The following is a 144,179-nucleotide window of genomic DNA, read 5'->3' on the forward strand; positions in this document are numbered from 1 at the left end:
TTGACCTAAAAAGTAATGGTCTAACTGAACAAAACATTCCAAACATTCTTCCAAAGGTGCCAGCTATCCCATTGTTCTGATTAAATTATTATGAAGAGATAAACATCTCTGAATCCACCCAGCGCAGTTATTGGCTTCCCGCATGGTTGGGATATCAAGGTTCTTGAAGGTTTTAGAGAAAGGAAGTTCAACTGGTATCAGGTCAGTGTTGGGGGAAATGGGGATTTTTACTTTGGAAAAGTGTGGACACTGAGGAAATTACTGAAATGAAGTTAAATCCAAGCAGATGCATTTTCTTTTAATTATGGGATGCAGACTTTTTAGATCATGGCTGATCATCTACCTTAACACTATTTCCAAAGCACTCACCATATCCTTTGATGCCTTTAATATTTAAAAATCTATGGACCTGTGCCCTGAACATATCCAATGACTGAACTCCCACAGTTCTTCAAGAATTCCAAACATTCATTTGCTCTGAAGAGAAGAAATTCTTCCTCAGCTCAGTCTTAAATGGTCTGCCTATTAATCTGAGAATGTCTATCTGGTACTACCTGGTTGGCACAGTGGCTAGCACTGCTGCTTCACAGTGCCAGGGACCTGGGTTCAATTCCAGCTTTGAAGCTTTGACTAACTGTCTGTGTGGAGATTGCACATTCTCCTCCTGTCTGCATGGGTTTCCGCCCACAGTCCAAAAATCTGCAGTTTGCGTGGATTGGCTGTGGGAAATTTCCCGATATAGTGTGCAAACTAGGTGGATATGGGGTGAGGGCTGGGACTGGGTGGGATGTTCTTTGGAGGGTCGGTGCAGTCTTGATGGGCTGAATGTCCTCTTCCTGCATTGTAGGGTTCTATACTAAACTTTTTCCCCATTGGAAGCCTCTTTCCTACATTCACCCTGTCTAGCCACATAATTCTTGTAAATTTCAATGAGATCGCATTTCATTAATCTCTTAAAAGGTCAATTGGTTACAAGATGGAAATATCGTGTGAACACACATTTGAGAAATTATAACACATTGATGGACATTGGCGAAGAATGGGAGGCTGCAGGTGTTTTGCAAGATGAAGGGGTGAGCATGGACTTTTTCAAAGGCGTGGGAGTGGCAGATTTGAAGGGAGTGGGAGCCATCAACAATCTCAGTTAACCTGGGGGTCAGAAAGGGAACTTAGATGGTCTTTTATTTGGAGGGAGTAAAGTTTCATGAAATATATGCCAATGTAGTTTGCTCATGTGGTCACTTTTGCAGTATAAGAACTTCAGTCAAATAATGCAAAAAGACCACATGGCAGACTTCTATAAGCAACTGTGACAACGACAAGTTATTTTTTTGTTTCAGTAATGCAGGTAAATATTACCAGGACACCAGGGATAATTCTCCTGCTCTTCTTCAAACCTGGGGCTTCAGTTTAAACTGAAAAACAGGACTTCTGCCAGTGCAACATTCCCTCAGTACCACAGTGCAGTGTTAGTTTGGATTGTGTGCTCAAATCTCAAGAGTGGTCTTTGATCCCATGACCTTCTGACTGGGAAATGAAGGAGTCAGCAACTGGGGCACAGCTGCCACCCATCTCGTGCATGTTTCCATGACCACAATTAACATTCAGTAATGGAAGTTAAATTACAGTGCTTTTCTTTCTTCCCCCAGATTATGTTGTTGAGACTAAAGTTTGTTTGCACAGTTTTAATGAGCAGAATTATAAAGTTTCAGCGCTTTGTGCAGCTGCTTACTGACTGCTCGTTTAGGCAAGACCTCATGTTTGGAACTTATGATAAAATCTAACTTTCAAAAGACCTGCTATTCTCAAACGATTCAATATTTGTCAACGAACAAAGGGAGATTTGTTATGCCAGCCTTTCTGAAAATAAAACCCTCATTATTGTGTCAAACACACACAGCTGACATTGTGTATTGTGGAAATACGGTATCCTTGAGTATATTATGGACTGGCAAATATTCAGTGCATGAAAGTGGTGAACACATTTTTTCAATATTGCTGTTATTAATAGTGCATTGAGCAATGTGTCATTCGTTCACATCTGGTGTTGTCTGCCAACTTATGAACATATGCAACCTGCATCGGGTTAAAAAAAACATTGATTTCAAAGCTGAGTTTGAGAGACCCAAGACACTCTGTAAATTCTGCTGGACTACGTGCTCTGTGCGGCTGTTACTCCATTGCATCAGGAATCCTTAGCATTTCCTTAATGGACTTCAGTCCATGTTAACAACAAATACTCTGACGTTCTGCAGCAGGCTGAAATTATGACTCACCTGGGCTATTGTAACATGGTCTTTATAACAACTTGAAAGAGCAACTAAATGCAGTAAGAACTGGAGAAACTCAATAGGTCTGGCAACATCTGTGGTGGCTGAAATGAAGCTAATATTTGGAGGCCAAAGATTCTTTTTTTACTGTTGGAATCGGAGAGTTTCTCCAATAGATATTGCTGGACAGCCTACCTCCAGAAAAGGGTAACAGAGAAGTCTTAAGAGGCATTTGGATGGGTATATGAATAGGAAGGGTTTGGAGGGATATGGGCCGTGTGCTGGCAGGTGGGACTAGATTGGGTTGGGATATCTGGTCAGCATGGACGGGTTGGACCGAAGGGTCTGTTTCCATGCTGTACATCTCTATGACTCTATGTATCAGTGAAAGGGATGTAAGTTAGGGCCTGACTAGGATTGGAACCAGGAATACTCTACAAACAGACAGGCACAACCCATATGATTACCCACAGCCACACTTTTGTCTTGAGGAAAGTTAAAGGAGAAACTGTTCAAAGTGAGATCGAGCTCAGCCAGGCCGAGGAGGATGGTAGGTGGATAGGAACTGTTCAGGCCTTCTTTCAAAGGAGAAGCAGAGAGCTTCAAGACTGTCCTGTTGGGGGCAGATGTGTAGAGGGATTGCACATTCATGGTAATGCAGTGGTGGCTAGGACCAGAAAACTGGACATTGTGCAACCAATGAAGAGTCACAAACGTAAGACTGAACAAGCGGGGAATAAAATAGAGTCAAGATAGGAAGAATTGGCACCTGGTGAGGACAGTGCAGGAGAGAGAGAGAGAGAGAGAGAGAACCTGCATATTTACTGCCTTTGCTGTTTTTGAATTCATGTGTCGCTGGACATCGGCGTACATCAGGAAAAATGAACAAACAGTGAATTTCACAACTAATCTTGGAGGAACCGGTTTGGACGAAGTTCACAACACAGAATCAGATAAGTTAGATGTTGTTTTAAGTTTGTCCAAGAGAAAGGCTATATTAGTGAGTACAGAGGGTTCTTTCTTGATTATGTGTTTTTGGAGATAAGTCTCTTGACTAAACTGAAAATATAAGCCATCACTATTAATTTAACCTGGGGCAGTGTTTTGTAGAGGAATAAGATGGTGTTATTTTCTGGGTCTGTAGATTGTGAAGGAGCTAGGATGGCCTTTACAGTGATATGTACTTCTTGTCAGATGTGGGAATTTAAAGAGAGTTTAGGGGTTACTGCAGATTATATCTGCCATAAATGTTGTTGGATGTGAATCTTATCAAATTGAGTGGATCGGTTGGAGAGACAGATAGAAGCGGTGAGGAATTTGCAACAGCAACAGTATGTGATATTGGCAGTTATAGAAAGGGGGGAAATCTCAGACACAGTCACATAGATGGGTTAACTCCAGGAATGGTAAGAGAGGTAGGCATCTACGGCTGGAGTCTTTTGTGGATATACCCATTTCAAACAGGTATGCTGTTTTGGAAAATGTAGGGGGTGATGGATTCTCAGGGGAACGTAGCACGAACAGCCAAGTTTCTGGTATTGAGACTGGCTCTAATGCAACGAGAGGTATGTCGGCTTCCAAGAGATCAATTGTGTTAGGGGATTCTGTAGTCAGAGATACAGGCAGACATTTCTGTGGCCAGCAGTGAAAAAGCAGAATGGTGTGTTGTTTCCCTGGTGCCAGGATCAAGGATGTCTCAGAGAGGGTGCAGAATGTTCTCACGGGGAAGAGGGACCAGCAAGAGGTCATTTTCCACATTGGAACCAATGATATAGGAAGAGAAAAGGTTGAGATTCTGAAGGGAGATTACAGAGAGTTAGGCAGAAATTTAAAAAGGAGGTCCTCAAGGGTAGTAATATCTAGATAACTCCCAGTGCTACGAGCTAGTGAGGGCAGGAAGAGGAGGATAGAGCAGATGAATGCATGGCTGAGGAGCTGTGTATGGGAGAAGGATTCACATTTTTGGATCATTGGAATCTCTTTTGGGGTAGAAGTGGCCTGTACAAGAAGGACGGGTTGCACCTAAATTGGAAGGGACTAATATACTGGCAGGGAAAGTTGCGAGAACTGTTTGGGGGAATTTAAACTAGTAAGGTGGGGGAGGTGGGACCCAGGGAGATAGTGAGGAAAGAGTTCAATCTGAGACTGGTACAGTTGAGAACAGAAGTGAGTCAAACAGTCAGGGCAGGCAGGAACAAGAGAGGACTAATAAATTAAACTGCATTTATTTCAATGCAAGGGGCCAAACAGGGAAGACAGATTAACTCAGGGCATGGTTAGGAACATGGGACTTGGATATCATGGCAATTACAGAAAAATGGCTCAGGAATGGGCAGGACTGGCAGCTTAATGTTCCAGGATACAAATGCTACAGGTAGGATAGGAAGAGAGGCAAGAGAGGAGGGGGAGTGGCATTTTTGATAAGGGATAGCATTACAGCTGTGCTGAGGGAGGATATTCCCGGAAATGCATCCAGGAAAGCTTTTGGGTCAAACTGAGAAATAAGAAAGGGATGATCAGCTTATTGGGATTGTATTATAGGCCCCCTAATAGTCAGAGGGAAATTGAGAAACAAACTTGTAAGGAGATCTCTGCTATCTAAGAATAATAGGGTAGTTATGGTAGGGGATTTTAACTTTCCAAACATCGACTGGGACTGCCATAGTGTTAAAGGTTTAGATGGAGAGGAATTTCTTAAGTGCATACAAGACAATTTTCTGATTCATTATGTGGATGTACCTACTAGAGAAGGTGCAAAACTTGAATTACTCTTGGGAAATAAGGCAGGGCAGGTGACTGAGCTGTCAATGGGGGAGCACTTTGGCCAGCAACCATGATTCTATTCGTTTAAATAAGTCCTTATGAGCATAGATGTTAACCAATCTATGTGACTGTACCTGAGACTTCCCCCCTTTCTATAACTGCCATCCATCACATACTGTTGCTGTTGCAAATTCCTCACCGCTTCTATCTGTCTCTCCAACCGATCCACTCAATCTGATAAGATTCACATCCAACAGCATTTATGGCAGATATAATCTGCAGTAACCCTTAAACTCTCTTTAAACTCCCACATCTGACAAGAAGTACATATCACTGTAAAGGCCATCATAGCAGGACTTATACACTTAATGATAAGGTCCTAGGGAGTATTGCTGAACAAAGAGACCTTGGAGTGCAGGTTCATAGCTCCTTGAAAGTGGAGTCGCAGGGAGATATGATAGTGAAAAGGATAGACCAGATCGAAAGGTTGAAATTCTAAATTGGAGAAAGGCCAATCTTGACGGTTTTAGGCAAGAACTTTCGAACGCTGATTGGAGGCAAATGTTTGCAGCTAAAGGGACGGCTGGAAAATGGGAAGCCTTCAGAAATGAGATAACAAGAATCCAGAGAAAGTGTATTCCTGTCAGGGTGAAAGGGAAAGCTGGTAGGTATAGGGGATGCTGGATGACTAAAGAAATTGAGGATTTGGTTAAGAAAAAGAAGGAAGCATATGTAAGGTATAGACAGGATAGATCAAGTGAATCCTTAGAAGAGTATAAAGAAAGTAAGAGTATACTTAAGAGGGAAATCAGGAGGGCAAAACGGGGACATGAGATAGCTTTGGCAAATAGAATTAAGGAGAATCCAAAGGGTTTTTACAAATATATTAAGGACAAAAGGGTAACTAGGGAGAGAATAGGGCTCCTCAAAGATCAACAAGGTGGCCTTTGTGTGGAGCCACAGAAAATGGGGGAGATACTAAATGAATATTTTGCATCAGTATTTACTGTGGAAAAGAATGTGGAAGATATAGACTGTAGGGAAATAGATGGTGACATCTTGCAAAATGTCCAGATTACAGAGGAGGAAGTGCTGGATGTCTTGAAATGGTTAAAGGTGGATAAATCCGCAGGACCTGATCAGGTGTACCTGAGAACTCTGTGGGAAGCTAGGGAAGTGATTGCTGGGCCTCTTGCTGAGATATTTGTGTCATCGATAGTCACAGGTGAGGTGCCGAAAGACTGGAGGTTGGCAAACGTGGTGCCACTGTTTAAGAAGGGTGGTAAAGACAAGCCAGGGAACTATAGACCGGTGAGCCTGACCTCAGTGGTGGGCAAGTTGTTGGAGCGAATCCTGAGGGACAGGATGTACATGTATTTAGAAAGGCAAGGACTGATTCGGGATAGTCAACATGGCTTTGTGCGTGGGAAATCATGTCTCACAAACTTGATTGAGTTTTTTGAAGAAGTAACAAAGAAGATTGATGAGGGCAGAGCGATAGATGTGATTTAGATGGACTTCAGTAAGGTGTTCAACAAGGTTCCCCATGGGAGACTGATTAGCAAGGTTAGATCTCATGGAGTACAGTGAGAACTAGACATTTGGATACAGAACTGGCTCAAAGGTAGAAGACAGAGGGTGGTAGTGGAGAGTTGTTTTTCAGACTGGAGGCCTGTGACCAGTGGAGTGCCACAAGGATCAGTGCTGGGCCCTCTCCTTTTTGTCATTTACAAAAATGATTTGGATGCGAGCATAAGAGGTGCAGTTAGTAAGTTTGCAGATGACACCAAAATTGGAGGCGTAGTGGACAGCGAAGAGGGTTACCTCAGATTACAACAGGATCTGGACCAGATAGGCCAATGGGCTAAGAAGTGGCAGATGGAGTTTAATTCAGATAAATGCGAGGTGCTGCATTTTGGGAAAGCAAATCTTAGCAGGACTTATACACTTAATGGTAAGGTCCTAGGGAATGTTGCTGAACAAAGAGACCTTGGAGTGCAGGTTCATAGCTCCTTGAAAGTGGAGTCGCAGGGAGATACGATGGTCAGAGTATTGAGTACAGGAGTTGGGAGGTCATGTTGCGGCTGTACAGGACATTGGTTAGGCCACTGTTGGAATATTGCATGCAATTCTGGTCTCCTTCCTATCAGAAAGATGTTGTGAAACTTGAAAGGTATCAGAAAAGAATTACAAGGATGTTGCCAGGGTTGGAGGATTTGAGCTATAGGGAGAGGCTGAACAGGCTGGGGCTGTTTTCCCTTGAGCGTCGGAGGCTGAGGGGTGACCTTATAGAGGTTTACAAAATTATGAGGGGCATGGATAGGATAAATAGTCAGTCTTTTCCTGGGGTGGGGGAGTCCAGAACTAGAGGGCATAGGTTTAGGGTGAGAGGGGAAAGATATAAAAGAGACCTAACGGGCAACCTTTTCACACAGAGGGTGGTACATGTATGGAATGAGCTGCCAGAGGATGTGGTGGAGGCTACTACAATTACAAGATTTAAGAGGCATTTGGATGGGTATATGAATAAGAAGGGTTTGGAGGGATATGGGCCATGTCTGGCAGGTGGGACTAGATTGGGTTGGGATATCTGGTCAGCATGGACAGGTTGGACCGAAGGGTCTGTTTCCATGCTGTACATCTGTATGACTCTAAATCAGTTCAATGGGACAGGAGCAGGCTGGAGTGATTGGTCTGCAAAGATAGTCCCATTATGTAGATTTTGGGAAGGAATTAGAAGCAGACTGTGGGACAATGAGGTGGGAAGATCTCGAGTGGAGATGAGGTCAATGAGAGTCTGAGAAAGGATGGCTTGATGTTGAGTGGTGGGCTCAGCGTTCAGTGGGAGGTAGGAGAAGCTGTCTGAGAGTTGACATCAGCCTCTGCAAGGTTGGGTTCACAAACAACCCTTGTCATAGAAACCATCATACAGCATGGAAGCAGGCCCTTCAGCCCGTTAAGTCCACTGAAGAGCATCCCACCCACACCAACCCACCGACCCTATCCCAATAACTCCACATTTCTCGTGGCCGATCCACCTAACCTGCCCATCTTTGGACTGTGGAAGGAAACTGGAGCACCCAGAGGAAACCCACACAGATACAGGGAGAAGGTCCACACCTGAGGATGAAATCGAACCTGGGTCCCTGGTGCTGTGAGGCAGCAGTGCTAACCACTGAGCCACCGTGTTTGATAACAAATTCAGGATTAGATCTGAGAGAAAAGTGTGTAGCAAATTTAGAGGGAGACAGAGTGGGGGAGAGGCACAAATAAATTAAGGCAGTCCATGTCATATTAAAAGCCAGAAGGAGGGTCCAGGTGGGGTGTTTGCTGTGTGAGTGGGGGAAGACTAGTGTGGATGGGTGAAAGGATCTGTGTGGAAGCCGAAGGAGCAAATATGGAGGCCAGGGCGATGGAAGAAAAGCTTGATGTTAAGATCTAAAACTAAGTGCTTTGCTGTGTGTTGGTCATTCAGCGTCAGAAAGATCAGAGGAATACATAAATACATGACAAAAGGTGAGATTAGAAGATGGGATGGAATCAGAAGGAAAGGGAGTGTTGTAAGAATCCAGAGATGTATCAATGCCTGCAAATGGTTGGAGCTTGTGTTCTTTAAGCCATTAAAGGTTGAGAAGATGTTTCTTATTAAAGCATTGAACGAGATGATGAATAAAATAGGGGACCGGGACAGCATAGAGACAGCACTGATGGGGAGAGAGGCTAGGAATGTGCATGTGGTGACTCATAGTATACAGTGTAGATCTCAGGATTGAAAGGGAGCAGCTGTCTCAGACGGGCACTGGCTGTGAAACCAAATTTTGGCAAATACTTTACCAAACACCAGGAGGGAAGTGGAAAGCAATGAATGTGAACAAACTGAAAGATTAAAAAAGAAATCCATTGGAGAGAAGAACAGAGATTCTACAAGATAGGCATACCTGGAAAAGAAGTATAAATGCTTAGATTATTTACAGTGTGGAAACAGGCCCTTCGGCCCAACAAGTCCACACCGAAGCTCAACCCACCCAGACCCATTTCCCTATATTTACCCCTTCACCTAACACTGCGGGCAATTTAGCATGGCCAATTGACCTAACCTGCACATTTTTGGATTGTGGGAGGAAACCGGAGCACCCGGAGGAAACCCACGCAGACACGGGGAAAATGTGCAAACTCCACACAGAGAGTCGCCTGAGGCGGGAATTGAACCCGGGTCTCTGGCGCTGTGAGGCAGCAGTGAATGTGATGAATTAAACAAAGGCACAATAGGCAATTCGGATGGGCAATAAATGCTGGCCATGACCCAATCCATGAACAAATACAAAAAACTTGCAGAGGCTGGAGATCTGAAATAAAAGCAAGGAATATTCATTTAGGAATTTGCTAGTATTAGAAGGATCTATTGACACGCTGGTTCAGCAGTTAGCACTGCTGCCTCACAGGGTGCAGGTTCGATTCCAGCCTCAAGTGACTGCCTATGTGGAGTTTGCATGTTCTTCCTGTGTACGTGTGGGTTCCCTTTGGATGCTCTAGTTTCCTCCCATAGTACAAAGATGTGCGGGTTAGGTGAATTGGCCATTCTAAATTGCCCACAGTGTATAGGGATGTGCAGGCTAGGTGGGTTAGCATGGGAAATGCAGAGTTATATTGTAGGGGGCTGGCTCTGGGTGGGATGCTCTTTAGAGGGTTGGTCTGGACACAATAGGCTGAATAGCCTCTTTCCACGCTGTAGGGATTCTATGATTGCCCTTTTCAAATGGGCACCAACTTAAGGGATTTAAACTATTAAATGTCAGAAGTCACAAATGATTGACTGCTCTAGTTTATATATTATTCAAAAATTATCTGGAGAAGACACTGCTTTCCTAGATTATAGGATTATCACAAGAATGATGATGGATGAACAAGTAATGCAAATTGTTCCTGTTCAGTTGCTTCCATGGGAATGTTGCCTGTGGGATTTGACTTTTCAGTGTTGAATAATGCAGATAATATTACAGCAAGACCCTGAAGTTTTCATTCAATCATTTTGGCAAGTCAGAAATCAGTTACAAACGCTCTATCCTCTGCTTGTGTCTAGAATGCTAAGGGATTCGGACAGTTAGCGTGACTTGCATTGAGGGTTGTATTTTGTATTAACAGAGATTCAAAGATGTATTAATAGATACTGCAACAGCATTGTTAGCATTGTCTGTTGTAGTTGTGGACTGTTAGGCACAGTGAATCAGTTCAATCCTCGAACTATTGTGAGCTCCCGCATTTGTAAGAAAAATTGAGATTACATTTGTATAACTACTTTCACTAGAACAGTACATCCCAAAGAGTTGCTCAAATAAGAAAACACTTTGCAAATGCAAGTCAGTGCTGCAATGTAGGAAATGGGCAGTCAAATTGCATACAGCATGTTTCCATGAACAGTCATGAGATAATGATCAGGTCAGAAATTACTGGAGAAACTTAGCAGATCTGGCTGCATCTGTGGAGAGAAACAAGGTTAATATTTTGAGTCCAATGACCCTTCTTCAGAATTAATAGGAGTTGGGAAAAGGAGGTATTTTTGCTGATGACAGTGACTTATTATCAGTCTGCCTTTCTCTCTCTTTCTAGGCTCCATGTCCAACTACCTATTTACTCCTTTACCACCCCTCCCCCCAGCTCCTTGCCATCTGCATAAATACCACATTTGCCCATCTACTATCAGTTCTGAAGAAGGGACACTGCACTCAAAACGTTAGCCCTGTTTTCTCTCTGCGGATGCTGCCAGACCTGCTGAGTTTCTCCAGCAATTTCAGTTTGTATTTCAGATTTCCAGCGTCTGCAGTTTTTTTTGGTTTTCTGTTTTACCTGGTGGCTGAAGGATCAATATTGTGAAGGACACAGGGAGAACTCTGCAGCCCTTTATCAAAAGATGAGGATGTTTTACATCTAACAGAGAGGAAAATCACGGACCCAACTTAAAAATGGCATCTCTGGTAGTGATGCAGTTCATCAATACTACACCGGCAGTGCCAGCCTTGGTTTTGTGCTCAAGCCTGTGAGGTGGGATTTGAAAGTGTCACTGAGCCCCATCTGACAGCTGTGATTGTAATATTGGTTTAGTACTATCCAACAGGTTGATGCTGGGACGACAGAAACTAACTCCCACCCCACTTCATCAAATCCTATCATCATTTCCTTCTATTCCTTCTTCTGTCATAAACATCACTTGCTTTCCAGGAAATAGATAAACCCCAAAAATTCCATGTTCCACATTCTGAGCACTCCCTATGTTAAAAAAAAACAAGGGTTCTCCTGAATTCTCCACTGGATTTATTTGTGAGTATCTTATATTTTTATGGCTATTGGTTTCCAGAAGATCATTGTTTTTTCTATCGATCCTAGCTAAGCCCTTCATTATTTAGAGAGGTCCATCAGGTTATCTGTCAGCCCTCTCTTTCCTACGGCAAATTCACAAAGTACAAGCTTAATAAGCACGGGGTCAGAACACCCGACCAGAGAGCAACAATGGTCGGAGAGGAGTTCGGGAAATGTTTGTTATGTACGTGCTCGATGATGGTCGTCACAGCAGCCATGGTTTCCTCACAGGTTGGCTGGATCTGATCCTCTGGGAGCAGGAACTGGTAGGTCCCATTGTCTCGGAGCTCAAAGGTATAGGAAAAGTCAATCCCGACCTCCCCTGCCCAGTCCCGTGAGGAGCCAGACGAATAATCTGAAAGGGGAGATGTTTCAATACATGAGCTGACCGGATGTACCATCCTCCATTGATTAAACACCAACTTATACAACCTCCTTTAATGAGTACCATAAATCCAAAGACAGCACCTGCCTAGGCCCCAAACTCTGGAACAAAAGCAAACATTGCTGGAAAAAAAACTCAACAAGTCTGGCAGCTTCTGTGGAGAGAAAGCAGAGTTAAATTTTCCCATCCTCAGAACGCTGAATCTGAAATGTTAACTCTGCCCTCTCTCCACATATGCTGCCAGACTTGCTGAGCTTTTCCAGCAATTTGTTTCTGGTTTTCAGCATCCGCTGTTCATTTTTTTTTTGTTATTTAGTCCAAACTCTGGAAGCTCTCTCTCCCAACACTCGTTTCCCCTCTAGATCACGCTCCCCCTTTAAGTTGACGATTAAAACCTCGGGTTTTTTTGACCAAGTGTTTCACCTCTGTTCTGACATAATCTTTGAGGTCCCATGTTAAATTACCACCTTTCTGAAAACTGCCTTGGAACCAGGGCCATGAAGAGAAGTCTTGGGTCCTGGTTCTTCTCCAGTTTCCAGGTCCCCTTATCCCACCCTTCTTCTTTTACCCCTTGACATACCATCTGGTCTGTGCTCATTCTTTCCAAGAGAAATCCAGTCAGTCCTACCCTCTCCAAGATGTGCAAATTGTGTGGATTGGCCATGCTAAGTTGCCCATAGTGCCTAGGGATGTGCAGTTGGGTAGATTAGCCATACAAGGTTACAAGCATAGGGTAAGGTCTGGGTGGGATGTTCTTCAGAGGGTTGGTGGGGACTCAATGGGCTGAATGGCTTGCTTCCACACTGTAGGGATCCTAAAATTCTCTCCTCACCACAGTCCCACCCATTCTTTCCTTTTTTTTTATCTCAAAGTATTTATCCATAAAGCCATCAAATCTCCTCAGGCTTCTTGGCTTTAAACCCTAGGTACTTGTACCTAAAATGGCGTCATAAGAGGCAGACATTGTAAAAGCTTTTCACTGTTCTTCAACAATGGCGTGCACGTGAAAGTGAAAGGGTATTCCATATTCAAGCCAACCCAGCTTCTCTGCACTTGCTCATCCCTACTCAATTTCTAGTCAATTCCTTCTGTGACCTTAACAAAGCCTTTGGCACCTCCTGGTCAAAGCATTGAATATTTTCTTTTGTCTGAAGGGTCCTCATCAAAATCCTCAATCGTTGTCAATCTTCCATTGAAATTTAAAGCACAATACACATTAATTTTTTATACATGCACTTTTATATACAAAAGCTATCACCACAAACACACCTTCTGAATTGATGAAGTTAGAGTTAAAGTGGTTGTATCGCATAGTCGCAGTGGAATATTTAAATCAGATACTTACTGCCCTTTTCACTGTATTGCATTTTGTGGTCTCAGATTTAAATCGAACAATGTGCTAATGTTCATTACAATAGCATCCACTGGACTTTCCCATATAGTAGCTCCTGAACGTTTGTAGTGTTAAGGAAGCAATCCACATTCATTTGTAACTAGTTATTTACCTGAGTGATCTCTCAATCCCAGTGAGCAGTTTGTTATTTTTTTTGTCAGGTTTGAAATTGTTCTTTCCTTTTTGTACAAAGTTAAAAATCACACAACACCAGGTTATAGTCCAACAGGTTTAATTGGAAGCGCACTAACTTTCGGAGCGACGCTCCTTCATCAGGTGATAGTCGAGGGCTCAATCCTAACACAGAATTTATAGCAAAAATTTGCAGTGTGATGTAATTGAAATTATATATTGAAAAATTAATTGTCTGTTAAGCCTTTCATCTGTTAGAATACAGTGATAGTTTTGTTTCTTTCATGTGTAAATCACAAAACCTTTTTTTAAAAAGTTGCATTTTCAGGTTAGCTGTTAACAATGGGTGATAACTAGACAATATGTTGAAGGTGTTAGCCTCCTGTGTTCTCTGTCTATGCCATGATGTTTAGATTGATTCTAATCTAAAAAGTGAGATAACGGAGTTTTACATGAATTCATGCAGTTTTTGAGCTCAGAGTTCTACATGAATGCATGTAGTTTTTGAGCAAAGTATAATGTAACCCTGCAAGTACAAATTCACCCCACAAAATATATGTGTGCAGGTCAGTCTTTGTCTGTGTGTGTCTGTCTGGGTTGGGGGTTTTGAGTGTGAGAAAGTGTACGTGTGTGCGTAGTGAGTGCAGAGTGTCTTAAGTCTGTGAGAGAGTGCATGTGTGAGTGTGGGAGTGTGTGTGTCTGTAAGGGTGTGTGGGTGTCTGTGTGCGCATCTGTGTATATGTGTGTCCGTGTGTATGTGTGTATAGGAGTGCCTCTGTGTGTGTGTGTGTGTGTAGGAATATCTGTGTGTGTGTATAGTGCAATGGTGATCACCTGTAATGTGACATGAACCCAAGGTCCCGGTTGAGGCCCTCCCTATGGGTACCGAACTTAGCTATCAGCCTCTACGCGCCCTCATCCCACGTACTTCATGTGTAGGTGACTTTTACTGCCTTCCAAAGGTACACAAAGCCAACACACCAGGCTGTCCCATCATGTTGGGCAATGGGACCCTATGTGAGAATCTCTCCAGCTATGTTGAAGGCATCTTGAAACCTATTGTTCAGGGGCTCCCCAGTTTTTGTCGCAATACTACGGATTTCTTACAGAAACTCAGCACCCATGGACCAGTCGAAATGGGAACATTCCTCGTCACAATGGACGTTTCCACACTCTGCACCAGCATCCCCCACAATAATGGCATCGCGGCAACAGCCTCAGTACTCAACACCAACAACTGCCAATCTCCAAACACCATCCTACAACTCATCCGCTTTATCCTCGATCACAACGTCTTCACCTTTGACAATCAGTTCTTCATCCAGACACACGGATCAGCCATGGGGACCAAGTTTGCACCCCAATATGCCAACATTTTTATGTACAGGTTCGAACAAGATTTCTTCTCTATGCAGGATCTCCAACCAACATTATACACCAGGTATATTGATGACATTTTCTTCCTCTGGACCCATGGTGAGGAGTCACTGATAAAACTACACAGTGACATCAACAAGTTTCATTCCACCATCAAACTCACCATGGACTACTCTCAACTATCGGTCTCATTCTTGGACACATGCATCTCCATCAAGGATGGACGCCTCAGCACCTCACTCTACCACAAACCTACAGACAACCTCACAATGCTACACTTCTCCAGCTTCCACCCAAAACATATTAAAGCAGCCATCCCCTATGGACAAGTCCTATGTGTACACTGGATCTGCTCAGATGAGGAGGAACGTGCCGGGCATCTGGAAGTTCTCAGGGATGCCCTCACAAGAACGTGGTACGATGCCCAACTCATTAACCGCTAGTTCCGACGTGCCACAGCCAGGAACTGTAATGATCTCCTCAGGGGACAGACAGGGGCTGCAACCAACAGGGTACCCTTCGTTGTTCAGTATTTCCCAGGGGCTGAAAAACTACACCATGTTCTGCGTGACCTGCAACACATTATCAATGAGGATGAGCACCTCACCAAGACCTTCCCCACACCTCCACTGCTTGCCTTTAAACAACCACCAAACCTCAAACAGATCATTGTTCGTAGCAAACTGCCCGGCTCTCAGGACAACTCCATACAACTCTGCACGGTGGACGCCGCAAGACGTGTCAGATTGTGGACATAGATACCACCATTACGCATGGGAACACCTCCCACCTTGTACATGGCAGGTACTCCTGTGACTCAGCCAACGTTGTCTATCTTATACGTTGCAGGCAAGGATGCCCTCAGGCATGGTACATTGGGGAAACCGAGCAAAGGCTACGGCAACGGATGAACGGGCACCGCACAATAATCAACAGACAGGAGTGTTCCCTCCCAGTTGGGGAACACTTCAGTGGTCCAGGACATTCGACCTCGGACCTTCGGGTGACCATCCTCCAAGATGGACTTCGGGACAGGTAGCAGAGGAAAGTGGCCGAGCAGAGGCTGATAGCTAAGTTCGGTACCCATAGGGAGGGCCTCAACCGGGACCTTGGGTTCATGTCATATTACAGGTGATCACCATTGCACTATACACACACACAGATACTCCTAAACACACACACAGAGGCACTCCTATACACACATACACACGGACACACATATACACAGATGCGCACACAGACACCCACACACACCCTTACAGACACAGACACTCCCACACTCACACATACACCCCCTTACAGACTTAAGACACTCTGCACTCACTACACACACACATACACTTTCTCACACTCACAACTCTCAACCCAGACAGACACACACACACAGACAAAGACTGACATGCACACATATATTTTGTGGGGTGAATTTGTACTTGCAGGGTTACATTGTACTTTGCTCAAAAACTGCATGCATTCATGTAAAACTCCGTTATCTCACTTTTTAGATTAGAATCAATCTAAACATCATGGCATAGACAGAGAACACAGGAGGCTAACACCTTCAACATATTGTCTAGCTATCACCCATTGTTAACAGCTAACCCGAGAATGCAACTTTTTAAAAAAAGGTTTTGTGATTTACACATGAAAGAAGCGAAACTATCACTGTATTCTAACAGATGAAAGGCTTAACAGACAATCAATTTTTCAATATATAATTTCAGTTACATCACACTGTAAATTTTTGCTATAAATTCTGTGTGTTAGGATTGAGCCCTCGACTATCACCTGATGAAGGAGCGACGCTCCGAAAGCTAGTGTGCTTCCAATTAAACCTGTTGGACTATAACCTGGTGTTGTGTGATTTTTAACTTTGTACACCCCAATCTAAGATCGACATCTCCAAATCATTCCTTTTTGTAGTTTCCCTTTTACGCTCTTCCCTCCTCTTGAGGTTCTCTCTGTCTCTCTCTCTCTCTCTCTCTCCCCCCCCCAAATATCTTCTGCATTCTTCCAATCTCCATGTTGCGTGCCTCACTCACCACCCTTGTGCCCCCCCCAGTCTCCACCCCCTCTGCCTCCCCATCTATATGCCACTCCTGCCTCTCCCAGGCCCCTTGTGAACCCCTTCTTCACCCAGGACCCCCGTCTCTCCCCAGCCCTTTTGCAGTTCCTTGTCTCATCTCAGTCCCTGTGTTCTGTGTGTCACCCCACCATCTCCCTTGTGGCCCTAACCCCCCAGCACACTCAATCTTGACTCATGGCCTGTGATCTAATCCTCAAGGCCTCATGTTTGGCCTCATCTTCAGCACCCCAGTTCTCAGTCTCCATTTCCTGGTCTCTCCCTTGGTATAACAATCCCAGCCTTCCCCACCTAACTAACCACCCCACGAGCATTTAGAGATCATAATTCTTTACTGCCTTTCACATCTCATCTTTGCTTTCTCTTTTTACAATTTTCTTTTCTATTAAATGTACACAGTGGACTTTGCTTCACTGCCTGGTTTAGATTTGCCAGGTATTATCACCTCACGTTACAGCTTTCCTTAATGCACAACACTGCATTCTTAAAGTTCTGAACATTTTATAACCTGACTAGATGTCTTTGGTGCCCCATTAGTATTTGCTGAACTATTTGCACTTCCCTCAAGAGTTTTCAAATGAATAATCATTTCAATCTGGGGCTTGCCTTGAAGGGGGAGTTCACCCTTCTAAATGATATTGACCATTGTAATGCAAAACAGCTCTTTCCTTTGTGATAAAATAAGCAGAATTGCTTTGTAGTTCAGCTTCAGAGAAGCTTATATTGGGAGAGTCTCTAGATCTGAACTGATCAAAGTGAGATGCACACGGAGCAAACAGCCAGGTCAATAGGATAAATGGTGAAACCTACAGAGGATCCAGGAGGAAGGCCCCACTTTGAACTTGGTCCCATGTTTCCGTTCCAAAGCATCAGCTGCTTTTTCTCCAACTCTCATCTGCAAAATAACAGGACAGCGTTGCTCAAGCAGGAGGCCCTTGCAGAGAAGAACTCGAGAATTCAGAACAAGCTCAGCTCTGGTCAATATACAGTCTCAGGGGAAGGCATCTCCAGTTCTATTGTGAACTGATCGTGCATGTTTACAACAATGATTTGAACCACTTTCCCTTTTCTCTCCCGTTGAGACCTCTCTTATCCATGCAGGGCTCCTTCTTTTCGACACAGGTACTAATGCAAGAAACTCTCTTCTCACAAAAGAAGGTAGACAGGGTGGTTAACAAGGCATTTAGCACACATGCGCTCATCGCCCAAACATTTGAGTATATGAGTTGCAATGTCATATTGAGGTTATGCAGAACATTGGTGAGTCCTCTTCTGGAATACTGTGTGCAGTTCTAGTTGCCCTTTTATAGGAAAGATGCTATTAAACTGGAAAGATTTACTATACTTACTATACTACAGTTGCTGGGACTGGAGGGTTTGAGATATAAAAATAGACAGGAAATACTGGGACTTTTTTCCCTGGAGTGTAGGAGGTTGAGGGGTGACATTGTAGAGATTTATAAAATCATGAGGGGCACAGACAAGATGGATGGCAAGGGTCTTTTCCCTTGGATGAGGGAGTTCAAAACTAGGGGGCATATTTTTAAGGTGAGAGGAGAATGATTGAAAACGGACACGAGGGGCAACTTTTTTTACACAGAGAGTGGTTTGTGTGTGGAATGAACTGCCAGAGAAATTAATGGATTTGGGTACAGTTACAACATCTAAAAGACATTTGGATAAGTTCATGAATAGGAAAGGTTTGGAGGGATATGGACCAATCGCAGTCAGGTGGGACTAGTTTAGATTGGGAACATGGTTGGCATGGACTGGTTGGACCAAAGAATCGGTTTCTTGTGCTGTATGACTCTATTATTTTATGACTCTATTACCTGCAGTTCAATTGTGAGTGTGAGTCCTGCAGCTAGGTGGAAGAAGCCTTTCTTGATATGACTGGGTCTTTGCAATGTTGGCACAACTTTGTGAATGGCACATGAAAGCAGCAAGGTCTGACCCTGGCAGTGAAAGTGTTCATGCAATTCAGGAATGGTCCCTGCTAGTCATGTAAGAGAAGGGCTGGATTTGGAACATGGGTACCCCGGATTTCCTTCTGGGACCTGGACATACAAGCCCACCTCCCACTATCCCTTCCCTAAAGAAAACCAGCCCACAGGAAAAACTAGTGAAACAGCAATTGAAAACTCTCCTGCCAGGATCTCCTTCAGTCCCATGACTTTGCTGATTGGCTCCCAAAGAGGTGATCAGATCCTGGCTTGCATATTGGAAGGCATTGGAGATAGTGAGAATTGCAGATCCTGCAGAGTCAGAGTGGGTAACGAGTGGAGCTGGAAAAAGCACAGCAGGTCAGACAGCATCAGAGGAGGAGTTGACATTTCAGGTCGGAACCTTTCATCAGCACTCATGAAACATTGACTCCCCTCCTTCTCTGATGCCGTCTGACTTGCTGTGCTTTTTCAGGCTCCATTCTTTACCCACTATTGAAGGGCATTCCCTACCAGCTCTGGTGAGTGGCCTGGCAAACAGCAATTTAACATTGCAGATCAGGGATGAAGCAAAGTGAGTATGTTGCCTCCATTTCAGTTTAACTGTTCCCCCTTTTCCCAAAGCACACATACCCCTGCAATCACCAACTCACTGCTGGTCTACCTCAACCTGAATCAAGTCCTATATCTCCAAATACTTGCTATCTGGAGATAGGGTGAAATAAAATGATTTACTGCTTCTCTCATTCCCTGTGTTTTGGTCATCAGATGTTTCAATGAACAAAGAGTTGCAAATGGTCACAGTCTAACTCTTTTTGAAGCCTTGGTCCCTGATCCCGGATTGTTTTCAAGAAGATTTAAAATGATCCTGGAAATGGGTCACTAGATGGTTTTAAAATGGACAGTTTTTGTAAATGATCCAATATGGATTGTAATCATAATCTGCTTTGGACTAGATACTGAGTGAGCTTGTGTCCCATCTCTCAATACAACACAAATTGTCTAAGTGATTGACTGTCAGTCACTATATCTGAATGGAGCTGAAGATCAAAAAGTGCTAGTCATAGCTCAACATTGTGGGCTCAAAGACCTGGATGGGTAATCTCTGCTGACACCTCAGTGCAGTGTGAGACAGGCAACGTCTTTCAGGTGAGCTGTGGACCTGAGGACCCACCTGTCCCGAAAGTTTTGGTCAGCATTCATCCCTCAACCCACTTCACCAGAACAAATGACCTGCTGGTTAATGTTTTGCCTTTTGTTGGATCCCAATCAGTTACCTTATTTCCTGCAGTTGTGATTACACTTTCAAAAGCACATCACTGGCTGTAAAGCACTTTCAGGTATCTGGAGGTCAGAGTAGATTCTACACATATGCAAGTCATTTTATTTCTTATTATGAATGTACTCATTTATTATATGACATAGGAGCCTACATTAAACTATGTGTTAACTCAGCCCTCAATCTGCATTACAGTTTGGAATATCCATCATTCCCAGGGTTTGATGGTTTCTGGACTATGCTGATTACAAATAAGGTTCCTTTGTCCCAGATAATCTGATGCCTAATCTACAGAGCAACTGGGTAGTTGCAAAATCCAAAGTTTAGACTGCCAATCCGCGCTGCCTAATGAAAAGGTCTCACCATTTCCTCGTGGTTGTTGGCTGTTGTGTTTGTGTACCCATAGGGGGTAAGAATCAGCTGTCCGTAGGAGTGAATGGTCAGGTAGCACAAAATATCATGTAGATGGTCCTGGAGAAAAGTAGCAACTGCAACAGTCTCTGGTTCAGACTCTGGTGCTGAGCCGCAGTGGGTGTTCGAGCAGCAGTTTCTTGAAGCGCCAATACCTGAAGCAAAGAATGAAATACACAGTTTCAAAGGAAAGCATAAATCGATGTATCCATCCCTTGGTTTCTCTTATTCTGGCCAATGCTGTCCCCAGAACTTTCACCGTGAACCATTGCCCCTCAGCGGCTGAGGTCACAAGTTGTGCAATTTTCTCCATGTGAACCTCTCTGCATCATTCTGGTTCGTGAAGAAGCTCCTTAAAAGCTGCCTGTTCAAGCCAGCCATTATACACCTGTCCTGACATCTCTTTGGGTACCAAGTGTCATGTGAACATTGCTCTATAAAGCTCTTTGGGATGCTTTACCACATTAAAATGTCTTGTGAATGGAAGTTCCTGTTGCGTGACTCTTTGATGTGAATAAACAAGGACCACAGCTTCTATTTCACTTTGCTTCCCTGTAGGGATGGAGTGAGGATTCTGGAAGGGGGCTGGCTTGTATTTGTAAAGGAAGGGGTCAGCAGTACTGGGAGAATGCAGTGTTTTGCTTTCATTCCAGATCCCTTCTTATCATTGATAGGGGTGCTCATCTACCTGAAGGAGTTCAGCACATTCAAGAAGGCAGCTCATCGCCCATCTCTTCAGAATGAGCAATAAATGAGCCCAACCAGTGACACCTGCATTCCCTTATACAGATAAACAAACAAGAGCATCTGCAGGACGGGTGGCAGTCTAAATTTTGGATTTTGCAACTACCCAGTCGCTCTGTAGATTATCTGGGACAAAGGAACCTTATTTGCAGACAGCATAGTCCAGAAACCATCAAACCCTGGGAATGATGGATATTCCAAACTATAATGCAGATTGAGGGACGAGTTAACACAAAGTGTAATGTAGGCTCCTATGTCATATAATAAATTGGTACATTCATAATAATTCAGAGTGAACTTTCTTGGAACAACATCCCACGTTCCCTGTCGGAGAACAGGACCAGTGTGAAGTATTTCTAACACCACATGGACTTTCTAATGGAATTGAATGCCAGCTCAGTTTTATCGCATCATGGGGATTTTGTCAAATGGAGACAGCACCAACTCTAGCTCAACTGAGTTGGCCTATATTTTCTCGGCCTATATTTTCTATTTGGGATTAGGACTAAAGGCAATGGGTTGTGGGCCAAGTGCAGACAGGTAGAGGTCTATAAATCATGGAGGGGCATGCACAGGGTATATAGACAAGGTCTTTTCCCTGCAGTGGGGGAGTCCAGAAATAAAGGGCATAGCTTAGGGTTAGAGAGGGAAAATTTAAAAGGGACCCTAGGGGCAACTTTTTTCACATAGAGGGTGGTCCGTGTATGGAATAAGCTTTCAGAGGAAATGGTGGAGGCTGGTACAATTACAACATTTAAAAAGCATCTTAATGGTATAAGAATAGGAAGGGATAGCAAGTGTTGGCAAATGGGATGAGATTGGTTTATGAAATCTGGTCGGCATGGACGAGTTGGACCGAAGTGAATGTTTCCATGCTGTACATCTCTATTACTCTATTTAAGTTTAGGATTATGGTCGGCATGGACTGGTTGGACCAAAGGGTCTGTTTCTGTGCTGACTGATTCTTTGACTCTGTGACTATGACTCCAGACATCTGGATCAAATTTGAACCCAACTGAGAACCTTGTCAAGAGTAATCACCTAACACAAGTTTGCCAAGCTATAATTATTGGGCAGAGGATGTTAAATCAAGGTGAGAGTTCTCCTAGGTCTAGAGGGCCAGAGAGAGGTCCTCCAATGATAACTGATTGGCAGTGCCAACATCTGAACTGGCATCTGCCAGTGCCTACACCGAGAGAGAGAGGGAAGAGGCCACCTCCCAACAGGGGTTCCTCTAAAGATTAGGTTAAAAGAAAACTTATTTGAAACGGCCACAGCTGCCAGGCTGTGATCATGGAGAGGGGTCCATGATTTTAGAGCCTTGGCAAGTGGACAACATCGAGGTAAGTCCCTAAAGAGATGATTCACTGACTGTACCTAACACAATCCCACCAGGAGGTTGCTACCACTGACTGACCATGAATCAGCCTCAGTGTGGGGGTCCATTTGCGATGGGGGTGGGAGAAGGGTCTTAATTGTCCCTAATTGCCTCAATTGAGAGGGTAACCTCTCCTCCCCAGACCGAGTTTTCCTGAAAATTAAACTGAGAAACACTAGCCAATGCTGTGGAATTCCTGGCCCGCTGATCTCCAATCTGGTCTCAATCAGCTTTCGGATTTCCTCCCTCTACAATAAAGCAAAGGTCTAAAATAAAGCAAAGGACTGCAGATGCTGAAGATCTGAAACAAAAGCATAAATTGCTGGAGAAACCCAACAGGTCTGGTAGTATCTGTGCAGAGAAAGCAAAGTTAACTTTTCGAGTTCCAGTGACCCTCCTTCATTACAGTTTCTGTCAGACTTGCTGAGTTTCTCCAGCAATTTATATTTTTTTGTTTCAGATTTTTGGCACCTGCAGTCCTTATGGAGAAGAGGCACTCGAGTTGAAATGTTACATCTGGTTTCTGTGGAGGAGGAAGTGCTAGATGTGATTGCTTGGGCCCCTTGCTGAGATATTTGTATCATCGATAGTCACAGGTGAGGTGCCGGAAGACTGGGGGTTGGCTAACATAGTCCCACTATTTAAGAAGGGTGATAAGGACAAGCCTGGGAATTATAGACCGGTGAGCCTGACATCGATGGTGGGCAAGTTGTTGGAGGGAATCCTGAGGGACAGGATGTACATGTATTTGGAAAGGCGAGGATTGATTAGGGATAGTCAACATGGCTTTGTGGTGGGAAGTCATGTCTCACAAGCTTGAGTTTTTTGAAGAAGTAACAAAGAGGATTGATGAGGGCAGAGCAGTAGATGTGATCTATATGAACTTCAGTAAGGCATCCGACAAGGTTCCCCATGGGAGACTGGTCAGCAAGGTTAGATCTCCTGGGATACAGGAAGAACTAGCCAATTAGATACAGAACTGGCTTGAAGGTAGAAGACAGAGAGTGGTGGTGGAGGGTTGTTTTTCAGATTGGAGACCTGTGAACAGTGGAGTGCCACAAGGATCGGTGCTGAGTCCACTACGTTTCATCATTTATATGACTGATTGAGATGTGAGCATAAGAGGTATAGTTAGTAAGTTTGCAGATGACAACAAAATTAGAGGTGTAGTGGACAGCAAAGAAGGTTACCTCAGATTACAGTGGGATCTTGATCAAATGGGCCAATGGACTGAGGAGTGGCAGATGGAGTTTAATTCAGATAAATGCGAGATGCTGCATTTTGGGAAAGCAAATCTTAACAGGACTTATGCACTTAATGGTGAAGTCCGAGGGAATGTTGCTGAACAAAGAGACCTTGGAGTGCAGGTTCATAGCTCCTTGAAAGTAGAATCGCAGGTAGATAGGACAGTGAAGAAGGCGTTTGGTATGCTTTCCTTTATTGGTCAGAGTATAGAGTACAGGAGTTGGGAGGTCATGTTGCGGCTGTACAGGACATTGGTTAGGCCTCTGTTGGAATATTGCGTGCAATTCTGGTCTCCTTCCTATCGGAAAGATGTTGTGAAACTTGGAAGGGTTCAGAAAAGATTTACAAGGATGTTGCCAGGGTTGGAGGATTTGAGCTATAGGGAGAGGTTGAATAGGCTGGGGCTGTTTTCCCTGGAGTTTTGGAGGGTGATGGTGACCTTATAGAGGTTTATAAAATCATGAGGGGCATGGATAGGATAGATAGACAAAGTCTTTTCTTTGGGGTGGGGGAGTCCAGAACTAGAGGGCATAGGTTTAGGGTGAGAGGGGAAAGATATAAAAGAGACCTAAGGGACAACTTTTTCACACATAGGGTGGTACATGTATGGAACGAGCTGCCAGAGGATGTGGTGGACACTAGTACAATTACAGCATTTAAAAGGGGTCTGGATGGATACATGAATAGGAAGGGTTTGGAGGGATATGGGTCAGGTGCTGGCAGGTGGGACTAGATTGGGTTGGGATATCTGGTCGGCATGGACGGGTTGGACGGAAGGGTTTGTTTCAGTGCTGTACATCTGTATGTCTCTATAACCTGCTGAGTTTTTGTTTCTGCCCTGACAGTCTGTTGGGCTTAAAGCCATTCCCCACATCATAGCCACTAGATGGAGGCAGTGTACCATACATATTTAACACCAAGCACACACAACTGAAACATTCAGCTGAAGAGTACAAAGTACAGCCTGGGGTTTCCCGAAGTGACTGAGACAGTCCAGTTTATGCTATTAAAGCTGACTTGATGTGTCTGCCTGGTGCAGGTCCTCTATTTGGAGGAAGACTTGTACAATCACTGGAAGAGGCCAGCTAATTGATTGTACAATCTGTGAAGCGAGCTCAGCAAGATTATGATTCCATGTGCAAATAGCGCGCTAATTAAAAATTCAACACAACCAATTCACCAGAAAGAACAATGAGCGATGTATGTGCTGAAAGATAAACACCCTGTTGTTTTTGCACTGCCTCACACTGACAAATTCTAACCTCTCACTGCTCCACTGTCCCATTCTGACTTAAAATTCTGAAATACTAAGCAGCCACAATCAGAACTGGATAAACAGGAAGAAAATAGCCAAGTACACTCAGAGCACTGGATCAGCAAATATCTTTACAGATATTTTACTTCAGAGCGTTTCTGTAGATATTAAATAGGTAATGTTACATTGCTCGATTGGAGCGGAGCTGAATAAATACTGGAGGTTGAAGCGTGGAAGTCAACCTAGTGTGTAAGACAATCCTATTTTTCTTGGTGCCAAAAATTATGTTTTGGCCCACATTTGGCTTTTAGGTCAGCCCCCCTCCCTTCTTTCTCTGGTGAGAAATGCTGTTTCTCACATTAACCATCAGCTTCAATTTTCCACTTTCTAAATGGATTCTTTACAAGTATAAATATATATTTTACTCACTTTATAAATCAGCGCACGGAATCAAGCAGGCTTTGTCACCAAGATTCTGCGCAGGGGTTTAAAGACAAGGAAGAACGTGCAAGGAAAAGGATGAACTGAAATGCATCCTTGACTTGTTTCAAAGTAAAAGTCATATCATTTGCTATCCACTTCCCAAAGTCTGATGGAATTCTCCCCACTTGCCTGGGTGGGTGCAGCTCCAAAAACACTCAAGAAACTCAACACCATTCAGGTCAGCGCAGTTGCAAGCATCCACTCTCTCCATCACCAACACTCAGTAGCAACGGTGTGTGCTATCTGCAAGAATTCACCAAAGATCCTTAGGCAATGCTTTCCAAACACATGACCACTTCCATCTAGAAAGACAGGTGCAGCAGATATGTGGGAACACCACCACCTTCAAATTCCCCTCCAAGTCACTCACCATCCTGACTTGGAAGTATATCGTTGTTCCTTCACTGTCACTGGGTCAAAATCCTGGAATTCCCTCCTGAAGGGCATTGCGGGTCTAGCTATAGCAGCGGTTCCAGAAGGCAGCTTACTGCCACCTTCTCAAAGGCAACCTGGAATGGGTAATAAATGCTGGCCAGCCAGTGACACCCACATTCTAATTAAAAACAAATCACCAAACAATGGTGTTGCACTTTAGGAATTCAGTGTTCCTGCAAAATTGGTGAGAGAATAGAAGAAACCTGTCCAAAGGAGGATTCCCAAGACCAATTCCTTCATAAGAATACAGACCAACCACTTCTCTGATCTTGAGAAGAACAGATAGGGATGCATCTTTGAAAATTGTCCCTTTGTCAGCATAAGTGCAATGCCAATATTCACATTTGAGTGGGCCCAATCAACTCCTACGTCCAGTGAAGATTTCAGACCAATGCATAGCTGGTGCAGCCAGAAAGTCTGCTGAAGACCAAAATTGTTTTAAGACTACCAACGAACCTCCAATTGACCAATGTTTAGCAATTCATCATCAGACAGCGGCATAAACAACAAGTGCCCATTACGTCATATCAGCAAACTGGGTGGCTCAGAATCCTGGAATTCCCTCCAGAATAGCATTGTAGGTCAACTTACAACAAATAGACTGCAGAGATTCACGGAAGCAGCTCACCATTGCCTTCTCAAGGGCAACTAGGGATGGACAACAAAATGGTGCCAAGCCAGTGAAGCCCACATCTCACAATTGAATAACAGAAGAATAAAGAAACACCCATGAGTAGGCCCAGAAAACAAACTGTGGAGTGGAAAGGATTGAAAGCAGTTCTACTGAAAACCACAGGCATAAATCTTATGGGAAAGGTATCTTTAATAGCATATATTTTATAGTTTGGATTTCAAATGTAACATTTGGGCATGAGTCTGCATTTGTGAACTAATTGGTTCAGTATTTCTGGAACTATAATTTTTTAAACCAGTTTATGCCTCCTGGCATATTGATGCAAGTTTATTTATAATGTAGGGTTTAATGATAAGCGAGAGAAAGCTTTGAATAAAATTAACTTACTTATGGGATTGGAACAAGCAAGAATCAATCTCAGCCTTGAAAAATGAGGAAATTGGAAAAGTTTGGGGAATTTTGAAGGCAATTTGGGTGAAATCAAATGCCAGCATAGCCTCTTCCAGAAAAAGGAGATTATTCAGATCAGTTAAGAAATAAGTTACTTCAATGCAAGAGTGTATTTTGCGAAAGGTCCAGATCAGGAATGTTCAGAATTTTGCAGGTTGTTCAGGGCTGAGAAAGTTTAAGCTCTTGTTTACGTGAATATTCACTCACAGCTCACAGGGAAGGATCTGAGAAAAAACAGTTAAAGCAAATCATGGACAAGGAAGGATGATTTTCTTTGGTTTTTGAATAACTCTAAAATGATGGGCATTGGGGAATAGATAGGATTTTCTTTTGTCTTATGTTTCAAATTCTTTTAAATTCTGCTGTACTTGGATAGCTTGGATTGTTTTTATTTTAGTTTTCATTTGTGTGACAAATCAAATTATTTTCAAAACTATATCTGCAGCCTGCGTGCTTATGTTTCAGTCAGAGATAGCCACATTAAATTTAAAACTGAATATGATCGATGAAGCCAGATTTCATTCTGGGATCAGTCTAATCAGCATTAACTGGGATGATAACAGAAATCAAGGTTCAGGCCTGCAACAAAATTAAAAACTACAGTCATTTTCAAACATAAAATCAGACTAAAATCCAAATCCAAATGCAGGATGTGTGCACGCCCATAACAACAGTTGGATGGATGAGGATAAAGTGAAGAAATGGATCCATTGTGTGGTACATATGTAAGAATGCAGCTATCAGTGTGTGGTACGATCCGGTTCCTTGGAACCAATGATATCAAGAAATGCCTATGAAGAAATAACATTTATATAACAGTTATATCAGTCAGTTTTAATACTGTAGTTCAATCTTTGATTGTGAACTTAACAGGCTATTCAAGGATTATGTTTGAGCCAGTTCGAATCGCTGGATGGTTGATGGAGATAAAGGTTTCACAAAGAATGGAACCATTTGCATTGCCTCAACTTGATCATCATCAAATTTAACCATGTTATTAGCACACAAACTGCAATCAGATCATTCAGAAAAAGAGAAACATGTAATTTAGAGAATGGAGAATAGGATGATTTGGAGGTTCATCAATGTCTTATTAGGAGAGGTTGAGTAGGTTGAACATATACTCATTGAAGTTTTGAAGAATGAGAGAAGACCTTATTGAAACATACAAGGCTCTTAGGGGACTTGACATGGGTACAGGTTGTTTGCTCTTGTGACTGAGTCTAGGATCAGTGGACATTATCTCAGAGTAAGGGGTCACCCATTTAAAACAGAGATAAGTAGGAATTTCTTCTCTCTAAAGGTAGTGAATCTGTGGAATTCTTTGCTGAAGAGACCTGTAGAAGCTATGTAGCTAATTATGTTCAAGGCTGAGGGAGATTGTTAATCAGTAAGAGAATCAAGGTATGGTGGGAAAAGGCAGGAAAGTGTAATTGAGGATTATTAGATCTGCCTTAATCTCATGGAATGGCAGAACAGACTCAATTGGCTAAACAACCAACTTCTGCTCCTCCATCTTATGATTGGTTGTGAAGGGATGATTCTGAAACTGAAAGCACCAAATCTGTTCCAGAGTGGGATTGATATGATGATGCCACAGCTAATGCAACTCAGAATGCAGAGACTTTTGTCAGATGCTGAATTCAATTAATTTTTTACAAGTTTTGACTGTGGGTAAAATTAATTCATTCAACAGGAGCATGTCATATTAATTCAGTTTGAATTGCCCGTATATTTGTTTAGCATTTCAAAATGATAACCATCTCCCACTCCATGCCCCGTGCCCGAGGTTCTCATTTTATACTTAAACTTGACCCCAGTTTGTGAAAGGGTTTTTAAAAGATTCAAATAGGTTAACTTCCACACTGTGATCTACAATAGTAGCAAGGTCAACAGATTGATGGGAAGACAGGAACCAATAGAGGGAGAGGATGGCTGATTCCTAAATAAAGAATAATGTAAATGCAAAAGAGAAGATTTGAGAACACTACTTACTGCACCAATGTGAATCAAAATTCCTGTTGAGATCAGTTCCAAAGCAAGAGCTGATGTCACATGGAGACATGGATTTTCTCCATAAACGATCCTAGAAATCGAGAAGGATTTTAGACTTAGTGTAGAATGATGAACTACACTGAGGCAAGTTTCACAGATTTGCAGGTAGGAATTGTGTTTCAGTAGGCGTTACATAATTACAATTTGGGTTTGTACTTACTGTTGTCCAGGAGTAAATGTAACCATCAATATTCAGAACTGGCAGAACATAGAAGTCAATATGTTGGAGGAAACGATCTTTTTGAGGGTCTGCAGTGTATGTCTCTAGTATCTGGCACATACGCACACAAAGTGAGATTATAGAAAGAGAAGATTAGAAGTATTTGATGGAGCTTTATTCAAGGAGCCTCATCCTGACTGTAAGCAGTACTGTTGATTAGTGTTTGTTGTCTAGGCCGGACCCAATTCCTGATGAAGGGCTTTTGTCCAAAATGTCGATTTTCCTGCTCCTCGGATGCTGTCTGACCTGCTGTGCTTTTCCAGCACCACTCTGATCTAAACTCTGGTTTGCAGTCCTCACTTTTGCCCAGGAGTTTATATGCGTGCCAATGAAATGCAACCACAGGCACCAATGCTAATGATTAAATTATTATTGTTATAGACAGAAAACTGAGTGGGAGGGTGAGGCAGATGCAGAGGTGCTTCAGTATGATTTAGGCAAGTTGAATGAGTAGGCAAATGCATAGCAAATTAATACAATGTGGGTTGATGTGATGTTATCCACTTTGGTAGCAAAAACAGGAAGACAGACTTTTATCGGAATGGTGGTAGATTGGGAAAGGGGGATGTGCAATGAGATCTGGGAGTCCTTATACACCAGTCATTGAAAGTAAGCATGAACTGCATCAGGCAGTGAAGAAGGCAAACAGTAAGGTGGCCTTTGTAGCTAGAAGATTCGAGTACACCAACAGGGATGCCTTGCTGCAGTTGTACAGGCCCTTAACCACAACTGGAGGATTGCGTGCAGTTTTGGTCTCTTTATATGAGGAAGGATGTTCTGACCATGGAGAGAATGTGATGAAGGTTTTCCAGACCAATTCCTGGGTTGAAAAGACTAACATATGAAGAGACAGTTGAACGGTTAGGACTATATTCAGTGGAGTTTCAAAGAATAAAGGGGGATCTCATAGGCCCCTATAGAATTCTAACAGGACTAAGCAGAGTAAATTCAGGAAGGGTATTCCTGATGATTGGGAAGTCCAGAGCCAGTGATTATAGGCTAGAAAGGCTGTTACACCTCATTGAACAGGGGTTAATTCTTTATGGGGCTTCTAATATCGATAGTGAAGACCTTGTGACACAGTGGATAGCATCCCTGACTGAGTGAGAAACTTCAGGTGTAAGTTCCTTCTCTGGGACTTGCTGCTCAGTAAAGTGTATTCGGAGCACATCTGAGAAAAGGCAGACCTGCTTGTCAATCTGTAAATCCTTGCAATTTGCCTGTGATGGGTAGTTACAGTAGCACAGACTCCTGATCAGCCACCCTGGATGTGGAATAATGCCTCTCAAACTGAAGCCTCTGCAGGTAGATAGGAGGCCTGTTCCAGGAAAGATCTAGTCATGGGTACAGAGGTAAGCACATGCTTTGTTTACCTTGTATATCACTGAGAGATGGTGAAAGCTCCTAAACTCTATATAGATAATAGAGTTCAAAAGGGAAAACTGTCAGATCAATGATTGCTGGCTTTATGGGGCAGTGGAGTTGCAACTGGAGGGAGGGTCCACACTACAATATTTGCAGATCAGCAAATGACAAATCCCAGCTTCAATATTTTGCACTTTAATCTGCCATGCATTAAATCCTGAGACAAAGGTCAGATTCCAAGAGGTAAATGCCATTAATGTTAATAATGTGTTGTCAAAAATGATCCAAATTCTAGGCCATTCAGTTCTGTCCTCCCTGAGCTTCGACCAGCAGCTCTCTATACTAACTTTCCTTATTATGATATGACTGGATATAATTATATTTGTTGTTAGCTCAACTGGCTTGAACTATCTTGGACTCTCAGCGTTAATCTCAAATGCTATTTATCTTGAGGTCTCTGAGCAATGCCTTTTTATTGGAAATAAACTGCTTTCTCTGCATGATCTGATATTATCTGTGACTTTGTATATTCTTTTGCAAAGCAGCTGCCATAAAAAAAACACTGTCACCATTATTCTGTATTATCTGTAAAGTCAGTTCATTATCTGCTCATTGATAATACCCAGGACAGATTTTCCATGGAGTGGCAATCTCCTGCAGACTTTATCACTCTAGCCCTTCTTTTTAAAGAAAGAAGGAAGGCCTGCATTCCTCAGAGGAGATTCTGCTCGGAGTAGAGCAGGGGTCTCTCAGTAATGCGGAGCCATACTTCCATTCCAACAGTTCACTTGTAGCATAGAACTGTCAGAGGAAGACAAGCCACATCCCCTTTTCACAGCCATCAGCTGCTATGTTGTGAAATGTGAATGTACACATTGACATCTGTAGTCAAGCCACCAGTACTAGAGGTTTGTGTGATGTTAGGGTGCTGGGAGGGTTGGTTGCCAGGTGGGCAGGATGTAAAAGGGTGAAAGCAAATGTTTAGGGCAGGTCGGGGTGTGGAGGAGAAATCAGGTCCAACAAGGGCTAAGGATGGGTAATGGGTCTGGAGGGTTTGGGTTCAGCACTGACAAGGGACAAGCTAGGTCTGTGGGGGAGAAGGGACAGGTCAACAGCAGAGGCAAGGGGGTTTTAAAAACCATGCACTTATCTGCTCCTGTGCTGTGAGCTCTCTGACACATGCTCCTCCACGTCAGCAAAGGCAGTAGCTGTGCAGATCCACTGCTGTGTCAGACAGCACTGTAGGTTTCTTTCTCCTTCCTCCTTTTTAAAGTGCCGTTATTTTGATCTTTTTCTCCCCAAATTTCCAAAACAATGGAACACCATATAAAACAGTAATTGCTGCTCCTGGAATTGGAGGAAATCACCTCTACCACCTAAAATACCTCAAAAAGGAGGAGCTCGCACAGCCACAATTTGTTCCCATCCTCCATCTTGGATTATACAAAATCCTCTTGTGACAATACTACAGCTTTAAAAGATGCATTTTGTCCTGAGTTTTTTACATGAAGAAAGGTTAAGACAGAGGTGAATAATGGTATGCTCAAAGCCAATAAAGTAAGCATCTTCTGAAGCCCTGGGTTTTCCTTTCAAGTTGGAACAATAGATGCAGCCTGAATGGGTGGGATCAAACTCCCACAGAATGAGAGTTTTTAGTTTTATCTTTTTGCAGTTACCGGGGTTTTGAAAGTGGATGTGGAAGCTTTTATTCCTCTCTCTGTTACAGCTAAAAACTGGGGTTCTCTTCCTGTTGCTAGAATGACAATGGAGACTAGCCATTTTCCTGAATTTAAAAATGTGTTGCTAGAAAAGTGCAGCAGGTCAGGCAGCATCCAAGGAGCAGGAGAATCAAAGTTTCGAGCATAAGCCCTTCTTCAGGGCTGATTTTCAGCTCTGATCTCCAGCATCTGCAGTCCTCACATTTTCCTGAATTTTTCTTTGCCAAGGGCTTAACTATGGGATGTTACTATACTGAAGTAATTACTTAGTAGTAGCTAATATATATATATATATATATTATTTTGTTAAGCATTTTGACAGAGTTACAGTGAAGCCAATTCTTTTACTTATATTTTCTCTGTATTTTAATTACAGTGCAAAAATAAACTGTGTTTTGCTTAAGGTTGAGTGGTTTGAGCAATCGAATTGCAGCTGGAATGCAATGCCTTACACTTACTTTTAAAATAATAAAAAGTTAAGGTTCAGGCTATCTTCTTAATATATTTTGAGGCGATTTGGTCTGGTCCATAACAAAGTGTTCATCTCAATACTTGTTATATGTGTTGAGAGTTCCTGCCTCTGCCGCACTTATAGGCAGTGAGTTCCAGACACCTGCCGCCCTCTGGACGAAAAAACATTTCCTCAAATCTCCTCTAAGCCTCTTGCATCTTACCTTAAAGGTGTACCCTCTGGTTATTAAAGCATCCAGTAAGGGGGAAGGTTTCTCCTGATCTGCCCTGTTTATTCCCTTCCCCCACCTCCTCTCTTCCAACCCCGCTCCCTGGCCCACCCATTCAGTCTCCTGTTGCAGATCTCCAGTAAGGGGACACTCACCTCCTTCACAAACCACTGGCAGAAAGCAGGAGCAATCCACTCCCTGGCATGAATTCCGCAATCCATCCAGATAATCTTCTTGGGTTTATCGGATTTTTTACTGATCTGCAAACAAAACAAATGGAAGATGAAGGGGCCATTGGTTCTGATGTTGTATTTGTGTGGGGTAATTGGGATCACAGCATCTTGCAGGAGGAAGAATGATGTGTAGCAATGGCTCTGGTGCCAGTGCGATAGAATGACAGGCATTTGCCAGCTGGAAATTTCCAGTGTCCACTCAGAGACCAATATATTGGCTGGAGGAACCATTGTAGAGGACATAAATAACCTTGTTACAAACTTTAGGTTTCCTGCTTGGATGATATCTATTGTCTTAATAACATCTTAAAATGTATACAACACATGTCTGTCATTCGCTGCAGTACAGCAGACCAAGACTATTTATATCTAATGGGTTCAGACAATCAAAGAGCTCCATTTGTGACCCAGTGATGTTCTGAAAGGTAATCTTCACCCCAAGGTACTAACTTCAAAGCACGTCCCTTCCAAATCCCAATCATTCCCAATTCAACTGGTATCTTTTGGAAATACAATTCTACCATTCCAGTGACCAGGGTTGAAGTGAATCCCAAGATCTTGATATGAAAGTTTCCTTTTCTCAAAGGTGTGAGTAGGAGAGATGTTGTCACATTATTTTTGACTTCCTGAGATTTGAGTTTCAAATCCAGTTATAGTCTAGAGGAACAAAGATCAAATTTCTCTGCAGGATGTTTAACGCCAACTAACTGAGCTCAGATAGACATGATAAGTGTATTCTCACATGCAGTATCAACTATTCATCTCAATTATACAACATTGTACTTGGCAAAAGTACCCTAAGTAATTGGGAAGCTGACTGAGATGATCCGGGGTAGAACATATGGGGAAGTATTGTCACATTGATTGTAAAAAGGTTGGTGGGGAAAATGAGGACGGCAGATGCTGGAATTCAGAGTCAAAATGTATGGCGCTGGAAAAGCACAGCAGGCCAGGCAGCATCCGAAGAGCAGGAGAATTGATGTTTCGAGCAAAAGCCCATCACCAGAATTGTAGTGGGGGGGGGAGGGAATGGGGCTGAGAGATTAATAGGAGGGTGGAAGGTGGGCGTTGGGAGTGTGGGGTAGCTGGGGAGGCGATAGGTAAATGTAGGTGAGAGGGGGTGATGGTGATAGGTCGGAGCAGAGGGTGGAGCAGATAGGTAGGAATGAAGATGGGGAGGTAGGACAGGTCCAGACGGCAGTGCTGAGCTGGCAGGTTGGAATTGGGATGAGGTGGGGGGGAGGGGAGATGAGGAAACTAGTGAAGTTGACATTGATCCCGTGTGGTTGGAGGATCCCAAGGTAAAAGGTGAGGCGTTCTTCCTCCAGGCGTTGGGTAGCTTGGATTTGGCGGTGGAAGAGACCCAGGATTTGCAAGTCCTTGGTGGCGTGGGAGGGGGAGTTGAAGTGGTCGGCCACAGGGCAATGGGGATGTTTGGTACGTGTGTCCCAGAGATTTCCCTGAAATGTTCCGCAAGTTGGTGTCCTGTCTCCCCAGTGTAGAGGAGACCACATCAAGAGCAACTGACACAGTAGATGACATGCTTGGATAAGCAGGAGAATCTCTGCCAGATGTGAAAGAATCCTTTGGAGCCTTGGATGGAGGTGAGGGGTGGGGGAGGGGGAGGTGTGGGTGCAGGTTTTACACATTTTGCAGTGGCAAGGAAAGGTGCCAAGAATGCAGGTTGGGTTGATGGGGGGGTGGGGTGGGGTGGGGAGGAGGTTTGGATCTAAACAAGGGAGTCATGGAGGGAATGGTCTCTGCAGAATGCCAGTAGGGGTGGGGAGGGAATACAGCACATCATCCTCCACCATTTCCGCCACCTACAATCAGACCCCACCACCAGAGATACATTTCCCTCCCCTCTCCCATTAACATTTCGCAGACACCATTCCCTCCGTAATCCTCCAACTCGACACCACTCTCTTGATTTGTCCTACTTGTTCATCTTCTTTCCCTCCTATCTGCTCCACCCCCTCGACCTAACACCATCACCCCCTCACCTATCACTTTCCCAGCTACCTCAATTCCATCCCCATCTCCACACTCCTACGTATGTCTCAGCTGGATTAGTGGTGCTGGAAGACCACATCCATCCATCAAAGTTTTACTTGCACATCCACCAATATTGTTTATTGTATCCGTTGCTCCCGATGCAGTCTCCTCTACATTGGGGAGACTGGATGCCTCCTAGCAGAGCGCTTTAGGGAACATCTCTGGGACACCCGCACCAATCAGTCACACTGCCCTGTGGCCCAACATTTCAACTCCCCCTCCCACTCTGCTGAGGACATGGAGGTTCTAGGCCTCCTTCACCACCGCTCCCTCACCACCTGATGCCTGGAGGAAGAATGCCTCATCTTCCGCCTCGGAACATTTCAACCCCAGGACATCAATGTGGACTTCAACAGTTTCCTCATGTCCCCTTCCCCCACCTCACCCCAGTTGCAAACTTCCAGCTCAGCACTGTCCACATGACTTGTCCTACCTGCCTATCTTCTTTTCCACCTATCCACTCCACCCTCCTCCCTGACCTATCACCTTCATCCCCTCCCCCACTCACCTATTGTACTCTATGTTACTTTCTCCCCACCCCCAGCCTCCTCTCATTTATCTCTCCACCCTTCAGGCACTCTGCCTGTATTCCTGATGAAGGGCTTTTGCCCGAAACGTCGATTTTACTGCTCCTCGGATGCTGCCTAAACTGCTGTGCCAGCACCACTCTAATCCAGAATCTGGTTTCCAGCATCTGCAGTCATTGGTTTTACCTATGTATGTCTCAGCTGCCTTCCCCCCTTCACATTCCTGATGAAGGGCTTAGGCCTGAAACTCTCCTGCTCCTCGGATACTGCCTGACCGGCTGTTCTTTGCCAGCGTCACCCTTTCGACAAGGTTGGTGGGGACTGAGCTGCTGTCTGGTGAAGTCCATTGATGGGACAATATATTGGTCAGGGAGCTTAATTCTGAACCAGTAATAAAATAGAAGAAGAACACTTGAGTACAACACTCACTGAATACCTTTAGATAATACATTGGCCGTTTCTGGTAGGTTATCCCCAGTAGATGCTGTGACACCAGCTCCTTATAGTTTTCCTTCATTTGTTCCATCCACTGGTAGATCTGAGTGTTTGAGAACAAAACAGTGAAGGATGTTTTGAAGTGTGAAATGGAAAAAGATTTAATTCACTTCTCCTCTTAGGTAAGACTTACCTCTTCCATTGGGTGATACTTAGTGTAGCTGTGTACATTGAAAGGCTGCTTATCCTCACTCTGTATTTGACTGTCCAGGAGATCTTGAACATTTTGTGTCAAAACACTGTTAAATGAGAGTGAGACACAATGGTATAAAATATAATGGGAAAGGATGGCAGGGCTGACATATGAAGAGAGACTGGTTTGGTTGGCATTATATTCACTCGTGTTTAGGAGAATGAGGATGATCTCCTAAAAACCTATAAAATTCTAACAGGACTAGAAAAGATAACCGCAAGATGTGTGTTCCTGTTAACAAGGAATCCGGGGGGGGGGGATTCAAGATGGCGGCGACCCAGCAAGTCTGAGTCTGTAGTACTCTGCCCAAGACTCAGGCAGAGTGGGGTACCCACCTCCACCACACCCTCTAAACCATTTAAAATAACTCTTACCCAGCATATTTCGTCATTTGAACAGTTTGGTGCGGTGCTTAAAATGACTAAAGGTAAAAATGACTAAAGGTAAAAATGCCCGCAGCTCGCAACAGGCGGGGACCCCTCCCCCACCCCCTCCCGCAGCAGGCAGAGACGTCCACGGCCGCCTCAGGGGACTTACCTGCAGAGGCAAGCCTGGTCTCCGGGATCAACAAGCTGCAGGAGAGGATCGATGCCTTTATTGAGGAATCCAGGAGCAGGTGTGAGTCACTCTCAGTTGTGCTGCAAAAGCACGACCAAGAAATTGAAAAACTTGAACATCGTGTTGGAGGGGCAGAGCTAAAGGCCACAACCTCGGAGACTGCCGCTGAATCGGCCGTGGGCTGGGTCCGGACTCTCGAACAGCGAGTCCGGACCTTGGAGGAGCACATCAACGACCTTGACAATCGGGGTCGTCGAAAAAATATTCGGTTGCTGGGCCTTCCCAAACGAGAAGAGGAAGGCCAGCTGGCAGTTTTTTTGGAGCAATGGCTCCCTGAAATGTTAAAGTTAGAGTCCAGACCAGGCCAGGTGCGGGTAGAGTGAGCCCACCGGGTTGCTATACGCAGACCCGGGTCAGACCAACACCCCCGCCCGATCTGTTCCGGCTCCAATGCTATAGAGAGAAACAGATGCTCCTGGAAGCCTCTAGAATCCTGGGGAAGGATCCCCAGGCCATGGTGTACAAGGGCTGTAGGATTATGCTACTCCAGGATTTTTCTCCAGCCGTGGTTCGCAAGAGGAGGGCATTCGATGAGGCAAAGAAGCGTCTGAGAGACTTAAACATCCAATATTCCTTGTGTTACCCAGCAACGCTGCGCCTCAGCCATGAAAGATCCATTTATAACTTCGGATCACTGGAGAAAGCTAAAGAATTTTTGGACTCTCTTAAATAGACTGGAAGAATTAAACCATATGGCTAATGATGCTATTTTGCACCCCCTCCCCCAGTTTACCTTTTCTTTCTCTTTTCATCCCATTTATTGTTTAATATCATCTCCTGGGGGGTAGGGAGCGGGGCTTATTTGTTATCCATTATGTGATTTTCTCTTTTTTGACAGGCTGGGCGGCTTAGCTGATCCATTGGTGGGGGGGGGGGGGGGGGTGCGGGGGGAAGGCCTTTGCTCTGTCCTACCTCAATTTTTTTTAGAACATGTTTTTTTTTTCTTCTGTTATTATACTTAATTATCTATTACTTGCTGGGATTGTAACTTTGTAGTTTTATATGTTTATACTTTGTATTATCTTTACTAAACGCATTCAAGTGTTGGTGTGGGTGTGGGGCACTGACTTTTAACTTTGGTTTCATAGTACACTTGAATTTGTTTATTCTATTATGTGGTGCCTGGGTCGAGGGCAGGGCGCTGGTTGGGAGAGGATACGGTGGGTCTATTGACAGGTAGTGATGCCCCATGGGAACAAGGGGGAAAATCTCCTTTTAAATGTGTTTTATATTTTTCTTATTTAGAAATAGTTTTTAACTATATTGGTGTTAATGTATTAAAGAATTTCTACTTTTGTGAATTTTCTACGGTCTATGCTCGGGGTTTTTTGGGTGGGGTTCCTCCTCCCTGGGGTCTCGGACTTGCCTGGACGATCAGGATTAGTCATTTGATTAGGTGGTGCACCTGGAACGTTAAGGGGAGTAATTCACCAATCAAAAGGAAGAAAATATTATCAAACCTCAAAAAAGAAAGGGGTGATATCGCTCTCTTACAGGAGACACACCTACTGGATAAAGAGCACTTAAAATTACAACAAGGAGGATTCGACCAGGCCTTCTTTTAATCTTTTAGTTCAAAAAGTAGGGGAGTAGTCACTATCATTCAGAAGAACCTTCCTTTCAAAATCTTAAGTCAGATAAAAGATGAATCTGGATTGTATATACTGATCAAAGCCCTCATAAATGGAGAGGAGTATGGAATTTTGAATCTTTATTGTCCCCCAGCACACCCCTTCAAATTTATAATGGAAGCGTTCTTCAAACTGATGACTTTTGGGGCTCGTCACACAATTATAGGAGGAGATTTTATTTGTACTATGGACCCAGAGATAGAAGAGTACCCAAGGGTACTGTGGATATATCTCTTTGATCCAGACAATTGGCGGATTTGAATAAGGAGCTAGGGTTGGTAGATGTGTGGAGGTGCCTTCATCCGCAGGGCAAAGACTTTACTTTTTACTCTAACCTACATAAGTGTCATACTAGAATTGATATGTTTTTTGCTCCCTCGACCTTTTTGAACTCCATATTATCCTGCAAACTAGGTAATATAATAATCTCTGATCATGCCGCAGTGTATATGGAAGTTAAGATTATGGATGATGAGACAAGCCCCCAACATTAGTGTATGGATTCCTTTTTAATGAAGGATAGCAAATTCGTAAAATATTCCTCTCAAGAATCCAAAACCTTTTTGGAAATTAACTCAGGTATGGCCAGTAACCCGTCGGTGATGTGGGAGACCATTAAGGCTTATGCACGAGGTCTCATTATTTCATACTCGGCGACACAGGAAAAACAAAAGGGAGAACAACAGCGTCTACTCGAGGCTTGCTTGAAGGCAGTTGAGACAGCGTGTGTTGATAGGCCCTCTATTGCTAAGTTACAAAGGATTACAGCCCTTAGGACAGCCTTGAATACCGTACTTACCAAACAGTAAAGAGGGAAATATTATTTGCAAAGCAAAGACTATATGAATACGGCGATAAGCCTGGTAGATGCCTAGCATATCTCGCAAGGAGAAAAAAGGCCCCTCAAGCTATCATGTTCATTAGGGAAAGTGCTGGTACTTTGACTCATGACCGCAAAAGGATCAATACAGCCTTCAGAAAGTTTTATTCTGATCTGTATAAATCACAGGATTGTGAAGACAGAGCTAAGAAGATGGAGTCCTTTTTTAAAAGCCTGGCCTTTCCAGAATTAACCCCGGAACAGGTGTCGATCCTGAATACTCCCCTGACAACCCAGGAAGTACTTGATGCAATCAGGCAGCTTCAGAGCAGCAAAGCACCTGGTCCAGATGGACTCCAGGCTGAATTCTACAAAGAGTTTATAGGGGTACTGGCTGGTCCACTTATAGACACGTATAATTATTCATATAGTCAGGGCTGCCTCCCGCCTTCGATGAGAGAAGCAAATATTTCTCTCATTCTTAAAAAAGGAAAGGCCCCAGAAGATTGCGCATCATACAGACCAATATCTTTGCTAAATGTAGATTTTTACATTCTTTCTAAAACATTAGCATTAAGGCTGGAGAGGGTTTTACCATACATCATAAAAGAGGGTTTATCAAGGGCCGTAGATCATCTAATAATATTAGAAGGGTTTTGAATGTGATTCAAGTCTGTCATCAGGAAAGAATACCAGGAATAGTAGTCTCTTTAGATGCGGAGAAGGCATTCCATTGGGTTGAATGGTCGTATCTGTTTTACACACTGGAAAAGTTCTGTGTCGGAACGGTATTCTCTAAATCGGTCTCAATATTGTACAATGACCCCAAAGCAGCCGTGATTACTAATGGTTTAGGCTCGGATAGCTTCAGTGTGGGTAGGGGCTGTCGTCAGGGATGTCCTCACTCACCATTATTATTCACGCTAATAATTGAACCACTAGTGGAAGCTATATGGGCCGCTTCTAATATAATGGCTCCGAGGGTTGGTTTGGGTAAACATAAAATTACCCTTTATACAGACGATGTTCTCTTTTTTCTTAGTAATCCTTTGATGTCCGTGCCCAGCCTGATCCAAGTAATCAATTTATTTAGTGCATTCTCAGGTTACGAAATCAATTTCACAAAATCGGAGGCCATGCCGATGGGTGGTCTCGCTAGTATGTCCAATTTATCGGACGGGTCTTGCTTTCCCTTTTGGTGGTCTCTGGAGGGTTTTTTCTATTTAGGTATTTTTAACACCCCAGTATTTGGTCAGCTGTACAAAGCCAATTTTGTGCACCTATTAGAGAGGATAAGGCAGGACTTTCAACGCTGGGGGGATCTCCCGATATCTTGGTTAGGCAGAATAGCTGTAATTAAAATGAATATTTTGCCTCGTCTCTTATACCCTGTGAGAATGCTCCCTGTGATGTTGCAGAGGCTGGCCTTGTGTAAACTATACGGTTGGTTCTTTCATTTGGAGTCATAGACGGCCCCGTATTAAGTTAAAGAAACTGCAGCTTCCACAAGCAAGGGGAGGACTGGATTTTCCAAACTTTAGGAAGTATCAGCTGAGTTCTCTATTAAGCTACGTAGCTGACTGGGTCTCATGTGACCCGCAATCAATCTGGCTGGACATTGAGGCTTCTCAAGCAAAGTGTCCCCTCATTAATCTCTTATTTTTAGATAAGATGAAAGTTATTATGGACCATTGTAAACACCCTATTGTATTAAATACAATTAAAGTCTGGAAGATAATGTGTCAAGACGAGGGTAATTCACAAAAAAACCTCTCCTTATACTTCTATAGTGGGAGCATGGGATTTTCAACCGGGGCACACAGACGCTACATTTAAAACCTGGAGGTCCAGGGGTATTTCTTGCTTAGGGGATCTGTTCGATGGGGAGGTTATGATGTCTTTTCAACAGCTGCACCAGAAATTTGGACTGCCGAATAGAAACCTTTTTCAATATTTCCAAATTCGAGATTATATACAGAATAAGACCACATTATTAGATAGCTCTTATAAATTGTATAGGGAAAGAAGAGTGTTATGGCCAATGGGTCCACCCTTGGTCAGCACTCTCTATCACTCATTACAAAATGAAGTATCGAAAGATATGGAACAATTGTTTAAAACATGGAATCAGGAGTTGGGGTTGGAAATCCCTTCAGAAATGTGGGATGACATCTGGGATAATGCCAGAAAGAACTCCATTTGTAATAGAACCCAAGCTATTCAATTAAAGATACTCCATAGGACTCATATAGCACTGGAACAACTGGCAAAATTTAGGGCAGGAGCATCTCCAATGTGTCCTAAATGTAAAATAGAAGTGGGCACTCTCACACGCTGCTTATGGACATGTCATAAGATCCGCAAATACTGGATCAGAATAACAAATGTGCTAACAGAAATCTTGGGAGCAGAAATTGGAGTAGGTCCAGTATCTCTTCTCCTGGGCTTCTCGAACCTGCCCTCCCTGGATGTGCCTGGGAGGAAATTATTTTCCATTCTCTCCTTTTATGCAAGGAAAAATATCTTAGTAAATTGGGTAGCTGAGGGCCCTCCAGGACTTTCGAATTGGCACAGGTTAATCATGGAATGTATTACCCTTGACTTCCTTACAAATATGGTGCACCAAAAAACTGAATTATTCTATAAAATATGGCAGCCCTTCCTGAGCTATATCGATACAGATATTTCGACTATATTATCAAGGGCTTTTATCTAGTTGTGGTTGTGGTTCTGGCTGGTCCGGGGCCCCCCGAGAGGAGGAATCCTGTATGAATACAGGTTTTATTATGACTTGATGTTAATTCATTCTGAGCATGTACTTCATTATTTAATTACTATGTTTTTTTGAGTAATGTAAGATATTTTATTATATGCTTTGCTTCTTTGTAGATTAGATTAGTACTTGTTGAGTTTTCTTCTTTTTTTGTTTATTGTGTTTTGGTTATCATTTATTTAATATTTAATTGTATATTAGTGTTTATATTTGTTTGCGTTATTTTGTAAGTTTGTAAAAAAATGTTTAAAAAATTTCCTTTTTCTTCAATAAAAATATCTATTAAAAAAACAAGGAATCCAGAACCTAGGGATGTGGGATCACTGGTTAAACCAGCAATTACTGCCCATCCCTCACTGTTCACAGGGAGGTGGGGGTAAGCTGCCTTCTTAGATTCCTGTAGTCCATGTGGTGCAGGTACAGCCACAATGCCATTAGGGAGGGAATTCTAGGATTGTTACCAGACTATCAGGATGGTGCATGGCTCAGAGGGGAGCTCACAGGTGGTAGTGCTTCCATACATCTCCTGCCCTTGTCCTTCAAGATGATAAAGGCTACAGGATTGAAAGGTGTTGTCAATGGAGTCTTGGTGAGTGATGCAGTGTGGTTTGGAGAGGTACTCAGTGCTGCCCACTGTGCATCTGTGGTGGAGAGCCTTGATGTCGAAGGTGTTAGATGTGCTCCCTAACAAGCAAGCTGCTTTGTCCTGGATGGTGTCAAGCTTCTTGAGTGTTGTTGGGGCTGCACTCATTCAGGCAAGTGGGGAGGATTCTATCACACTCCTGACTTGTGCCTTGTAGATAGTTTTGGGGAGTCAAGAGGTAAATAAGTCACAACAGAATTCCTAATCTCTGCTCTGGTCTTGTAAGCCACACTATATATATGTCATCCAGTTCAGTTTCTGGTCCATGGTAATGTCCAAGATGCTGATAGTGTGGGATTTAGTATTGGTAATGGCACTGCATGTCAAGGTGTGATGGTTAAATTCTCTCCTGTGAGAGATAGTTTTTGTATGCTCCAAATGTAATTTACCAAGCCCAAGTTGACAGCCCTAGTTATCTGCCCAACCTAAGTGTTGTCAAGATCTTGCTACATAAAGTTAAAAATCACGCAACACCAGGTTATAGTCCAACAGGTTTAATTGGAAGCACACTAGTGTGCTTCCAATTAAACCTGTTGGACTACAACCTGGTGTTGTGTGATTTTTAACTTTGTACACCCCAGTCCAACACCGGCATCTCCAAATCATTGCTGCAAAAAGACATGGACCACTTTTGTATCAATGTTGTCACAAATGATGCTGACATTGTGTAATCATCTGTAAATACCTCTACCTCTGACCTTCTGAAGGAGGGAAGTTCATTCAGGAAGTTGGACTATCACCTAATTGGGTCTGGGGCAATCCCCTGAGGAACTTGATACTACATTTGGTTAAATGCTGCCATCCTGTCAAGGGCAATCATTGTCACTTCACCTCATCTTTCAGCTTGTGTTCATCTTTTACTGTCCAAATATGTAAAAATATCATGGGCTGAGTGGCTCTGGCAGAACTCAAGCTGTGTGTCAGTTAGCAGGTTGGTACTGAGTAAGTGCACTGTCAACACCTTGTACCACTTTGTGGATGGTCAAGGATCCTGTTTATTTTGGAGAGGACATAGATGGGGAATATTCCAAACTGGTTGAAGACTAGCATCTGTGATGCTGTGGTCCTCAGGAGGCAACTGAAATGAAACATCTCAATATTTCTAACTGAGGATGAATACATGAAGATGAGTCCCCCCTCGGGCGTCTGTCTGTGTGGAGTTTGCACGTTCTCCCTGTGTCTGCGTGGGTTTCTTCTGGGTGCTCTGGTTTCCTCCCTCAGTACAAAGGGAGGTTGGTAGATTGCCTATGGGAAATTACCCCATAGTGTTCAGGGATCTGTAGGTTTGGTGGGTTAGCTGTGGGAAATGCAGGGTTACAGGGACGGAGTGGGTCTAGGTGGGCTGCTCTTTGGAGGGTTATTGTGCACATCATGGGCCAAATGACCTGCTTCTACGTTGTAGAGATTCTGTGAAGATCAAATTCTCTTGCCTTACCTTTTACACTGATGTGAAGGGCTTGCCCATTGTTGAAGGTGAGCAAATTTGTGAAGCCAGCACCTCAGCTTAGTTGTTTAACTTACCACTACCAATCGTGATATGGTAGGACTGCAGAGCTTAGCTTCGATTTTCCGGTTGTGAGATCATTTAGCCTAATGGTAATGTTACAGTGGTAATGCTGGATTGTGAATTTGCACATTGCAGATGAATACAATTCTGCTGCTGCAAATGGCTCACCCTTCCTCACGAATACTCAGTTTTGAGTTGCTGAATCTGTTTGCAACCTATTTAGCATGGTGATAGTGCCACACAACACAGTGGAGGGTTTTTTTTGATATGAAGATGGAATTTTGTCTCTACAGTTACTGTGCACTGAGTACTCCTATCAGTGCTGCCTTGGATAAATATATACCTGAAACAAGCAGATGAGTGGAATGAAGTATGTTCTTCCTTCTTGTTGATTCTCTCTCTAGCCGCAGCAGAGCCAGTTTAGCATTTATGTCCTTCAGGACTCACCTAGCTCAGTCAGTAATAGTGCTACCAAGCCAATGAACGATGAAAATTGAAATCTCCTATCCAGAGCATATTCTGTGCCCTTGACACCCTCAGTGCTTCCTCCAAATGTTGTTCAACATGGAGGTGAAATGATGAGGGGCAGACGGTGACAGGTACTAATCAAAAGGAGGTTTCCTTGCCCATGTTTGACTTGATGCCATAAGATCTAATGGAATCTGGAATCGATGTTGACGTTTCCCTGAGAAACTTCCTTTTGACTGTGTATCACTGTGTCGCCAGCTCTGCTGGACCACTCCTGTTGGTGGGACAGGACATATCCAGTGATGGTGCTGGTGATACCTAGGACATTTTCTGCAAGGTATGATTCTGTGAGTATGACGATGTCAGGCTCTCGCTAGACTCGTCTGTGGGACTGATCTCCCAATTTTGGCTTGAATGCCATATGTTAGCAAGGAGGACTTTGTTGTGCTGAGTGTGCCATTGAATTTTTTTGCAAAGGTCCATCCATCTTCATTCTGATTGTCTCTTCTGTAGCAGTTTGGCACAAATTGAATTGCTTTCTATGGCACTTCAATAGGTAATTAAGAGTCAACCAAATTGCTGTGGCTCTGGAGTCATATTTAGGCCAGACCAGTTAAGGAGGGTAAAATTGCTTCCCCAAAGGGCTTTAGTGAACTAGTTGGGTTATCATGATAATCAATTCATGGTCTCCATTACTGAGATTAGCTTTAGATTAATTCATTCTATTTAAATTCCATCAGTCACTATGGTGAGAGCTGAACCTATGTCCCCAGAGCATTTTGCCTGTGGTGGCTCGTCTAGTGAAACTTCCACTACACCAGCCATACCCCCATAAGCATGGCAGCGGGAAAGAAAACTTTACAATCATTTAGATTCTTGATTAGCAAGGGGGTGTAAGGTTCCTGAGTGGGGTAGGTGGGAATAGGGAGTAATCTAATTTGTCGTGATCTTATTGAATGAAGAAGTAGGCTGAAGGAACCGAGAGAGTCCAGCCAAGGTTCACCAGACTGATTCCTGGGATGGCAGGGCTGATGTATGAAGAAAGACTGGATCCACTGGGCTTATACTCACTGGAATTTAGTAGAATGAGAAGGGGGATCTCATAGAAACATATGAAATCCTGATGGGACTGGACAGGCAGGAAGAATGTTCCCAATGTTGCAGCGATTTGGAATTAGGGGTCACAGTCTAAGAATAAGGGTTACGCCATTCAGGACTGAGATGAGGAAGAATTTCTCCACTCAGCGAGTTGTGAACCTGTGGGAATTCTCTAGCATTGAAAGCTGTTCTCTAGCATTGAAAGTTTGTTCGATATATTCAACAGAGAGGTGGGCATGGCCCTTGCAGCTAAAGGGATCAAGGGGTATGGAGAGAAAGCAGGGTGGGATACTGAGATTACAATGATCAGTCATATTCATATTGAATGGCAGAGCAGGCTCGAAGGACCAAATGGCCTATTCCTGCACCTGTTTTCTATGTTTCTACATAAATAGCCTTCATCTGCTCTTAATCTGTATGCTTTTGATCATTCAGAGTTACACCTACTTGTATTGGATGGCCCTTTTCTTCAGTTCACCTCTGACTGTGCCGAGTGCTGAGGCTGGGACCCGAGCGTGAACCTCACCCTGAGGTTGAATTCCCTCCGGGATCTGGGGCCTCCATAAATCGATCTGTGCAAAATATCACAATGTAGATCAGGGGTGGCCAACCCACAGCTCGTGAGTCACACTTCTCTCTGTAACCATAGAGTGCGGCTCACAGAAATCTATCTCCATCTCTGTGGGTCAGAGGGAGAGCTTGGCGGGGAGGAGAGCTGAAAATCCCACTCATGGAGATTGTAGTTGAAACGTGTGGTGCTGGAAAAACACAACAGGCCAGGCAGCATCGAAGGAGCAGGAGAATTGACGTTTCGGGCATAAGCCCTTCTTCAGGAATGAGGCTGGTGTGCCAAGCGGGCTGAGATAAAAAGTAGGGGGGAGGGAATCTGGGGAGGGGCGCTGGGAATACGATAGGTGGAAAGAGGTGAGGGTGAGGGTGATAGGCTGGAGAGGGGGTGGGGACGGAGAGGTTGGGAAGAAGGTTGCAGGTCAAGAGGGCAGTGCTGAATCCAGGGGTTGGGACTGAGATAAGGTGGGGGGGAGGGGAAATGAGGAAGCTGCAGAAATCTACATTCATCCTGTGTGGTTGGAGGGTTCCTAGGCGGAAGATGAGACGCTCTTCCTCCAGGCGAACTCATCTCTGCATACCTCAACACTATCCTGTCCCCCTTAGTCCAAGAACTCCCCACCTACATTCGGGACACCACCCACACCCTCCACCTCCTCCATGATTTTCACTTCCCCGGCCCCTAACACCTTATCTTCACAATGGACATCCAGTCCCTGAACACCTCCATGCCCCATCAAGTAGGCCTCCAAGCCCTCCGCTTCTTCCTCTCCCGCCGACCCAACCAGTACCCTTCTACTGACACCCTCCTTTGACTGACTGAACTGGTCCTCTCTCTTAACAACTTCTTCCAATCCTCCAAACCAAAGGAGTAGCCATGGGCACCCGCATGGGCCCCAGCTATGCCTGCCTCTTGTTGGATATGTGGAACAGTCCATCTTTCGCAGCTACACTGGCACCACCCCCCACCTTTTCCTCCGCTACATCGATAATTGTATTGGTGCTACCTCGTGCTCCCACGGGGAGGTTGAACATTTCATTCACTTTACTAACACCTTCCACCCCGACCTCAAATTTACCTGGACCATCTCAGACTCCTCCCCCCCTTCGTAGACCTCTCCATTTCTATCTCGGGCAACCAACTCAACACAGACATTTACTACAAACCGACTGACTCCCACAGCTACCTATATTACACCTCTTCCCACCCTGCCCCCTGTAAAAACGCTATCCCATATTCCCAATTCCTTCGCCTCCGCTGCATCTGCTCCCAGGAGGACCAATTCCAATACCGAACAACCCAGATGGCCTTCTTCTTCAAAGACCGCAATTTCCCCTCAGACGTGGTTGACGATGCTCTCCACTGCATCTCCTCCACTTCCCGCTCCTCCGCCCTTGAACCCTGCCCCTCCAACCGCCACCAGGACAGAACCCCACTGGTCCTCACCTTCTACCCCACCAACCTCCAGATACATCGTATCATCCTCTGTCATTTCCACCACCTCCAAACAGACCCCACCACCAGGGATATATTTCCCTCCCCTCCCCTATCAGTGTTCCGGAAAGACCACTCCCTCTGTGACTCCCTCGTCAGGTTCACATCCCCCACCAACCCAACCTCCGCTCCTGGCACCTTCCCCTGCAACCGCAAGAAATGCAAAACTTGCGCCCACACCTCCCCCCTCACCTCCCTCCAAGGTCCCAATCGATCCTTCTATATCCGTTGCAAATTCACCTGTACCTCCACACAAATCATTTACTGCATCCACTGCACCCGATGTGGTCTCCTCTACATTGGGGAGACAGGCCGCCTACTTGTGTAACGTTTCAGGGAACACCACTGGGACACCCGCACCAACCAACCCAACTGCCCCGTGGCTGAACACTTTAACTCCACCTCCCACTCCGCCATGGACATGCTGGTCCTTGGCCTCCTCCATCTCCAGACCATGGCAACACGACACCTGGAGAAAGAGCACCTCATCTTCTGCCTAGGGACCGTCCAACCACACGGGATGAATGTAGATTTCTCCAGCTTCCTCATTTCCCCTCCCCCCAACTTATCTCAGTCCCAACCCCCGGATTGAGCACCGCCCTCTTGACCTGCAATCTTCTTCCCAACCTCTCCACCCCCACCCCCTCTCCGGCCTATCACCCTCAGCCTCACCTCCTCCAACCTATTGTATTCCCAACGCCCCTCCCCCAAATTCCCTCCCCCCTACCTTTTATCTCAGCCTGCTTGGCACACCAGCCTCATTCCTGAAGAAGGGCTTATGCCCAAAATGTCGATTCTCCTGCTCCTCGGATGCTGCCTGGCCTGCTGTGTTTTTCCAGCACCACACTTTTCAACTCTGGTACTCCAGCATCTGCAGTCCTCATTTTCTCCTCATGGAGATTGTAGTCAGGCTAATGTTCACTGCTCTGACCCCCCCAATGAAATTCCAAATCTCCAAAATCCCACCCAACCAATGCCTGCCTACGTTTTTATTCTCCATTTAATTAGATTTAGTTTGAATTTGATTGGGGCGATGCTGTGCCCAGATGTGAAGCCGCTGCATGGCAAAGCCTCGTTGATCACAGAGTTGTTAAAGAGCAGAAGGAGGCCATTCGGCCCATCGTGTTTGCACAGGAAGTAGATACAATGAGAGTTGCAGTTCCTTCCCTCCTTGACGGTTGGTTGACCTAGCTGTGTTGAGAAGAACCCAAATTGAAAGGACAATGCTGAGATGCCTATTCAGTCAGGTATTTTCTTGGTCAGTGTTATGGGAAGTGGGCAGAGGTGACAGCAAAGACAGGAACAGATAGACAAAAGTGAGAGACAGGCAGACAGGGACAGTCTGGCAGACACAAGACGGACAGACATGAGAGAGAGCAAGAGAGACAGGTGAAAAGACAGAGACTGACAGACAGGGAGAGGGAGATAAACAGGAGAAGAACAGTCAGACAAGGACAGATAGAAAGAGGCACACCGAGATATACACTGACTGTGAAGGAGATAGAGACAGATAAAGAGAGGGCTAGGCTGACAGACAGGATTGAGACAGACACTAGATAGAGAGAGATGTACAGAAAGACAAGACAGGGCAAAAACAAGAGAAACTAGCAGACTGAAAGATAAGAGAGACACAAAGGTGAGAGACACAAACGAAAGCGATAGACAGAGAGAGAGACAGGCAGACAGTAGAGAGACAAACAGTCAGATCGAAACAGAGAGGCAGACAGAGAGAGAGAGAGATTGGCTGTGTGTGTGAGAGAAAGACTGACAGACAAACCGATAGAGACAGACGGACAAAAGTGAGAAAGAATTACATATCAGGCAGCTAGGCAGAAGTATAAATTATGGGTTGATTTCTTAAAACATTGTTTTTAAATCTCCAGATTGCTTTTGAGGGCACTGGAGGAGTGGTGTTGATTCTGGCTGTTTCAGGAGGGATTCACAAGGCTTCCACCCCCATTTGTGATGAGCCTTGATAACTCTCAACATTACCTAAAATGTAACATTAATTCGAATTTAGACACTTGGTACATGTACATCACTTATTGATGTTAATGGAAAATTTAAGCATCTTCAAGCAATAGTAATAAAAATGTATTCTTCCTGGTTTTCTGAGTCTTGCAGCTCTCATTTGTTTGCAGGTTATTGTATTTGGTTCTAAGGTTCAGTAAATTCAGTCATCACTGACATAGATCCTCAAGAATTGTTATAACTAATAATGATAATACAATCATTTCATATCACTGTTATCTGGAATAGTAAATATTTAACAACCAATTTCAACATCACGTGACTATAATCATCATTGAATCCAAGATCTTGTCTTTGTTTAAAGCCATACTCAGGAGCCTTGATTTATAAAAAACATTTTACAATGCAAGGGAGCCCCATCTATATAATGAAAAAAAGGCTTTGTTGATTTTTGCAATGACAAAAGACTCTGATGAAAAAGCATTGGAGTGAGACTAATTGATCCCTAATAAAGCCTCACACGTAAGACATGAGCATACAATTGAGACTGACTCTTCAATGTCGTACTGGGAATTGTCAGACTGCCAAGTTTCATGAGATATTAAACCTAATCTCAAACTACGTTCTCGGCTCATCATGATAGGGTTACAAGATGGACTATCAACTTTGGACGGCCATCTGATTTAATACGTTGGGCTTTCATGGACTGATGTGGAGATAATGTGGAATTGAGGTAAGTGATCAGCCATGATCTACTTGACAGGCTGAGTGGCCTACTCCTCTTCTCACATTCCCATGAAATGGTTTCAAAAAGGAAAAAATGCTGACTTAAAATTGGTCACACTATGCACCTGACCACATGTTGAGGCAAGATTCATGAAACCATCATTACCAAGAACTCAGCTGAACTGAAATTAAAACTTTCATCAAACGAGACTCAAACCAATCAACCAGACCTGCAACTCAGTGGTCCCTGCGTTTCTTCTCATTGTCACCCCAATGGGATGTCTGAACATTAGCCTGAGTGGGGTAAATTTACCCCATCACAGGAGTGGAAGATGTCTGTGAGAGCAGAGGGACGACATGCCTGTGATATTACAGTGGAGGTGAGTCAGGAATGAGTCCATGAAAATCCAACGTATTAAATCAGATGGCCGTCCAAAGTTGATAGTCCATCTTGTAACACTATCATGTTGAGCTGAGAATGTAGTTTGAGATTCAGTTTAATATCTCATGAAACATGGCAGTCTGACAATTCCCAGTGTGACATTGAAGAGTCAGTCTCGATTGCATCCTTAAGTCTTATGTGTGGGACTTTATTAGGGTTTAAGAACAGAGTGGAGAAAATCTGTTTACCCCATAGGGTTTTAAGGGAAAAGTACAAACCATTCCTTTAGGGCTCTTTTTCAACAGGATTCAGACCTACAAGATTGAACACTTAGGTCTCAGCATTATTTAAAAATCTGTGAGATTTAAAGGGGCCTCATAGCTGTTAGAACTTGCTCAGAATGGCAGCTGACCTCCCGGGACAGCATGACCCACAGTTTGAGAAACACTGTTCTAGCTCCTGTTGGCTATACAGCTTTATGGGACATTCTGGTCTTGGAGAATAAAACAACAACAACCTCTGACCATCTCATTTGAAAACAAGAAATTGAGACATTGAAATACACAAACCAGCTATATTTGTGGGGAGCTGAAAATGTGTTGCTGGAAAAGCGCAGCAGGTCAGGCAGCATCCAGGGAACAGGAGAATCAACGATTCGGGCATAAGCCCTTCTTCAGGAATCCAACGTATCCAACGTATATTTGTGGGGAGACCAGAGAAGATCGATTTGTGACTAGAATGAAAATCTCCATTTCCCAGATTACTGAAGGACCGAGCAAACTGGCAAACGAACATCCACCTGAGATCTACAATATTAACAGCTACCTTGGATCCAGAATATTGTTAGCTAACCATAGTCTCAGGTTAAAACCTCACATTTCAAGAACACCTAAGCACTTTAAATTGTTGATTCTTTGGTGTTCTTTTTGTACAAGATGCTATCCCCCTTTTTTAAAACTTTTTGCCTGTCTTTGTGTGTGTATTTGATATTGGGTCTTTATTGTTTCTGTCAGGTGATAAAATTGCTTTTCCCTTCACTCAAGAAAACCTTGTAATTGGCTCCTTATTTTTTTCTGGTGAATCTCTGTTGTAACAAGCTGAGAAACTTGAAACGAGGGGAGCTGATTTGATTTACTTCTCCTCACTTGATCGTAACAAGGTGGACATTAAAAGATCCCTGGAGCATTAATTTAAGAATAGCATGGGACATCTTTGGGTGAACTGGCCTGCAGCTATCACTAAAGCAGACAATCTGATCATTATAAATGCAACAAACATCTTATTAACAGGCATTCTATGGGACCAGGAGAGTGCCAGATGATCAAATATTCCACTTTATCAAGAGGTCAACATATAAACATCCACACTAAATAATAGAAACATAATGCAGGGGTATCCAAATCACTGTTATACTTTTACTTACAGCATGAATCACTTAAATGATAATGTAACTTTGCCTTAAATAAAACCTACCAGCAGAGAGCCTTCTCACTCAACATCGACTGACGACTCGGACATTGCAGTATTTGAGGAGAAGTTGACTCGAAATTTAATCAACTGTTGATATTTCATGTGGCCATTCAATTGAGGCCAATACACTCTATCAAATTATGATAATTGTATGGAATTATATAGTAAACATTGCTGTATTTGAGGTATATATTTTTTGTCGATTTATTGAGAGTGCCGACTCATAAAGTGCTGGTTAAAATAAAGTTTGCAAAAATAAAGTTTGCTATATGTATATATATATATGTCCGATAAGATTCACTCCACCATTTTATAAGCAGTAATAAAGGCCAAGACGACACTGTGGATACAATGTTAGGTTAGTGTATTAAGTGTATTGGGAGTGGACAATGTGCTGAATGATAACCCTGGAGACTACCTAATTGAAACCCAAACCAGAATACCAACCACACAGACCCGTTGCTGAACATACCCAGTCGTTCTCCACGAGTTGTCTCAGAAACTGCGTCTGCTCGAAATCCCTAGGGATGAGTTGGAGTATTTGGTCCCTGAAATGAGAGACAAAATTCATTTACCTAACTTTGGTTTCTTCTTGTATTTAGCATGTTACAAATACATGTTCCCATGGTGTGCTTAGAAAGATAGATTGAAGTAGCTGGGCTTATCCTCCTTAGGAAAGAACAGGCTGATAGAAAAATGATCAATAATCATGAGGAGCAGCATTTTTATGGCGGCAGGGAGACTTTGTGGAGATGTGAAAATGGAAGCTGGGACCTGATTCCATTATTCCCCGCCCCATTCCCAACACCTCCGATTTCCGCCAAGTTAAGGGTGTAACCTAGTTTGGGAGTGGCCACTGTGCACACCAGACCTGGCTGACTCTACTGCTTGGTTCAGCATGTCCAAGGTCCTCAGAATTAGCTTTTAATGGACTCCTGCTTTGTGGCACCTCAGAGGTACCATGAAGGAACCTTTGGAAATGTAAATTCAAAATACCCACTCCTTTCATGCTCTCATGGACACCCTATGAGCCCCATACCCTCTATACTAGCTTATGATATTTCCATGCCTATTCACTTCTGATACATTCTGTAAGAACCAATTAATCTCTCAGTGACAATAGGACACATTTAAGAAGTTTATGATTAAAACATTAATGCATCATCATCCAATTTCTTTAAAATATTATCAAGATAGCCCAGTAACAATGTCAACCATCTGGACTTTTTAAAAGTTAACAGCAGAAACTGCAAGCACCTGAAACCTCTTTACTTGTCCGTTTAACCAGCCTGCAATTTCCAATTCCTTTTTGGTGTAGCTCCCTCCCTCTTTCTCTACCTCTCTCTCACCTTTGACCGTCTGCATTTCCCTTGCTGGGGATTGCAGTAATTTGATTCATTGGAAACACATTGAGTGATTTATTGGTGACAGATGAAAAGTACTACAGGTGGTTTGGTGATGTGAAGGAAGGTTGTGTGTGCCAACCCAAAAGGGAAAAAAAAAATCCTTTGTTTCAATTGAGAGGATAGATCAGAGAACCAGAACTGTCAATCAAGCAATATTTTCTTGGGGGTGGGGTGGAAGGGAGGGGCTTGTGGGGGTGGCAGGTGTTTCAACAATCAACTGGGTGCCTGGGCTCTCAGCACAGAATAGTTCACGAGAATTCTTACTTTACAGAGCCTGAATGAGTGACACTTTTATTGGGCTGTAGTGAAACACATTACTATCGGCTCCATTCCTTCTAAACAGAGTGTATGGTATGCAAATGGGCTTGTGAGTGTCATAGCTTGGCATGGATGGTGTGAAGGTCCGTGGGGATGGGTGAAGAGGCAAATCTTGGCATGGAGGGTATGAGGCACTCATCCAGGGGATGGATGGATAAGGTACAAAAAAAATTGAGCGCTGGTTAAAGATGAAATGGCAGAGGAGTCAAAGATAACATTGGAAAATAGGCTTCTATCCAGTGGGTGGCTGGGATCTGGAATCTACTGCCCAAGGAAGTGGTGGAGGTAGTTTCAATCAGGACTTTGAGAAGGGAATTGGATATCAGCCTGAAGGGATGATATTTCCAGTGTTAGGGGAAAGGACAAGGGAGTGAGACCAGCTAAATCGCTCTCCTAAGGAGCAAACTGACTTGACAGGACAAATGGACACTTCCTGTGCTGTGAGCATTTCTATAGTTCCAAAATGTCCTGCAGAACTTAACAGGAGTTTTTTTCAAAACATATCCCTATCAAGCTGCATTAACAGGTACTTGGATAAGTGACTTAAAGCTTGACAAAAGAGATGATTCATTCAGGAGGGAAGAGTGGAGAGGCACAAGTGTTTTGGAGGAAGAATTTCAAAATCGCAGGCACAACTGCTAAAAGGAAGTGGTTAAATTTGGGGACTAACAAGAGACTGATAGTGGAGGAATGTCAAAATCCTAAAAGATACAGAAGGACAAAGCCATGGTGGGATTGGAAAGCAAGATAAGAAATTTAGAATTGATCTTTGCAGATCCAGCAGCCAATGTGGATGAGTGAGAACAGTGACAGTCGGTCAGCTGGTCTTGGGCATATCAGCATATGGATAGCAGGGTTTTTGTGTGAGGTCAAGTTCATGAAGGGTGGAATATGTGGTAAAAGGTGTGTAGTCTGACTTTGTAATGGACTATTGAGGCCCTAAATCTCAATACCAAGGGTTATGTGATCTTGATCTTCCTTGTGGAAAGATAAAGCCTCAATAAAATCTTTTCTTTAAAAAACACGATAAGATTAAAGCTTTCTCTATCTCAGCAAACAGTGTCAATACTATTTTTTAGCAGCACAGCAAAACCAAGAAGATCGTAGGCCACCAGGAAGGGTGGAATATTCAACTCTCTCACCAAATGCCACATTGTGTAGTCCCGGAGTAATGTTTAGAATTGGATTGGTTTATAACACTTTTGCTGAACATGTTTGCCTCAACCAACATTCTTCACCCCAATAATGTTAACCAGAAATCCGTTTTCGTCCGTAATTTGCCCATACTCCTAGGCCTTCATCAATGCTTCCCTTGGAATATTGAGTGCCCGGTGGCAGCCCCTGACTGCTTTTGTTGCAATACCCAGCTGTTAGCCTCATTAGTTTTGTGCAAGAAGAACTGTGAGGGGAATCTTAATGTGTGTCAGAATCGGATGACGAGTGCCATCAGGCACAGCTAGATCGTCCCGCTCCATCTTGTATGATTTTCAGAAGTGGTGTGACTAGATTCACGCAAGGCTGGTGGTCAGATGTTAATTGACAGGGACTAATGGTTGTTAAGTGCTTTGCCTTGCTAATATTCAACCTCCGCGACCGATGAGACTCACCAAACAAGTTAGACATTCGGAAAACTCACCAAGGAAACCAAAGTGTGTACCTTGTTCCAAATCACCTCCATGTTGCCCAGCATTGGCCGAATGCACTCCTCTTCCAACGACATTAGCATCCAGTCTGTGCTAACCCATCACAGCCACCTGGCACTTCTGCTGTACACCAGCTATGTGCTCTGGTAGCACAGACTTGCATTGCAGGGCAGACTGGCAATAGGCGTTAAAAGGCAATAGTGGAGAGACTCAGTGCAAAGGGACAGACACCAGGTTCACGGACCAGACAAGGCATTCACTCACTTAATGCCTATCTGTGTGCTCATAGCATCACAACCATGACGTGCAGTCACGCAAACAGGCAGCTGACTTTGCTGCTGTGCAGTCATCTGCCTAGGCGGGGGGTGTATATCTTGCAGTACAACATCAATCTCACATTTGCTCTATGTGCCAGCAGCTTACCTGGTAAGTATACCCAGTGTGTGGGTGGCAACCAGGCCACCATGTCTCAAAGTCTGAGGTGACTGTCCTCAATGGAGTTCATAAAGGCATCCATCAGTCAGCAGGTCCTCATACAATAAGGCAAATGCAGCATCCCATACCTATCGGCTGAACTGCCTACAATCACATAGGTATCTGCTGAGGAGCAATTTGATGTGGGTAAGGTGGGGTGGAAAGTGGGCATGAGAGATGCCATAGGCGTGGTGTAGGTAATTAATGCTGTGAGTTTGGTAAACTAGGGTGAGAAAACTCCATCTGACAACCCTCCAACAAACCCAATGCATTGCGGACTTAGTCAAAAAACAGGATTTGTTGGCAATGTCTGCGTGCTAATGTTTGCTCATTAACACATACTGGGCAGACCACAGACTTGTTAAGTGAGTAGATTTTCCAGTGAATTACTTAAACACAGACAAGTGCTCTAATAGTCAGCTGATGCATCTAACCCTACCAGATTAGAGAGACATAAAAAATAATTGGTGCTTTTAAAACAATTGTAAACATCAGAGTACTTCAAAAACACTTGCCAATCAACAACATACTGTTTGAAGTGTATTCATTGGTGTTAATGAGGAATTGATTGTGGACATGAATTAAATAAGGGCAAAGATTATTCAAAAGTTACTTAAACAACAGACAGTGAATGAGCAACATTTGATACACCAAGCTTCCAACCTCAATCACTTCAGTCAAGTTATGACAAGATCCTACCAGCAGCAAAATCAGATGGATGCTTACCATACCTCTAATGGTATTATGCAGTAGGAATATTGAACAAGGCACCAGGATAGTCCCACGGGATCTGTTGCATCAACCCAAATGAATGGACAATACCCTGGTTTTACATTTCAGCTGTGGGGTGGTACCACCAACAGTGTGGCACTCCCGCAACACTGCATGGCAACATTGGTTTAGATTATGAATTCAATCATGTCCAGATTTGGTGGATCATTGTCACTGGGTGGGGGAGCTCCACCAGAACTATGGATTTATTGTCATATATTATTGACATTAGGCAAATACCAACCGTCTTCTTCACTGACAATACAACAATAACATTTGATTGACTTACCCATTGTATCGTGCCTGGAAGCTGTCTGTAAGTAGTGGGATTAACTCCAGGATAAAGATGCACTTTATCCACCGTTTCATGATCATTCAAATTCACTGCACCTTCACAAATGGACTTGGGATCTGAGAGCTGTGCATAGCACACAGTCTAATAAAACTGTCTTCGGTAGCACCCGCAACACGCCCACATTCTTAACCCACAAATTACCATCTTGTAGCTTCTTTGCATTGTAAGTAAAGGTGATGAAAGGTTAGATTAACTGCAGCTATGTGGAGAAGGTGGAAAAAAGTAACCTAGTTCCCCTTAAAAGCAGAGAATTTATGGGGAGATATAATAAACATTATCAAGATTATAAATTTTAAGAGGGAGAAACTCTTCCATTGACAGGAGAATTAGTAACCAAAGGGCTTATATTTAAGAAAATGGGCAAAATAACTAGTAGGGAGATTAAGTGATTGTTTTTTCTGAGCACGTTGTCACTTGCCTGCCTGATGCAAGTGTAAAGTCTGTAGCAGCTTTCAGAAGGGAATCCAACAAATATTTGGAAAGGAAAAGTTTTTGGCTGAGAAAACAAATCAAGGGGTTGGAGTTAGTTCAGCCATGACCCAATGGGCAGCCTCTGCATTATAAAGTTATGGGTTTTAAATTCTTGTTCCAGGAGTTCAGCACAAAAAGCAAGGGGACACTTCAGTGCAGTGGGTGAGGCAACATGTTTCAAAGTTAGCTTTGAACTCACCATTTGCCAGCCCTTTCAAGTGAATGCGTTTTGTAGAGGGACACGCTGTCACTGGGTAAGTGTTGCCTGATAGCACTCACTGTCGCTTTGTGGTTAATTGACCAAATTGTATTTGTCCTGAACTTTCTTTTAAGACAGAAGATACTTGGCAACATACTTGGGTAATTACAGAATCCTTACAATGTGGAAGCAGGCCATTCAGCCCTTCAAGTCCATACCAATTCTCTGAAGAGCATCCCACACAATCCAACCCCTACCCCTTATTCCTGTAACCCTGCATTTCCCATGGCTGATCCACCTAGCCTGCACACTATGGGCAAGTTAGCCTGGCCAATCTACCTAACCCACACATCTTTGGACTGTGGGAGGAAGCCCACGCAGACCAGGGGAGAATGCGCAAACGTTACACAGAGTGTCATCTGAGGCTGGAATCAAACCCAGGACGGTGGCACTGTGAGGTAGTAGTGTTAACCACTAACCTACCCTTTGCCTCTCCCTCACAAGCACTGTCCAGAGAGCTTGCTGGGTACCACAATGCCATTACATAGAGCAACAGGCACTTGACTGTGGAAAAATAGGACTTCTCCAACAGGCCAGCTAGTTCACTCGCCCTGTTCGAGTGCAAGCTCATTTAGAGCTCCCCTATACACAATCTTCTTCTGAGTCCCAGACAGCAGTGCCTGTTTGCCACCTTGACCTCCAAGATAGCTGGCATTTGGACCTTCCTTTGCCCTACAACAGAGAGGTGAAGAATGGAAGTGATTGTGCTGCCACTGTGTTTGGTTGATGTGCCCACGAAAGTTGATCAGCTGGAGGTATCTGGAGACACTGGGAGGTGGCTGTGGTTTTTGCAGCATGGATAAGGGTGTGAGGGTGAGGGGGGGCAGTATCTGGGGTCAGGTATGAGCTCTAGTGTGTGACTGATGGGGGCATGCACCTTTTAAAACGTTTTCACAGGACGTAGTCATTGCTGGCTAGGCCGATATTTATTGGCCATCTCTAATTATCTCAGAGAAGGTGGTGGTGAGCTGCCTTCTTAAAGCGCTGCAGTCCTTGGGGTGCAGTAACCCCCATAATGTTAGGGAGTCAGTTCAGGGATTTTGACTCGGTACCACAGGTGGAACAAGGTGATATATTTCCAAGTCAAGGTGGTGAGTGGCTTGGAGGGAGCTTGCAGTTGGTAGTGTTCCCATGTATCTGTTACCCTTGTTCTTCCTGATGGTAGTAGTTGGTCATGGGTTTGGAAGCTGCCTTGGTGAGTTCTTGCAGTATGTCCTGTAAATGACACCAGCTGCTGCTGCTGAGAGTTGGGGAATGTGGATGTTGATGATGGTTGGCATGGCTCAGTGGTTAGCACAGCTGCCTTACAGGGCCAGGGACCCGGGATTGGCCGTGGGAAATACACGCTTACAGGGATAGGTTTGAGGGGGCGGATCTGTGTGGGATGCTGTTTGGAGTGACAGTGCGGATTCAATGAATGGTCTGCTTCCACACTGTAGGGATTCTATGGTGATGGACGGGGAGCTATTCAAACATGCTGCTTTGTCCTGGATGGTGTGGAGTTACTTGAGTGCTGTTGGAGTTCTAGGCAATAGGACAGATTTCTATCATTCCTGATGAAAGGCTTTTGGCCGAAAAGTCAATTTTCCTGCTCCTCGGATGCTGCCTGACCTGCTGTACTTTTCCAGCAGCACTCTAATCTTGACTCTAATCTCCAGCGTATGCAGTACCCACTTCTGCCTGGATTTCTATCATACTCCAGAAACTTATGTTTTATAGATGGTGGCCGGAATACGGAGGTGAGTTATTTATCTCAGAATCACTACCTTTGGACTTTCTCAAGTTATCACAGCATAAGTCAGGAGTGTGATGGAATACTGAGATATTAGAGATTAGAGTGGTACTGGAAAAGCACTGCAGGTCAGGCAGCATCCGAGGAGCAGGAAGACCGACATTTCGGGCAGGAGCCCTTCATCAGGAATACTCCCTACTTGTCTGGATGAGTGCAGCTCCAACAACATTCAAGAAGAGTGACTCCATCCAGGAAAAAGCAGCCCACTTGATTGGCATCAAATCCACAAACATTCATTCCTTCGAACACCGATGCTCAGTTGCATCAGTGTGCACTTTCTGCAAGATCTCAGAAATTCAAGAAAGATCCTTATGTAACATCACCCAAACCCACGAGCACTTCCATCTCAAAGGATAAGGGCAGCAGATGCATGGGAACACCATCGGCTCCAAGCCGCTCACCATCCTGACGTGGAGCTACATCACCATTCTTTATTGTTGCTGGGTCAAAATCCTGGAATGCCCTCCCTAACAGCATTGTGGGTCAGCCTACATCAAGCAGTTCAAGAAAGCAGCTACCACCACCTTTTCTAGGGCAATAAAATGCTGGCCCAGCAGCAATGCCCATGTTTCCTGAATCATTTTAAAATCCATTCAAAAAGCCAACTCACCAATTTAGGAGTGAACTCAGTGCAAACCAGCCTAAACACTTGCACCTTGTCTAAATGGTTTGCAGCTTGAACAGGAAAGCCAGACAGTCATGAGTGATGAGGGGTGCATATCCTCAAGGCTAGGGGATATCTGCAACTCTCTCCCTGGAGAAACTGTTGACCCTTAGTAAGCAGGGGTGAGGATACTGGGGGGTGAGTCATAGGGCACACGCTGGCCAGGCAGTTTCAATTGATAAATTTCAAATTTGAATGAGGAGATTTCACATTTTTAAAAGTTATTAGTCCAGGTCTACAGGGTGGTGAAGAAGGAGTTTGGCATGCTTGCCTACATTGGTCCGAGCATTCAGTATAGGAGTTGGGACATCATATTGAGGAGCTGTACAAGACATTGGAAAGGCCACAGTTGGAGTACTACATACAATTCTAGTCACCCCTGCTTTAGGAAGGATGTTATTAAACTGGAAAGGGTGCAAGTTGAGAGGTCATATTGCGGCTGTACAGGACATTGGTTAGGCCACTGTTGGAATATTGTGTACAATTCTCATTTCCTTCCCTACTTGTGAAAGATGTTGTGAAAGGGTTCAGAAAAGATTTACAAGGATGTTGCCAGGGTTGGAGGATTTGAGCAATAGGGAGAGGCTGAACAGGCTGGGGCTGTTTTCCCTGGAGCGTCGGAGGCTGAGGGGTGACCTTCTAGAGGTTCATAAAATCATGAGGGGCATAGATAGGGTAAATAGACAAAGTCTCTTCCTTGGGGTGGGGGAGTCCAGAACTAGAGAGCATAGGTTTAGGGTGAGAGGGGAAAGATATAAAAGAGACCTATGGGGCAACTTTTTCATGCAGCGGGTGGTACGTGTATGGAATGAGCTGCCAGAGGAAGTGATGGAGGTTGATACAATTACAACATTAAAAAGGCATCTGGATGGGTATATGAATAAGAAGAGTTTAGAAGAATATGGGCCAAGTGCTTGTAAATGGGACTAGATTGGGTTGGGATATCTGGTCGGCATGGACGGGTTGGACCGAAGGGTCTGTTTCTGTACTGTACATCTCTATGACTCTATAAAAATGATTTCCAGGGATATGACTGTGATTAGAATACTTGGCTTACAACGAGAGCCTGGTTTGGCTGGGACATTTTCCCCTCGAGCGTTGGAGGCTGAGGGGGTAACCTCCAAGACGCTTATAAAATCATCTGGGGCATAGATAAGGTGAATAGTCAACGTCTCTTTCCCAGAGCAGGGGAGTTCAAAACTAGATGGCAAAGATTTAAAGTGAGAGGGGAAAGATTTAAAAAGGGCCGGAGGGACAACTTTTCCACAAAGAGCGTGGTACGTATATGGAAGGAGCTGTCGGAGGAAGTGATAGAGGTGAGTGCAATTACAGCATTTAAAAGATAAGTACACAGATAGGAAAGGTTTCGAGGAAGATGGGCCATATGCAGGCAAACAGGATTAGTTCAGTCTGGGAAACCTGGCCAGCATGGACAAGTTGAACTGAAAGGCCTGTTTCTGTGCTCTATGACTCTGTGACTCTATTTGTTTATAATGGCTCGCTCAGTTTAGTTTCTGGTCAATGGTAGTCTTCAGGGTACTGATTGTGAGGGGTGCAGTGATGATAATGCAACTGACTGTCAAGGGGTGATGGTTAGATTCACACTTGTTGGAATTGGTCATTGTCTGCAAAACTGTTATTTGTGAGACACCAATTTTAACTTGAGAGTTATCAGCCGGAGGTAATGCGCAAACATCACACACAGTCACTCAACAGTAGAATCGAACCGGGGTCCCTGGCACTGTGAAACAACAGTGCTAACCACTGAGCCACCACGCCATTCTGAGTATTATGTTCAAATCAGTGGATTTTCCCATTTCTGATATGATGATCAAGGGAAGGTCGTTGATGAGGTAACTAATGATGGAAGCCTGATCTTGCTTTTAATTGACAACCTCCCATTCAAAACAAAAGCATTGGCTCTATCACAGGATTGGCAAATAACTTTATGGGTGCCTCCTGGTCTGTGCAGACCACACAGGCAGTATTGCCAAGAGAAGACCAGCACTGAGGGCACAGAAATACAGCAGATGAAGTGAGTTGTCCAACTCTGTGCCTCATACATTTGATCTGAACAAGTAAGGCCATGACATGAATCCCAACCCTGGGGCCCAGAAGTATCTATGCTCACTTTTTTTAAAAATCCTTCAGAAATATCATGGTAAATGTACAATGGGCCTCCCCCAGAGATTGGTGTTGTGACCATTCCACTTTAGGATTTATTGAATGAAAGAGAGACAGGTTTCTGCAACCTTCCATCTTGTATTCATGAGGCCAAAACACAAGAATGCCAAATTTATAACATAGCATGTAGAATAGAGAACATTACAGCACCGTACAGGCCCTTCGGCCCTTGATTTTGTACCAACCTGTGGAACCAATCTGAAACCCATCTAACCTACACTATTCCATTATCATCCATATGTCTATCCAATGACCATTTAAATGCCCTTAAAGTTGGCATATCTAACTGCTGTTGTAGGCATGGTGTCCAACACCCTTACTACTCTCTGTGTAAAGAAACTACCTTTGACATCTGTCCTATATCTATCACCCCTCAATTAATAGCTATGTCTCCTCATGTTAGCCATCACCATCTGAGGAAAAAGGCTTTCACTGTCCATCCTATCTAACTTTCTGATTATCTTATATCTCTCAATCAAGTCACCTCTCAACCTTCTTCTCTCTAATGAAAACAGCCTCAAGTCCCTCAGCCTTTCCTCATAAGGCCTTCCCTCTATACATGGCAACATTCTAGTAAATCTCCTCTGAACCCTTTCCAAAGCTTCCACATCCTTCCCCTACAGCGGCGACCAGAACTGTACAAAATACTCCAAGTGCGACCACACCAGAGTTTTGTACAGCTGCAACATGACCTCATAGCTCCGAAACTCAATCCCTCTACCAATGAAAGCTAACACACCATATGCCTGCTTAACAACCCTATAAATCTGGGGGGCAACTTTCAGGGATTTATATATATGGGCACCAAGATCTCTCTGCTCATCTACACTACCAAGAATCTTACCATGAGCCCAGTACTCTTTATTCCTGTTGCTTCTTCCAAAGTGAATCACCTCACACTTTTCCACATTAAACACCATTTCCCACCTCTCAGCCCAGCTATGCAGTTTATCTATGTCCCTTTGTAACCTGCAATATTCTTCCACACTATTCACAACTTCACCGACCTTAGTGTCATCCATAAATTTACAAACCCATCCTCCTACGCCCTCATCTAGGTCATTTATAAAAATGACAAACAGCAGTGGTCCCAAAACAGATCCTTGCGGTACACCAGTAGTAACTGAACTCCAGGATGAACATTTCCCATCAACCACCACCCTCTGACTTCTTTCAGCTAGCCAATTTCTGATCCAAACCACTAAATCATCCTCAATCCTATGCCTCTGTATTTCCTTCAATAGCCTACCATGGGGAACCTTGTCAAACGCTTTACTGAAATCCATATACACCACATCAACCACTTTACCCTCATCCACCTGTTTGGCCACCTTCTCAAAGAACTCAATATGGTTTGTGAGGTACAACCTACCCTTCACAAAACCATGTTGACTAACCCTAATCAACTTATTCCTCTTTAGATGATTATAAATTATATCTCTTATAACCCTTTCCAACACTTTACCCACAACTGAAGTAAGGTTCAGAGTCTATAATTACCAGGGTTGTATCTACTTCCTTTCTTGAACAAGGGGACAACATTTGCTAACCTCCAGTCTTCTGGCACTATTCCTGTAGACAATGATGAAATAAAGATCAAATACAAAGTCTCTGCAATCTCCTCCCTGGCTTCCCAGAGAATCCTAGGATAAATCCCATCCGACCCAGGGGTCTTATCTATTTTCACACTTTCCAGAATCACAATTTGTACTACACAAGAAAAATCATCTCTCAGTAATAACATGAGAGAAATAGGCATGGGAGCAATGCTGACTCAGCAACATTAGTCAGGTGCTCAGTTTTCTTTTCTGTGAAAGTAGAGGTCTCCCTCTCAGTGTCTATAAATTCCAAATGATCTCCCAATTATAGGCTGCAACCAGTAATGTGCGTTGTCTATACACTGGTTGTCATGTGCTGACCACCCTTTGGTATATTGTAGGTTTCAAATCTCCTGCTTTGATGTTGAGAGGTTTAATGAATTTTGGGTGTGATAAATAAGTCAATGATATTGTCAAAGTGTGCAGATTTATTACACATAAATTGAGACTTGGTAAAACGAGCAGTGAATAACATAGCTTCCTGTTTTGGTTATAGGCGACGGAGTATACAAAAATCTGACTGGATTTATCTTGTGAACTTGTCCTTCTGACATTTTCTTAAACTTCTGTAGTCTCTTTGAACATCCATATCCTACTCAAACTTCAGACATACTTCTTAGATGCTGCCAGTCCCTCTTGTAGGAGCTTGGTTTCTCTCTGCTGCAATGATTATGATATCGACTCCTTTCTTATCACCTATTCAGTTCATTAATCCTTTCGTTTTCAAACTATTTGAGTCAATTTGCCAGTTACCAGGCTGAGAAATTTATTTTTAATTTTCCCTGAGCATCGAGTGGTAGCTTCTAATCTATTGCGTTGCTGTGAAAGGAACAACTCTTAAAGACGTAGGTAATATGAAGAACAGAAGATGCCAAATAATCTCTGGTAAATTAACGATTGAAAGGAGAAGCATATATGTGGGGATTGAAGTGCATAGATCACTAATGATGGATTTCCAAAAAGCCTTTGATAGGATAGCACATATTAGACTCTTGATTAATGTTAGACCATGTCAAATCAGGGTATTAATATTGAAACAGAGTAAACCAGGCTTCAAACCAGAAGAATTAGCGCTCAAGATGGTCACTCAGACTAACAACAAGCAGGAAATGGTCTTCCTCAAATGGTCTTCCTAGTGGTGCTGGGACCACTGTCGTTCACCAGTTAAGTTGGACTCAGGAATTTGGAAGTACATTGGGTGGAATCCTATTAAAATGTGGGCGTCTCAGTAGCTCCTCGAGAGTTGGTAAGAGAGTGCGCTGAGTCTTGCAGGGAAGGCCTGCCAAATTGTACTTCAATCAGACATTTATGAGGCCAGTCACCTTGTTCCCTTGGGATCGAGACCTCAGGCCAGGAGCCGACAGAGGAATGTTGAACAGGCTGGAGTTCTCTTCTCTAAACCAGAGAGAAAGGAAGGGTGCTACGGTTTGAAAGATTATGAATGGTTTTGAATGGGACAGATGTCAACAGAGGGCCTTAAACATGGTGACTAATAAATCGAAACAGCGTTTAGATTAGGGAATGATTAGAATCTGGAATCCAATAATAAGAGGAGTATTTGAAGGGAATAGCACAAGTACAGTTAATGGGAAGCTAGATAAGTACCTGAGCAGGAAAGGAACAGAGGGGCACATTGAGAGAGCTAGATTAAAAATAAAAGTTGGCAGGTGACACACTCTGGTGGAATAGAAAGACTGGCATGGACCAGTTGGGCTAAATGGTCTGTTTCTGTGCTGGAATTTATTTGCATTACCTGACAACTTTGTTCTACTCCAGGGAGTTGTCAGTTTGCCCGTACGACTACTCTCTGGAAATGACATTTCATTTCACTTAATCTGAGCACCTTTGTCATGTGATATACCTAGTCCCTTTGGGAGGGCTGGGACATAAAGGACAGGAATTTAGGAAGAATGTTGTGATGTTGTTCTATTAAATCTCTCATTTCCTTCAATAAAGTACACAAGTGAAATGTTCCAAAGATGTCAGTCATTTTGTATTGGTCAGCAGTCCTTCAACTTTGCCTACGATCGATTTCTGTGGGTGTCATCCCTTGTTTTCATTGAATATTCCTGTTTTACCATGACATATAATAACTGGAATACACATCTCCATTACACTTCTGACAATCCTCAATCCTATGTCCCTCTCAAGAGTGGCCTAGCCACATGGAGCAATAGTACAAAACTGACTTACAAACATTGTCAGGGCATGTCCCTCTTCCTGCTCCTGGAAGTGATCCAGATGTGAACATGTGCAGACTGAGGGACCTGGAGGTACATGTGTATGGACCTTTGAAGGTCACAGGATATATTGAAAAAGTAATTAGTAAGGTAGATTAGAAATTGGGCCTTATCAATGGTGTAGAACTATTGAGTACAAAGGCAGTAATGTTATGCTGAATCTTTATCAAGCCTAGTTAGGATTTAAATAGGGTACCACATCCAGTTTAAGTCACCACTGTTAAACAAGGGTGTGAGAGCCCTTGAGAGGATACAGAGGTGCTTGACCAGAATGTTTTGAGGGGTAAGAGATTTGAGCTACAAGGTTAGCTTGGAGAAGCTATGCTTGTCCTCTTTTGGACAAAGCAGATTTGGACAAAGAAACGTAATTACCATTTTCTGTTAGCAGGACCAAGGAACTGATGTGGGGTAGGGAGTGGTGAGGAAGAACCTTTTTTTTCACAGTGGGACTGGTAATGCTATAGGATATTGGAAGACGTCCAATGATTTCAAAATGAAATTGGACAGGAAATTGAGCAAAATAAACTTCTGGATTATGGCAATACAGCCAGGAGCTGTGGCTGACTGGATTGTTCTATGGAGTGTTCTGAGCCGCAGTGAGTCTATGACTACATGTGTTTGTGTCCCCATTCCTCCATCCCAACATTTCCCTCAATAACACCACTCACCCCAACCCACTGTTTCACTTCTTTGGTCTCACCCCTGGTTCTAGGAATTATTTGATAAAGTATATGGTTAAGAAGCTGGGGACCAACACACTGGACCACAGGGCTAGAATGGTCGGAGTGGAGTTCGGGAAATATTTATCATGTACGTGTTCGATGATGATCATCACAGCAGCCATGGTTTCCTCACAGGTTGGCTGGATCTGATCCTCTGGGAGGACAAAGTTATAGGTCCCATTGTCTCGGAGCTCAAGTATGTATGAAAAGTCGATCCCAAGGTCAGCTACCCAGTCACAAGACGTGCCAGCAGCATAGTCTGTGAAATAGAACTATATTTTAACAGATTGAATTATGCCACATGGTTCTGCACTTTTAAAGAAACCAAACTTTATTGTACATTATGATTAAATACAAAGAAAACTCTTTACACTATAAGTTATAACTTTGTATGGTTTGCACTGTTTTACTCTTTACTACTCCCCAAAGCATTTCCTTATAAGACATATCAATCTTAAATTTCTGTAGGGACCACCTGTAAGTATACCACAATCCTCTGGGAATGATTATAATTATCCTCAGTTCCAGCTATTCTCAGCAAAATTCGCATTTATTACATTCTGACCGTGGTTATCTCAGACCCTTGTTCTGGTTGCCTTTTCAATAGAATATAGGACAGTGCAGCACAAAAGTAGACCCTCACCCCATGGTCTGCACCAACCATGATGCCATTCTGTACTAATCCCAAGTGCCTGCACATGCTCTATATCCCTCTATTCCTTGCCCATTCATGTGTCTTAATGTCACTTAAACACTGCTATTTTACCTGCTCCTACCACCTCTCCTGGCAGCGCATTCCAGGCACTTACCATCCTCTGCATTAAAAAACACTTGCCTTGCATATCTCCTTTCAACCTTCCCCCTCTCTTCCTAAACATATGCCCACTCGCATTTGATATTTCCTCCAGGGGAAAAGGGCTCCAATTATCCACCTCATAATTTTAAGTACTGCTATCAGGTTGCTCTAGCAAAAGCAATCCAAGTTTGTCCAATCTCTCCTTTGGAACATAGAACATAGAACATTACAGTGCAGTCCAGGCCCTTCGGTCCTCGATATTGCACCAACCTGTGGAACCAATCTGAAGCCTATCTATCTTACACTATTCCATTATCATCCATAAGTTTATCCAATGACCATTTAAATACTCTTAAAGTTGGTGAGTCTACTACTGTTGCAGGCAGGCCGTTCCACACCCTTAAAGAACCTACCTCTGACATCTGTCCTAAATCTATCACTCCTCAATTTAAAGCTATGTCCCCTCGTGCCAGCCTTTATAGCTAATATGCTCCAATTCAAGCAACATCCTGGTAAACTTCATCTGCACCCTTTCTAAAGTTCCATATCCTTTCTCTAGGGTGGCCAACAAACAGTGTGCAATGCTCCAAATGTGGCTTAACTATAGTTTCACACAGCAGCAACATGACTTGCCAGTGTTTATACTCAATGCACCAACCAATGAAGGCAAGCATGCTATATGCCTTCTTTACCACCTCATCCACTTGTGTTGCCACTTTCAGGGAGCTATGGATTTGCACCCCTAGATCCCCATGTATATCAATGTTCATAAAGTTCCTGCCATTTATTGTATACAGTGGTGCCTCGGAACCCGACTTTAATTCGTTCCAGGAGGCTGTTCGGATTGCAAGAAGTTCGAATTCTGAAACTATTCCCCCCATAGGAAATAATGGAAAGTGAATTAATCCATTTCTGGACCCAATAAAAAACATTTCCAAGACAGTTTTAACTGCAAATACACATGGTTAAGGTAAAATAAGATGAGTAAATGACCTAAATATCAACTAATAATAATAAAATCAAGAAATAAATGTACTAACATGGAAATAACTTCATTTACCTTAGTGAGGAGTGCTAATGGTGCATGTGGAAGCTGGAGAGGAGGAAGGAGGGAGAGGGTTTACTGCTTGGAAGATGAGTCACCTTCCATAATAACATTAGGTAACTGTGCTTCTGCTGTTTGCTCTCTTTGTCTCTTCATTGCCGTAAAACTAAGACCACTTTTAGAGGGCTGGGGCTTTCTGGACAGACTTTCTTTCGAGAACCACCTTTCCAAAATTGCCTGGTGTTGGTGACTTTTCTGAATTTTTCTGACGTGGTCAATCGCATTGTCATTTAGCATGTTTATGCTCCTGTTGACCACTGCCTTGTTAGGATGCCACTTTTCAACAATGGCCTGTGTTTTAGACCACAGGAAGCACAGTTCCTTAATTTCAGCGCTGGAAATATTCCCACTAGCTCCCTCTTCCTCCTCTGAAGAAATTTCCTCTGCCACTTCTTCTTGCTGCGTCTTGTGGAGGTGCTGAAGTTCTTCTGTGGTGAGTTCATTCTTGTGATCCTCCACTAACTCCTCCACATCCTCTTCACTCACCTCCAAGCCCATGGACTTGCCCAGAGACACAATAACAGGCACAACAGGTGGTTCTTCGAAGCCTTCAAAGTCTCTCCCTGCAACACATTCGGGCCAGAGTTTCTTCCAGGCAGAGATCATTGCCCTCAGAGACACTTCCCTCCATGCCTTGTCTATGATCCTTAAGCAATGGAAGATATTATAATGATCTTTCCAAAAGTCTCTGAAGGTCAGTTCGATCTCATTTGTCACCTCAAAGCATCTCTGGAACATAGCCTTGGTGTACAGTTTTTTGAAATTTGAGATAACTTGCTGGTCCATGGGCTGGATGAGAGGAGTGGTACTGGGGGGCAAGAACTTCACCTGGATGAAGCTATATTCACCCCCAAATCTTCTTACAAGCCGGGAGGATGAGCAGGAGCGCTGTCCATCACAAGAAGAACCTTCAGGGGTAGATTCTTTTCCTCAAGATAAGTCTTCACAGAAGGGGCAAACTCCTCATGAATCCACTCAGTGAAGAATTGCCTGGTAACCCATGCTTTCATGTTTGCCCTCCACATAACATTAAACTTGCTCTTCATAACATTGTTCTTTTTGAATATATGTGGATTCTCTGAATGGTACACAAGCAAAGGCTTTATCTTGCACTCTCCACTAGCATTACCACTCAACAAGAGAGTAAGCCTGTCTTTCATTGGCTTATAGCCTGGTAAAGACTTCTCTTCCTTAGTTACATCGTTCCTCCTTGGCATCTTTTTCCAGAAGAGGCCTGTCTCATCACAATTGAACACTTGTTGTGCCACATGCCCCTCAGTGTTCACAAACTCACTAAATATCTTTACAAACTTTGCCGCTGCATCCACATTCGAACTAGCAGCCTCTCCATGCATTACAACACTGTGGATCCCAGTTCTCTTCTTAAAGTTTTCAAACCACCCCCTACTAGCCTTAAACTCATCACTATCAGCACTACTTCCAGGCACATCTTTTTTAAGGTCAGCATACAGGAGCCTGGCTTTGTCACAAATTATGCCCTCAGAGATGGGATCACCAACCAACTGTTTTTCGTTTATCCACACTAAGGGGAGTTTTTCCTCTATAAACTTCGATATCTTAGAGGTCAGAGTCGTAACACCTTTTGCCACATCAGCTGCTTTTATCACTCCTTTATTTTTCAGAATCATACACACGGTCAATTTAGGCATCTCAAACATGGCAGCGAGATCAGACACACGCGTACCGCTCTCATGCTTAGCGATGAGTTCTTCCTTCAACTCAATTGTCATTCTCACGGACTTCCTCTTACTTTTGTTTGCTTCACTGCTCTTCTTGGGTTCCATGGTGAATGCACAAGGGTGATCATTTAAAAATCCAGCACAAATCAAGGTGAGAACACGAGGTAAACTAGTGACGGACACACGAGAGATGCTTTCACGACTACTTCCGGGGACGAACTGAACAAACAATGTGCGACCGGAATGGTACGTGGTGTTCGGATTCTGAAAATGTGTTCACATTTTAGGGCAAAATTTTCTCGAAATAATTATTCGGATTCCAAGTTGTTCGAACAATAGGGCGTTTGGATTCTGGGGTCACCACTGTATTTTCCTTTTATATTTGACCTTCATCTGCCATTTCTCTGTCCAACTTTTCAGCTGATCTATATTCTGTTATATTCTTTAACAGCCTTCCTCACTATCCACAACTCCTGAAATTTTCATATCATCTGATAATTTACTAATCAGACCATCTACATTGGATCCTTGCAGAACATCAATGATAATAGACCTTTGGTCAGAAAAACATCCCTGCAAAACTACCCACTGTCTTCTATGACCAAGCCAATCTTGTATCCAACTTACTGACTCACCATGGATCCCATGTGACTTAATCATTTGGAGCAGCCTATCATGAGGGACCTTGTCAAATGCCTTAATAAAGTCCATGTCGAGTACAAGCACTGTTGTACCCTTAATGGTTATCTTTGTCAATTCCTCAATAAACTCAAAAAGATTTTTCAGACAAGTCTTCCCCTACAGAAAGCCATGCTGACTTTCCTCAATAAGTCCAAATTTTTCCAAATGTGAGTAAATCCTGTCCCTAAGAAACTTCTCCAATAATGCCCCTCCCACCGATATATGGCTCACCAGCCTATAATTTCCTGGATTATCCCTATTGGTCTTCTTAAACAAAAGAACAACATTGGCTATTCTCGAATCTTCTGGAACTTTGCCTGTGGCTAAAGAGGATACAAAGATCTCTGTCAAGGCCCCAGGAGTTTCCTCCCTTGCCTCCCTCAATATCCTGAGATAGATCCCATCAGACCCTGGGGACTTACCGACGTTAATGTTTTTTAAGACACCCAACACCTCTTCCTTTTTAATGTCGATATGCCCCAGAATATCAACATTCCCCTCTCTAATCTTACCAGCATCACTGTCCTTCTCCTTGGTCAATGCCAATGTGAAGTACTCATCAAGGGCGCACCCACTTTCTCAGGCCCCACATATAAATTCCCTTCTTTGTCCTTGAGTGGACCTGTCCTTTCCCTAACTATCCACTCAACCCTAATAGACGTATAAAATGCATAGAGAATCTTCTTAATCCTACTTTCCAAGGTTATTTCATGGCCCCTATTAGCCCTCCTAATTCCCTTTTTAAGGTCTTTCCTGCTTTCTTTACATAGCTCAAGACCCTTGCCTGATGTCAGTTTCCTTAACCTTACATATGCTTCCTTTTTCTTTTTGACTAAGCTTTCAATATCTCTTATCATCCAGGGTTCCAGATTCTTGTCATCATTATCTTATATCCCCACGAGGACACGCTAGACCTGAACTCTGATCAAGTTCCACACTTTCGAGGCAGATTTACCCTCAAATAGCCATCCCAATCTAATTTCTCCAGTTTCTGCTTAATGTTGTTGTAATTAACCTTCTCCCAATTTAGCACTTTCATCTGAGGATCAAGATTGTCCTTATAATTAGAATCCCTACAGTGTGGAAACAGGCCATTCGGCCCAACGAGTCCACACCAAACCTTCAAAGATTATCCCATTCCCCTACCATATTGCTCTACATTTCCCCTGACTGATGTACCTAACCTACACATCCTTGAACACTATGGGCAATTTAGCACGTCCAATTCACCTAACCCGCACATCTTTGGATTGTGAGAGGAAACCGGAGCACCCGGAAGAAGCCTGCACAGACATGGGGAGAATGTGCAAACTCCACACAGATAGTCACCCCATGTTGGAATCGAACCCGCCTCCCTGGCGCTGTGAGATAGCAGTGCTAACCCTTAAGCTACTGTGCCACCCCCACGATCCTTATCCATAAGCGTCTTGAAATTTGCGGAATTATGATCACTGTTCTCAAAATGTTCCCCCACTGAAATGTCAATCATCTGGCCAGGTCCCTTCTCCAATACAAGATGGAGCACAACCCCTTCCCTAGTTGGGCGATTTTCTTAATGTTCCCAGAAGCCCTCCTAAATGCTGGGCAACACAGTGGCTCAATGCTACTGCCTCACAGTACAAGGAACCCTGGTTTGATTCTAGCCTTGGGTGACCTTCTGTATGGAGTTTGCACATTCTCCCCATGTCTGCGTGGGTTTCCTCCAGGTGCTCCGGTTTCCTCCCACAGTCCAAAGATGTGCAGGTTAGGGTGAATTGGCCATTCTAAATTGCCAGTGGGATGTGTAGGTTAGACAGGAGAAAATGTAGAGTAATAGGGTAGGGGAATGGGTCTGAGTGGATTATTATTCGGAGGGTCGGTGTGGACTTGTTGGGCTGAAGAGCCTGTTTCCACACAGTAGACATTCTATTCACCAAAGAAATTTTGCCCTGTCTAAGCCCATGGCATTAAGGAAGTCCCAATCAATATTGGGGAAGTTAAACTTATCCACTACACTATCCCTGTTGGTTTATAATTTTCCATAATCTGCTTATATATCTGTTCCTCTAGTTCCCACTGGCTACTGGGAGGCCTGTAGTATAACCTCATCATCGTCATTACATCTTCCTATTTCCTGAGTTCTACCCATTAGGCCTCGCTGGATGAGCCCTCCAAGATGTCCTCTCATAGTGCAGCTGTGACATGCTCCTTAATCAGTAATGCAACCCCCCCCCCCCACTCCTTTACGTCACTCTCTATCATGTCTGAAACATCTAAACCCTGGAATGTTGACTTACCAGCCCTGCCTTTCTCTGCACCAGGTTTCTATAATGACTACCCCCATTGTAGTCCCGTGTTCTAATCCACACTCTAAACTCACGTGCCTTACCCGTTATACTCCTTACATTAAAATAAATGCACTTCAAACTGCCAGTCCCACCGTGTTCATGTACCTGGTCCTGCCTGTTCTTCTGAATAGACTAACTTGATTTAACCTCTAGCTTCTCCTCAATCACTCCCCATGGTGGTCTATTGCTCTGGTTCCCACCCACCCCTACCGCACTAGTTTGAACCGTCCCAAGTTTGCACTAGCAAACCTCCCTGCAAGGATACTGAGGGGTGCCCCTCCAGTTTAGGTGCAACCTGTCCTTCCTGTACCGGTCCTTCCTGTCCTGGAAGAGATCCCAATGATCCAGATACCTGATGCCCACTCTCCTACACCAGCTCTTTAGCCACGCATTCAACTGGATTATCTTCTTATTTCTGGCCTCACTAGCACGTGGCACAAGGAGAAATCCCAAGACTACAGGCCTAGAGTTCCTGCTTTTCAACCGAACGCCCTAAATTCGCTTTGCAGGACCTCATCTCTTTTCCTGCCTGTATCATTAGTACCGATATCAACCACAGCGTCTGGTTGCTCACCCTCCCTTTTTCAGAATATCCTGTGACTGCTCAGAGACATCCTCAACCCTGGCACCATGGAGGTAACATGCTATCCTGGAGTCTCGTTTGCAACACTGAAATGTCTATCTGTGCCCCTGACCCTACCACTACTGCTCGCCTACACTTCAACCCTCCCTGCTGTACAACACAGCCAGTCGTGGAGCCACAAGTCTAGCTGCTGCTGCTTTCTTCTGCAAGGCCATCTTCCTCAACAGTATCCAAAGCAGTTTAATTGGTCAAGAGAGGAATGGCCACAGGGAAGTCCTGCACTGCCTGCCTGTCTCTGCTGGTAGTCCCTCTCCACGTGACTGAACAATTAGTGTGACCACATTCTTGAAACTCTTATCTATAAAACTTTCTGCCTCCTGTATGCTCTTCATTGAGTCCAGCTACCACTCCAACTGATCCATGTGGTTTGAGAGGAGCTGCGGCTGGACACATTTGCTGCAGACATTGTTGTGAGGGACATTTAACTTCTCTCTGATCTCCCACATCTCTAATGAGGAGCATACCACTCCAGGTGGTATCCTTCCCAGTTACTTCCTCTCATTGTTTTCTTTTGCCTCAAGACTCTGTCTGGACTCTGTAGATTCTTCCACCAACTTCACATTTGGCAATTTTACAATTCTCCACAAAAGGGTTAGACTCAAAGAGCACACAGCACAGAAACAGATGCCTCGGTCCTACTCATCCATGCTGACCAGATATCCTGATCTGACCTAGTCCCATTTCCTAACATTTGTCCCATGTCCCTCCAAACCCTTCCTATTCATATATCCATTCTGATGCCTTTTAAATGCTGTAATTGTACCAGCCTTCACCACTTCCTCTGGCAGCTCATTCCATACAGGCACCAAAGTCAAACTGGGATCAAATGTCATCCACATTCCATATGGTAAATGTTGAAGTTAGTTTCTGCTACTGAAGTTAGTGTCCGCTACTTTGGCTATCTTCCCACAGTGAGTTCAGGGTCCAGGCTACAACAAACTCAAATAACAAACACCCCGATAAACTTAAACCATAAATCCCCTTATGCTCCATCCATCTCCATGATGACGTAGCATGCTCTGGGATTTACCTGCATGGACCTTTATTCCTCATTCCTTCTTTGATCTGATTAAATAAATGGATTGCACAATCCTTCAGGGCTTACCGAATGCTTCAAAACTAAATTAACTCTAACTACCAAAGGAAAACATTTCTTTGTACTGCAATTAGTGAAATGATGTCAGATGCCATGTCTACTTAGCTACGCAAGCTCACCTGCTGGTTTATGAACTTACCTTCTAGACATTAGCCTGTTAAATCTACAATTCCTCAATGTTGTAAATGTAACAGACTTCCAGCTATGTTATAGCTGCATTTACTCCATTTTCTACAGTTAAGACTTTGTCCTAAAACAAAAAAGCTGTTTACTCATACACATAAGCCATGAACTAAGTATTTGCAATGGTACCCTCTCCAAGGCTAATCTATCCTTTGTGAAGGGCATTGCCTAGAACTTGACTTCCATTGTGTTGTTCATGTCTTTTGCTTCTTGTCCATATTTCACCTTACATAAGCGAGTTATTTTACATTTAGTCACAAACACAAGAACCCCAACCGTTTGGGAATGCGTCACTTAAATGCCAAGTCAATGAAATTCAATCACTATTTGTCTGTGTCTGCGTCATAATTGAGAGAGATCAGTCCTATTCCTGTATGACTACTGTAATTAGTCTCTCTGCAATGACATCAGTAGCCCCCTTTTTGATTTCGATGAAAATCAGACCACAAATAGTGTCACTCAGCTGAGTGAGCAACACCTGAAGTGAGGTAGGATCATTAACAGAAATAAAGATAAAATGTAAGGGTTAAACTTACAGAGAACCTCTGATAAGGGTCCCACTTTATATTCGGTCCCATGCTTCTGGTACAAAGCATCAGCGGCCTTTCGCCCAACATTCATCTAGAAGATGGCAAAGAGGATGATCAAACAGGATAATGTTTAAATGTTTTTAAAGATAAAAACTTTTAAGTATTTTCTTCTTTTTGTCTCTCCATATTCGTAAATCTGGAATCAAAAGCTAGTAATGAATAATGGTGACCAGAATGACTGCCATTGATTGATGTAAAAACCTATTTCATTCACTAATCTGCCATCCTTACCTGGCCTGGCCTTCTTGGGACTCCAGACCCACAGCAATAAGATTAACTCTTAATTGTCCATTGCAATGTTCAACTCATGAGGCATTAGACATCCTACCCTCCTGGGGAATGTGAATAGAGTCAATTATACATAGATGATCTGCAGTCAGTTGCAAAGATCGAATTGATTGAAATATTGAATAGGTCAGCCTACTTTCAGGTGTATTTATTGAATCAAACAGGAGTGTTTGGTCTAAGTGTTTCACTGTATTGATCTTGGTGATTATAATGAATAGTCGAAAATTGTGGTGCTGAGAAAGCATAGCAGGTCAGCAGCATCCGAGGAGCAGGAGAATTGACTTTTCGGGCATAAGCCCTTCATCAGGAATGGTGGGGGGAGGGAGCTGAGAGATAAATAGGAGGGTAAGGGTGGGGGTGAGGGTGGGGGTAAGGTAGCTGGGAAGACGATAGGTAGATATAAGTGGAGGGGTGATAGTGACAGGTCAGAGGTGAGGGTGAAGCGGATAGGTGGAAAGGAAGATGGACAGCTAGGACAGGTCAAGAGGATGGTGCTGTGTTAGGGGGTTGGATTTGGGATATGGTGGGGGGAGGGGAGATGAGGAAACTGGTGAAATTGGTGTCGTGAGATTGGAAGGTCCCAAGGCGGATGATGAGGCATTCTTCCTCCAGGCGTCAGTGTGGCTTGGATTTGGCGGTGGAGGAGGCCCAGGACTTTCACATCCTTGGCAGAGTGGGAGGGGAGTTGAAGTGGTTAGCCACAGGGCGGTAGGGTTGTTTGGTGCGTGTCCCAGAGATGTTCCCTGAAATGTTCCGTGAGTTGGCATCCTGTCTCCCAATGTAGAGGAGACCATATCAAGAGCAGTGGACACAGTATAGAACATAGAATATAGAACAATACAGCGCATAACAGACCCTTTGGCCCTCGATGTTGTGCCGACCTGTGAACTATTCTCAGCTTGTCCCCCGACACTATCCCATCATCATCCATGTGCTTATCTAAGGATTGTTTAAATCTCCCTAATGTGGCTGAGTTGACTACATTAGCAGGTAGGGCATTCCACACCCTTACCACTCTCTGCGTAAAGAATCTGCCTCTGACATCTGTCTTAAATCTATCACCCCTCAATTTGTAGTTATGTCCCTTCGTACACACTGACGTCTTCATCATAGCAAAAACACTCTCACTGTCTACCCTATCTAATCCTCTGATCATCTTGTGTGTCTCTATCAAACCCCCTCTTAGCCTTCTTCTTGCCAATGAGAACTGACTCAAGTCTCTCAGCTTTCCTCATAAGACCTTCCCTCCAGACCAGGCAACATCCTGGTAAATCTCCTCTGCACCTTTTCCAATGTTTCCACATCCTTCCTGAAATATGGGGACCAGAACTGTACACAATATTCCAAGTGTGGCCGCACTAGCATTTTGTAAAGTTGCAGCATAATATTGCGGCTTCAGAACTCAATCGCTCTATGAATAAAACCTAACACACCGTATGCCTTCTTAACAGCACTATCCACCTGGTGGCAACTTTCAGGGATCTACGTACATGGACTCCAAGATCCTTCTGCACATTCACACTACCAAGAATTTTTCCATTGACCCAGTACTCAGCCTTCCTGTTATTCTTCACAAAGTGCATCACCTTACATTTATCTGCATTGAACTCCATTTGCCACCTCTTAGCCCAATTCTGCAGTTTATCCAAGTCCCCCTGCAACCTGTAACATTCTTCCAAACTGTCCACTACTCCACTGACTTTAGTGTCGTCTGCAAATGTACTAATCCATCCACCTATGTCTGCGTATGAAAATAACATACAGCAGTGGTCCCAAAACAGATCCTTGTGGCACACCACTAGTAACTGGACTCCAGGCTGAATATTTTCCATCAACCACCACTCGCTGCCTTCTTACAGAAAGCCAGTTTCTAATCCAAACTGCTAAATCACCCTCAATTCCATGCCTCTGCATTTTCTCCAACAGCCTACCATGTGGAACCTTATCAAAGGCTTTACTGAAGTCCATGTATACCACGTCAACTGCCCAACCCTCATCTACATGCTTAGTCACCTTCTCAAAAAACTCAATGAGGTTTGTGAGACATGACCTGCCCTTGACAAAACCACGTTGACTATTTCCAATCAAATTATTGCTTGCTAGATGATTATAAATCCTACCTCTTATAATCCTTTCCATAACTTTTCCTACAACAGACGTAAGGCTCACTGGTCTATAATTACCTGGGTCATCTCTCCTGCCCTTCTTAAACAAGGACACAACACTGCAATCCTCCAGTCCTCTGGTACTAAATCTGTAGACAATGATGACTCAAATATCAAAGCCAAAGGCTCTGCTATCTCCTCCCTAGCTTCCCAGAGAATCCTCGGATAAATTCCATCCAGCCCTGGGGACTTGTCTACTTTCACTCCTTCCAGAATTGACAACATCTGTTCGTAACTAACCTCGATCCTTTTCAGTCTTGTACCTCATTCTTCTCCTCAACAATGTTCGCATTTTTCTGAGTGAAAACTGATGAGAAATGTTTGTTTAGCACCTCTCCGATCTCCACAGGGTCCACAGTCAACTTCCCACTTCTGTCTTTGACAGGTCCTATTTCTACCCGAATCATCCTTTTATTCCTCGCATACCTACAGAAAGCATTAGGGTTCTCCTTTATTCTACTTACTAAAGACTGCTCGTGTCCTCTCTTTGCTCTTCTTAACTCTCTCTTTAAATCTGCCCTAGCTGATCTGTAGCTCTCCATCTCTCCATCTGAACCATCTTGCCTCATCAACACAAAAGCCTCCTTCTTCTTCATAACTTGAGATGCAATTTCTGTAGTAAACCACGGTTCCCTTACCTTATCACTTCCTCCCTGCCTGACAGGGATATCAAGGACGCGCAATATCTGTTCCTTAAACCAGCTCCACAGTTCCATTGTCTGCATCCCCTGCATTTTGCTACCCCATTCTATGCATCCTAATTCTTGCCTAATCGCATTATAATTGCCTTTGCCCCATTGATAACTTTTGCCCTGTGGCATGTACCTATCCCTTTCCGTCGCCAAACTAAACGTAACTGAATTATGGTCACTCTCTCCAAAGTGCTCACCTACCACTAAATCAAATACCCGGCCTGGTTCATTACCAAGCACCAGGTCCAGTGTGGCCTCCCCTCTTGTCAGCCCTTCGACATACTGTGTCAGGAAACCCTCCCGTACACATTGGACAAAAACTGATCAATCCGATGTACTAGAGTTATAGCATTTCCAGTCAATGTTGGGGAAGTTAAAGTTCCCCATAATGACCATCCTGTTCCTTTCACTCCTACCCAGAATAATTTTGCTAATCCTCTCTTCCACCTCCCTGGAACTCTGCGGAGGCCTATAAAAAACTCCAAGCAGTGTGATAAAAGCAAATTACTGCCGGTGCTGGAATCTGAAACCAAAAGAGAAAACGCTGGATAATCTCAGCAGGTCTGGCAGCATCTGTAAGGAGAGAAAAGAGCTGACGTTTCGAGTCTAACTGACCCTTTGTCAGAGCTTTGACAAAGGGTCAGTTAGACTCTAAACGACAGCTCTTTTCTCTCCTTACAGATGTTGCCAGACCTGCTGAGATTTTCCAGTGTTTTCTCTTTTGGTTCCAAACAGTGTGACCTCTCCTCTCCTGTTTCTAACCTCAGCCCACACTACCTCAGTAGACGAGTCCTCATCAAAAGTTCTCTCAGCCACTGTTATACTATCCTTGACTAACAAGGCCACGCCCACACCCCCCACCCCCAACCCCCTTTTACCTTCTTGCCTGTTCTTAATGAAAGATCTAAACCCTGGAACCTGCAACATCCATTCCTGATCCTGCTCTATCGATGTCTTCGAAATGGCCACAGCATCGAATTCCCAGGTACCTATCCATGCTGCAAGCTCACCTGCCTTATTTCGGATACTTCTGGCGTTGAAGTAAACACACTTCAAACCACTTTGCCGTCTGCCGTCACATTCCTGTGACCCTGAAATCCTGTCCCTGTTCTTCCTACTCTCATCCTCCTGTGCACTGCAACTACACCTCCGGTTCCCAGCCCCCTGCTGAACTAGCTTAAACCCACCTGAATAACACCAACAAATTTCCCACCCAGGATATTAGTATCCCTCTGGTTCAAGTGAAGACCGTCCTGTTTGTACAAGTCCCACCTTCCCCAGAATGAGCCCCAATTATTCAAGAACCTGAAACCCTCCCTCCTGCACCATCCTTGCAGCCACGTGTTCAGCTGATATCTCTCCCTATTCCTTGCCTCGCTACCACGTGGCATGGGTAACAAACTAGAGATAACAACTCTATTTATTTTAGGTCTCAGCTTCCACCCTAGCTCGCTGAAATCCTGCCTTACATCCCTATCCCTCTTTCTACCTATGTCGTTAGTACCTACGTGGACAACGACTTGAGGCTGGTCACCCTCTCCCTTCAGGACCCCAAAGATACGATCCGAGACTTACGATCCAGCAGATGAGGCACTTGGATATGCAGGAAAATCTCTGCCGAATGTGATAATATCCTTTAGGGCCGGGGGGGGAGAGGGGGGGGGTGCAGGTTTTACATCTCGTGCAGTGGCAAGAGAAGATGCCGGGTGTGGAGAGTGGGTCGGTGGTGGGTGGTGGGTGGTGGTGTGGACCTAACGAGGGAGTCATGGAGGGAATGGTTTCTGCCAAATTCCGATAGGGGTGGAGAGGGAAATATATCTCTTGTGTCGGAGTCTGATTGTAGGTGACGGAAATGGCGGAGGATAATGCACAGTATCCAGATATTAGTGGAGAGGAAGATGGGACTGGGAGGGTTCTATTCTTATTGTGGTTGGAAGGGTGGGGTTCAATGGTGGATGTGCGGGAAGTTGAGGAGGTGCACTGGAGGGCATTGTTGATCAAGTGGGAAGGGAAATTACAGTCCTTGAAATAGGAAGCCATTGGGAATGTCCTGGTGTGGCACCATCGCCCACCTTTTCCTCCATTCCATCAATTACTGTATCAGCGCCACCTCATGCTCCCACAAGGAGGTTGAACAGTTCATCAACTTCACTACCACCTTTCAACCTGACCTCAAGTTCACCTGGACCATTTTGGACACTTCCCTCCCCTTCCTGGGCCTCTCCATCTCCATCTCCGGCGACTGACACAACACAGACATTGACTTCAAACCCACCGACTCCCATTGCTACATGGACTACCCCTCCTCCCACCCCCAACCTCCTGTAAAAATGCTATCCCTAACTCCCAATTCCTCCACCTCTGCCATATCTGCTCCCAGGAGGAGTAATTCCACTTCAGGACATCCTAGATGGCCTCCTATTTCAAGGAATGTAAATTCCCCTCCCACAGGGTCAACAATGCTCTCTTGCGCATCTCCTCCACTTCCTACATCTCCGCCCTTGAACACCACCCCTCCAACCTCAACAAAAATAGAAAACCCCTGGTCCTCACCTTCCACCCCACCAACCTCAGGATACAAGATATTATCCCCCGCTATTTCCACTACTGACAGTCAGACCTTACCACCAGAGATATATTTCCCTCTCCACCCCTATCAGCATTCCGCAGAGACCATGCCCTCCGTGATTCCCTTGTTAGATCCACACCGCCCACCAACCCACCCTCCACTCTCGGCACCTTCTCTTCCCCACCGCAAGAGGTTTAAATCTGCGCCCACACCTCCCCCTCACCTCCATCCAAGACTTCAAAAGATCTTTTCCCATCCAGCAGATATTTTCCTGCACATCCAAACACCTCATCTACTGTGTCCGTTGCTCCCAATGTAGTCTCCTCTACATTGGCGAGACAGGATGCTAACTCGAGGAATGCTTCAGAGAACATCTCTGGGACACACGCACCAAACAACCCCACTGCCCCGTGGCCGAACACTTCAACTGCCCCTCCTACTCCGCCAAGGACATGCAAGTCTGATCTCCAGCATCTGCAGTCCTCACTTTCTCCTAGTTGTAATGAATATTCTGGCTTATTAAATGATACAGAGGGGCTGCACTTACACATTATGCTCAACACAGTTCTCAATCCATAATCTGGGAATAACCATCTTTACCAGGGTTTCCAGAGAGCATTCACTGTAAGTAAAGGCCCTCTGTCCCAGTCAGGCTGATGCCTTACCTAAGGAGCATCTGGGTTAAATACGAAACAACGTAGACTCCCACCAGCCCCCTTCCCGAAGCCGCTGATGTTGATATCTCACCATTTCCTCATGGTTGTTGGCCGTTATGTTTTTGTATCCATAAGGGATAAGGATCATTTGACCGTAGGAGTGAAAGGTCAGGTAGCACAGTACATCACTTAGATGCTTATGGAGAAAAGCAGCAACTGCAGCAGTCTCTGGTTCAGACTCAGGTGCTGAACCACAGTAAGTGGTTGAACAGCAGTTTCTTGAAGCTCCAATACCTGTAACAAAAGATGACGTGCATGATTTCAAAGGAAAGCAACAAGTAGGTGTGTGCTTGCTTCTACCATTCTGGTCACTTGTGAATGCTGTACTACATTACTCAACCATTGGTAGCTGTGTACTCAGCTGCCTCGGCTCTAAGTGACTGTTCTCGAGACAAAGCAATCCTTGACTGAGTACAGCATCAACAAATGCAAGCAAGATTGAAGCCAATGGGAATGAAGGGGTAACTCTCTACTGGTTGGAGTCATGTGACCTACCGGAAAGATAGGAGGGAAGGAAAAGGTTGTGCAGTACCACTGTTAAAAAGAGATGAAAAGAGGACAATTGTGAGAGATGACCAAAGCTCGGATGTTGAGGAGTCCATTTGGGAGGATATAATTAACAGCAAACGAAAAAGGTCAAGGGTAAGAGTAGTGTACAGACCCAAAATTGTCGCCACATTGTATAAATCAACAAATAATAGGAGCTTGTAAAAATAATAATGGGTTATTACAGACAAGTTAAACAGGTATTTTGTATTACAAATTAAGCGTCATCACCATCACTTGAGAAGTAGTATTAACCAAACTACTGGGGCTAATGGCAGATAAGTCCCCTGGGCCTGATGGTTTGCATCCTAGGATTTAAAAGGGGTAGCTACAGTGATAGTGGATGCATTGATTGTAACTTTCTAGAAATCCTTGGATACTGGAGAAGTGTGGGAGAATTAGAAAATTACCGATGTGTCATGCTTATTCAAAAACAGAGGAAGGCCAAAAGGCAATAGGCTAACATATACCGTTGGAAAAATTTTGGAATCAGTTTATTTGATGTGTTGTGTTTGGAGTCCCAGAAGGCATTTGACAAGGTTCCTTACAAAAGGTTAAGTCTTAGATGGAGGGATCATGGCGATGGATGTAGAATATTGACCAGGTTGGAGTACCGGCTGATGAGCAGGAAACAGCAAGCAGAATTCCACAAGGATGAGTGCTGGGATAGCGACTGTTCAGAATATGTATTAACAGCTTGGAGAAATGAAATGAATGCACTGTAGCCAAATTGCAGATGACACAAAAATAGATGAAAAAGTAAGTTGTGAGATGGATACCAAGAGTTTGCAGAGAGATATTGATGGGTGAAGTAAGTGGGCAAAAACTTGGCAAATGGAGTATAACATGGGAAATGTGAAGTTGTTCATTTTGGAAGGTTGAACAAAAGAACAGAGTATTATTTGGATGTAGAAAAACTGTAGAAAGCTGCAATACAAAGAGATTTATGGGTGGGTGGGGGAACTTGTGCACAAAACACAGAAAGCTACTACATAGGCACAGCAGGTAATCAGGAAGGTGAATGGACTGTTGGCCGTTATTTCAGTGGGATTGGAGAATGCAAAGTCTGACTGCAACTGTACCAGGTGTTAGTGAGACCACATAAGCAGTACTGTGAGCAATTTTGGTCTCCTTGTCGAGAGAAAGATATTACTTCATTGGAGGTAGCTCAGGCAAGGCTCACTAGGATGATCCCTATGATGATCCCCAGTATGGAAGAATTTTCTATGAGCAAAGCCTAAACAGGATGGGATTCCACACACTGGAACTGAGGAGAATGAGAGGTGATCTCATTGAGACATGTCGGATTCTTAAGGGGCTTGTCAGGGTAAGTGTTGAGAGGATGTTTCCCTTCATGGGAGATTCTAGGACGAGAGGGCACAGTCTCAGAATAAAATAGTGCCAGTTTAAAACTGAGATAGGGAGGAGGTTATTCTCTCAGAAGGTTGTGATACTTTGGAACTCCTTGCCACAGAGAGCTCCAGGACAGAGTCCTTATCTGTATTTATGGCTAGAATGGATAGACTCTTGATCAGCCGGGGAATCAAGGATTATGCGGAAAGGGCAGGCAAGTGGATGTGAGGAATGGCTGATGAGCCATTTCGTATTGAATGGAGGAGCAGACTTGAGGGGCTGAATGGCCTACTCCTTTTCTTGGTTCTTATGGTCTTATTGTCTATTGTCTTATTTAAGTGTAATTTTAAAAAATCTGTTGACTATTCCCAGTGGTTTCTGTTCTTAGTTCAGATTCCAGCACATGCTCTGCATCATGGTACCAACTAGTGGTGATTCATGGTTGGGATACAGTACGGTCACCCATCCTCTTTTCTGGACATTTTTAATCAACCTGCTCAAAAATGTTATGACACACCTCTGGAGCAAATGGGACTTGAACCCAGGACTTCTGGCTCCAAGGTACGGACAGTGCTACTGCACTACAAATGTCCTTACAATCCTCTTTTCCCACCTTGTAAAATAAAACTTTAGTCAGGTTGGAGAAGCCCTGGTGACGCAAAAAGAAAATCAAATAGCCATAAGCCTTGCAAAAGTGGAATGGACACTTACCAAAATGAAATCAAAATCTTGTTCTCAAGACTAATAGAAAATACACACAGGTGTCATAGAGATGGGCTATTTGGCCCATCCATGTGCTCCAACCCCTGTGGTGCCCACCAGTCTCTAAAGGCCTCTATTGTGCCAGTGAACATTGCATACTCGCTCGCAATGAACACCTGAGGCATGGACATAACCACAGAGAAGGAGACTGTCCTATCAGCAGTGCTGGAGGATAAGCCAATATTGATTCTTAACGAGAAGAGGCACTTGTCTTGCACATGATGGAATCCTCTTGCAAGGATGCCTGCCTTGAAGAAGTTTTCCTCCTCTCTCTACAAGAATTTCAGTGAGTCCCTCTCCCACTGCAACTCCCAGGTCATTTCCTCTGCCCTGAAGCTCTTTAACCATGTCGTGAAACAAACTTGACTCTAGGCTACTTTCTCCCCATCCCCACCCTCCTCTAGCTTATCTCTCCATGCTTCAGGCTCTCTGCCTTTATTCCTGATGAAGAGCTTTTGCCCGAAACGTCGATTTTGCTGCTCCTTGGATGCTGCCTGAACTGCTGTGCTCTTCCAGCACCACTAATCTAGAATCTGGTTTCCAGCATCTGCAGTCATTGTTTTTACCTTGCACATGATGGAGCCTACTGCATGACAGAAATAGGTAAAAGTTATGTCTCCTCCCTATTGGAAAGATGTTGTGAAACTTGAAAGGGTTCAGAAAAGATTTACAAGGATGTTGCCAGGGTTGGAGGGTTTGAGCTACAGGGAGAGGCTGAACAGGCTGGGGTTGTTTTCCCTGGAGCATCAGAGGCTGAGGGGTGACCTTACAGAGATTTACAAAATTATGAGGGGCATGGATAGGATAAATAGGCAAAATTTTTTCCCTGAGGTCTGGGAATCCAGAACTAGAGGGTATAGGTTTAGGGTGAGAGAGGAAAGATATAAAAGAGACCTAAGGGGCAACTTTTTCACACAGAGGGTGGTACGTGTATGGAATGAGCTGCCAGAGGATGTGGTGGAGGCTGGTACAATTACAACATTTAAAAAGCGTTTGGATGGGTATATGAATAGAAAGGGTTTGGAGGGATGTGGGCCGGGTGCTGGCTGGTGGGACTAGATTGGGTTGGGATATCTGGTCGACATGGGCAGGTTGGACCGAAGGGTCTGTTTCCATGCTGTACATTACAGAGACTATCAAGAGCATGGTAGGACTCGACTTTCTCTCTGTCAGGACCTTGGGCTGGACCACCTCCCCTTGAAAGACGATAAGATATTGTCATATTGGATGGAGGTTCATGCAGCTTCAACATTATCTTGTTTGAAATCATTACCATATACAATACTCTGCTGTACAGAAATTTGGAGATAGGCACAGACAGTATGGGAATTTTACTTACTGCACCATTCTATATTAAAATTCCTGTTGAGATCAGTGCCCAAACAAGTGCTGCTTTGACACGGTGACATTGATTTTCTCCATAAGCGGTCCTAGAGATAGAAAAGGACACAGAAACGGTGAACTAGACTGTGACACATTTCACCGAATTGCCTTTGAAAGCATTTTGCGCCAGCAAGGTAATGATGCATGATCCAGGAGCATACTTACTGTAGTCCAGGAATTAACATAACCATCAATATTCAGAACTGGCAGAATGTAAAAGTCAATGTGCTGGAGGAATCGGTCTGTTTGAGGATCTGCAGTGTAGGTCTGTAATATCTGGCACACACACAAAAGTTAGATCATGAAAAGTTCATCCTGATTGCAATTAATGCTATCAATGATTGGAGACTCTGTTTCAACAATCAGCAAGTGCTCCATTCCTCAGCACTGCTGACATTTCTCATCATGTAAAAATAATAATTTAAAGAGTATAATTCTATGTGTTAATAATAGTATATTGGAATTTGTCGCTCTTGTACGTCTCGCTGTTAATCTAGCAGACTATCTCACAGTTTCAAAGTAATGCCTTTCTATAAGGAGCAGCCACTTTCTCTACATGTGTTGGCAATACATGTGACCCTAAAATTAACAAAACCCTCAGCAAGATTGCAAGCTACGCAAGAAAGATTCGCTCTGTCAGCCATTGCAATGTTTACATCATTCTGAAACCAGGTTTATTATTTGTCATTCAGTCTGGATCTCAGTTGCCATTTCTCGAGACTTGGCCTCACCAGTGTCCAGAGGGTTTGAACCTGAGTGTTTCTGTGGTAGATCTCCAGTAAGGGGACACTCACCTCCTTCACAAACCACTGGCAGAAAGCAGGAGCAATCCACTCCCTGGCGTGAATTCCGCAATCCATCCAGATAATCTTCTTGGGTTTATCAGATCTTCGACTGATCTGCAAACAAAACAGATGGAAGATGAAGGGGCCACTGGTTCTGAGTTCAGTTTGTGTGGGGTGATTGGGATCACAGCATCTCGCAGGAGGAAGAATGATGTGTAGCAAAGGCTCTGGTGCCAGTGGGATAGAATGACAGACATTTGCCAACTGGAAATTTTCAGTGTCCACTCAGAGACAAATATTTTGGCTGGAGGAACCTTTGTAGAGGACATAAATAACCTTGTTACAAACTTTAGGTTTGTTGCTGTCTGGATGATATCTATTGTCTTGAAATGGTTCTATGAGCATTTCTATTAAATGATTTAAGAGGATAAAAGAGCTTGCGATTCAAAAATTTCACTGAGCTCCCGTGAAGCAATGTTCTCTCCATCTTTCTAACTGATAACAAACAAAGTAAGACTCTGAAAAGTCATCCTACAGGTACATCAAGCAATTAGAGAAGGGGTAAGAGAAAAGGAGTCCGTCATTTAGGACTAAGACACGGATGCCCCTATATTGAGCGTATTTAAGGTTGAGATGGACAGGCTGTTGGTCTTTCAGGGAATGAAGTAACCTGGACATTGGCAGGAAAAAGGATTTGAAATTTAAAACTGACCATGACCATGGTGAATTGCAGTGCAGACTCAAAGGATGAAATGGTCTGCTCCGTCTCATTTGGGTATCATTGCCCATCCCCATTTGGCCTTGAGGAGCTATGGCAAGCTTAAACCTCTGCAGTCAGTTTGCTGTGAGTAGACCCAAAAGGGAGGGAGTTCCAAGATTCTGACCTGGCAATGCTGAAAGAACAACAGGACGATGACCGGTTTGGAGGAGAACTTGCACTTGGTGGTGTTCCCATGAATCTGCTCCCCTTGAACTTCTAGATGGTAATGATCATGGCTTTGGAAGATGCTGTCTCACGTGCCTTAGCCAATTTATGCAATGCACCTTGTACTTGGTACACACTGCAGCTACTGAACATCGGAGGTGACGGGAGTTGGATGTTTGTGAATGTGGAGTCAATCAAGTATCCTGGATGCTGTCAAGCTTCTTGATTGTTACTGGAGCTGTACTCATCCAGGCAACTGGACAGTACTCAATCACACTCCTGACTTGTGCCTTGTAGATGGTGGAGAGGCTTTCGAGGAGTCAGGAAATACGTTACTTTCTACAGTATTCCTAACCTCTGACCTACTGCTGTAACCTCTGTGTTTATGTGGTGAGTCCAGTTAAGTTTCCGGTCAATGGTAACCCACAGGATGTTGACATTTAGTGATGTAATACCATTGAATGTCAAGGGGCAATGGTTAGATTCTCTCTTATTGGAGATAGTCATTGTCTGGTACTTGTGAGATGTGATTATTACTTGCCACTTGCCAACCCAAGTCTGGATATTGTCCAAGTCTTGCTGCATTTGGTCATGGACTGATGTAATGGGGAGACATGGTGCTACTAGTAAAACCTTATTCATCTGACATCCCAAGACTTTACCTCAAATCCAGGCATGATCGTGTGGAACATATGTTCAACTTTGAATATCTGGTTGGCATGGACAGGTTAGATTGAAGGGTCTGTTTCTACGCTGTACATCTCTATAAATTCTGTACAGGATGTTCAACACAAATTGTACAGAAATCCTAGTCTTCCAGTTCTAATCATTAACTGAGCCCAGACAGACATGTTAAATGTCTTTGTTCACACAATTCCAATACCTAATCTCAACTTCTTTTACATTGCTGTCAGGTACTCCAACTATTTCAGTAATTGGGAAGGTGACTGAGATGGTTCAAGGATAGGAAGTATGAGAAATTCTGTAGCCACATGGATGCAGCAGGATCAGTGAGCTGCTATGTGGTGAAGTCCATTGCCAGGACAATTATTGGTAAGGGAGGTTATGAGAGGGCTAGTAATGAGATAAAATAGGAGGCAGAACATTTAAATACACTCTCTGAATACCTTCAGATAATACATTGGCCGTTTCTGGTAGGTTATCCCCAGTAGATGCTGTGTCACCAGCTCCTTATAGTTTTCCTTCATTTCTTCCATCCACTGGTAGATCTGAGTGTTTGAGAAAGAAACAGTGAAAGATTTTTTGAAGTATTAAAGGGAAAAGATTCAATTCTTTCCTCTTACGTAAGACTTACCTCTTCCATTGGGTGATACTTGGTGTAGCTATGTGCTCCAGTGTCGAAAGGCTGCTTATCCTCTCTCTGTATCTGCCTGTCCAGGAGATCTTGAATATTCTGTGTCAGAACGCTGATTAATAAGAACGAGACACATTTTTGCATAGGGTTACAGAGGCTACATGGACCCCACCACCCATGCCAGTAATTATGTTCCACTCGAAAAGCCTCCCTCCATGTGACCCTTTACCCTTATCTGCTTGCCCAGTTTCATCTTAAATGCATCTGTACCATTCACTTCAACCACTCACTGGAACTGAGCGTTCCACATTCTCCTTATTTCTTAGGTAATGTAGCTGCTTCAGAATTCCCTATTGGATTCTTTGGTGACTATCTTATATTGAATGCCTTTAGTTAAACTCTCCCCCACAAGTGGCAATTTTCTCTCTGCATCCACTCAAATAAAACCTTTCACAGTTTTAAAGACTTGGTTGGGTCACCCTTTGGCCCTTCTCTCAACAGGAAAGAGATCCATTTCTGGATATCTAAACCCACACATAAGGAGGAATGTCTCCTCCTTTCCATTCTAAATTGGCCCCCTCTAATTCTAAGGCTGTGCCCATGGGTCCTAGTATCTGCACCTGACGGAAACAATTTCCCAGCATCCACCCTTTCTAAGCCATGCATTATCTTGTAAGTTTCTATTAGATCCCCCCTTAAACCTTCTAAACTCTAATGAATACAATCCCAGGATCCTCAGCCGTTCATCGTATGTTAGGCTTAACATTCCAGGGATCATCCGTGTGAATCTCCCCTGGACACGCTCCAGTGCCAGTATGTCCTTCTTGAGGTGTGGGGCCCAAAACTGGACACAATATTCTAAATGGAGCCTAACCAGAGCTTTATAAAGTCTCAGTAGCAGGTCGCTGCTTTTACATTCCAACCCTCTTGAGATAAACATTGCTGGTGTTCTGCCTGTGAATCTTCTCTGAAGCCTTGCCAGTGTCTCAATATTTTTTAAAATTCTAAACAGTACTGCAAACAGTACTGTACAACAAAAGGTAAGTATGGCGGTTTAGATTAGATTACTTACAGTATGGAAACAGGCCCTTTGGCCCAACAAGTCCACACCGACCCTCCGAACTGCAACCCACCCAGACCCATTCCCCTACATTTACGCCAGACTAATGCACCTAACACTACAGGCAATTTAGCACGGCCAATTCACCTAACCTGCACATTTTTTGGACTGTGGGAGGAAACCCGAGCACCAGGAGGAAACCCACGCAAGACACACTGAGAATATGCAAACTCCACACAGACAGTTGCCTGAGTTGCTAGAGATCTGAAAGAGAAACAAAACGTGCAGGAGAAACTCTGAGGTCTGGCAACATCTGTGGACAGATTGTACAGCCAGAGTGTGATGGGCCTGTGGAATTCATTGTTACGGAGTGCAGTGGAGGCCGGAATGTTAAATGTCTTCAAGGCAGAGATTGATAAATTCTGAACCATAAGGAATTAAAGGATACGGTGAGAGTGCGGGCAAGTGGTATTGAAATACCCATCAGCCATGATTGAATGGTGGAGTGGACTCGATAGGCCGAATGGCCTTACTTCCACTCCTATGTCTTATGGTCTTATGTTCTCATGTGTGAGTTTAGATATCCAGAAACGTTGATAGACTGGATCTCTTTATAGAGCCTTATAGTGCCAGGGACTATGGTAAATATGAATATATAACTACAAAATAATACATGTAGGGGTATTGCGTAAGTGTAAAGCCTGGATTCTGTGCTCAAGTCAGCCTTGTGTGACTGCGGCCTGCCAGGTGACAAAAGATGAAGAAAGTTGACCACAGCACAATGTGAGGGTCTGCAGCAATCCAGAAGACAATTGTGGCAGAGTATGATTGGTTAAGGGGATATAATGTCAGCTTAGTGCAATTGGATATGCTAATGTAATGGGGATAAGGCATGGCTTTTAGAACAACATAACTTTAGAATAAAGATAGATCCAAAATATCCCAAGCTAATAATATTGTTTGCATAATATTATACTGGCAGAAATATTGTTTTTGTTTCAGACTCATTTGTTTCCATTTAAGACTGCTGCATCTCATTGGTGATTATGGAGTGCCAGTTGTGGCTTTATTCTATATCAATTTCCCTCCCTCACTGAGAATCGAAGTTTGGGTTGAATATTACGTTGTGAAAATCATGTATCAAAACTTAATATCCTATTCTTAATATCTGTGTCTTTGGATTCAGCCATTATTTGTGCATTAGAAGTATTAGGAGTAGACAAGACCTTATAATGCAGCTGCAGGTTGATTGAGACCAGCATACCCCACTAGGGGCAGAATCTACCTCAAATGCTCACCAAGCGACCACTGCTGAACAACCCTTTCCTGAGGGGACCCTGGAAGTGGGGACAGGCAGGCCCCACTGCTACACCTTTGGGACTGGGAACAAGACAGCAGATTACATCCTGTCACAATTCAAGGTATGTGCTCAGAATAATGTTAGAAAGGGAATATTGACGCCTTTAGGTCACATACCAGTGCTCAAAGGACCGTTTAAACATTGGGTGATTGTCTATGTGGACATGATAAAGATAGTGAGAGGGAAAAGATATATGTTGGTGGTGATTAATAGATTGGGTTGAGGCAACACCCTCTGAAGACTGAGGTGCTAGAACGGTTGTGAAATTCTTTTAACAAATGAGCAGAGATCAATGTTATAGGCAATGCCCCAATGCAATTACACCTTGTAGAAGGGAATGCTGCCTCGTAAATGACGAGGCAGCATTCCTCAACTGTGCTAGCAATGCGCCCTATTGTCTATATTGGTGTATGTTGTACCAGGCTTCTCCCCAAATTGATCAAAGTGAACTCATCCGAAAACGAAATTACAATCCTCATTCATCTACCAGCAAAGACAACGGAAATTACCAATATAGGCCCTTGGCCTCCTTCACTATCTGGGCTTTGAGTGTCTCACATGGCGTGGTGACGTCCTGGTTGGCCACTTTGTGAGAAGGTGCACCCGGGCATGGGATGTCACACCCAGTGTAGTGCCTGTTGCAGGTGTCGCACTCCCAGGTCATGCATTGGATGCCCAGCTTATCTCGTTAGCAGAATCTTGGTGGTTACATGGCATGGAAGGGGCTCTGAGGCCAACACTTCCCCTGAAATGAGGAGCCACCTGCACCTGAGTGATGCTACTACAACATTTGCTATCTCCCCGAAGGCTCAGTTTAGCACACCACTTTAACAAATACTATATCACCATAGGAGAGATTATGTCCCTGACCTGGCGATCCGCATTGACAGTATAGGGTGGCCAAAGGGCATCCCTAATGAATTCAAGGCCAGAAACAAGATTGCTGCGGGCTGGGAAATACTTATCCCAGCCATTGGTGTTAGCAAAAATGCTGAATGGATTCATTAAATTCACTATAACCAGCAGAGGTTTATTAATTACACTGATGATGCCCTCTCAGCGTTAGGTGAGCAGTTGGATGCAACCAGCAAAATGTCATGGCAAAATAAGCAGGTCTTGGGCTAGCTGTTGGCTGAGAAAGGTGGTGTCTGTGTAATGTTTGGGGGCCGTTTACTAAGACAATGGATAAGCTGAGAAGTCTGAGAACAGAGCTTAAGGAAAATGCGGGGTCTGGTCATCAGTTCTTTGACTGGTTAGACAGCGTCTTGGGATGTTGGGAAGGGGGCTTGGTTTGCCAAGATTGGAATCGTTGCTGCTATTGAGTTACTAGTCCTTGCTGTTGTGCTATACTGTGCTTTATCTCTCACTAAGTCTTCTTTAGTGCGCATTGCTGAACAGCAACTCCTCGTCATGCCGGTCTGTTCAGAGTTGTCTCCCATCACAGAAAAGGTTCCAATGCTCTATTATTATGACTCGCTTTCCACTGAAGTGTAGATGGTTTGTGGGCACATGTCGTTTTGCATTTTTCTTTTCCTATTTCTTTTTTCTTAGACTTCATCTGTAAGGGTTTCTGGGTCATTTTTCCTGTTCTAGACAATGGGGGACGGGTTTTTAGCTCAGATACTCCAGGGATAGAGGAAGAACCATTTGAGAACTGAACCCCTAAATTTTCTTCTGCCCTCTTCCGGACGGCAGCTACATAAGTTGGGTTCTGAAGGTCTAGCGTGATTGTGTTCTTTCTTTGTGTGAGACCAATAAATCTCAAAGGATGGAAAATATGAATATATAACTACAAAGTAATACATGTTGAGATGTTGCATAAGTATAAGGTCTGGGTTGTGTGCTTGAGTCAGCCTAGCGTGACTGCGGCCTGTCAGGTGACAAAAGGTAAAGAAAGATAACCATGGCACAAGGTGATGGTCTGCAGCAATCCAGAAGGCAATTGTGGCAGAGTCTGATTAGTTTAGGGGATATAATGTAGGCTTAGTGCGAGTGGTTATGCTAATGTAATGGGGACAGGGCGTGGCTTTTAGAACAACATAACTTTAGAGTACTCTCGCTGTTCAGGGGCTTTTGGAGTTGGCTTCTCTGATGGTCACAGCTTTTGTTTGCAAGTAAAGGTTTATCATCTTGAGGAATTCTCTGCATCTCCTGGTCATTCCTAAAAGGTGGTCTCAACCACAACAGGGCCTGGGATTGATTCCAGCCACAGACGACTGTCCATGTGGAGTTTGTACATTTTCCCTGTATCTGCGTGGATTTCTTCTGAGTGCTCCAGTTTCCTCCCACAGTCCAAAAATGTGTAGGTCAGCTGGATTGGACATGGTAAATTGTCCATAGCATGCAGAGATGTACAGGCAAGTTGGGTTAGCCTTGGGAAACGCAGGGCTACAGAGGTAAGGGAGTGGGTCTGGATGAGATGCTCTTTGGAGGGCTGGTGTGAACTCAATGGGGCAAATGGCCTACTTCCATACTGTAGAGTTTCTATGTGCCAGACCTGCTGAATTTCTCCAAAGAGTTTGGCATTACTAAAGTTTAGTATAGGTGTAGCAAAAACCTTTAAGTTTTATTACATCAGAAAAAAAGCCTAGAGCTTGGTTTGTTAATTTCACAGTCTTGCTAGCCTGTGGTGCAAATTTTAATGACGTGCTCTCAGGGATCCCTGTGCTCCTCTGCCCCAAAACGATTTACACCGTTTTCTATTTATTCCTTCATGGGATTTGGGTGTCTGTAGCATTTATTGTCCATCCTTAATTATACCAACTTCTCAAGGGAAATTAGGAATGGGCAACAACCGCTGATCTAGCCAGAGACACACACATCCCATGAAAAAAGAATGAAGGCAGTAAGTGTGACCTATTCTTCCTCCCAAAACATACTTCCTCATAGTTATCGGCATTGAATTTCATTTGACAATTACTTGCCCATGTGTAAGTTCATTAATGTCCTTCTGCAATTTGCTGCAATCCTTCTTAATATGGGGTCTTAGAAAATAGGAGAAGGAGTAGATATTGGGCCCCTCAAGTCTGCTGTTTAACTGGCTTATCCTCTAACTCTTTGCCAATTTCCTGGACTATCCCCATATCTCTGGATATCTTGAAAGAAAGGAATCTATTGATCTACGTCATGAATTGATTATACCCCACCCAATTTGGAAAATGGGGAATGGCCAGCTATCACAGTGTAAGAATGATAAGAACAATGCTGCAGCACTTGTCTTGTGATCTGATCATGTGTAAGGTGGCTGCGTGAGCAACACTGCAGTAAGATAAAACAAATTTACTATCACTTGATCATTCAGAGTTGCTCCTACTTGTATTGGATGGCCCTTTTCTTCAGTTCACCTCTGACTGTGCCGAGTGCTGAGGCTGGAACCCGAGCGTGAATCTCACCCTGAGGTTGAATTCCCTCCAGGATCTGCGATCTCCATAACTCGATCTGTGCAAAATATCACAACATAAGATCCTCGGGAATTGTAAAAACAATGATAATATGATCATTTCATATCACCCTTATCTGCAACATTTAACAACCTATTTCTACACGGGGCCATTAACATCAGGAATCTAAGACATTGTCTTATTTAAAATCCTGCCCAAAAACATATTCCAAAATGTAAGGAAGCTCCACCCATATAAATAAAAATAGCATTCTGTCCTCGTTTACAATGATGCAGGGATGACACACAAACAAAGAATGCCATGCTGCCATTCAGTAGGATAACCCCTGATCTCGTTTTAACCTCATCTCTACATTCCTGCATATCCCCCCAATAATCTTCCGTTCCCTTGATAATCAAGAATCTATCTACCTCTGCCTTAAAAAAACAGTTAAAGATTCTGCATCCACTGCCTCTTGAAGAAGGGAATTCCTAAGACTCGCAATATTCTGGGAGAAAAACATAGTTCTTCTTTTCTATTTCAAACGGGCTCCCCTTTATTTTTAAACTATGACTCCTCGATATAGATTTTCACACAAGAGGCAACATCCTTTCAACATTGACCCAGTTATGTCCTCTCGGGGTCTTATATATTTCAACTAAGCCACTTCTGACTCTTGTAAACTCGAGGCCTGACTAGCCTTTCTTCATAAGGCATTCCACTCATTCCAGATGTTAGTCTGATAAACCATCACTGAACTGCTTCCAATACATTAGCATTCTTCTATATGCACAGTGACTACTGCTGTGCACAGTACTTCAGTTGCGGTCCCACCCATGCATCAAAGCATAATTTCCCTACTCTTGCATTCAACTCTCCTTGCAATGAAATGTAATATAATTAGATTGCCCTTTCAGAATTCTCTTCAGAAGTGCTTTTCACTGTTCTGTCCTCATGTCATATTATGTCATTTGGTATCAAGCATCTGACTATACTCCTATGGTACTACTGTATCCAATCCTAATGGGTACCCATGGAGATGACCTCAACCGGGACCTTGGGTTCATGTCACACTATGGGTGCACTGCACCACACACGCACGCACAAACACGCACGCGCACGCGCACGCGCACGCACACACACACACATACACACACACACACAAACTCCTACAGACCCATACATTCATGCAGACCCTCTCTCATACACAAGCTCTCTCTCACACGCTGATATGTACACACCCCCACTCACACCCCCACATGCACATTCTCACGAACTTATACCCCTTTATACTCACACTCGCACACATACACATACACACTCTCTCACAGACTCTCATACCCTCCCACACACACACCCACATGCACACCATACACATATAGGTTTGTGGATGAATTTGTACTTGCAGAACTATATTTTATTTTGCTCAAAAACTGCACGAATCCATGTAAGATTCTGTAAATCCCTTTTTTAGAAATAGAATCAATTTGAACACTGGAGCACAGACAGCCTCCAACAGGACACCTTACACCTTCAATGCATTATCTAAGCTGACATGTCACCTATTGTTAAAATTAATTTGAGAATGAACTTTAAAAGAAAAGTTTTGCCATTTACATATGAAAGAACTGAAACCAACATGATCATTCTAAAAGATGAGCGACTTAACAAACAATCCAGGTCTTTTTCAATATATAATTTCAGTTACATCACACTGTAAACTTTTGCTATAAATTCTGTGTCTTACAATCTTATACTCCACAACCACCTGATGAAGGAGCAGCGCTCCGAAAGCTAGTGCTTCCAAATAAACCTGTTGGACTATAACCTGGTATTGTGTGATTTTTTTAACTTTGTACACCCCAGTCCAACACCGGCATCTCCACATCAATCCTAATTGGACATAGACAATGAGCCCGACAATACCTGGACAGTTCATTCAGAAGCCCATCTTGTTTATTCTTGTCACAAAAAAAAAGCAAGCATCAGAATGTCAATTCTACATGGTAAATGCCGATCAGGTTGCACAAACGCATTCTGTAACCTACCAACTCTTCCTCTGCCAGTTCCATTAGAAACTCCATCTGCTTGGAATCTGTAGGGGTGAATCGGAACAATTGGTCCCTGAAATGAGAGGAGAAGTTCCTTTTCACAATTCCTATTTTCTTCTGATTTGTAATACATTAATTAATAACCCCTCTCCCCCGTAGCAGGAATCATTTGGCCAGACATCCTGGCTGTTGAGTGTTTGAGGGGTAGCGAAGGGAGCCTCACCAATACAACACCTTTCAAAGTAAATTAGGAAGTGCTTTTTTTTGCATTTATCTATTTTTAACAGGCTGCACAATACACCTGCTGAGCAGTCATCCAGTAACTGCAATGTGTTATCCAGAGGTGAGTCAGCCAATTCACATTATTGTCGTATCTTTCTGTGAGAGGATGTGTCAACTTCAAACTGTATAACTCCCATCAGTCAGAAGTCACACAACATCAGGTTATAGTCCAACAGGTTTATTTGAAATGTTGTGTGATTTCCACTTTGTCCACGCCAGTCCAACACTGGCACCTCTACTTAGAGCTTCCATCAAGGAATTAAGGAGTGTAGCTACAAGTTAGTGGAAACACTGGTAGTTATAATCCAAGAATTCTTAGTTTCTGGAAAAGTCCCAGAGAATTGGAAAACTGTCAATGTAATTCCATTTTTTAAAAAGAGCAGGAGACAAAAAAAAACATAACTATAGGCCACAAACTTAAACAGAAATTCAGGAAAAGCTCAGCAAGTGTGACGGCATCTGTGGAAAGAAATCAGAGTTAACGTTTTGGGTCCAGTGACCCTTCCTTAGAACAATTGTTAGCTTGGAAAATGTTGGTTTTTAATGCAGAAGTTAGAGTGGGAGAGGGTCTAAGGAATAAATGATAGGTGGAGAGAGAGCCCAAAGAGAGAGATGGACAATTGGACAAGCAAGGAATGGATAACGATCTGGCTAGGAGGATGAATGGCTATCAATGGGGACTGTTAGTGGCTAATAGTCTTATATAGACTTAATTATAGGCCAGTTAGAGCCCTCACTAACTTTTCATTATATTTATTTTATTCTTTCAACAATTTTGGGTCCTGATCAAAATGTCCTGCACACACTTTGTCACTGGAGAAGGGCATTATGTTTAAACAGATCGCACAAGCTGACAATTAACTTGGTCAATGCCTGAGAACTGATTCTAGCAAGTCTTGAAAAGACCTTTTACTCCAGAAGGCAGATGCTGAATAGTAACTTGGACTTGGTAAAGGAGATGGCCAGTCTGTCAGGGAGTGGTCAGAGTTTGAATTGGGTTTTGGACTGCTGTCGATGCTACATCATGAAGATTTGAAAGCTCTTAGCCTAACCTCCATACCAACTCTTAGAAGCTCAGAGATTAGAAAACTGAGTTAAAACTATCATTTCTGCCTGTGGAACAACGCACTGTGAAAATCACTCAAGTAATCTGCCAATTTTGTTCACATCTTTTATTTATCTGTTAATTGCATTTGCTTGTCTGACTGTTTTTGGCACAAATGGGGTTGAAAACAAAGGTTTGGGATTGAAAGCATAGACCAGTTACTTTGTTGTTTCATGTTGCTCTGCCTAAGTTACTATATCGTTAACAAATTGCTAAGATATTTATTTAAGACACAAACTGACGTCTAGAATTGATTATTTGCAGTGTCAGGGATTGTTTATTTTAAAAGTCTGCTTAGGCTCTTGGGAAGTCTTAATTTTACTGTGTTGCGAATACAGAGATGGAAAGGCTGATTTGGCTTGGCTGTCCATCTCTGTATTGTAACAATCTGTATTCATTAGTGTTATGAGGAAAAGATTGTGGGCAAGGATCCAGTTGCGTTGAGGGAAAAATGCATTTGCTCATTCAGCAGCAGTTACTTACAGCAGGACACAGTGAAGGTGTTTGGCACAACCTCTGATTCACCAAGCTTCCAACGTCAGTCCCTTCATTCCAGCGTGTGTGTTACAAGATCCCAGCTGAACAAGCAGTTAACCTCTCCTGAAATTAAGTTTATCACTGCCCATCCTAATATCTTTTCATATGGGTCGATGTCTAATTCTGCTTTATGAATTTCCTGGGCGGTCCCTCAGAATGTTCTATTACATTAAAGGTGCTATCCTTACACCTTGCTAAATGTAAGGTGTGTTCAGTATTAATTGAGAATGTTATTCAGGCCAGGATACCTATAGCCCTTTAGGAAATTTTACATTCAATCTAAATGAAGAGACAGTGATGTTGAGTTTTTCATCCGCTTCAGAACTATCATGTTTGTTGGTTTATGCTTAACTTCCTACTTTCTTGCGGCTGTCCTCTAGGACACCCCATAGAGCCAAAGTGACACCCACAAATCATGCTTGAAAAGATGGGAAGGTTTACTAAGGTAAGTGTTATGAATTTGAAGTGTCTACTGTACCTTTAAGAGAGAATGAATGCTGTTCTGCACTGAGAGCTCAGAAGGGCAGTCTCAGGGTGTACTGGAAAAATGAAAATATCTAACATTTGACTGTGAAATAGATACCTGAGTTCGTTGCTGTTTTGACAACAATTCGAATTTAACCAATCAATTTAAATTATGTCCAAGGATACTAAAACCCAATTGAGTTTCAATTTATTGTTTTGCCAACACTGAGCCAATGAGACGATCTGATATTGGGGATGTAAAAAAGGCAGGCATTTTGAAAATTGCAGACAGACCAACTGCCATTGAGAGAAATCCAAGAAATTAGGAAACACTCTCTATCAAAGGTACCTTTTCATATGAAACACCTTCACAGGAAAAAGAAAGAATATGGCCCAAGAAGATCTTCAGCTGGAAGATGACAGGCACCAAAGATGACAGCCACACATGAAAAGCTTATATCTCTTACTGCCAGAGGAAGTGGGGGAGGCTGGTACAATTGCAACATTTAAAAGGCATCTGGATAGGTATATGAATAGGAAGGGTTTAGAGGGATATGGGCCAAGTGCTGGCAGGTGGGACTAGGTTGGGTTGGGATATCTGTTTGGCATGGATGGGTTGGACTGAAGGGTCTGCTTCCATGCTGTACATCTCTATGACTCTATGACAGCTGTTGTATGGTTTAGAAATTAAGTTGATGTAATTTTAATAAGTGTCTTATTGGAACAGCATAGTATTACAGAGTTGGAGACAGGTAATAAGCAGTTAAGAGAAAGGGGAGCTTAGAATTCTGAATAGCTGTTGTTTAATGTTCACTTTAAGAGTAAAGAATAAATTGCTATTACTTTCTTTAAATAGTGGAATTTGGGAGTTCTCCGTCACTCATATTTTAACAGATTACGAGGTGAGATGAGCCTTTCTGGGGTTTAGCTTAATTAGCAGAGGGGTTCACTGCCATATCGTAACATAAGGCATCAGCTTGCTTTGGAGTTCAATCAGTAAGGTGAGTGATTTGAACTTCTGCGTCATTTTTATGTCATTTCATGATTCTACCTACAGTCCACTGAAATTCATGGGATGATTCCAACTTTGTGGAGTTTTCACATTCTTCCCATGTCTCTGTGGGTTTCTGTTGGGTGCTCTGGTTTCTTCCTAAGGATGCGCAGGTCCGATGGATTGGGTATGCTCAATTGCCTCTTAGTGTCCAGCGATGAGCAGGTCAGGTGGATTAGCCATAGGAAATGCAGGTTACAGGGATAGGGTGGGTCTGGATGGGATGTTCTTCAGAGGGTTGGTGCAGCCCCATTGGGCTGAATGGTCCCTAGCTGCACTGAAGGGATTCTATGGCTCCTTGTGAGTGTTTGTTGCCCATTCCTTACAGCATTTCAACTGACTGGTTGTAGACCAGACAGAGAGCAGATTTCTTTCCTGAAGGAGAATTGGTGAATCATATATTTTCTTTCACAGAGCAATTACTGACTTCATAGTCACCAGCCCTGAAATTAGTAATATTTCAGATTTATTCACTAAGTTTCAGTTCCACCAGCTGCCAGAAATGGGAATTGAGCCCATGCTCCCGACTGCCTTAGCCTGGGAGTCTGGTTAAAATCCAAAGCCAATCTGTCAGTCTATGTATATAGAGATTATTTTGTTGAACTTAATATCTAATCTGTTTATTTATACAGAAAGGTCACGCAGTTTTGTTTTGGTTTCCTAATTGTAGGAGATGCCATAAATTGCAATCGTATTGGAGGTGGTTCTGTTTTGGTCATTAGTGTTGAGTAGAATGCAGCTTGCTCAGTGCACAATATGTAAAAGACAGGACAGAAAAGTCTGCGGCTTTATTTTTTTACAGTTTTCGCTGCTTCCTATAAGATTATAGAATCCTTACAGGGCAGAAACAGGCCATTTGACGCATTGAGTCCACACCAACCCTCTGAAGAATATCCCACCCAGACCAACTTCTCTAGCCGATCCCTGTAGCCCTGCTGTGAGTCTGTAAAATCATGTAATTCCTTCAGATCTCCTGTCCATGCCCACAGGTTGACACTTTCCATGTGGTCCTGAGGTGCTCTCCAATGTAACTTCTAATTTTGACAATCGTGACACCACAATTTAAGCCAATACTTCTGTGTAATGCCTCAGCTGAAAGCCAACTTCTCCAAAGAAAAATATATTTAACTTACCCATTGTATTGAGCCTGGAAATATCCAGAGGTCAAAGGGAATATCCCCAGGATAAAGATACACTTTATCCACCACTGCATAGTATTCGTAAATAGATTCCCCTAGGACTTTCACAAACTCTCACTGAAGGATTTGGAAACCGAGAGCTGTGTAGAGCACAGGGTCTGATAAAACTATCTGCCGCCACGCATGCCCCACGCCCACATTCTTAACCCACAAACAACCAAATTGCAGCTTCTTCTCATTGTAAATAAAGACAACGGAAGACTAGATTAACTTCAGCTATGTGGAAAAGGCAGGAAAGCTATCCTCGAAAGCAGAGAAATTTAAATGCAGTTCAAATTAATGCATTCAAAATTATGGAAGGTTTTGATTGATTGGGTTTGGAGAGACATTTTTCCAGTGGCAGAAGAGTTGTGAACCAGAGGACACTGATCTAAGATAATCAACAAAGGAGATTGAGGGGAGATGAGAAGAATTTTTTTTTGAAGTCTGAAGGGGAATCAGAAGCAGATTCGATCATAGCTTTCAAAAGCAAGTTCGATGCAAGTACCTCCAATGACCAGTTCAGGTACATTATGACTCTCCTCTGGAGCAGGCGGGGCTTGAATCCCACACCTCCTGGCTTGAAGATTGTCACTATCACTGCAACTCAAGAGTTTTAAATGTTGGATGCATACTTTTTAAAAAAAGCTTTGCAGCACCATGGGGTAAATCAGGCAAGTGGAACTAACTGAATAGCTCTTTTAAAGTGCCTGCAGCAATCTGATGGGTGGAATGACCTCCCACAGTACTGCCTCCAATTCTACAAATTGCTTTAATTTAATATTTAGACATCCGGGGTGACATGGAGGGAGGTGGCATGGACTGGTGGAGGCAACATGGGGAAAGTGTCTTGAGTTCCCACTCAATGGTGACTCAATTATTCCAACTCTGATCAGGATGACAAGACAGTACCCATGAAGTTCTGCTCATTGACATTGCCCAGTAAGGTTCCTGATACAGTTGTCTAGCCTGAAATGTTTAGCCCACTTTGGGAATATAACCAGTCTGATTCAAGATTGGATTACAGACAGACTCTAATCTCACACCTTTAATGCATTGGCTGAACTGAGATGTCACATTTTTTCATAAAGTTATCTCAGGAATGTGACTTAAAAGAAGTTCTGGGATTTACATATTAATTCATCGAGAAGTTGGTCTGGGTGGGATATTCTTCAGAGGGTTGGTGTGGACCCAATGCGCCAAATGGCCTGTTTCTGCCCTTTAAGGATTCTATAACCTTATAGGAAGCAGTCAAAACTATAAAAAGTAAAGCTGCAGACTTTTCTGTCCTGTCTTATTCCAAATTGTGCAACGAGTAGGCTGCATTCTGCTCAACACTAGTGACCAAAACACAACCACCTCCAATACGATTGCAATTTATGGCATCTCCTACAGTTAGGAAACCAAAACAAAACTGAATGACCTTTCTGTATAAATAAACAGATTAGGTATTAAGTACAACAAAATAATGCCACCCATTCTAAAAGATGAAAGACATAATAGTAATCAAGGTTTGTTCAATATATTATATCACTTGCATGACACTATGATCTTGTGCTATAAATTCTGTGTTATAGAGTCATAGAGATGTACAGCATGGAAACAGACCATTCGGTCCAACCCGTCCATGCTGACCAGATATCCCAACCCAATCTAGTCCCACCTGCCAGCACCCGGCCCATATCCCTCCAAATCCTTCCAATTCATTTACCCATCCAGATGCCTTTTAAATGTTGCAATTGTACCTGCCTCCACCATTTCCTCTGGCAGCTCATTCCATACACGCACCTCCCTCTGAGAGAAAAGGTTGCCCCTTAGGTCTCTTATAAATCTTTCCTCTCTCACCTTAAACCTATGCCCTCTAATTTTAGACTACCATACACTGGGGGAATGACCTTAAGTATTCACCTTATCCATCTCCCTAATTATTTTATAAACTTCTATAAGGTCACACCGCGGCCTCCAACACTCCAGGGAAGACAGCTCCAGCCTGTTCAGCCTCTCCCTGTAGCTCAAACCCTCCAATCCCAGCAACATCCTTGTAAATCTTTTCTGAATCCTTTCAAGTTTCATGACATCTTTTCTATAGCAGGGAGACCAGAATTGAATGCAGTATTCCAAAAGTGGTCTAACCTGTACAGCCGCAACGTATATTTTCAGTGTGGAAATTGATGATGTAATGGAATGTGTGGAAAAGAAGACTACAGGAAAAGTCACTCCACATCTGAACTTAAGGAACAGTTGGAGTCATTGCATGACATACCAAACAGTGGATATTTCATGGAGAGCACTTTCTAGGAGATGGTCACCCCATAGCTACAAGGAGTTCAGGATAGTAATCCTATGGAGATGGGACACATCTTAGATTGTGGTAAATAAGGGTGGAAATGATGAAGGCTATAGCCACAATCTTCCAGTCAAGTGATGCAAGAGGTTTGATGAATTACAAACATTGCTTCTTTGTTTAAAATAATGAGGTAGATGGATAAATTTGATGACATGGTGTGAATAGACAAAGGGACATTAACTCAGAGCAAAATTAATCAACTCTTGGCGAAATAACTGAAACTAGCACAGGTACGTCAAAAGAAAATTGTGTTTTTATTCATTGACAGGGTGTGGGTGACATTAGCTAAGCCAGCTTTTATTTCCCTTTGCTAATTGCACAGATGGCAGTGAAGAGTCAACCACATTACTATGGGTCAGGAGTCACCCATATAGGCCAGACTAGATAAAGATGGCAACTTCCTTCCCTAAAGGACGTTGGTGAACTGACCGAAGCAGTCGACCAATCCGACCGAAAGGTCATCCATCTCCCTCCATAGATTCTGTCTGAGCAGTTGTATTTCTAGCACTTTTTACTTTGATTTTTAATTTGACCATCTCGATTGAGTTCATTGGTCAATTAATAACAAGGCTTGATGAAGGCAGTGTGGGATGATATGGCATCTATGGACTTTCAACAGGTTTTTGTTGAAGTATCACATAGTGAACTTGGGATTAATGGGACACTGGCAGCACCATAGAGTAGTGGTGAAGGGTTCATTTTCTGACTCGAAGGAACTTTCCTCTAGGAGTGGATTTGAGGACCACTGCTTTATTAATATATATTAGCCCCCTGCAGTTGGATCGACATGACATGGTTTCAAAAGTCTGCAGCTGAGACAAAATGCAGAAACGTAAAAAGCAGTGAGGATAGTGTCAGTGCTTGAGAGCAGATAGGTTGACTGACAAAATAAGTAGACACATGGCAGGTTAAATTTAATGATGGAAAGTTTAAAGTGAATAATTTCAATGGGAAAAGTGAGGCTGAGTAGAAATGATTTTCCTCAGCTCACCTTTGACTGTTTTGGTAATCAATGAGCTCTGGTTCCTGATCCTTTTGACAAAGGGAACAGTTCCTGCCCATCTGCCCAGTACCTCATGCTTTTGAGCAATTCAATTTAATATATTTTTAATGATCCCTTCACACAAAAAAACACAACCCCAGTCTCTCCAAACTATCCTCATTGCTGAAACCCCTCATCCCTGGAACCATTAATCTTTGTTGCACCCTCTCTAACACTGTCTCATGCTTCCTAATTGGTGGCACCCAGAAGAGTACACAGTGCTCTGACTGATGTTTAACCAGAGTTTCATAAAGTTTCATAATCATTTTCTGTCTTTTGTACCACTGTCACTATTTATAAAGCTCAGAATCCCCAAGTTTTTTTAGCCATTTTCTCAAATTGTCCTAATTCTTTCAATAATGTGTGTGCACATACCCTCTGCACTTAGACCCACTTTAAGTTGCACATTTTAGTTTATAAAACCTCTCCTCACTCTTTCAACCAAAATGCACCACCTCTTATTTCAAAATAGCTTAAATTTTGTCTGCCACTCATTCCACCAGCCTTGTTCAGTTCTCTTCAAATCTATTGCTATCCTCCTCATGTTTCCCAATTCTTCCAAGTTTTGAGAAATTGTGGCCTGCACATTCCCTGACAATGGGAAAGGTAAATCTGCATTGTCACCCTAAAGTAATTTTGATGTCAGGGCAATGGAACTACAGTTGGTATATGAAGCAGAGCATGCTGGGATTGTTGACTAAATTTGCAAAGAATGCTGGGATAGTTGACCAACATTGGCTGACATGGGTGACTTTGCAGGAGCAGGTGAGATAAGCTTTTGGCCTTACCAAGAAGACCATAAACCCAAGATTCATGGAACTTTTAATCATTGTTAGTGTATCAGAAGACAACATCTGCTTGGCTCATATGAATGTGTGGCTCTGTGTACGTAACGAGTCAAATGTAATCAAGGGTATAAAAGATAGCTGCTCCATGTGACAACTGAGAAGCTGGTTTGGCCCCGTTGAGGTCACATGCTCCTCTCAAAAGCTTTCGCTCAATAAACTGTTCACTGCTAAATTCATATTATTTTTACCTACAACAAATTGGCACTACAAGCAGGGTCCTGTCTACCAGACCGGGCAGGTGGCCACTGCCCAGGCATCGGAGAAGGACACCAAACAAAGTTTAAGTGAATCAGATGTTAGTAATTGCTGATCTGTTATGAGTGACTGTGAGAGTATGTGTCCTGTGGGGTCTGAGTTGAGCGCAAACAGAGAAGGAGGTATCCATCTCTAGCACTTAGCCTGAGCCGTAGTTAAGAAGATGTTGTGAAACTTGAAAGGGTTCAGAAAAGATTTACAAAGATGTTGCCAGGGTTGGAGGATCTGAGCTACAGGGAGAGACTGAACAGGCTGGGGCTGTTTTCCCTGGAGTGTCGGAGGCTGAAGGGTGACCTTTTTGAGGTTTACAAAATTATAAGGGGCATGGATTGGATAAATAGACAAAGTCTTTTCCCTGGGGTCGGAGAGTCCAGAACTAGAGGGCATAGGTTTATGGTAAGAGGGGAAAGATATAAAAAAGATATAAGGGGCAACTTTTTCCCGCAGAGGGTGGTACGTGTATGGAATAAGCTGCCAGAGGACGTGGTGGAGGCTGGTACAATTGCAACATTTAAGAGGCATTTGGATGGGTATATAAATAGGAAGGGTTTGGAGGGATATGGGCCGGTGCTGGCAGGTGGGACTAGAGTGGTTGAGATATCTGGTTGGCATGGACAGTTGGATCGAAAGGTCTGTTTCCATGCTGTGCATCTCTATGATTCTATGACTCTAAGAGGGAAAGTCCCCCACGCGAAAGCCAGGACCCTGAAGTAGGAGTGGAGACTGGAAAAAGGATGCCTGGGATGTGATACTCAGATGTCAGCGTGGTTGTTGAGAACCTGCCGAGGAGAAAGTAAAGCAGGATATGGAGAATTGATCACCCTCCATTTAGGTATCCCCGCACTCTGAAAGGGACAACCGCGAGTGAGACGTGGCCGATGGGAAAAATATGAGTATGAGGTGGCCAGTGTGTTAAATGCAGTCAAGAGATCAGAGGCATCATGAGTGTAAGCCTATCATTAATTATGGAGGGCCAGGAAGGTCAATGGGGACACCGAGGGTCTCTCATTAATCGGTATGTGACAGACAGACATTCACTTATTAAACAGATAGAAAAGGGAGGTTGGGATCTGTCCCAGGCATGGAATCAACCATGAAATTGGCTCTTTGAACAAAAAGAAAGATAGGACCAAGAAAGCTGGGGTTCTTTTGTTGCATCAATTGGCCAGCCTTATAGTCCGAAACCTCAGAATCTACAAAGAGGCAGACAGAGGAGAGAAGAATCTTACAGTGACGAGTTAGAGATATAGAGATTAAAGGCTCCTCTGAGAAATTGGACAATTTGGAACTTCTTTGTGTGCATTGGTCAACTTGCTAAATCGTAATATTTGCATTAAAGGATCTCCAGTTTGAATAATTGCATGTGTATGTGTGTGCGTGTCTGTGTGTCTCTGTGTGTCTGTGTCTGTGCGTGTGCGCACGCGTGTGTGTGCATGTGTGTGTGTGCATGTGTGCGTGTGTCTGTGTGTGCACGCGTGTTTGCATGTGTGTGTCTGTATGTGTGCATGTGTGCGTGCGTCTATGTCTGTATGTGTGCACGTGTGTGTCTGTGTGCACGCGTGTGTGTGCATGTGTGCCTGTGTCAATGTCTGTGTACGCGTGGGTGTGCATGTGTGTGTGTCTGTGTGTGCGTGTGTGTCTATGCCTGTGTGTGCATGTGTGCACGTGTATGCACACGTGTGTGCGTGTGTGTGAGAGAGAGAGAGAGAGACAGTTGTCAAAAGAATTGGGAAAAGTTTATCTCATGAAATAAGTGTTAACTCTTTGTGGTCTGTTTTGAATGTACTTTTGTTCAATGGTGGTTACATGTGGGCTAGTGTAATATTCATTTTTGTTCCCTAAAACTTGAGATCCGGAATGTTTTGAATTAAGTCTACATTTTGGAAATCCATGATGATTTGAAAATGTAGTCTGTGTTTGTATCAGTGTTGGTAGAGACACCAACTGGGCAAAAATAACTCTTGCTAAACAGCAGAAAGGGGAGGTCACCTCCAAGTATAGAGAGCAACTCTTTAAAGTCTATCAAGAGTGTTCAGGGATTCCACAGACAGACAGCTCTGACTGGGTGTGAAGGAAGAGATGGGAGAAAAAACCCCGCGCGAATAAAACAGGAGAATGTGGGTGCCCTGACAACGTCAAAATCCACTTTCCACAATTGCGGCAAGACGGGTCACTTTGTCAGGGAGTGTAGGGCCCCAAAACAGAACAAAGTGATGTCCGGGTGTGTCTGTCAAGGCTGTGGCAAAAGGCCCACTCTGAAGGCACTTGTTGAGGAAAACACAGCAAACCAACAACCACCCAGAACACATCGGACTGACATCCAGCTACACCCCCAGGCATGGGTAATAAGGAGGGTAGGATTTACATGTCTGCACTAGTAGGGGGCAGACAGCGTGAGTTGGTAGTGGACACGGTAGCCCCCATATCCATTACTGACCTACCTCTGCCCAAACTAATAAAATGTTTTATGTAACAGGGATTAACAGATGATGAATGCCATGTGTATTTGAGTGAGAAAACTCTGGTAGAAATCAATAATCTGTTTATACCGGTGCGATTTTATGTGTGTAACAACAACGAAGGAACTATTATGGGGAATGATTTAATGAAGGAATATGAAGTCCTTATAGAGTGTGGGGAAGGTGAATTAATCTGGCCCCGCCCCGATAGGAGAAAGGTAAAAATGGGAACCTATGTGAGACACTTGGGCACCATCCAAGCCGCATCCACCACGGGACGCAATTGACGAGGGGCAATGGCTTCGCTGCCATTTGTACCTCCGTCGGTGAAAATGGGCGGAAAATAAATTGGATAGAGGCCTAATTACAACCGGCCCCATTACTGTCGAGGGTCCAGAACCCAAACCGCGCAGCCAATACCCGAGAAAACCTGAACGCCAGAAGGGATGCTGGGGAAATTGTGGAAGGACTGGTGGAGAGGGGAATTCTCCAAGAGACCACAGGTACCACTAATTCCCCTATCTGGCCGGTCAGTAAACCTGACTGGAGTTACCGTCTCACAATTGATTGCACGGCCCTAAATAGGGTCACTCATAAATTGTACCCTATAGTCGCCAATCCATCCACAATCTTAATTGGGCTCTCCCCTACCCATAACATCTCTACTGTACTGGATATTGCAAATGGACTCTGGTCCATCCCCCTCCATTGTGACTCCCAAGATAAGTTTGCATTTACCATCGGGGATAAACAGTATACCTGGACCAGACTTCCCCAAGGATTCCATAATAGTCCAGCCATCTTTCACCGTGCAGTGAGTGATGTGCTCAGGGAGATCAATCTGCTGCATGGCAGTACTATACTCCAATATGTCAATGACATCCTACTGGCTTCTGAGTCCACGCCAGGACTTCAGGAGACACTATACTTTGTCCTGCGGAACAGAGGGTTAAAGGCAGCCTAAAGAGAGCCCAGATTGGGAAAACTGAAGTTCTTTACTTGGGGCATTTAATCTCCCATGGCACAAAAGAAACGCCTGTAGACAGGAAGACTGCAAGACAGCAAATGCCACAACCTGTGACAGTCCGTGGTGTGAGAAAGGTCTGGGGCTTGTTTAACTACTGCAGGAATTTTATCCCTGAGTTTGCCGAATTGGTCAAGTCCATATAACGATTGGTAAAAGAGGGGAACCTGCTTCGGACCACTTTGATTGGGGACCAGGAAGAAGATGACTCCAATATAAAACTGAACGTGGAGTAAATGTCATCCCCAGGACTGGGATTGCCAGAAGCGAGTAAAGGCTTCCAGATTTATTACAACAACGAGGGGGGGGTGCTTTTACTTGGTGGTGGTAACCTTGATCTATGGCGACAAACAGCAACCTGTAGGGTACTGTTCGACTGCAGAGGGACCCATAGTTAACGGCTTGCCCAGATGTATAGCCACCTTAGACTCTGCCGCATGGGCATTAAGAGTCAGTGAACCTACTGTGATGACAGGGAATATTATTTTACATACCAAACATACCCTGTGGAAATGCTAATAACCAGGAAAATTACGGTCAGTCTCTAACATGAGAAGAGCGAAATGGGAGGTTGTCCTTTTGCCACCCACCAAATCCGTTATTATCGTCCAAGATACCGGGGAAAACTCAGCTGAAAGAGATGCATAAACCAGTTAGGGATAAACAGGAAGGACGGGTTGAACAAAGGCAATCAGGGGATTGTTCCGATGTCCCATCAGCAACTGGTAAAGTTAGGGTTAAGACTCTATTCGATAAAACTGGTTTTGCCCCAAAGTGGAATGGTGCCGATGAGTTTAACATTAGCTGTGACACGTGCATTTGTATTGACATGCGAGGGAAGGGGGTCAGCAAACACTGGTCCCAGCTGAAAGAATATACAGGCACTGACTGAGGATCCTCACCCTTTGCTTTCTTTTCACAAGGATTCCTCTCGGGGCCTGCTGATATCATCTCTGTGTGCGCAGTTGTTGTGGGCAGACCATGAGCACAGGTTGTTGTGGGCAGACCATGAGCGCAGGTTGTAGTGGGCAGACCATGAGCACGGGTTGTTGTGGGCAGACCATAAGCACGGGTTGTGTGTACAGATCATGACCGTGGGTTTTGTGTGCAGACCATGAGCACGGGATGTTGTGTGCAGACCATGAGCACGGGTTGTTGCGGGCAGACCATGAGCACAGGTTGTTGCGTGCAGACCATGAGCATGGGTTGTTGTGTACAGACCTTGGGCACCGGATGTTGTGTACAGACCATGAGCACAGGTTGTTGTGGGCAGACATGAGCACGGGTTGTTCTGTGCAGACCATGAGCACGGGATGTTGTGGGCAGTCCATGAGCACGGGATGTTGTGTACAGAGCATGAGCGCGGGTTGTTGTGTACAGCCCTTGAGCACCGATTGTTGTGTACAGACCATGAGCGCGTGTTGTTGTGTACAGACCATGAGCATGGGTTGTTGTGGGCAGACCATGAGCGTGTGTTGTTGTGAACAGACCATGAGTTTGGGTTGTTGTGTACAGACCATGAGCGTGGGTTATTGTGTGCAGACCATGAGTTTGGGTTGTTGTGTGCAGACCATGAGCATGGGTTGTTGTGGGCAGACCATGAGCATGTGTTTTTGAAGGGGAACCATGAGCACAGGTTGTTGTGTACAGACTATGAGCGCGGGTTGTTGTGTACAGACCATGAGCACAGGTTGTTGTGGGCAGACCATGAGCACGGGTTGTTGTGTGCAGACCATGAGCACGGGATGTTGTGGGCAGACCATGAGCATGGGTTGTTGTGTACAGACCATGAGCGCGGGATATTGTGTGCAGACCATGAGCATGGGTTGTTGTGTACAGACCATGAGCGCGGGTTGTTGTGTGCAGACCATGAGCGTGGGTTGTTGTGTACAGACCATGAGCATGTGTTGTTGTGTACAGACCATGAGCGTGGGTTGTTGTGGGTAGACCATGAGCATGGGTTGTTGTGTACAGACCATGAGCGCGGGTTGTTGTGTGCAGACCATGAGCGTGGGTTGTTGTGTACAGACCATGAGCATGTGTTGTTGTGTACAGACCATGAGCGTGGGTTGTTGTGTACAGACCATGAGCGTGGGTTGTTGTGGCAAAACCATGAGCGCGGGTTTTTGTGGGCAGACCATGAGCATGGGTTGTTGTGGGCAGACCATGACCGTGGGTTGTTGTGGGCAGACCATGAGCATGGGTTGTTGTGGGCAGACCATGAGCATGGGTTGTTGTGGGCAGACCATGAGCGCGTGTTGTTGTGTACAAACCATGAGTTTGGGTTGTTGTGTACAGACCATGAGCGTGGGTTGTTGTGTGAAGACCATGCGTTTGGGTTGTTGTGTGCAGACCATGAGCGTGGGTTGTTGTGGGCAGACCATGAGCATGTGTTTTTGAGGGGAAACCATGAGCACAAGTTGTTGTGTACAGACCATGAGCGCGGGATATTGTGTGCAGACCATGAGCATGGGTTGTTGTGTACAGACCATGAGCATGTGTTGTTGTGTACAGACCATGAGCATGGGTTGTTGTGTACAGACCATGAGCATGGGTTGTTGTGTACAGACCTTGGGCACCGGTTGTTGTGTACAGACCATGAGCACAGGTTGTTGTGGGCAGACCATGAGCACGGGTTGTTGTGTGCAGACCATGAGCACGCGATGTTGTGGGCAGACCATGAGCACGGGATGTTGTGTACAGACCATGAGCGCGGGTTGTTGTGTACAGACCTTGAGCACCGATTGTTGTATACAGACCATGTGCGCGGGTTATTGTGGGCAGACCACGAGCGCACGTTGTTGCATACAGACCATGAGCGCAGGTTGTTGTGTACTGACCATGAACACGGGTTGTTGTGGGCAGACCATGAGCGCAGTTTGTTGTATACAGACCATGAGCGCAGGTTGTTGTATACAGACCATGAGTGCGGGATGTTGTGTACAGACCATGAGCGCGGGTTGTTGGGTACAGACCATGAGCGCAGGTTGTTGCATACAGACCATGAGCACGGGTTGTTGTATACAGACCATGAGCGTGGGTTGTTGTGGGCACACCATGAGCACGGGATGTTGTGTGCAGACAATGAGCGCCGATTGTTGTGTACAGACCATGAGCATGGATTTTCTGTGCAGACCATTAGTGCGGGTTGTGTGCAGACCATGATCACGGTTGTTGTTGTGGGCAGACCATGAGCACGGGCTGTTCTGTACAGATCTTGAGCGCGGGTTGTTGTGGGCAGACCATGAGCACGGGTTGTTGTGGGCAGACCATGAGCACGGGTTGTTGTGGGCAGACCATGAGTACAGGTTGTTGTGTACAGACCATGAGCGTGGGTTTTGTGTGCAGACCATGAGTGCGGGTTGTTGTGAGCAGACCATGAGTGCGGGTTGTTGTGTGCAGACCAGGAGCATGGGTTGTTGTGTACAGACCATGAGCACTGGTTGTTGTGTGCAGACCATGAGCATGGGTTGTTGTGTACAGACGTTGGGCACCGGTTGTTGTGTACCGACCATGAGCACAGGTTGTTGTGGGCAGACCATGAGCACGGGTTGTTGTGTGCAGACCATGAACACTGGTTATTGCGTATAGACCATGAGCGCAGGTTGTTTTTTTCCAGACCTTGGAGACCGGTTGTTGTGTACAGACCGTGAGCACGGGATGTTGTGTACAGACCATGAGCACGGGTTGTTGTGTGCAGACCATAAGCACGGGTTGTGTGTACAGATCATGACCGTGGGTTTTGTGTGCAGACCATGAGCACGGGATGTTGTGTGCAGACCATGAGCACGGGATGTTGTGTGCAGACCATGAGCACGGGTTGTTGTGTACAGACCAGGAGCATGGGTTGTTGTGTACAGACCATGGGCACCGGTTGTTGTGTACAGACCATGAGCACAGGTTGTTGTGGGCAGACCATGAGCACGGGTTGTTGTGTGCAGACCATGAGCACGGGATGTTGTGGGCAGTACATGAGCACGGGATGTTGTGTACAGACCATGAGCGCGGGTTGTTGTGTACAGCCCTTGAGCACCGATTGTTGTGTTCAGACCATGAGCGCAGGTTGTTGTACACAGACCATGAGTGTGGGTTGTTGTGTACAGACAATGAGCGCCGATTGTTGTGTACAGACCATGAGCATGGGTTTTCTGTGCAGACCATGAGTGCGGGTTGTTGTGTGCAGACCAGGAGCATGGGTTGTTGTGTGCAGACCATGATCACGGTTGTTGTGTGGGCAGACCATGAGCACGGGCTGTTCTGTACAAAACTTGAGCGCGGATTGTTGTGGGCAGACCATGAGCACGAGTTGTTGTGGGCAGACCATGAGCACGGGTTGTTGTGGGCAGACCATGAGTACAGGTTGTTGTGTGCAGACCATGAGCGTGGGTTTTGTGTGCAGACCATGAGTGCGGGTTGTTGTATGCAGACCAGGAGCATGGGTTGTTGTGTACAGACCATGAGCACGGGTTGTTGTGTGCAGACCATGAGCACTGGTTATTGCGTATAGACCATGAGCACGGGTTGTAGTGTACAGACCTTGGGCACCGGTTGTTGTGTACAGACCGTGAGCATGGGATGATGTGTACAGACCATGAGCACGGGTTGTTGTGTGCAGACCATAAGCACGGGTTGTGTGTACAGACCATGAGCGTGGGTTTTGTGTGCAGACCATGAGTGCGGGATGTTGTGTGCAGACCAGGAGCATGGGTTGTTGTGTACAGGCCATGAGCACGGGTTGTTGTGGGCAGACCTTGAGCATGGGTTGTTGCGTGCAGACCTTGGGCACCGGTTGTTGTGTACAGACCATGAGCGTGGATTGTTGTGGGCAGACCATGAGCACGTGTTGTTGTGTACAGACCATGAGCACGGGTTGTTGTGGGCAGACCATGAGCGCAGTTTGTTGTATACAGACCATGAGCGCAGGTTGTTGTATACAGACCATGAGTGCGGGTTGTTGTATACAGACCATGAGCGCGGGTTGTTGTGAGCACAGCATGTGCTCGGGTTGTTGTGTGCAGACAATGAGCATGGATTTTCTGTGCAGACCATGAGTGTGGGTTATTGTGGGCAGACCATGAGTACAGGTTGTTGTGTACAGACCATGAGCGTGGGTTTTGTGTGCAGACCATGAGTGCGGGTTGTTGTGTGCAGACCATGAGCACGGGTTGTTCAGTACAGACCATGAGCACGGGTTGTTGCGGGCAGACCATGAGCCCGGGTTGTTGCGTGCAGACCATGAGCATGGGTTGTTGTGTACAGACGTTGGGCACCGGTTGTTGTGTACCGACCATGAGCACGGGTTGTTGTGGGCAGACCATGAGCACGGGTTGTTGTGTGCAGACCATAAGCACTGGTTATTGCGTATAGACCATGAGCACAGGTTGTTTTTTTCCAGACCTTGGGCATCGGTTGTTGTGTACAGACCATAAGCACGTGTTGTGTGTACAGGTCATGACCGTGGGTTTTGAGTGCAGACCATGAGCACGGGATGTTGTGTGCAGACCAGGAGCATGGGTTGTTGTATACAGACCATGAGCACGGGTTGTTGCGGGCAGACCATGAACACGGGTTGTTGCGTGCAGACCATGAGCATGGGTTGTTGTGTACAGACCTTGGGCACCGGTTGTTGTGTACAGACCATGAGCACAGGTTGTTGTGGGCAGACCATGAGCACGGGTTGTTGTGTGCAGACCATGAGCACGGGATGTTGTGGGCAGACCATGAGCACGGGATGTTGTGTACAGACCATGTGCGCGGGTTGTTGTGTACAGACCTTGAGCACCGATTGTTGTGTACAGACCATGTGCGCGGGTTGTTATGGGCAGACCATGAGCGCAGGTTGTTGCATACAGACCATGAGCGCAGGTTGTTGCATGCAGACCATGAGCGCGGGTTGTTGTGTGCAGACCATGAGCACGGGTTGTTGTGGGCAGACCATGAGCCCGGGTTGTTGCGTGCAGACCATGAGCATGGGTTGTTGTGTACAGACGTTGGGCACCGGTTGTTGTGTACCGACCATGAGCACGGGTTGTTGTGTGCAGACCATGAGCACTGGTTATTGCATATAGACCATGAGCACAGGTTGTTTTTTTCCAGACCTTGGGCATCGGTTGTTGTGTACAGACCATAAGCACGTGTTGTGTGTACAGGTCATGACCGTGGGTTTTGTGTGCAGACCATGAGCACGGGATGTTGTGTGCAGACCAGGAGCATGGGTTGTTGTATACAGACCATGAGCACGGGTTGTTGCGGGCAGACCATGAACATGGGTTGTTGCGTGCAGACCATGAGCATGGGTTGTTGTGTACAGACCTTGGGCACCGGTTGTTGTGTACAGACCATGAGCACAGGTTGTTGTGGGCAGACCATGAGCACGGGTTGTTGTGTGCAGACCATGAGCACGGGATGTTGTGTGCAGACCATGAGCACGGGATGTTGTGTACAGACCATGTGCGCGGGTTGTTGTGTACAGACCTTGAGCACCGATTGTTGTGTACAGACCATGTGCGCGGGTTGTTATGGGCAGACCATGAGCGCAGGTTGTTGCATACAGACCATGAGCGCAGGTTGTTGCATACAGACCATGAGCGCGGGTTGTTGTGTACAGACCATGAGCACGGGTTGTTGTGGGCAGACCATGAGCGCAGGTTGTTGCATACAGACCTTGAGCGCGGGTTGTTGTGTACAGAACATGAGCACGGGTTGTTGTGGGCAGACCATGAGTGCAGTTTGTTGTATACAGACCATGAGCGCAAGTTGTTGTATACAGACCATGAGCGCGGGTTGTTGTGGGCACACCATGAGCACGGGTTGTTGGGTGCAGACAATGAGCGCCGATTGTTGTGTACAGCCCATGAGCGTGGGTTTTGTGTGCAGACCATGAGTGCGGGTTGTTGTGTGCAGACCAGGAGCATGGGATGTTGTGTGCAGACCATGAGCACGGGTTGTTGCGGGCAGACCATGAGGATGGGTTGTTGTGTACAGACCTTGGGCACCGGTTGTTGTGTACAGACCATGAGCACAGGTTGTTGTGTGCAGACCATGAGCACGGGATGTTGTGGGCAGACCATGAGCACGGGATATTGTGTACAGACCATGAGCGCGGGTTGTTGTGTACAGAACTTGAGCACCGATTGTTGTGTACAGACCATGTGCACGGGTGGTTGTGGGCAGACCATGAGCGCAGGTTGTTGCATACAGACCATGAGCGCAGTTTGTTGTATACAGATCATGAGCGCAGGTTGTTGTATACAGACAATGAGCGCGGGTTGTTGTATACAGACCATGAGCGGGATTGTTGTGTACAGACCATGAGCACGGGTTGTTGTGGGCAGACCATGAGCGCAGGTTGTTGCATACAGACCATGAGCACGGGTTGTTGTGTACAGACCATGAGCACGGGTTGTTGTGGGCAGACCATGAGTGCAGTTTCTTGTATACAGACCATGAGCGCAGGTTGTTGCATACAGACCATGAGCACGGGTTGTTGTGTACAGACCATGAGCACGGGATGTTGTGGGCAGACCATGAGCACGGGTTGTTGTGTGCAGACCATGAGCACGGGTTGTTGTGGGCAGACCACGAACGCAGGTTGTTGCATACAGACCATGAGCACGGGTTGTTGTGTACAGACCATGAGCACGGGTTGTTGTGGGCAGACCATGAGTGCAGTTTGCTGTATACAGACCATGAGCGCAGGTTGTTGTATACAGACCATGAGCGCTGGTTGTTGTGGGCACACCATGAGCACGGGTTGTTGGGTGCAGACAATGAGGGCCGATTGTTGTGTACAGACCATGAGCGTGGGTTTTGTGTGCAGACCATGAGTGCGGGTTGTTGTGTGCAGACCATGAGCACGGGATGTTCAGTACAGATCATGAGCACGGGTTGTTGCGGGCAGACCATGAGCATGGGTTATTGCGTTCAGATCATGAGCATGGGTTGTTGTGTACAGACCTTGGGCACCGGTTGTTGTGTACCGACCATGAGCACAGGTTGTTGTAGGCAGACCATGAGCATGGGATGTTGTGGGCAGACCATGAGCACGGGATGTTGTGTGCAGACCATGAGCACGGGATGTTGTGGGCAGACCATGAGCACGGGATGTTGTGTACAGACCATGAGCGCGGGTTGTTGTGTACAGACCTTGAGCACCGATTGTTGTATACAGACCATGTGCGCGGGTTGTTGTGGGCAGACCATGAGCGCAGGTTGTTGCATACAGACCATGAGCGCGGGTTGTTGTGTACAGACCATGAGCACGGGTTGTTGTGGGCAGACCATGAGCACGGGATGTTGTGGGCAGACCATGAGCACGGGTTGTTGTGTGCAGACCATGAGCACGGGATGTTGTGGGCAGACCATGAGCACAGGATGTTGTGTACAGACCTTGAGCGCGGGTTGTTGTGTGCAGACCTTGAGCACCGATTGTTGTATACAGACCATGTGCGCGGGTTGTTGTGGGCAGACCATGAGCGCAGGTTGTTGCATACAGACCATGAGCGCGGGTTGTTGTGTACAGACCATGAGCACGGGTTGTTGTGGGCAGACCATGAGCGCAGTTTGTTGTATACAGACCATGAGCGCAGGTTGTTGTATACAGACCATGAGTGCGGGAAGTTGTGTACAGACCATGAGCACGGGTTGTTGTGGGTAGACCATGAGCGCAGGTTGTTGCATACAGACCATGAGCACGGGTTGTTGTATACAGACCGTGAGTGCGGTTTGTTGTGGGCACACCATGAGCATGGGTTGTTGTGTGCAGACAATGAGCGCCGATTGTTGTGTACAGACCATGAGCGTGGGTTTTGTGTGCAGACCATGAGTGCGGGTTGTTGTGTGCAGACCATGAGCACGGGTTGTTGTGGGCAGACCATGAGTACAGGTTGTTGTGTGCTGACCATGAGCACGGGTTGTTGCAGGCAGACCATGAGCACGGGTTATTGCATTCAGACCATGAGCATGGGTTGTTGTGTACAGACCTTGGGCACCGGTTGTTGTGTACCGACCATGAGCACAGGTTGTTGTAGGCAGACCATGAGCACGGGATGTTGTGGGCAGACCATGAGCACGGGTTGTTGTGTACAGACCTTGACCACCAATTGTTGTGTACAGACCATGTGCGCTGGTTGTTGTGGACAGACCATGAGCACGGGTTGTTGTGTACAGACAATGAGCGCCGATTGTTGTGTACAGACCATGAGCGTGGGTTTTCTGTGCAGACCATGAGTGCGGGTTGTTGTGTGCAGACCAGGAGCATGGGTTGTTGTGTACAGACCATGAGCACAGGTTGTTGTGTGCAGACCATGATCACGGTTGTTGTTGTGGGCAGACCATGAGCACGGGCTGTTCTGTACAAACATTGATCGCGGGTTGTTGTGGGCAGACCATGAGCACGGGTTGTTGTGTGCAGACCATGAGCACAGGTTGTTGTGGGCAGACCATGAGCGTGGGTTTTGTGTGCAGATCATGAGTGCGGGTTGTTGTGTGCAGACCAGATGCATGGGTTGTTGTGGGCAGACCATGAGCACGGGTTGTTGTGTACCGACCATGAGCACTGGTTATTGCGTATAGACCATGAGCACGGGTTGTTGTGAACAGACCTTGGGCACCGGTTGTTGTGTACAGACCGTGAGCATGGGATGTTGTGTACAGACCATGAGCATGGGTTTTTGTGTGCAGACCATAAACACGGGTTGTGTGTACAGACCATGAGCGTGGGTTTTGTGTGCAGACCATGAGTGCGGGATGTTGTGTGCAGACCAGGAGCATGGGTTGTTGTGTACAGGCAATGAGCACGGGTTGTTGCGGGCAGACCATGAGCATGGGTTATTGTGTACAGACGTTGGGCACCGGTTGTTGTGTACTGACCATGAGCACAGGTTGTTGTGTGCAGACCACGAACGTGGATTGTTGTGGGCAGACCATGAGCACGTGTTGTTGTGTACAGACCATGAGCAGGATTGTTGTGGGCAGACCATGAGCGCAGTTTGTTGTATACAGACCATGAGCGCGGGTTGTTGTATACAGACCATGAGCGCGGGTTGTTGTGGGCACACCATGAGCTTGGGTTGTTGTGTGCAGACAATGAGCGCCGATTGTTGTGTAGAGACCATGAGCGTGGGTTTTGTGTGCAGACCATGAGTGCGGGTTGTTGTGTGCAGACCATGAGCACGGGTTGTTCAGTACAGACCATGAGCACAGGTTGTTGTGGGCAGACCATGAACACGGGTTGTTGTGTGCAGACCATGAGCACGGGATGTTGTGGGCAGTCCATGAGCACGGGATGTTGTGTGCAGACAATGAGCGCCGATTGTTGTGTACAGACCATGAGCGCAGGTTGTTGTTTCCAGACCATGAGCGCGGGTTGTTGTATACAGACCATGAGCGTGGGTTGTTGTGGGCACACCATGAGCACGGGTTGTTGTGTGCAGACAATGAGCGCCGATTGTTGTGTACAGACCATGAGCGTAGGTTTTGTGTGCAGACTATGAGTGCGGGGTGATGTGTGCAGACCAGCAGTGTGGGTTGTTGTGTGCAGACCATGAGCACGGGTTGTTCAGTACAGACCATGAGCACGGCTGTTGCGGGCAGACCATGAGCACGGGTTATTGCGTTCAGACCATGAGCACAGGTTGTTGTGTACAGACCTTGGGCACCGGTTGTTGTGTACCGACCATGAGCACAGGTTGTTGTAGGCAGACCATGAGCACGGGTTGTTGTATGCAGACCATGAGCACGGGATGTTGTGGGCAGACCATGAGCACGGGATGTTGTGTACAGACCATGAGCGCAGGTTGTTGTGTACAGACCTTGAGCACCAATTGTTGTGTACAGACCATGTGCGCAGGTTGTTGTGGGCAGACCATGAGCGCGGGTTGTTGTGTACAGACCATGAGCACAGCTTGTTGTGGGCAGACCATGAGCGCAGGTTGTTGCATACAGACCATCAGCGCGGGTTGTTGTGTACAGACCATGAGCATGGGATGTTGTGGACAGACCATGAGCACGGGATGTTGTGTACAGACCATGAGCACGGGATGTTGTGGGCAGACCATGAGCACGGGATGTTGTGTACAGACCATGAGCGCGGGTTGTTGTGTACAGACCTTGAGCACCAATTGTTGTGTACAGACCATGTGCGCTGGTTATTGTGGGCAGACCATGAGCGCAGGTTGTTGCATACAGACCATGAGCGCGGGTTGTTGTGTACAGACCATGAGCACAGGTTGTTGTGGGCAGACCATGAGCGCAGGTTGTTGCATACAGACTATGAGCGCGGGTTGTTGTGTACAGACCATGAGCATGGGTTTTCTGTGCAGACCATGAGTGCGGGTTGTTGTGTGCAGACCAAGATCACGGTTGTTGTTGTGGGCAGACCAAGAGCACGGGCTGTTCTGTACAAATCTTGAGCGCGGGTTGTTGTGGGCAGACCATGAGCACGGGTTGTTATGGGCGGACCATGAGCACGGGTTGTTGTGGGCAAACCATGAGTACAGGTTGTTGTGTGCAGACCATGAGCGTGGGTTTTGTGTGCAGACCATGAGTGCGTGTTGTTGTGTGCAGACCATGAGCATGGGTTGTTGTGGGCAGACCATGAGCGCAGTTTGTTGTATACAGACCATGAGCCCAGGTTGTTGTATACAGACCATGAGCGCGGGTTGTTGTATGCAGACCATGAGCGCGGGTTGTTGTGGGCACACCATGAGCACGGGTTGTTGTGTGCAGACAATGAGCGCCGATTGTTGTGTACAGACCATGAGCGTGGGTTTTGTGTGCAGACCAGGAGCATGGGTTGTTGTGTACAGACCATGAGCACGGGTTGTTCAGTACAGACCATGAGCACGGGTTGTTGCGTGCAGACCATGAGCATGGGCTGTTGTGTACAGACCTTGGGCACCGGTTGTTGTGTACAGACCTTGGGCGCCGGTTGTTGTGTACCGACCATGAGCACGGGTTGTTGTGTACAGACCTTGAGCGCGGGTTGTTGTGTACAGACCTTGAGCACCGATTGTTGTATACAGACCATGTGCGCAGGTTGTTGTGGGCAGACCATGAGCGCAGGTTGTTGCATACAGACCATGAGCGCATGTTGTTGTGTACAGACCATAAGCACGGGTTGTTGTGGGCAGATCATGAGCGCAGTTTGTTGTATACAGACCATGAGCGCAGGTTGTTATATACATACCATGAGTGCGGGATGTTGTGTACAGACCATGAGCACGGGTTGTTGTGGGTAGACCATGAGCGCAGGTTGTTGCATGCAGGCCATGAGCGCGGGTTGTTGTATACAGACCATGAGCATGGGTTTTCTGTGCAGACCATGAGTGCGGGTTGATGTGTGCAGACCATGATCACAGTGGTTGTTGTGGGCAGACCATGAGCACGGGCTGTTCTGTACAGATCTTGAGCGCGGGTTGTTGTGGGCAGACCATGAGCACGGGCTGTTCTGTACAGATCTTGAGCGCGGGTTGTTGTGGGCAGACCATGAGCACAGGTTGTTGTGTACAGACCATGAGTGCGGGTTGTTGTGTGCAGACCAGGAGCACGGGTTGTTGTGTACAGACCATGAGCACGGGTTGTTGTGTGCAGACCATGAGCACGGGTTGTTCAGTACAGACCATGAGCACGGGTTGTTGCAGGCAGACCATGAGCACGGGTTGTTGTGTGCAGACCATGAGCATGGGTTGTTGTGTACAGACCATGAGCACAGGTTGTTGTGGGCAGACCATGAGCGCAGGTTGTTGCATACAGACCATCAGCGCGGGTTGTTGTGTACAGACCATGAGCATGGGATGTTGTGGGCAGACCATGAGCACGGGATGTTGTGTACAGACCATGAGCACGGGATGTTGTGTACAGACCATGAGTGCGGGTTGTTGTGTACAGACCTTGAGCACCAATTGTTGTGTACAGACCATGTGCGCTGGTTGTTGTGGGCAGACCATGAGCGCAGGTTGTTGCATACAGACCATGAGCGCGGGTTGTTGTGTACAGACCATGAGCACAGGTTGTTGTGGGCAGACCATGAGCGCAGGTTGTTGCATACAGACCATGAGCGCGGGTTGTTGTGTACAGACCATGAGCATGGGTTTTCTGTGCAGACCATGAGTGCGGGTTGTTGTGTGCTGACCAGGAGCATGGTTTGTTGTGTGCAGACCATGATCACGGTTGTTGTTGTGGGCAGACCATGAGCACGGGCTGTTCTGTACAAATCTTGAGCGCGGGTTGTTGTGGGCAGACCATGAGCACGGGTTGTTGTGGGCGGACCATGAGCACGGGTTGTTGTGGGCGGACCATGAGCACGGGTTGTTGTGTGCAGACCATGAGTACAGGTTGTTGTGTGCAGACCATGAGCGTGGGTTTTGTGTGCAGACCATGAGCATGGGTTGTTGTGGGCAGACCATGAGCGCAGTTTGTTGTATACAGACCATGAGCCCAGGTTGTTGTATACAGACCATGAGCGCGGGTTGTTGTATGCAGACCATGAGCGCGGGTTGTTGTGGGCACACCATGAGCACGGGTTGTTGTGTGCAGACAATGAGCGCCGATTGTTGTGTACAGACCATGAGCGTGGGTTTTGTGTGCAGATCAGGAGCATGGGTTGTTGTGTACAGACCATGAGCACGGGTTGTTCAGTACAGACCATGAGCACGGGTTGTTGCGTGCAGACCATGAGCATGGGTTGTTGTGTACAGACCTTGGGCACCGGTTGTTGTGTACAGACCTTGGGCACCGGTTGTTGTGTACCGACCATGAGCACGGGTTGTTGTGGGCAGACCATGAGCACGGGATGTTGTGTACCGACCATGAGCGCAGGTTGTTGTGTACAGACCTTGAGCACCGATTGTTATATACAGACCATGTGCGCAGGTTGTTGTGGGCAGACCATGAGCGCAGGTTGTTGCATACAGACCATGAGCGCATGTTGTTGTGTACAGACCATAAGCACGGGTTGTTGTGGGCAGATCATGAGCGCAGTTTGTTGTATACAGACCATGAGCGCAGGTTGTTATATACATACCATGAGTGCGGGATGTTGTGTACAGACCATGAGCACGGGTTGTTGTGGGTAGACCATGAGCGCAGGTTGTTGCATGCAGGCCATGAGCGCAGGTTGTTGTATACAGACCATGAGCATGGGTTTTCTGTGCAGACCATGAGTGCGGGTTGATGTGTGCAGACCATGATCACGGTGGTTGTTGTGGGCAGACCATGAGCACGGGCTGTTCTGTACAGATCTTGAGCGCGGGTTGTTGTGGGCAGACCATGAGCACAGGTTGTTGTGTACAGACCATGAGCGTGGGTTTTGTGTGCAGACCATGAGTGCGGGTTGTTGTGTGCAGACCAGGAGCACGGGTTGTTGTGTACAGACCATGAGCACGGGTTGTTGTGTGCAGACCATGAGCACGGGTTGTTCAGTACAGACCATGAGCATGGGTTGTTGCAGGCAGACCATGAGCACAGGTTGTTGTGTGCAGACCATGAGCATGGGTTGTTGTGTACAGACCATGAGCACAGGTTGTTGTGGGCAGACCATGAGCACAGGTTGTTGCATACAGACCATCAGCGCGGGTTGTTGTGTACAGACCATGAGCATGGGATGTTGTGGGCAGACCATGAGCACGGGATGTTGTGTACAGACCATGAGCACGGGATGTTGTGTACAGACCATGAGCGCGGGTTGTTGTGTACAGACCTTGAGCACCAATTGTTGTGTACAGACCATGTGCGCTGGTTGTTGTGGGCAGACCATGAGCGCAGGTTGTTGCATACAGACCATGAGCGCGGGTTGTTGTGTACAGACCATGAGCACAGGTTGTTGTGGGCAGACCATGAGCGCAGGTTGTTGCATAGAGACCATGAGCGCGGGTTGTTGTGTACAGACCATGAGCATGGGTTTTCTGTGCAGACCATGAGTGCGGGTTGTTGTGTGCTGACCAGGAGCATGGTTTGTTGTGTGCAGACCATGATCACGGTTGTTGTTGTGGGCAGACCATGAGCACGGGCTGTTCTGTACAAATCTTGAGCGCGGGTTGTTGTGGGCAGACCATGAGCACGGGTTGTTGTGGGCGGACCATGAGCACGGGTTGTTGTGGGCGGACCATGAGCACGGGTTGTTGTGTGCAGACCATGAGTACAGGTTGTTGTGTGCAGACCATGAGCGTGGGTTTTGTGTGCAGACCATGAGCATGGGTTGTTGTGGGCAGACCATGAGCGCAGTTTGTTGTATACAGACCATGAGCCCAGGTTGTTGTATACAGACCATGAGCGCGGGTTGTTGTATGCAGACCATGAGCGCGGGTTGTTGTGGGCACACCATGAGCACGGGTTGTTTTGTGCAGACAATGAGCGCCGATTGTTGTGTACAGACCATGAGCGTGGGTTTTGTGTGCAGATCAGGAGCATGGGTTGTTGTGTACAGACCATGAGCACGGGTTGTTCAGTACAGACCATGAGCACGGGTTGTTGCGTGCAGACCATGAGCACGGGTTGTTGTGTGCAGACCATGAGCATGGGTTGTTGTGTACAGACCATGAGCACAGGTTGTTGTGGGCAGACCATGAGCGCAGGTTGTTGCATACAGACCATCAGCGCGGGTTGTTGTGTACAGACCATGAGCATGGGATGTTGTGGGCAGACCATGAGCACGGGATGTTGTGTACAGACCATGAGCGCGGGTTGTTGTGTACACACCTTGAGCACCAATTGTTGTGTACAGACCATGTGCGCTGGTTGTTGTGGGCAGACCATGAGCGCAGGTTGTTGCATACAGACCATGAGCGCGGGTTGTTGTGTACAGACCATGAGCACAGGTTGTTGTGGGCAGACCATGAGCGCAGGTTGTTGCATACAGACCATGAGCGCGGGTTGTTGTGTACTGACCAGGAGCATGGTTTGTTGTGTGCAGACCATGATCACGGTTGTTGTTGTGGGCAGACCATGAGCACGGGTTGTTGTGGGCGGACCATGAGCACGGGTTGTTGTGTGCAGACCATGAGTACAGGTTGTTGTGTGCAGACCATGAGCGTGGGTTTTGTGTGCAGACTATGAGCATGGGTTGTTTGGGCAGACCATGAGCGCAGTTTGTTGTATACAGACCATGAGCCCAGGTTGTTGTATACAGACCATGAGCGCGGGGTGTTGTATGCAGACCATGAGCGCGGGTTGTTGTGGGCACACTATGAGCACGGGTTGTTGTGTGCAGACAATGAGCGCCGATTGTTGTGTACAGACCATGAGCGTGGGCTTTGTGTGCAGATCAGGAGCATGGGTTGTTGTGTACAGACCATGAGCACGGGTTGTTCAGTACAGACCATGAGCACGGGTTGTTGCGTGCAGACCATGAGCATGGGTTGTTGTGTACAGACCTTGGGCACCGGTTGTTGTGTACAGACCTTGGGCACCGGTTGTTGTGTACCGACCATGAGCACGGGTTGTTGTGGGCAGACCATGAGCACGGGATGTTGTGTACCGACCATGAGCGCGGGTTGTTGTGTACAGACCTTGAGCACCGATTGTTGTATACAGACCATGTGCGCAGGTTGTTGTGGGCAGACCATGAGCGCAGGTTGTTGCATACAGACCATGAGCGCATGTTGTTGTGTACAGACCATAAGCACGGGTTGTTGTGTACAGACCATGAGCGTGGGTTTTGTGTGCAGACCATGAGCACGGATTGTTCAGTACAGACCATGAGCATGGGTTGTTGCAGGCAGACCATGAGCACGGGTTGTTGTGTGCAGACCATGAGCATGGGTTGTTGTGTACAGACATTGGGCACCAGTTGTTGTGTACCGACCATGAGCACAGGTTGTTGTGGGCAGACCATGAGCACGGGTTGTTATGTGCAGACCATGAGCACTGGTTATTGCGTATAGACCATGAGCACAGGCTGTTTTTTTCCAGACCTTGGGCACCGGTTGTTGTGTACAGACCGTGAGCACGGGATGTTGTGTACAGACCATGAGCACGGGTTGTTGTGTGCAGACCATAAGCACGTGTTGTGTGTACAGACCATGACCGTGGGTTTTGTGTGCAGACCATGAGCACGGGATGTTGTGTGCAGACCAGGAGGATGGGTTGTTGTGTGCAGACCATGAGCACGGGTTGTTGCGGGCAGACCATGAGCACGGGCTGTTGCGTACAGACCATAAGCGCGGGTTGTTGTGTACAGACCTTGATCACCGATTGTGTACAGACCATGTGCGCGGGTTGTTGTGGGCAGACCATGAGCGCAGGTTGTTGCATACAGACCATGAGCGCAGGTTGTTGCATACAGACCATAAGCGGGATTGTTGTGTACAGACCATGAGCACGGGTTGTTGTGGGCAGACCATGAGCGCAGGTTATTGCATACAGACCATGAGCGCGGGTTGTTGTGTAGAGACCATGAGCACGGGTTGTTGTGGGCAGACCCTGAGCGCTGTTTGTTGTATACAGACCCTGAGCGCTGTTTGTTGTATACAGACCATGAGCACGGGTTGTTGTATACAGACCATGAGCGCTGGTTGTTGTGGGCACACCATGAGCACGGGTTGTTGGGTGCAGACAATGTGCTCCGATTGTTGTGTACAGCCCATGAGCGTGGGTTTTGTGTGCAGACCATGAGTGCGGGTTGTTGTGTGCAGACCATGAGCACGGGTTGTTCAGTACAGACCATGAGCACGGGTCGTTGCGGGCAGACCATGAGCACAGGTTATTGCGTTCAGACCATGAGCATGGGTTGTTGTGTACAGACCTTGGGCACCGGTTGTTGTGAAGCGACCATCAGCACAGGTTGTTGTAGGCAGACCATGAGCACGGGTTGTTGTGTGCAGACCATGAGCGCAGGTTGTTCTGTATAGACCATGAGCACGGGTTATTGTGTACAAGCCTTGAGCACGGGTTGTTGTGTGCAGATCATGAGCACAGGTTGTTGTGTACTGACCATGAGCATGGGTTGTTGTAGGCAGACCATGAGCACGGGTTGTTGTATGCAGACCATGAGCACGGGATGTTGTGGGCAGACCATGAGCACGGGATGTTGTGTACAGACCATAAGCACGGGTTGTTGTGTGCAGACCATGAGCACGGGATGTTGTGGGCAGACCATGAGCACGGGATGTTGTGTACAGACCATGAGCGCGGGTTGTTGTGTACAGACCTTGAGCACCGATTGTTGTGTGCAGACCATGTGCGCGGGTTGTTGTGGGCAGACCATGAGCGCAGTTTGTTGCATACAGACCATGAGCGCGGGTTGTTGTGTACAGACCATGAGCACGGGTTGTTGTGGGCAGACCATGAGCGCAGGTTGTTGCATACAGACCATGAGCGCGGGTTGTTGTGTACAGGCCATGAGCACGGGTTGTTGTGGGCAGACCATGAGCGCAGTTTGTTGAATACAGACCATGAGCGCAGATTGTTGTATACAGACCATGAGCACGGGTTGTTGTGGGCAGACCATGAGCGCAGGTTGTTGTATACAGACCTTGAGCACGGGTTGTTGTGTGCAGATCATGAGCACAGGTTGTTGTGTACCGACCATGAGCACAGGTTGTTGTCGGCAGACCATGAGCATGGGTTGTTGTATGCAGACCATGAGCACGGGATGTTGTGGGCAGACCATGAGCACGGGATGTTTTGTACAGACCATGAGCGCAGGTTGTTGTGTAAAGACCTTGAGCACCGATTGTTGTGTACAGACCATGTGCGCGGGTTGTTGTGTGCAGACCATGAGCGCAGGTTGTTGCATACAGACCATGAGCGCGGGTTGTTGTGTACAGACCATGAGCACGGGTTGTTGTGGGCAGACCATGAGCGCAGTTTGTTGCATACACACCGTGAGCGCGGGTTGTTGTGTACAGACCATGAGCACGGCTTGTTGTGGGCAGACCATGAGCGCAGTTTGTTGTATACAGGCCATGAGTGCAGGTTGTTGTATACAGACCATGAGCACGGGTTGTTGTGGGCACACCATGAACATAGTTGTTGCATGCAGACCATGAGCACGGGTTGTTGTGTGCAGACCATGAGCACAGGTTGTTGTGTGCAGACCATGATCACGGGTTGTTCTGTTTAGACCATGAGCACGGGTTGTTGTGTACAACGGGTTGTTGTGTGCAGACCATGAGCACGGGTTGTTATGGGCAGACCATGAGTGCAGGTTGTTGCATACAGACCATGAGCGCGGGTTGTTGTATACAGACCATGAGCGCGGGTTGTTGTGGGCACACCATGAGCATGGGTTGTTGTGTGCAGACAATGAGCGCCGATTGTTGTGTACAGACCATGAGCGTGGGTTGTTGTGTGCAGACCAGGAGCACGGGTTGTTGTGTGCAGACCATGAGCACGGGTTGTTGTGTACAGACCTTGGGCACCGGTTGTTGTGTACAGACCATGAGCACAGGTTGTTGTGTGCAGACCATGAGCACGGGTTGTTGTGTGCAGACCATGAGCACAGGTTATTGTGTGCAGACCATGAGCGCGGGTTGTTCTGTATAGACCATGAGCACTTGTTGTTGTGTACAACGGGTTGTTGTGTGCAGATCATGAGCACAGGTTGTTGTGTACAGATCATCAGTGTTGTTTTTTGGGTACAGACCATGAGCACAGGTTGTTGTGTGCAGACCATGAGCGCGGGTTGTCGTGTACAGACCATGAGCACGGGTTGTTGTGGACAGACCATGAGCACGGGTTGTTATGGGCAGACCATGAGCGCAGGTTGTTGCATACAGACCATGAGCGCGGGTTGTTGTGTACAGACCATGAAAACGGGTTGTTGTGGGCAGACCATGAGCGCAGTTTGTTGTATACAGGCCATGAGTGCAGGTTGTTGTATACAGACCATGAGCGCGGGTTGTTGTGTACAGACCATGAGCACGGGTTGTTGTGGGCAGACCATGAGCGCAGTTTGTTGCATACACACCGTGAGCGCGGGTTGTTGTGTACAGACCATGAGCACGGCTTGTTGTGGGCAGACCATGAGCGCAGTTTGTTGTATACAGGCCATGAGTGCAGGTTGTTGTATACAGACCATGAGCACGGGTTGTTGTGGGCACACCATGAACATAGTTGTTGCATGCAGACCATGAGCACGGGTTGTTGTGTGCAGACCATGAGCACAGGTTGTTGTGTGCAGACCATGATCACGGGTTGTTCTGTTTAGACCATGAGCACGGGTTGTTGTGTACAACGGGTTGTTGTGTGCAGACCATGAGCACGGGTTGTTATGGGCAGACCATGAGTGCAGGTTGTTGCATACAGACCATGAGCGCGGGTTGTTGTATACAGACCATGAGCGCGGGTTGTTGTGGGCACACCATGAGCATGGGTTGTTGTGTGCAGACAATGAGCGCCGATTGTTGTGTACAGACCATGAGCGTGGGTTGTTGTGTGCAGACCAGGAGCACGGGTTGTTGTGTGCAGACCATGAGCACGGGTTGTTGTGTACAGACCTTGGGCACCGGTTGTTGTGTACAGACCATGAGCACAGGTTGTTGTGTGCAGACCATGAGCACGGGTTGTTGTGTGCAGACCATGAGCACAGGTTATTGTGTGCAGACCATGAGCGCGGGTTGTTCTGTATAGACCATGAGCACTTGTTGTTGTGTACAACGGGTTGTTGTGTGCAGATCATGAGCACAGGTTGTTGTGTACAGATCATCAGTGTTGTTTTTTGGGTACAGACCATGAGCACAGGTTGTTGTGTGCAGACCATGAGCGCGGGTTGTCGTGTACAGACCATGAGCACGGGTTGTTGTGGACAGACCATGAGCGCGGGTTGTTGTGTACAGACCATGAGCACGGGTTGTTATGGGCAGACCATGAGCGCAGGTTGTTGCATACAGACCATGAGCGCGGGTTGTTGTGTACAGACCATGAAAACGGGTTGTTGTGGGCAGACCATGAGCGCAGTTTGTTGTATACAGGCCATGAGTGCAGGTTGTTGTATACAGACCATGAGCACGGGTTGTTGTGGGCACACCATGAACATAGTTGTTGCATGCAGACCATGAGCACGGGTTGTTGTGTGCAGACCATGAGCACAGGTTGTTGTGGGCAGACCATGAGCGCGGGTTGTTGTGTACAGACCATGAGCACGGGTTGTTGTGGGCAGACCATGAGCGCAGGTTGTTGCATACAGACCATGAGCGCGGGTTGTTGTGTACTGACCATGAGCACGGGTTGTTATGGGCAGACCATGAGTGCAGGTTGTTGCATACAGACCATGAGCGCGGGTTGTTGTATACAGACCATGAGCGCGGGTTGTTGTGGGCACACCATGAGCATGGGTTGTTGTGTGCAGACAATGAGCGCCGATTGTTGTGTACAGACCATGAGCGTGGGTTGTTGTGTGCAGACCATGAGCACGGGTTGTTGTGTACAGACCTTGGGCACCGGTTGTTGTGTACAGACCATGAGCACAGGTTGTTGTGTGCAGACCATGAGCACGGGTTGTTGTGTGCAGACCATGAGCATGGGATATTGTGTACAGACCATGAGCACAGGTTGTTCTGTATAGACCATGAGCACGGGTTGTTGTGGACAACGGGTTGTTGTGTGCAGATCATGAGCACAGGTTGTTGTGTACAGATCATCAGTGTTGTTTTTTGGGTACAGACCATGAGCACAGGTTGTTGTGTGCAGACCATGAGCACAGGTTATTGTGTGCAGACCATGAGCGCGGGTTATTCTGTATAGACCATGAGCACTTGTTGTTGTGTACAACGGGTTGTTGTGTGCAGATCATGAGCACAGGTTGTTGTGTACAGATCATCAGTGTTGTTTTTTGGGTACAGACCATGAGCACAGGTTGTTGTGTGCAGACCATGAGCGCGGGTTGTCGTGTACAGACCATGAGCACGGGTTGTTGTGGACAGACCATGAGCGCAAGTTGTTGCATACAGACCATGAGCGCGGGTTGTTGTGTACAGACCATGAGCACGGGTTGTTATGGGCAGACCATGAGCGCAGGTTGTTGCATACAGACCATGAGCGCGGGTTGTTGTGTACAGACCATGAAAACGGGTTGTTGTGGGCAGACCATGAGCGCAGTTTGTTGTATACAGACCATGAGCGCAGGTTGTTGTATACAGACCATGAGCATGGGTTGTTGTGGGCACACCATGAGCACGGGTTGTTATGTGCAGACAATGAGCGCCGATTGTTGTGTACAAACCATGAGCATGGGTTATGTGTGCAGACCCTGAGTGCGGGTTGTTGTGTGCAGACCAGGAGCACGGGTTGTTGTGTGCAGACCAGGAGCACGGGTTGTTGTGTGCAGACCATGAGCACATGTTGTTGCGGGCAGACCATGAGCACGGGTTGTTGCGTGCAGACCAGGAGCATGGATTGTTGTCAGACCTTGGGCACCGGTTGTTGTGTACAGACCATGAGCACGGGATGTTGTGGGCAGACCATGAGTGCGGGTTGTTGTGTACAGACCTTGAGCACCGATTGTTGTGTACAGACCATGTGCGCAGGTTGTTGTAGGCAGACCATGAGCGCAGGTTGTTGCATACACACCATGAGCGTGGGTTGTTGTGTACAGACCATGAGCACGGGTTGTTGTGGGCAGATCATGATCACTGGTTATTGCGTACAGACCTTGGGCACCGGTTGTTGTGTACAGACCATGAGCACGGATTGTTGTGTGCAGACCATGAGGACGGGATGTTGTGGGCAGACCATGAGCACGGGATGTTGTGGGCAGACCATGAGTGCGGGTTGTTGTGTACAGACCTGGAGCACCGATTGTTGTGTACAGACCATGTGCGCGGGTTGTTGTGTACAGACCATGAGCGCGGGTTGTTGTGCGCAGACCATGAGCACTGGTTATTTCGTATAGACCGTGAGCACGGGTTGTTGTGGGCAGACCATGAGCGCAGGTTGTTGCATACAGACCATGAGCGCGGGTTGTTGTGTACAGACCATGAGTGAGGTTTGTTGTATGCAGACCAGGAGCATGGGTTGTTGTGTGCAGACCATGAGCACGGGTTGTTCAGTACAGACCATGAGCACGGGCTGTTGCAGGCAGACCATGAGCACGGGTTATTGCGTTCCGACCATGAGCATGGGTTGTTGTGTACAGACTTTGGGCACCGGTTGTTGTGTGCAGACCATGAGCACAGGTTGTTGTGGGCAGACCATGAGCACGGGATGTTGTGGGCAGACCATGAGCGCGGGTTGTTGTGTACAGACCTTGAGCAGCGATTGTTGTGTGCAGACCATGTGCGCGGGTTGTTGTGGGCAGTCCATGAGCGCAGGTTGTTGCATACAGACCATGAGCGCGGGTTGTTGTGGGCAGACCATGAGCGCAGGTTGTTGCATACAGACCATGAGCGCGGGTTGGTGTGTACAGACCATGAACACGGGTTGTTGTGGGCAGACCATGAGCGCAGTTTGTTGTATACAGACCATGAGCGCAGGTTGTTGTATACAGACCATGAGCGCGGGTTGTTGTGGGCACACCATGAGCATGGGTTGTTGTGTGCAGACAATGAGGGCCGATTGTTGTGTACAGACTATGAGCACAGGTTGTTGTGTGCAGACCATGAGCACGGGTTGTTGTGTGCAGACCATGAGCGCGGGTTGTTCTGTATAGACCATGAGCACGGGTTGTTGTGTACAAGCCTTGAGCATGGGTTGTTGTGTGCAGATCATGAGCACAGGTTCTTGTGTGCAGACCATGAGCACAGGCCTTTGTGTACAGACCATGAGCACGGGTTGTTGTGTGCAGGCTAGGAGTGCAGGCTTTTGTGTACAGACCATGAGCAAGGGTTGTTGTGTCCAGACCATCAGCGTTGTTTCTTGGGTACAGACCATGAGCACAGGTTGGTATGGGCAGACCATGAGCATAGGTTGTTGTGGGCAGACCATGAGCGCGGGATGTTGTGGGCAGACTGTGAGTGCGGTCTGTTGTGTATAGGCCATGAGCATGGATTGTTGTGGGCAGACCATGAGCGCGGGATGTTGTGTGCAGACTGTGAGTGCGGGCTGTTGTGTATAGGCCATGAGCATGGGATGTTGTGGGCAGACCATGAGCGTGGGATGTTGTGTATAGGCCATGAGCATGGGTTGTTGTGGGCAGACCATGAGCATGGGTTGTTGTGTACAGACTGTGAGCACGGGATCTTGTGTATAGGCCATGAGCATAGGTTGTTGTGAGCAGACCATGAGCGCGGGATGTTGTGAGCAGACCGTGAGTGCGGGATGTTGTGTATAGGCCATGAGCGCGGGATGTTGTGGGCAGACCATGAGCACGGGCTGTTGTGTACAGACCATGAGCACGGAATGTTGTGGGCAGACCATGAGCACAGGTTGTTGTGTACAGTCCATGAGCACGGTTGTTATGGGCAGACCATGAGCGTGGGTAGTTGTATACAGACCATGAACACGGGTTGTTGTGGGCAGACCCTGAGCACGGATTGTTGTGGGCAGACCATGAGCAAGGGTTGTTGTGGGCAGACCATGAGCGCGGGTTGTTGTGTACAGACCATGAGCACAGGTTGTTGTAGACAGACCATGAGCGTGGGTTGTTGTGTGCAGACTATGAGTGTGGGTTGTTGTGTACAGACCATGAGCACGGTTTGTTGTAGACAGACCATGAGCGTGGGTTGTTGCGGGCAGACCATGAGCGTGGGTTGTTGTGTACAGACCATGAGCAAGGGTTGTTGTGTACAGACCATGAGCACAGGTTGTTGTAGACAGACCATGAGCGTGGGTTATTGTAGACAGATCATGAGCGTGGGTTGTTGCGGGCAGACCATGAGCGTGGGTTGTTGTGTACAGACACGAGCGTGGGTTGTTGCGGGCAGACCATGAGCACGGGTTGTTGTGGGCAGACGGTGAGTGCGGGATGTTGTGTATAGGCCATGAGCGCGGGATGTTGTGGGCACGCCATGAGCGCGGGTTGTTGTAGACAGACCATGAGCGCGGGTTGTTGTGTGCAGATCATGAGCACGGGTTGTTGCGTGCAGATCATGAGCACGGGTTGTTGCGTGCCGACCATGAGCGTGGGTTGTTGTGTGCAGACCATGAGCGTGGGTTGTTGTGTATAGACTGGGAGTACAGGTTGTTGTGTACAGACCTTGAGCGCCAATTTTGTGCACAGATCATGAGCGCACAACGGGATGTTGTGTACAGACCTTGAGCGCCGGTTTTCTGCACAGACCATGAGCACAGGTTGTTGTGTACAGACCATGAGCGCGGGTTGTTGTATACATGCCATGAGCACGGGTTGTTGTGGGCAGACCATGAGCACAGGTTGTTGTGTACAGACCATGAGCGTGGGTTGTTGTGTGCAGTTCACGAGCACGGGTTGTTGTGTACAGACCGTGAGCGCCAGTTGTTGTGTACAGACCATGAGCGCCGATTGTTGTGTCCAGTCCATGAGCACGGTTATTGTGTGCAGACCGTGAGCACGGGTTGTTGTGTACAGACCATGAGCATGGTTGTTGTGTACAGACCATGAGCACGGCTTGTTGTGGGCAGACCATGAGCACGGGTAGTTGTGTACAGTCCATGAGCGTGAGTTGTTGTGTACAGACTGTGAGCGCGGGATGTTGTGGGCGGGCCGTGAGTGCGGGATGTTGTGTATAGGCCATGAGGGCGGGATGTTGTGGGCAGACCATGAGCACGGGCTGTTGTGTACAGACCGTGAGCGTGGGATATTGTGGGCAGACCATGAGCGCCGATTGTTGTGTACAGACCGTGAACACAGGTTGTTGTGGGCAGACCATGAGCACCGATTGTTGTGTACAGACCATAAGCACGGGTTGTTGTGTGCAGACCATGAGTGTGGGTTGTTTTAGGCAGACCATGAGCGCCGGAAGTTGTGGGCAGACCATGAACACAGGTTGTTGTGGGCAGACCATGGGCACAGGATGTTGTGTGCAGACCATGAGTGCCGATTGTTGTGTACAGACCATGAACACAGGTTGTTGTGGGCTGACCATGGACACGGGTTGTTGTAGGCAGTCCATGGGCACGGGTTGTTGTGGGCAGACGATGAGCAAGGGTTGTTGTAGGCAGACCATGAGCACAGGTTGTTGTGGGCAGACCATGAGCACGGGATGTTGTGGGCAGACCATGAGCGCGGGTTGTTGTGTACAGACCTTGAGCAGCGATTGTTGTGTGCAGACCATGTGCGCGGGTTGTTGTGGGCAGTCCATGAGCGCAGGTTGTTGCATACAGACCATGAGCGCGGGTTGTTGTGGGCAGACCATGAGCGCAGGTTGTTGCATACAGACCATGAGCGCGGATTGGTGTGTACAGACCATGAGCACGGGTTGTTGTGGGCAGACCATGAGCGCAGTTTGTTGTATACAGACCATGAGCGCAGGTTGTTGTATACAGACCATGAGCGCGGGTTGTTGTGGGCACACCATGAGCATGGGTTGTTGTGTGCAGACAATGAGGGCCGATTGTTGTGTACAGACTATGAGCACAGGTTGTTGTGTGCAGACCATGAGCACGGGTTGTTGTGTGCAGACCATGAGCGCGGGTTGTTCTGTATAGACCATGAGCACGGGTTGTTGTGTACAAGCCTTGAGCATGGGTTGTTGTGTGCAGATCATGAGCACAGGTTCTTGTGTGCAGACCATGAGCACAGGCCTTTGTGTACAGACCATGAGCACGGGTTGTTGTGTGCAGGCTAGGAGTGCAGGCTTTTGTGTACAGACCATGAGCAAGGGTTGTTGTGTCCAGACCATCAGCGTTGTTTCTTGGGTACAGACCATGAGCACAGGTTGGTATGGGCAGACCATGAGCATAGGTTGTTGTGGGCAGACCATGAGCGCGGGATGTTGTGGGCAGACTGTGAGTGCGGGCTGTTGTGTATAGGCCATGAGCATGGATTGTTGTGGGCAGACCATGAGCGCGGGATGCTGTGGGCAGACCATGAGCGCGGGCTGTTGTGTATAGGCCATGAGCATGGGATGTTGTGGGCAGACCATGAGCGTGGGATGTTGTGTATAGGCCATGAGCATGGGTTGTTGTGGGCAGACCATGAGCATGGGTTGTTGTGTACAGACTGTGAGCGCGGGATCTTGTGTATAGGCCATGAGCATAGGTTGTTGTGAGCAGACCATGAGCGCGGGATGTTGTGAGCAGACCGTGAGTGCGGGATGTTGTGTATAGGCCATGAGCGCGGGATGTTGTGGGCAGACCATGAGCACGGGCTGTTGTGTACAGACCATGAGCACGGAATGTTGTGGGCAGACCATGAGCACAGGTTGTTGTGTACAGTCCATGAGCACGGTTGTTATGGGCAGACCATGAGCGTGGGTAGTTGTATACAGACCATGAACACGGGTTGTTGTGGGCAGACCCTGAGCACGGATTGTTGTGGGCAGACCATGAGCAAGGGTTGTTGTGGGCAGACCATGAGCGCGGGTTGTTGTGTACAGACCATGAGCACAGGTTGTTGTAGACAGACCATGAGCGTGGGTTGTTGTGTGCAGACTATGAGTGTGGGTTGTTGTGTACAGACCATGAGCACGGTTTGTTGTAGACAGACCATGAGCGTGGGTTGTTGCGGGCAGACCATGAGCGTGGGTTGTTGTGTACAGACCATGAGCAAGGGTTGTTGTGTACAGACATGAGCGTGGGTTGTTGCGGGCAGACCATGAGCATGGGTTGTTGTGGGCAGACCATGAGTGCGGGATGTTGTGGGCAGACCGTGAGTGCGGGATGTTGTGTACACGCCATGAGCGCGGGTTGTTGTAGACAGACCATGAGCGCGGGTTGTTGTGTGCAGATCATGAGCACGGGTTGTTGCGTGCAGATCATGAGCACGGGTTGTTGCGTGCCGACCATGAGCGTGGGTTGTTGTGTGGAGACCATGAGCGTGGGTTGTTGTGTATAGACTGGGAGTACAGGTTGTTGTGTACAGACCTTGAGCGCCAATTTTGTGCACAGATCATGAGCGCACAACGGGATGTTGTGTACAGACCTTGAGCGCCGGTTTTGTGCACAGACCATGAGCACAGGTTGTTGTGTACAGACCATGAGCGCGGGTTGTTGTGGGCAGACCATGAGCACGGGTAGTTGTGTACAGACCATGAGCGTGGGTTGTTGTGTACAGACTGTGAGCGCGGGATGTTGTGTACAGACCGTGAGCGCGGGTTGTTGTATACATGCCATGAGCACGGGTTGTTGTGGGCAGACCATGAGCACGGGTAGTTGTGTACAGACCATGAGCGTGGGTTGTTGTGTACAGACTGTGAGCGCGGGATGTTGTGTACAGACCGTGAGCGCGGGTTGTTGTATACATGCCATGAGCACGGGTTGTTGTGGGCAGACCATGAGCACGGGTAGTTGTGTACAGTCCATGAGCGTGGGTTGTTGTGTACAGACTGTGAGCGCGGGATGTTGTGTACAGACCGTGAGAGTGGGATATTGTGGGCAGACCATGAGCGCCGATTGTTGTGTACAGACCATAAGCACGGGTTGTTGTGTGCAGACCATGAGTGTGGGTTGTTTTAGGCAGACCATGAGCGCCGGAAGTTGTGGGCAGACCATGAACACAGGTTGTTGTGGGCAGACCATGGGCACAGGATGTTGTGTGCAGACCATGAGTGCCGATTGTTGTGTACAGACCATGAACACAGGTTGTTGTGGGCTGACCATGGACACGGGTTGTTGTAGGCAGTCCATGGGCACGGGTTGTTGTGGGCAGACCATGAGCACGGGTTGTTGTGGGCAGACCATGAGCACAGGATGTTGTGGGCAGACCATGAGCACGGGATGTTGTGGGCAGACCATGAGCACGGGTTGTTGTGGGCAGACCATGAGCACAGGATGTTGTGGGCAGACCATGAGCGCGGGTTGTTGTGGGCAGACCATGAGCACAGGATGTTGTGGGCAGACCATGAGCGCGGGTTGTTGTGGGCAGACCATGAGCGCCGATTGTTGTGTACAGACCATAAGCACGGGTTGTTGTGTGCAGACCATGAGTGTGGGTTGTTTTAGGCAGACCATGAGCGCCGGAAGTTGTGGGCAGACCATGAACACAGGTTGTTGTGGGCAGACCATGGGCACAGGATGTTGTGTGCAGACCATGAGTGCCGATTGTTGTGTACAGACCATGAACACAGGTTGTTGTGGGCTGACCATGGACACGGGTTGTTGTAGGCAGTCCATGGGCACGGGTTGTTGTGGGCAGACCATGAGCACGGGTTGTTGTGGGCAGACCATGAGCACAGGATGTTGTGGGCAGACCATGAGCACGGGATGTTGTGGGCAGACCATGAGCACGGGTTGTTGTGGGCAGACCATGAGCACAGGATGTTGTGGGCAGACCATGAGCGCGGGTTGTTGTGGGCAGACCATGAGCACAGGATGTTGTGGGCAGACCATGAGCACGGGTTGTTGTGGGCAGACCATGAGCACAGGATGTTGTGGGCAGACCATGAGCGTGGGTTGTTGTGCGCAAGCATCATAGCCTTTGGTCTATTCTGTAATTCTGTTCAGTAAACTTCGGAATGTTTTTGTTCATTTTCACCTTGGCCCTTTGCCTATTCACCCTGCGGTGTGTGTGTGGCGGGGGTGGGGAGTATCATTGGAATTGTGCTGACCTCGGTACCATTCACCGTAAGCACCTTTGGAATCGCGATTCTGTCTTTTGTCCTGTCACACGCACAGGCTGGGACCAATATCTCTAAACATACGAGAAGTACTATTGTTATAGGAGGTCTCAAAACAGAATTTTGAATTTTGTTTAAAATTGCATAGGAATATGTTTAAGATATGTGAGTAAAACAACTGAAGATGGATTGAAATGGCAATTGAGGTTATCAGTCATGTTCATGGAAAGGAAGTTTAGGTGAGAGTACTGACCGGATAGCTTTCTCTTGCTGATGTTTGCGTCCTTGCTATACTTGATGATCAAGCCATTACCCAAGGCATTGGGATTGTACATGGAGAGATAAATAAAATCTCACAGATCTTTTGAAAAAATCATATTGGATTCAAGACTGCGTGACAGTCTTGGCATATGGATGTGAGTGTGCGAAAGTGGTCGTTACCTCAGAAGTAACGAACATAGCGTGAATGCTGTAAAAACATTTTTGCACTGAAGAACAGGTCTTAGACATGTGCACCTTATTTGACAAATGGATAAGTTTGGCTTGAAAGGGCCCAAGACCATAGTTTAAGCAATAAAACATTGACGGATACTCCATGGAGAAACTGACTTTAAAACAGTGATAGTGAGCTGTAGTGATAAAGAGAAAACAAAATGATACTCCTGTCACTTTACCCACATATCTTAGTCTGACCCTTGACTATTTACAAGAGGCACAAGGTGGCACCTGTGTTGTTACTGGTCCCGAGTGTTACATCTGCTTTCCGGATACTTTGAGCAATATAACTAACATAGTGGATCACATACACCTGAAGGTTGATAAGGTCCAGCAGGAAAGGAAGCAATTTCATGATTATAATTCCCCACGGTGGCTAGGATGGCTACTGGGCAGTTCGTGGGGCTCGTACCTTTAACATGCCTTAAACACATTCATTGTTATCGTTATCGCTTGTTGTATTGTTATGGCTGTCTTTAGTTCATGCTGTAAAGTTTTGACTGCAAGGATAATACTGGGTACCAGTGTTCAAGCTGATGGGGGACAAAGAAGCATTTGAAATATGGCTGGAAGTGGTCTAGAGTCCATAGCTGACCATGGTCTTTCACCATAAGGAGGGACTGAAGCAGAGCATGTTGGGATTGATGAGTAAATTTGCAAAGAATGCCAGGATAGTTAACTAATGCTGGCTAAAAGTGCTCACCAGCATGACTTTGCCGGAACAGGTGAGATAAACTTTTGGCCTTACCAAGAAGACCACAAACTCAAGATACACGGAACTTTTAATCATTGTTAGTGTATCAGAAGACAACATCTGCTTGGCTCATAGGAATGTGTGGCTCTGTGTACGTAACTAGTAAAATGTAATCAAGGGTATAAAACATAGCTGCCCCATGTAACTATCAAGAAGCTGGCTTGACCACGTTGAGGTCTTATGCTCCTCCCGAAAGCTTTTGCTCAAAAAAACTGCCTCTGGTTCACTGCTAAATTCATCTTATTTTTACCTACAACAGCATAAGTAAATGTTAAGTTGGAACCAATCTCAGGAAGATCTTCAGAGTTGATCAATAATGAGAATAGACTTGCAGAGATAAACTAGTTGAAACAATTTATTTATTTATTTGTGGGATGTTGGCATCTCTGGCTGGGCGAGCGTTGATTGCCCATCCCTAGTTGCCCTTGAGAAGGTGGTGGTGAGCTGCCTTCTTCAACAGCTGCAGCCCACCTGCTGTGGGTTGACCCACAATGCCATTAGGGAGGGAATTCCAGGATCTTGACCCAGTGACAGCGAAGGAACGGCGATATATTTCCAAATCAGGATAGTAAGTGGCTTGGAGGGAAATTTGCAGGTGGTGGTGTTCCCATATACCTACTGCCCTTGTCATTCCAGTTGGAAGTGGTCGTGGGTTTGGAAGGTGCTGCCTGAGGATCTTTGGCGAATTTCTGGAATGCATTTTGCAGATAGTGCACACTGCCACTACTGAGTGTCAGTGGTTGAGTGAGTAGATGCTTGAGGATGTGGTGCCAATCAGCTGGCTGCTATGTCCTGGACAGTGTCAAGCTTCTTGAGTGTTGTTGGAACTGCATCCATCCAGACAAATTGGGAATATTCCACCACATTTGTCCCTTGTAGATGGTAGCCAGGCTTTGGGGCATCAAGCGATGAGTTACTTGCCACAGTATTCCCAGCATCTGACCTCCAATTACTAAAATGGATGCTGTGACGGAAGCAATGTGCTGTCTTTCTGGATAGATGCATTATGATGTATCCAACAGCTTCAAAATGGATAAGGATACCCCACACATGTTCTCAGCAATGTGTCTGCCTGGGACCGAACCTCTGTTAATACCATTGCAGTTCAATCATATAATCTATTTGCTTTGGTAATCTTTGATATCTTTTTCTTTATCCTGAGCTGCCTCATTTATTGCATGTGAATTTTGCTTATCCTGTGTAAATTGCCTTATGTGTGGCTTCCCCCTTTAAAGCCTAACCTATTGCTTCTCTTACCAACACCATCCGCTGAGGAACATTGCATTTCTCACACACAATTCCTCATTATCCGCAAATTGGGACACTCCAGAAGCAGCTCACCCTCATTACGGGCGAACAGAAGACAGCGTGACCAGTCTCTCGGGAGCTTTTAATTTTAATCCGATGGATATCTGACACGCGCAGGAGCCTATCACCTTTTCAAAAAAAAACCTTCTGACTCAACTTACATGTAAACAAAGATACAGAGTCTGCATGCTGCTGAGAGTAAATGCACTTTTAATGAAGTTATGTCCCACTTCAGCCTGGTCCAGGACGCAAATTGACCCAGCTGAGGTTGATCAACTACCCACATTGCCAAGCCCCATCTCAGCCATCCTCTCCAATTATGTGCAGTGATAATGATGGAGCTTAACTAACTTAACATCTACAATTTACTGATACAGACCACTAAATAGGTCTCGCCTGATTGATTGAAAACATAGTGTTCTGTAAGTAGACTGTGTTTCCATTACATTGAATTCTGTCTACCTTCCTGAGATCGACTGTACTTGCAAATGTGCAGGCAATCTTGGCTGTTTGTCCCTCCGCACCTTAAGCTGCTGGTAATTACAGCCACTAAGGAATCCGGTAGGGAATTCTAAAGAAACATCTTTATCCAGAGAGTGGTGAAAACCTGAAGCTCACTAGAACGGGGAGGGGTTGAAAGAAATAGTAAAGGTGTAATTAAAGGGATACTAGCTAAGCATATGAGAAAGTTAAAGTCTAGAGACTTATTTATGTTGATAGATTTAGATGCAAAAACGTAGGAGGACATGAACTTATTCAAACAAATGACCTGTTCTTGTGCTAATTACTGAAAAGTCAAATTACTTTGGAAAGGAGACAAGCAAAGCTTTCAAGGGAGGTAAGGTGTTAGGATTATTTGTGGCTATAATTGACGGACAAATTTGATTTGGAAGAAACGCTCTTTTGGAGTTGGTTCCTGACTTTCCAGGACCTAGGTGTTGAAAAGTGTGGTTCTGGAAAAGCACAGTGGGTCAAGCAGCATCTGAGGAGCAACGTTTCAGGCAAGAGCCCGTCATCAGGTGTGATAGTCAAACAAACAACTGCAGAGTGTGCAGCAAGTAAATCAGTTTCTCCTGAAAAGTAAGAGTAAAACCTATATCAGAACTAGCTGCACAGATCACTGCCAGTGAATATAATCTATTTTAAACCGTATTCACTTTCTCTGGTGGACAGCATTTCAATCTCATCGACAGAAACTTGGTGAACTATGAGAATCATGCCATTTCACCTTTTGAATTCAGAACTTTGTCCCTCAGGGTTTTTTTTAACATCTTTCTGCCTTTTTACTTTAAATCCCATATCATCTTTGCAGAGCTGTAGTGCCCCTTTTGTTGTGTTAATGTGTTTGCTTGGAATTAAGGGAACATTGT

General features: G+C 45.5%; 2 protein-coding genes across 2 annotated transcripts; both read right to left on the reverse strand.

Moving 5' to 3' along the window:
• Positions 1-11,327: 11,327 nt before the first annotated feature.
• LOC122551992 (carboxypeptidase O-like) lies at positions 11,328-57,928 on the reverse strand. Its single transcript, XM_043694554.2, has 11 exons — positions 57,626-57,928; positions 53,197-53,272; positions 46,561-46,685; positions 36,496-36,601; positions 36,304-36,405; positions 33,208-33,312; positions 29,230-29,340; positions 29,010-29,100; positions 20,343-20,545; positions 17,568-17,652; positions 11,328-11,742 (listed from the first exon to the last, which is right to left on the reverse strand). Exons 1-11 carry the CDS (start codon positions 57,709-57,711, stop codon positions 11,471-11,473), a joined length of 1,362 nt encoding a protein of 453 aa, XP_043550489.2. The 5' UTR covers positions 57,712-57,928; the 3' UTR covers positions 11,328-11,470.
• Positions 57,929-65,073: 7,145 nt separating this feature from the next.
• On the reverse strand, positions 65,074-102,825 carry LOC122551407 (carboxypeptidase O). The gene is made up of 11 exons (XM_043693242.2): positions 102,666-102,825; positions 98,090-98,165; positions 95,975-96,099; positions 90,242-90,353; positions 90,054-90,155; positions 88,011-88,115; positions 87,382-87,492; positions 87,173-87,263; positions 83,204-83,406; positions 76,689-76,773; positions 65,074-67,880 (listed from the first exon to the last, which is right to left on the reverse strand). The coding sequence occupies exons 1-11, from the start codon at positions 102,743-102,745 to the stop codon at positions 67,615-67,617; spliced, it is 1,356 nt and encodes a 451-aa protein (XP_043549177.1). The 5' UTR covers positions 102,746-102,825; the 3' UTR covers positions 65,074-67,614.
• Positions 102,826-144,179: the final 41,354 nt, after the last annotated feature.

This window comes from Chiloscyllium plagiosum, unplaced genomic scaffold (genome assembly GCF_037043375.1).
Source record: "Chiloscyllium plagiosum isolate Xiang-an unplaced genomic scaffold, Cpla_swu_hap1 HiC_scaffold_7, whole genome shotgun sequence".
In the NCBI taxonomy this organism is placed as follows: Eukaryota; Metazoa; Chordata; class Chondrichthyes; order Orectolobiformes; family Hemiscylliidae; genus Chiloscyllium; species Chiloscyllium plagiosum.

Coding starts and splice junctions, on each gene's coding strand:
- LOC122551992 (XM_043694554.2), bottom strand. CDS start 57,711: ATGATCATGAAACGGTGGATAAAGTGCATCTTTATCCTGGAGTTAATC. Junction 29,341..33,207: donor GCCAGTGGTTTGTGAAGGAG/GTGAGTGTCCCC, acceptor CGTATGTGCCAG/ATACTAGAGACATACACTGC. Junction 11,743..17,567: donor GCCTTCCTCCTGGATCCTCT/GTAGGTTTCACC, acceptor CTCCCCTTTCAG/ATTATTCGTCTGGCTCCTCA.
- LOC122551407 (XM_043693242.2), bottom strand. CDS start 102,745: ATGCAGTGGTGGATAAAGTGTATCTTTATCCTGGGGATATTCCCTTTG. Junction 96,100..98,089: donor AACTGGCAGAGGAAGAGTTG/GTAGGTTACAGA, acceptor TATTTTGCACAG/ATCGAGTTATGGAGATCGCA. Junction 87,493..88,010: donor GCCAGTGGTTTGTGAAGGAG/GTGAGTGTCCCC, acceptor TGTGTGTGCCAG/ATATTACAGACCTACACTGC.